General features: G+C 46.2%; 2 protein-coding genes and 1 long non-coding RNA gene across 5 annotated transcripts in view; all 3 read right to left on the reverse strand.

Annotated features, from left to right (window-relative positions):
- Positions 1 to 1,633: 1,633 nt before the first annotated feature.
- PPP1R16A (protein phosphatase 1 regulatory subunit 16A) lies at positions 1,634 to 50,036 on the reverse strand. Of its 3 annotated transcripts, none has more exons than XM_077189928.1 (11): positions 49,909 to 50,036; positions 34,615 to 35,133; positions 26,876 to 26,946; positions 20,069 to 20,214; positions 17,981 to 18,084; positions 17,750 to 17,877; positions 13,457 to 13,582; positions 13,288 to 13,363; positions 13,062 to 13,191; positions 8,510 to 8,732; positions 1,635 to 2,286 (listed from the first exon to the last, which is right to left on the reverse strand). In XM_077189928.1, exons 2-11 carry the CDS (start codon positions 34,901 to 34,903, stop codon positions 1,933 to 1,935), a joined length of 1,647 nt encoding a protein of 548 aa, XP_077046043.1. In that variant the 5' UTR covers positions 34,904 to 35,133; positions 49,909 to 50,036; the 3' UTR covers positions 1,635 to 1,932. The 3 variants fall into 3 exon arrangements, with proteins under 3 accessions (XP_077046055.1, XP_077046043.1, XP_077046049.1); XM_077189934.1 differs by having other exon boundaries at positions 49,862 to 50,031; XM_077189940.1 differs by lacking the exon at positions 8,510 to 8,732 and having other exon boundaries at positions 1,634 to 2,286.
- Positions 49,905 to 106,169, reverse strand: FOXH1 (forkhead box H1). Its single transcript, XM_077174598.1, is given in 5 exon segments — positions 49,905 to 50,019; positions 60,094 to 60,308; positions 90,213 to 90,281; positions 90,283 to 90,318; positions 105,918 to 106,169. Coding segments are annotated over 5 exon segments (687 nt in total).
- A 7,574-nt stretch (positions 106,170 to 113,743) lies between these two features.
- LOC143696191 (uncharacterized) overlaps positions 113,744 to 143,831 on the reverse strand; it is a 35,172-nt gene continuing 5,084 nt past the window's right edge. Inside the window, exons 2-3 of the long non-coding RNA XR_013185648.1 lie at positions 133,288 to 133,390; positions 113,744 to 113,944 (exon numbers count right to left, since the gene is read on the reverse strand). This is a non-coding gene — a long non-coding RNA (uncharacterized LOC143696191). The remainder of the gene's footprint in view (positions 113,945 to 133,287; positions 133,391 to 143,831) is intronic.

Consider the following 143,831-nt stretch of genomic DNA (forward strand, 5'->3'; position numbering starts at 1 on the left):
CCAAAACCCCATATAGGATTTGGGGGATCCTAAAAGTTTCCTATAGGATTTAGGGGATCCCAAAACGTCAAACGTGGATTTAGGGGATCCCAAATCTTCCCTATAGGATTGAGGGCACCCCAGAACTTCCCTGTAGGATTTAGGGAATCCCAAAACCCCAAATCAATTTTGGGGTCCCTGTCCCGTTCCCCCAACTCCAAATGTGACTTTTGGGGTCTCCCATCCCCAACCCAATTTTGGGGCCATTTCCCATTTAAAAAACTCCAAAAACCCCAAAAACCCCAAAATAACAAAACCCCAAAAACCCCAAAAACCCCAAAATAACAAAATCCCAAAAAACCCCAAAAAACCCCAAAAAACCCCAAAAGCCCCAAAACCCCCAAAATAACAAAACCCCAAAAACCCCAAAATAACCAATCCACGCCGACACCGCTGCTGCGACCCTAAAAGGCCCAAAAACCCCAAATGTGGAATTTGGGATCCCAAAACCCCAAATGTGGATCTGGGGACCCCAAAACCCCAAATGTGGATCTGGGGATCCCAAATCTTCCCTATAGGATTTAGAGGATCCCAAAACCCCAAATGTGGATTTGGGGTTCCCTGTGGGATTTAGGGGTTCCCAAACCCCAAATGTGGATCTGGGGGTCCCCAAAAGTTCCCGGTGGGATTTGGGGGATCTCAAAACTTCCCTGTAGGATTTAGGGTTTCCCAAAGCCCCAAATATGGATTTCAAGGATCCCAAAACCCCAAATGTGGATTTAGGCTTCCCTATAGGATTTAGGGGATCCCCAAACCCCAAATCAATTTTGGGGTCCCTGTCCCATCCCCCCCTGGCCCCCACAACCCAAATGTGACTTTTGGGGTCTCCCATCCCCAACCCAATTTTGGGGCCATTTCCCATTAAAACAAACCCCAAAAACCCCAAAAACCCCCAAAATAACCAAACCCCAAAATAACCAATCCACGCCGACACCGCTGCTGCTGCCACCTCCTCGCATTTGTTCCTTGTCCCCAAACACTTGGGGACCCAAAAAGGGACCCAAAAAGGGACCCAAAAAGGGACCCAAAAGGGACCCTAAAAGGGACACAAAAGGGACACAAAAAGGGACACAAAAGGGACCCAAAAAGGGACACAAAAGGGACACAAAAAGGGACACAAAAGGACAACGGGGGCGACCCCAAAGGTTTCAGGGCGACCCCAAAAGCCCCAAAAGGCCCCAAATGTGGATTTGGGATCCCAAAACCCCAAATGTGGATTTAGGGCACCCCAAAATTTCCCTGTAGGATTTAGGGGTTCCCAAAATCCCAAATGTGGATTTGGGCATCCGAAAACCCCAAATGTGGATTTAGGGGATCCCAAATCTTCCCTATAGGATTTAGAGGATCCGAAAACCCCAAATGTGAATTTAGGGGATCCTAAAACTTTCCTGTAGGATTTAGGGGTTCCCAAAACCCCAAATGTGGATTTAGGCTTCCCTATAGGATTTAGGGGATCCCAAAACCCCAAATCCAATTTTGGGGTCCCTGTCCCGTTCCCCCAACTCCAAATGTGACTTTTGGGGTCTCCCATCCCCACCCCAATTTTGGGGCCATTTCCCATTAAAACAAACCCCAAAAACCCCAAAAACCCCAAAAACCCCAAATTAACAAATCCACGCCGACACCGCTGCTGCTGCCACCACCTCACATTTGTTCCTTGTCCCCAAACACTTGGGGACCCAAAAAGGGACACAAAAAGGGACACAAAAAGGGACCCAAAAAGGGACCCAAAAAGGGACCCAAAAAGGGACCCAAAAAGGGACACAAAAAGGGACACAAAAAGGGACACAAAAAGTCCCTTTTGGGGACACCGCGCACGCACAAAGGGACAACGGGGGTGACCCCAAAGGTTTCGGGGTGACCCCAAAAGCCCCAAAAGCCCCAAATCCGCGCTCACAGGAGGCGGCAGCAGCGCCGCTGCTCCCGCCCGGGGCCCTGCGGGGCCCTCAGCCGCAGCAGGGGCGGCTCCCCGGGGCTGTCCCCAATGTCCCCAAGGGTGTCCCCAATGTCCCCGAGGGTGTCCCCAATGTCCCCGAGGGGGTTTTTTTGGGGGTTTTTTTGGGGGTTTTTGGGGTCGCTCTTTGGGGTTTTGGCGGCCGCTCGGAGCCGCTTGAGGTCGGCCAAGGTGTGGGGGTGGCCGCGGTCACCCGAGGGCGCCGGGGGACAGCCAGGGGACCCTGGGGACAGCGGGGACACGGCGGCGCCGTTGGGCTGGGGGCACGGCCAGGGTGGCACCGAGGACGGGTCCTGAGGGGACAAAGAAAAGGGGACAGGTGACAATGGGGACGGTGGGGACAATGGGGACACTCGGGGTTTGTCCCCAGCGGTGTCACCGTTGTCCCCTCCCCGGTGTCACCCTGAGCACGAGTGTCGTCCCCTGCTGGTGTCACAGAGTCACTGGTGTCACCCCATGCTGTCCCCAAGGTCCTCAACCCTCAATGTCCCCAAGGTCCCCCAATGTCCCCCCCAAGGTCCTCAACCCCACCAATGTCCCCAGTGTCCCCCAGTGTCCCCAAGGTCCCCCAAGGTCCTCAACCCTCGATGTCCCCAAGGTCCCCTCACGGTGTCCCCAGTGTCCCCAATGTCCTCAAGGTCCCCCAATGTCCCTCACCCCCAATGTCCCCTCACATTGTCCCCAATGTCCCCAAGGTTCCCAAGGTCCCTCACCCCCAATGTCCCACGATGTCCCCAAGGTCCTCAACCCTCAATGTCCCCAAGGTCCCACAATGTCCCCAAGGTCCCCTCACATTGTCCCTGATGTCCCCAGTGTCCCACGTTGTCCCCAAGGTCCCCTCACCCCCAATGCCCCCCCCCCCAATGTCCCCAAGGTCCTCAACCCTCAATGTCCCCAAGGTCCCCTCACATTGTCCCCAGTGTCCCCCAAGGTCCCCCAATGTCCCCAATGTCCCCAAGGTCCCTCACCCCCAAGGTCCCACAATGTCCCCAAGGACCCAACTTCCAATGTCCCCCAAGGTCCTCAACCCTCAATGTCCCCAAGGTCCCACGTTGTCCCCAAGGTCCTCAACCCTCAATGTCCCCATTGTCCCACATTGTCCCCAAGGTTCTCAATCCTTGTTGTCCCCAAGGTCCCCTCACATTGTCCCCAATGTCCTCCAATGTCCCCAAGGTCCCTCACCCCCAATGTCCCCCCCAATGTCCCCAAGGTCCCTCAGCCCCAATGTCCCCCCCAAGGTCCCCAAGGTCCTCAACCTTTAATGTCCCCAAGGTCCCACAATGTCCCCAAGGTCCCCTCACATTGTCCCACATTGTCCCCAAGGTCCCACATTGTCCCCAAGGTCCTTCACTCCCAATGTCCCCAAGGTCCCACATTGTCCCCAAGGTCCTTCACTCCCAATGTCCCTGATGTCCCCAGTGTCCCTCACACCAGTGTCACCCCCAATGTCCCCAACGTCCACCCCATGTTGTCCCCAAGGTCCCCCATTGTCCCCAAGGTCCCTCACCCCCACATTGTCCCCAATGTCCTCCATGTTGTCCTCATTGTCCCCAATCCCACAATGTCCCCAAGGTCCCCAAGCCCCCATGACGTCCCCAGGGTCCCCCCAATGTCCCCAAGGTCCCACAATGTCCCCAAGGTCCACAAGCCCCCATGATGTCCCCAGGGTCCCCCCAATGTCCCCAAGGTCCCATGATGTCCCCAAGGTCCCTCACCCTAATGTCCCTCCACATTGTCCCCACGTTGTCCCCAAGGTCCTGTGTTGTCCCCAATGTCCCCAGTGTCCATCACCCCCAATGAACTCAATGTCCCTCATCCCTGAGGTGTCCCCAGTCCCCCGAGGTGTCCCCAGTGTCCCCAATGTCCCCAATGTCCTTCACTCCTGATGTCCCCAATGTCCCCGCTGTCCCCAATGTCCTTCACTCCTGATGTCCTCAATGTCCCCGCTGTCCCCAATGTCCTTCACCCCCAATGTCCCCGATGTCCCCGCTGTCCCTCACCCCAGCCCCGCCCCCTTGGCCGTGCCCTCGGTGGTGGCAGTGGTGGTGGCCCTGTCCTCACCCTCGCTGTCCCCGATGTCCCCAATGTCCTTCACCCCCGATGTCCCCAATGTCCCCAATGTCCCCGGTGTCCCTCACCCCCAATGTTCTTACACCCAAGGTGTCCCCAATGTCCCCTGATGTCCCCGATGTCCCCGATGTCCCCGACGTCCCCGATGTCCCCAATGTCCCCAACATCCCCAATCCCCCAACATCCTGAATGTCCCTGATGTCCCCAATGTCTCCACTGTCCCTCACCCCTGAGGTGTCCCCAATGTCCCAAATGTCCTTGATGTCCCTCACGTCCCCAATGTCCCCGATGTCCCTTATCCCCGACATCCCTGACATCGCCAGTGTCCCCAATCCCCCAATGTCCCCAATGTCTCCAATGTCCCTCACCCCTGAGGTGTCCCCAGTGTCCCCGATATCCCGAATGTCCCTTATCCCCAACGTCCCCAGTGTCCCCAATGTCCTTGATGTCCCCAATGTCTCCAATGTCCCTGACGTCCCCAGTGTCCCCAATCCCCCAATGTCCCCAGTGTCACCCGTGTCTCTCACCCCTGAGGTGTCCCCAATGTCCTGAATGTCCCTGATGTACCCAATGTCCCTTATCCCCAACGTCCCCAATGTCCTCAATATCTCCAGTGTCCTCAAGGTCCCCAATGTCTCTCACCCCTGAGGTGTCCCCAATGTCCCTTATCCCTGACGTCCCCAATCCCCCAATGTCCCCAATCCCCCAATGTCCCTCACCCCTGAGGTGTCCCCAAAGTCCCCTCTGTCCCCACTGTCCCCTCTGTCCCCTCTGTCCCTCACCCCAGCCCCTCTGCAGGCTGGTGCCAGCCGTGGCCGTGTCTCGCTGGCCGTGCCCTCAGTGGTGACAGTGACAGAGGTGACAGTGGCAGCAGTGGTGGCAGTGGTGGCCCTGTCCTCGTCCTCGCTGTCCCCAGGGTGTCCCCAATGTCCTTCACCCCCAACATCCCAAATGTCCCCAATGTCCCTGATGTCCCCAATGTCCCCAATGTCTCCCATGTCCCCAATGTCCATCACCCCTGAGGTGTCCCCAATGTCCTCAATGTCCCTTATCCCCGACATCCCCAACATCCCCAGTGTCCCCAATCCCCCGATGTCCCCAATGTCCCCAATGTCCTTGATGTTCCTGATGTCTCCAATGTCCCCAAAGTCTCCAATATCCCTCACCCCTGAGGCGTCCCCAATCCCCCGATGTCCCCTCTGTCCCTCACCCCAGCCCCTCCACCGGCCGCTGGCAGTGGGGCTGTGTCTCGCTGGCCGTGCCCTCAGTGGTGACAGTGACAGAGGTGACAGTGGCAGCAGTGGTGGCAGTGGCGGCCCTGTCCTCGTCCTCGCTGTCCCCAGGGTGTCCCCAATGTCCTTCACCCCCAACATCCCCAATGTCCTCAATGTCCCCAGTGTCTCCAATGTTCTTGATGTCCTTGATGTCCCCAATGTCCCTGATGTCTACAATGACCCCAATGTTCTTGATGTTCCCAATAGCCCCAATGCCCTCAATGTCCCCAATGGCCCCCAACGTTCCTGATCTCCTCAATTCCCCCGATGTCTCCAATGTCCCCAATGTCTCCAATGTCCCTCACCCCCGCAGTGTCCCCTCTGTCCCCTCTGATGTCCCCTCTGTCCCTCACCCCAGCCCCTCCGCAGGCCGCTGCCAGCGGTGGCCGTGTCTCACTGGCCGTGCCCTCGGCGGTGACAGAGGTGACAATGGCAGCAGTGACAGCAGCAGTGGCAGTGGTGGTGGCCCTGTCCTCGTCCTCGCTGTCCCCGAGGTGTCCCCAATGTCCTTCACCCCCAACATCCCCAATGTCCTCAATGTCTCCAGTGTCCCCAATATCCCCAATGTCTCCAGTGTCCCTCACCCCTGAGGTGTCCCCAATGTCCCTTATCCCCAATGTCCCCAACATCCCCAATCCCCCAATCCCCTCAGTGTCCTCAATGTCCCTGATGTCCCCAATGTCCCTTATCCCCGACATCCCCAGTGTCCCCAATCCCCTGATGTCCCCGATGTCCCTGATGTCCCCGATGTCCTCAATATCTCCCGTGTCCCCAAAGTCTCCAGTGTCCCTCACCCCTGAGGTGTCCCCAATGTCCTCAATGTCCCCGACATCCCCAACATCCCCAGTGTCCCCAATCCCGCAGTGTCCCCTCTGTCCCCTCTGATGTCCCCGCTGTCCCTCACCCCAGCCCCTCCACCGGCCGCTGGCAGCGGTGGCCGTGTCTCGCTGGCCGTGCCCTCAGCGGTGACAGTGACAGCGGTGACAGTGGCAGCAGTGCTGGCAGTGGTGGCCCTGTCCTCGTCCTCACTGTCCCCAGGGTGTCCCCAATGTCCTTCACCCCCAACATCCCCAATGTCCCCAGTGTCCCTCACCCCCAATGTTCTTACACCCGAGGTGTCCCCAATGCTCCCAGTCCCCCATGTCCCCAATGTCCTTCATCCCCAACATCCCCAATGTCCCCAGTGTCTCCAATGTCCCCTGATGTCCTTGATGTCCCCACTATGTCCAGTGTCCCCAATGTCCCTGATGTCTACAATGTCCCCAATCCCCCAATGTCCCCAATAGCCCCAATGCCCTCAATGTCCCCAATGTCCCCAATGTCTCCAGTGTCCCTCACCCCTGAGGTGTCCCCGATGTCCCCGATGTCCCTGATATCCCCAATGTCCCTTATCCCCGACGTCCCCAGTGTCCCCAATCCCCCAATGTCCCCAATGTCCCCAGTGTCCCTCACTCCTTAGGTGTCCCCAATGTCCCTGACGTCCCCAATGTCCCCAATCCCCCAGTGTCCCTGATGTCCCCAATGTCTCCAATGTATCTCACCCCTAGGTGTCCCCAATGTCTCTAATGTCTCCCAATGTCCCCCAACGTCCCTGATGTCCCCAACGTCCCCAACATCCCCAGTGTCCCCAATCCCTCAATGTCCCCGATGTCCCCAATCCCCCGATGTCCCCACTGTCCCCTCTGATGTCCCTGCTGTCCCTCACCCCAGCCCCTCTGCAGGCCGGTGCCAGCGGTGGCCGTGTCTTGCTGGCCGTGCCCTCAGCGGTGACAGTGACAGAGGTGACAATGGCAGCAGTGGCGGCAGTGGTGGCAGTGGCGGCCCTGTCCTCGTCCTCGCTGTCCCCGGGGTGTCCCCAATGTCCTTCACCCCCAACATCCCAAATGTCCTCAATGTCCTCAATGTCCCCAGTGTCTCCAATGTCCCCTGATGTTCTTGATGTCCCCAATGACCCCAATGTTCTTGATGTCCCCAATAGCCCTAATGCCCTCAATGTCCCCAATGTCCCCCAATGTTCCTGATGTCCTCAATCCCCTGATGTCCCCAATGTCCCTGACATCCCCAATGTCCCCAATGTCCCTTATCCCCAACATCCCCAATCCCCCGATGTCCCCTCTGATGTCCCCTCTGTCCCTCACCCCAGCCCCTCCGCGGGCCGCTGCCAGTGGTGGCCGTGTCTCGGTGGCCGTGCCCTCAGTGGTGACAGTGACAGAGGTGAAAGTGGCAGTGGTGACAGTGGTGGTGGTGGTGGCCCTGTCCTCGTCCTCGCTGTCCCCGAGGTGTCCCCAATGTCCTTCACCCCCAACATCCCCAATGTCCCCAGTGTCTCCAATGTCCCCTGATGTCCTTGATGTCAGCAATATGCCCAATGTCCCCAATGTCCCTGATGTCTACAATGTCCCCAATCCCCCAATGACCCCAATGTCCTTGATGTCCCTGATGTCCCCAATGCCCCCAATGTCCCCAATGCCCTCAATGTCCCCAATGTCCGCAGTCCCCCCAATGTCCCCAATGTCCTTCATCCCCAATATCCCCAATGTCCCCCAACGTCCCTGATGTCCCCAGTAGCCCCAACATCCCCAGTGTCTCCCAACATTCCTGATGTCCCCAATTCCCCTGATGTCCCCGATGTCCCCAATGTCTCCAGTGTCCCACACCCCTGAGGTGTCCCTGATGTCCCCAATGTCCCTTATGTCCCCAACATCCCCACTGTCCCCAATCCCCCGATGTCCCCAATCTCCCAATGCCCCCAATCCTCCAACAGCCCCAATGTCCCCGATATCCCCAATGTCCCCGATATCCCCAATGTCCCTTGTCCCCAATCCCCCAATGTCCCCAATGTCCCTAATGTCTCCCAATGTCCCCCAACGTCCCTGATGTCCCCAATGTCCCCAATGTCTCCAGTGTCCCTCACCCCTGAGATGTCCCCAATTTCCCCAGTGTCCCTTATCCCTGACGTCCCCAGTGTCCCCAATCCCCCAATGTCCCTGATGTCCCCAATGTCTCCAGTGTCCCTCACTCCTGAGGTGCTCCTGATGTCCCTGATGTGCCCAATGTCCCTTATCCCCGACATTCCCAGTGTCCCCAATCCCCAAATGTCCCCGATGTCCTTGATGTCCCTCATGTCCCCAACATCCCCAATGTCCCCTCTGATGTCCCCGCTGTCCCTCACCCCAGCCCCTCCGCAGGCCGGTGCCAGCGGTGGCCGTGTCTCGGTGCCCTTGGCGGTGACAGAGGTGACAGTGGCAGTGGTGACAGTGGCAGTGGTGACAGTGGCGGTGGCCCTGTCCTCGTCCTCGCTGTCCCCAGGGTGTCCCCAGACGATGGCCTCGCGCTGCAGCTCCCGGCGGTAGCGGCTGGAGCGCTCCGAGAGGCTGGCGCGGCGAACCACCTTCCTGCCATGGGGATTGTGTGGGGTTTGTGTGGGGTTTTTATGGGGTTTTGTGGGGTTTGTGTGGGATTTATGGGGTTTGTGTGGGGTTTGTGTGGGGTTTGTGTGGGGTTTTGTGGGGTTTGTGGGTTTTTTTTTGTGGGGATTTATGGGGTTTATGGGAATTCAGGATTGCAAGGGATCGGGGTTTGTGGAGGTTTTGTGAAGTTTTGTGGGGTTTTTGTGGGGTTTTATGGGGGTTTTGTGTGGTTTTCTGTGGTTTTATGGAATTTAAGGGGTTTTTGTTGGGTTTTATGGGATTTTGTGGGTTTTTGTGGGATTTTTGTGGGGTTTGTGTGGGGTTTATGGGGTTTGTGTGGGGTTTGTGTGGGGTTTTTGGGGGGATTTGTGAAGTTTTGTGGGGTTTTTGTGGGGTTTATGGGGGGTTTTGTGGGGTTTAGAAGATTTAGGGCATTTGGGGTTTATGGGGTTTTTGGGGGGGTTTTGTGGGGTTTATGGGGTTTGTGTGGGGTTTTGTGGGGTTTATGGGGTTTTGTGAAGTTTTGTGGGGGTTTTGTGGGGTTTGTGTGGGGTTTTTGTGGGGTTTTGTCTGGGGTTTTGTGGGGTTTTGTGAAGTTTTGTGGGGTTTGTGTGGGGTTTTGTGGGGTTTTGTGGAGTTTATGGGGTTTTGATGGGGTTTATGGGGGTTTTTGTGGGGTATGGTGTTTATGGGAATTCAGGATTGCAAGGGACTGGGGTTTATGGGGTTCATGGGGGTTTTGTGGGGTTTGTGGGGCGTTTATGAGGTTTAGAAGATTTAGGGCATTTGGGGTTTATGGGGTTTTTCTGGGGTTTCGGGGGGTTTTAAGGGATTTAGGGGGTTGATGGGATTTTTGTGGGGTTTTTGGGGGGTTTTGTGGGGTTTAGGAGATTTAGGCATTTGGGTTTTGTGGGGTTTATGGGGGGTTTTATGGTTTTTTTTCTGGGGTTTATGGGATTTATGGGGTTTCTGTGGGGGTTTTGTGGGGTTTTTGTGGGGTTTTTGCAGGGTTTTTGTGGGATTTTATGGGGATTGTGTGGGGTTTGTGGGGTTTGTGTGGGGTTTGTGTGGGGTTTTGTGGGGTGTAGAAGATTTAGGGCATTTGGGGTTTATGGGGGTTTTTGTGAGGTTTTGTGTGGTTTTTGTGGGGTTTTGTGGGGTTTTTGGGGGGGTTTATGAGGTTTAGAAGATTTAGGGCATTTGGGGTTTATGGGGTTTTGTGGGGTTCATGGGAATTCAGGATTAGAAGGGACCAGGGTTTATGGGGTTTTTGTGGGGTTTATGGGGGTTTATGGGGGTTTTTGTGGGGTTTTTGTGGGGTTTTTGTGGGGTATGGGGTCTATGGGAATTCAGGATTGCAAGGGATTGGGGTTTATGGGGGTTTTGTGGGGTTTTATGGGGGTTTTGTGGGGTTTTATGGGGGTTTTGTGTGGTTTTCTGGGATTTAAGGGGTTTTTGTTGGGTTTTATGGGATTTATGGGGTTTTTGTGGGAGGTTTGTGGGGTTTGTGTGGGGTTTTGTGGGGTTTATGGGGTTTGTGTGGGGTTTTGTGTGGTTTTATGGGATTTAGGGGGTTTTTGGGGGGTTTTGTGTGGTTTTTGTGGGGTTTAGAAGATTTAGGGCATGTGGGGTTTTTGTGGGGTTTTATGGGGATTTTGGGGGGTTTTGTGGGGTTTTATGGGGTTTATGGGAATTCAGCATCGCAGGGGATCGGGGTTTGTGGGGTTTGGGGTTTATGGGGGTTTTGGGGAATTATTGGGGTTTGGGATTTATGGAATTTGGGGATTATGGGGTTTAGGGGATTTGGGTTTCATGGGGTTTTGGGGATTTAGGCGTTTGGGGATTTGTGTGGTTTGGGGGGGATTTGTGGGGTTTTGGGGGGGATTTGTGGGGTTTTGGGGTTATGGGGTTTATGGAAATTATGGGGGGGGTTTATGGGGTTTAGGGGATTTGTGGGATTTTGGGGTTTATGGGGTTTATGGGATTATGCGATTTGTGGGGCTTTGGGGTTTATGGGAATTGGGGGGGTTTGGGGTTTTTGGGCGTTTTGGGGATTTGTGGGGTTTTGGGGTTCATGGGGTTTGGGATTATGGGGTTTGGGATTTATGGGGTTTTGTGGATTTGTGGGGTTTGGGGATTATGGGAATTGGGGGGGTTTGGGGTTTTTGGGCGTTTTGGGGATTTGTGGGGTTTTGGGGTTCATGGGGTTTTGTGGATTTGTGGGGTTTTGGGATTTATGGGGTTTTGTGGATTTGTGGGGTTTGTGGATTTGTGTGGTTTTGGGATTTGTGGGGTTTTGGGATTTATGGGGTTTTGTGGATTTGTGGGGTTTGGGGATTATGGGGTTTTGGAGTTCATGGGGTTTTGGGATTTATGGGGTTTGGGGATTTATGGGGTTTTGGGGTTCATGGGGTTTGGGGATTATGGGGTTTATGGGTTTTGGGGATTTGTGGGGTTTTGGCATTTGGGATTATGGGGGTTTGGGATTTATTGGAATTATGGGGGGGTTTATGGGATTTATGGGGATTTTGGGGTTTCGGAGATTATGGGGGTTTTGGGATTTCGGGGTTTGGGGGATTTGGGGGTTTATGGGGTTTTGGGATTATGTGATTAGTGGGGCTTTGGGGTTTATGGGAATTGGGGGAGTTTGGGGTTTATGGGTGTTTTGGGGATTATGGGGTTTGGGGATTTATGGGGTTTGGGGTTTATGGGGTTTTGGGGATTATGGGGTTTGGGGATTTATGGGGTTTATGGGATTATGCGATTTGTGGGGCTTTGGGGTTTACGGGAATTGGGGGGTTTTGGGGTTCATGGGGTTTGGGGATTATGGGGTTTGGGGATTATGGGGTTTTGTGGATTTGTGGGGTTTGGGGATTATGGGGTTTATGGGGTTTGGGATTCATGGGATTTGGGGATTTATGGGGTTTGGGGATTATGGGGTTTTGGGGTTCATGGGGTTTGGGGATTATGGGGTTTATGGGGTTTGGGGATTTGTGGGGTTTTGGTATTTGGGATTATGGGGGTTTGGGATTTATTGGAATTATGGGGGGGTTTATGAGGATTTTGGGGCTTTGGAGATTATGGGGGTTTTGGGATTTCGGGGTTTGGGGGATTTGGGGGTTTATGGGATTATGTGATTTGTGGGGCTTTGGGGTTTATGGGAATTGGGGGGGTTTGGGGTTTATGGGTGTTTTGGGATTTATGGGGTTTGGGAATTATGGGGTTTTGTGGATTTGTGGGGTTTGGGGATTATGGGGTTTATGGGGTTTGGGGTTTGTGTGGTTTTGGGATTTATGGGGTTTGGGGATTATGGGGTTTGGGGAATTGTGGGGTTTTGGCATTTGGGATTATGGGGGTTTGGGATTTATTGGAATTATGGGGGGATTTATGGGGATTTTGGGGTTTCGGAGATTATGGGGGTTTTGGGATTTCGGGGTTTGGGGGTTTATGGGATTTATGGGGATTTTGGGGTTTCGGAGATTTTGGGGGTTTTGGTATTTCGGGGTTTGGGGGTTTATGGGGTTTTGGGGAGCGATGTGGGTGGGGTTCAGGATCTCTGAGGTTTCGGGATGATGAATTTTGGGGGATTTATGGGGGTTTGGGGAATTGGGGGGTTTCAGGGATTTCACCCTGAGCACCTCCCAGCGTCAGCCTGGTCCCTCCAGTGTCTCCAGTGCCACCCCTGCAGTGTCCCCAGTGCCACCCCTGTGGTGTCCCCAGTGTCACCCCTGTGTGTCACCCCAGTGCCACCCCTGTGGGGTCCCCAATGTCACCCCTGTGGTGTCCCCAGTGTCACCCCTGTGGTGTCCCCAGTGTCACCCCTGTGGTGTCCCCAGTGTTGTCCCCTCCAATCCTCACCCTCGGCTGCTGGCACTGGACGTTCTCTTCTGGAGCAGGGATTTGTGACCCTGTGTGTCCCCAATGCCACCCCTGTGGTGTCCCCAGTGTCACCCCAGTGTCACCCCTGTGGTGTCCCCTCCAGTCCTCACCCTCGGCTGCTGGCACTGGATGTTCTCCTCTGGAGCAGGGATTTGTGACCCCGTGTGTCCCCAATGCCACCCCTGTGTCACCCCTGTGTCACCCCTGTGGTGTCCCCTGTGGTGTCCCCAATGCCACCCCTGAGTGTCACCCCTGTGGTGTCCCCTCCAATCCTCACCCTCGGCTGCCGGCGCTGGACGTTCTCCTCTGGAGCAGGGATTTGTGACCCTGTGTGTCACCCCAATGTCACCCCTGTGGTGTCCCCCTGTGGTGTCCCCAATGTCACCCCTGTGGTGTCCCCAATGCCACCCCAGTGTTGTCCCCTCCAGTCCTCACCCTCGGCTGCCGGCGCTGGACGTTCTCCTCTGGAGCAGGGATTTGTGCCTCTCCTGGCATTTCAGCACCGCCGCCCGCTTGTGCTGCAGCTCCAGCAGCTTGGCCCGGACCTCCTCATCCCCGCACACGTCTGTGACAACACCCCCGTCACCAGAGTGCCACCAGAGTGCCACCAAAGCGCCACCAAAGTGCCACCAGAGCGCCACCAAACCGTCCCCAAACCCACCCAGGGGCGTCTCCTCCAGCAGCGATTTGGCGCCCAGCTCGGCGCCGTGAGCCACCAGCAGCTCCGCCAGCTGCACCTGCAGAAAGGAGGGGACAAAACGGGTGGAAAAAGGGGAAAATTGGGAAAATTGGGGACAGAGGGGATGTCCCCGAGGGTGTGGGTGACACACCTGTCCCCAGCAGGCGGCGGCGTGCAGGGGCTGCCAGCCGTCGGCGTCGGGCGCGGCGGGGCCGGCACCGTGAGCCAGCAGCAGCTCGGCCGCCTCCAGGTACCCATGGGCGGCTGCCACGTGCAGCTGGGGACAGGGACAGGGACAATGGCGGCGGTGGTGGCACCGGGGTGGCACCGTGAGACTCGCCCGGTGACACCACCGGTGACACACAGTGACACTCCCAGTGTCACCCAGTGACCCCCATGCCACCCAGTGTCACCCTGATTGTCACCCAGTGAACCCCAATGTCACCCAGTGCCACCCTGATCCTCACCCAGTGCCACCCTGACCCTCCCAGTGTCACCCTGATTGTCATCCAGTGCCACCCAGTGTCACCCAGTGCCACCCAGTGAACCCCAGTGTCACCCTGATTGTCACCCAGTGAACCCCTGTGTCACCCAGTGTCACCCTGAGCCTCGCCCAGTGTCACCCAGTGCCACCCTGATCCTCACCCAGTGCCACCCTGATCCTCCCAGTGTCACCCTGATTGTCATCCAGTGCCACCCAGTGTCACCCAGAGAATCCCAGTGTCACCCAGTGAACCCCAGTGCCACCCAGTGAACCCCAGTGCCACCCAGTGTCACCCTGATCTTCATCCAGTGACCCCCGGTGCCACCCAGTGACCCCCAGTGACTCCCAGTGTCACCCTGACCCTGCCAGTGACTCCAGTGTCACCCTGATCCTCACCCAGTGTCACCCTGATCATCACCCAGTGGCTCCCAGTCTCACCCAGTGTCACCCTGATCCTCATCCAGTGACCCCCAGGGTCACCCTGATCCTCCCAGTGTCACCCTCATCCCCTCCCAGTGACCCCAGTGCCACCCTGACCCAGTGACCCCCAATGTCACCCTGATCCTCATCCAGTGCCACCCAATGCCACCCAGTGACCCCCAGTGTCACCCTGATCCTCACCCAGTGACCCCCAGTGTCACCCTGATCCTCATCCAGTGACCCCAGTGCCACCCAGTGACTCCCAGTGTCACCCTGATCCTCATCCAGTGCCACCCAGTGACCCCCAGTGTCACCGTGACCCTCAGCCAGTGACCCCAGTGTCACCCAGTGTCACCCTGATCCTCATCCAGTGTCCCCAGTGCCACCCAGTGACCCCCAGTGTCACCCTGACCCTCAGCCAGTGACCCCCAGTGCCACCCTGATCGTCACCCAGTGTCACCCTGATCCTCATCCAGTGTCACCAGGGCCATGGGGACCCTCACCCAGTGACCCACCCCAGTGTCACCCTGACCCTCCCAGTGACCCCAGTGTCACCCAGTGACCCACCCCAGTGTCACCCTGATCCTCACCCACTGTCACCCTGATTGTCATCCAGTGACCCCCCAGTGACCCCCAGTGTCACCCTGATCCTCACCCAGTGACCCCAGTGTCACCCAGTGAACCCCAGTGTCACCCAGTGACCCCCAGTGTCACCCTCATCCCCTGCAGTGTCACCCTGATCCTCAGTCAGTGACCCCCAGTGTCACCCTGACCCTCTCAGTGTCACCCTCATCCCCTCCCAGTGCCACCCTCACCCCCCATCAATGACCCCAGTGTCACCCTGACCCAGTGACCCCAGTGCCACCCAGTGCCACCCTGACCCTCCCAGTGTCACCCTGATTGTCATCCAGTGACCCCCAGTGTCACCCACTGACCCCCAATGTCACCCTGATTGTCATCCAGTGAACCCCAGTGTCACACAGTGACACCCAGTGACACCCAGTGAACCCCAGTGTCACCCTGATCCTCACCCAGTGTCACCCTGATCGTCATCCAATGCCACCCAGTGTCACCCAGTGTCACCATGATCCTCGCCCAGTGCCACCCCCAGTGCCACCCAGTGCCACCCAGTGTCACCCTGAGCCTCATCCAGTGACACCACCAGTGACACCCAGTGACCCCCAGTGTCACCCCTGAGCCTCATCCAGTGACACCCTGATCCTCAGCCAGTGCCACCCAGTGACCCCCAGTGTCACCCTGACCCTCCCAGTGACCCCCAGTGTCACCCTGACCCTCCCAGTGACCCCCAGTGTCACCCTGATCCTCACCCAGTGTCACCCTGATCCTCAGCCAGTGACCCTCCCAGTGTCACCCAGTGTCACCCTGATCATCACCCAGTGTCACCCTCATCCCCTCCCAGTGACCCCAGTGCCACCCTGACCCAGTGACCCCCCCAGTGTCACCCTGATCCTCATCCAGTGCCACCCAATGCCACCCAGTGTCACCCTGATCCTCATCCAGTGCCACCCTGATCCTCATCCAGTGACCCCAGTGTCACCCAGTGACCCCCAGTGTCACCCTGATCCTCATCCAGTGACCCCAGTGTCACCCAGTGACCCCCAGTGTCACCCTGATCCTCATCCAGTGACCCCAGTGTCACCCAGTGACCCCCAGTGTCACCCTGATCCTCATCCAGTGTCCCCAGTGTCACCCTGATCGTCACCCAGTGTCACCCTGATCCTCACCCAGTGACCCCAGTGTCACCCTGACCCTCCCAGTGACCCCCAATGCCACCCAGTGACCCACCCCAGTGTCACCCTGATCCTCACCCAGTGTCACCCTGATTGTCATCCAGTGACCCCCCAGTGCCACCCAGTGTCACCCTGACCGTGCCAGTGACCCCAGTGTCACCCTGATCCTCACCCAGTGACCCCAGTGCCACCCTCAGCCCCCATCAATGACCCCAGTGTCACCCCCATCCCCTCCCAGTGTCACCAGGGCCATGGGGACCCTCAACCAGTGACCCCCAGTGTCACCGTGACCCTCCCAGTGACCCCAGTGCCACCCCAGTGCCACCCAGTGACTCCCAGTGTCACCCTGCTCCTCTCCCAGTGCCACCATGGCCATGAGGACCCTCACCCAGTGACCCCCAGTGTCACCCAGTGACCCCCAGTGTCACCCTGATCCTCACCCAATGTCACCCTAATCTTCATCCAGTGGCTCCCAGTGTCACCCTGACCCTCCCAGTGTCACCCTCATCCCCTCCCAGTGACCCCAGTGCCACCCTGACCCAGTGTCACCAGGGCCATGGGGACCCTCACCCAGTGACCCCAGTGTCACCCAGTGACCCCAGTGTCACCCTCATCCACTCACAGTGACCCCAGTGCCACCCAGTGACCCACCCCAGTGTCACCCTGATCCTCTCCCAGTGTCACCCTCATCCCCTCCAATGACCCCGGTGCCACCTCAATGCCCCTCAATGCCCTCAATGCCCCCTCAATGACCCCGGTGCCTCCTCAATGGCCCCGGTGCCACCTCAATGCCCCCTCAATGACCCCAGTGCCCCCTCAATGACCCCTCAATGCCCCCTCAGTGACCCCGGTGCCACCTCAATGACCCTGGTGCCCCCTCAATGACCCTGGTGCCACCTCAATCCCCCCTCAATGACCCCGGTGCCCCCTCAATGCCCCCTCCATGACCCTGGTGCCCCCTCAATGACCCCAGTGTCCCCTCAATGCCCCCTCAATGACACCAGTTCCACCTCAATGACCCCGGTGCCACCTCAATGACCCCGGTGCCCCCTCAATGCCCCCTCAATGACCCCAGTGCCCCCTCAATGACCCCGGTGTCACCTCAATGACCCCTCAATGCCACCTCAATGACCCCTCAATGCCACCTCAATGAGCCCAGTGTCCCCTCAATGACCCCAGTGCTCTCTCAATGAACCCAGTCTCACCTCAATGCCCCCTCAATGACCCCGGTGCCCCCTCAATGACCCCAGTGCCCCCTCAATGCCCCCTCAATGACCTCCATCCCCCCTCAATGACCCCTCAATGACCTCGGTGCCTCCTCAATGCCCCCAGTGCCACCTCAATGTCACCTCAATGCCCCCGGTGCCACCTCAATGCCCCCTCAATGACCCCGGTGCCACCCTGCCCCAGTGCCCCCCTATGCTGTCCCCCCACCCCGGTGCCGCTCCCGCTGTCCCCTCAGTGCCGCCCCCGCGCACCAGGGTGTCCCCGTGCTGTCCCCTCAGTGCCACCCCTGCTGTCCCCTCAGTGCCACCCCCGTGCTGTCCCCATGCTGTCCCCTGGGTGCCACCCCCACACACCAGGGTGCCCCCGTGCTGTCCCCTGGCTGTCCCCTCAGTGCCACCCCCGTGCTGTCCCCTGGCTGTCCCCTGGCTGTCCCCTGGGTGCCACCCCCACACACCAGGGTGCCCCCGTGCTGTCCCCATGCTGTCCCCTCAGTGCCACCCCCACACACCAGGGTGCCCCCGTGCTGTCCCCATGCTGTCCCCTCAGTGCCACCCCCACACACCAGGGTGCCCCCGTGCTGTCCCCGGGGCGTGTCCAGCTCCTTTCCCTGCCGCACGAGCTCGCGGATCTCAGCCACCATGGCGCGCTCCGTGGCCGCCCGCGCCTCCTCGATGCGCTCCTGCGTGATCCCTGCCACGAGGGGGTGACATCATTGGTGACATTATCGGTGACATTATCGGTGACATCACCGGTGCCAGCCCGCCCCGGGGACGGCGGCGCCGCCCGCGCCCACCCTGCCGCGCCATGGCGCTCTCCAGGCAGTCCAGCGTGGCCTCGTCCTCGCACAGGTCGTAGGGCATGTTCCCGTCGGAGTTCACCGCCAGCAGGTCGGCGCCGCTGAGGGGACAGCGCCGGTGTCACCATGGGGGGGTGTCCCCGAGGGTGTCCCCAAGGGTGTCCCCATTGTCCTCGATGGTGTCCTCGAGGGTGTCCCCATTGTCCCCAGGGGTGTCCCCATTGTCCCCAAGGGTGTCCCCCGGGGTGTCCCCAAGGGTGTCCCCATTGTCCCTGGGGGTGTCCCCAGGGTGTCCCCATTGTCCCCGAGTGTGTCCCCAAGGGTGTCCCCATTGTCCCCGAGTGTGTCCCCCTGGTCCCCGAGGGTGTCCCTGTGGGTGTCCCCATTGTCCCCAGGGGTGTCCCTGAGGGTGTCCCCGAGGGTGTCCCCAGTGTCCCGGGGGGTGTCCCGGGGGGTGTCCCGGGGGGTGTCCCCAGGGGTGTCCCCCGAGGGTGTCCCCATTGTCCTCGAGGGTGTCCCCAGTGCCCCCGGGGGTGTCCCCGAGGGTGTCCCCACTGTCCCCGAGGGTGTCCCCAGTGTCCCCGGGGGGTGTCCCCGAGGGTGTCCCCATTGCCCTCGAGGGTGCCCCTGAGGGTGTCCCCAGGGGTGTCCCCGAGGGCGTCCCCATTTGTCCCTGGGGGTGTCCCCATGGGTGTCCCCAAGGGGTGTCACCAGTGTCCCCGGGGGTGTCCCCGAGGGTGCCCCCGAGGGTGTCCCCGAGGGTGTCCCCGTTGTCCTCGAGGGTGTCCCCGAGGGTGTCCCCATTGTCCCCGTGGGTGTCCCCGGTGCCCCCGAGGGTGTCCCCGTTGTCCCCGAATGGGTGTTCCCGAGGGTGTCCCCGTTGTCCCAGAAGGGGTGTCCCCGAGGGTGTCCCCATTGTCCCCGGGGGGTGTCCCCATTGTCCTCGAGGGTGTCCCTGACGGTGTTCCCCAGTGTCCCCGAGGGTGTCCCCAGTTTCCCCAGGGGTGTCCCCGAGGGTGTCCCCAGGGGTGTTCCCAGGGGTGTCCCCCGAGGGTGTCCCCAGTGTCCCCATTGTCCCCGAGGGTGTCCCCGAGGGTGTCCCCATTGTCCTCGAGAGTGTCCCCAGGGGTGTCCCCAGTGTCCCCGGGGGTGTCCCCAAGGGTGTCCCCATTGTCATCGAGAGTGTCCCCACGGGTGTCCCCATGGGTGTCCCCATTTCCTCGAGGGTGTCCCCATTGTCCCCGAGGGTGTCCCCGAGGGTGTCCCCATTTGTCCTCAAGGGTGTCCCCGAGGGTATCCCTAGTGTCCCCGGGGGTGTCCCCAAGGGTGTCCCCATTGTCCCCAGGGGTGTCCCCATTTCCTCGAGGGTGTCCCCAGTGTCCCCGGGGGGTGCCCCCATTGTCCTCGGGGGTGTCCCTGTGGGTGTCCCTATTGTCCCCAGTGTCCCCCGGGGTGTCCCTGTGGGGTGTCCCCAGTGTCCCCGAGGGTGTCCCCGAGGGTGCCCCCATTGTCCTCAAGGGTGTCCCCGGGGGTGTCCCCGGGGGTGTCCCCGGGGGTGTCCCCATTGTCCCCGGGGGTGTCCCCGGGGGGTGTCCCCAAGGGTGTCTCCAGTGTCCCCGAGGGTGTCCCCATTGTCCTCGAATGTGTCCCCAGTGTCTCCGGGGGTGTCCCCATTGTCCCCGAGGGTGTCCCCCAGGGTGTCCCCATTGTCCCAGGGGGTGTCCCCATTGTCCCAGGGGTGTCCCCGAGGGTGTCCCCATTGTCCCCGGGGGTGTCCCCATTGTCCCCGAGGGTGTCCCCGAGGGTGTCCCCGAGGGTGTCCCCGAGGGTGTCCCCATTGTCCCCGAGGGCGTCCCCAGTGTCCCCGAGGGTGTCCCCGAGGGTGTCCCCATTGTCCCCGAGGGCGTCCCCAGTGTCCCCGGGGGTGTCCCCGGGGGTGTCCCCATTGTCCTCGATGTTGTCCCCCGAGGGTGTCCCCCAAGGGTGTCCCCATTGTCCCCGGGGGTGTCCCCATTGTCCCCGGGGGGTGTCCCCATTGTCCCCGGGTGTGTCCCCGGGTGTGTCCCCGTGTGTGTCCCCAGGTACCTGTGGAGCAGCAGCTGCACCAGGCGCAGGTGGCCGCAGGTGGCGGCAGCGTGCAGCGGGGTCCAGAGCTCGGCATCGCGGGCGTTGGCGTCGGCGCCTGAGTCCAGGAGCAGCCGGGCCAGGGGCAGGGAATCGTCAATGCAGCTCTGGGGATGGGATGGGAATGGGATGGGAATGGGATTGGGATTGGGAATGGTGGGATTGGGAATGGGATGGGAATGGGATTGGGAATGGTGGGAATGAGATTGGGAATGGTCCAGGAGGAGCCGGGCCAGGGGCAGGGAATCGTCAATGCAGCTCTGGGGATGGGATGGGAATGGGAATGGGAATGATGGGAATGGGATGGGAATGGAATGGGATTGGGATTGGGAATGGGAATGGGATTGGTAATGGGAAGGATGGGATTGGGATTGGGAATGGAAATGGTGGGAATGGGATTGGAAATGATGGGAACGATGGCAATGGGAATGATGGGAATGGGATTGGGAATGGAATGGGAATGGTGGGAATGGTGGAAATGGGATGGGATTGGGATTGGGAATGGTGGGAATGATGGGATGGGGAATAGTGGGAATGATGGGATTGGGAATGGTGGGAATGGGATTGGGAATGGTGGGAATTATGGGAATGGGATTGGGAATGGTCCAGGAGGAGCCGGGCCAGGGGCAGGGAATCGTCGATGCAGCTCTGGGAATGATGGGAATGATGGGAATGGTGGGAATGGGAATGGGATTGGGAATGGGATTGGGAATGGTGGGAAGGGAATGGGAATGGTGGGAATGGTGCAGGAGGAGCCGGGCCAGGGGCAGGGAATCGTCGATGCAGCTCTGGGGATGGAATGGGATGGGATGGGATGGGAATGGTGGGAATGGGAATGGGAATGGGATGGGAATGGGACTGGGAATGGGATTGGGATGATGGGAATGGTGGGATTGGGAATGGGATGGGATTGGGAATGGTGGGATTGGGAATGGTGAGAATGATGGGATTGGGAATGGTGGGAATGGTCCAGGAGGAGATGGACCAGGGGCAGGGAATCGTCGATGCAGCTCTGGGGATGGAATGGGAATGGGGATGGGAATGGGGATGGGATGGGATGGGAATGGGAATGGGATTGGGAATGGGATTGGGAATGGTGGGAATGATGGGATTGGGAATGGAATGGGAATGGGATTGGGAATGGTGGGAATGGTCCAGGAGCAGCTGGACCAAGGGGCAGGGAATCGTCAATGCAGCTCTGGGGGTGGGATGGGAATGATGGGAATGGTGGGAATGGGATTGGGGATGGGATTGGGAATGGTGGGAATGGGATTGGGAATGGTGGGAATGGTGCAGGAGGAGCCGGGCCAGGGGCAGGGAATCGTCGATGCAGCTCTGGGGATGGAATGGGAATGGTGGGAATGGGATTGGGAATGGGAATGGGATGGGATTGGGAATGGAACTGGGAATGGTGGGATTGGGAATGGTGGGAATGATGGGATTGGGAATGGGATTGGGAATGGGATTGGGAATGGGATTGGGAATGGTGGGAATTATGGGAATGGGATTGGGAATGGTCCAGGAGGAGCCGGGCCAGGGGCAGGGAATCATCGATGCAGCTCTGGGGATGGAATGGGAATGGGATGGGAATGATGGGAATGGGATTGGGAATGGGAATGGGATTGGGAATGGAATGGGAATGGTGGGAATGGGATTGGGAATGGGATGGGAATGGGATGGGATTGGGAATGGTGGGAATGATGGGAATGGGATTGGGATTGGGAATTATGGGAATGATGGGAATGGGAATGGAATGATGGGAATGCTGGGAATGGTGGGAATGGGATTGGGAATGGTGGGAATGGGATTGGGAATGGTGGGATTGGGAACGGTGGGAATGGTGCAGGAGGAGCCGGGCCACGGGCAGGGAATTGTCGATGCAGCTCTGGGAATGGCAGGAATGGGAATGGGATTGGGAATGGGAATGGGATTGGGAATGGGAATGGGATTGGGAATGGAATGGGAATGCGATGGGATGGGATGGGAATGGGAATGGGAATGGGAGATTGGGAATGGAATGGGAATGGTGGGAATGATGGGATTGGGAATGGTGGGAATGATGGGATTGGGATTGGGAATGGGTTTGGGAATGGGAATGAGAATGGGAATGGGAATGGAATGGGAATGGTGGGAATTATGGGAATGGTGGGAATGGGATTGGGAATGGTGGGAATGGGATTGGGAATGGAATGGGAATGGTGGGAATTATGGGAATGGTGGGAATGGGATTGGGAATGGTGGGAATGGGATTGGGAATGGTCCAGGAGCAGCTGGGCCAGGGGCAGGGAATCGTCGATGCAGCTCTGGGAATGGAATGGGAATGATGGGAATGGGATGGGAATGGGATTGGGAATGGGAATGGTGGGAATGGGATTGGGAATGGTCCAGGAGGAGCCGGGCCAGGGGCAGGGAATCGTGGATGCAGCTCTGGGAATGGAATGGGAATGGGAAGGGGAATGGAATGGGAATGGTGGGAATGGGATTGGGAATGGGATGGGAATGGGATGGGACTGGGAATTACAGGAATGATGGGAAGGGGAATGGTGGGAATGGGAATTATGGGAATGGTGGGATTTGGAATGGTGGGAATGGAATGGGAATGGGATTGGGAATGGGATTGCTAATGGGAATAATGGGATTGGGAATGGAAATGGTGGGAATGGGATTGGGAATGATGGGAATGATGGCAATGGGAATGGAATGATGGGAATGGTGGGAATGATGGGATTGGGAATGATGGGAATGGGATTGGGAATTACGGAATTGGGATTGGGAATGGTGGGAATGGTCCAGGAGCAGCTGGACCAGGGGCAGGGAATCATCAATGCAGCTCTGGGAATGGGAATGGGAATGATGGGAATGGGAATGGGATGGGATGGTGAATGATGGGAATGGTGGGAATGGGATTGGGAATGGGATTGGGAATGGGATGGAGTGGGAATGGGAATGGTGGGAATGGTGGGATTGGGATTGGGAATGGTGGGAATGGAATGGGAATGGCGGGAATGGGATTGGGAATGGGAATGGAAAGGGAATGGTGGGAAGGGGAATGGGATTGGGAATGATGGGAATGATGGGAATGGGAATAATGGGAATGATGGGATTGGGAATGGGATTGGGAATGATGGGAATGGAATGGGAATGGTGGGATTGGGAATTATGGGAATGATGGGATTGGGAATGGTGGGAATGATGGCAATGATGGGAATGGTCCGGGAGCAGCCAGACCAGGGGCAGGGAATCGTCGATGCAGCTCTGGGAATGGTGGGATCGGGAATGGGAATGGGATGGAATGGGATTGGGGATAATGGGATTGGGATTAATGGGATTGGCAATAATGGGACTGGGAATGATGGGATTTGGAATAATGGGATTTCATGGTCCAGGAGCAGCGGGACGGAGCTGCCAACGCAGTTCTGGGAATGGTGGGATTGGCAATAATGGGATTGGCAATAATGGGATTGGGAATAATGGGATTGGGATTGGGAATTGTGGGATTGGGAATGATGGGACTGGGAATAATGTGATTGGGAATAATGGGATTGGGATTGGGAATAATGGGATTGGCAATGATGGGATTGGCAATAATGGGATTGGGAATGATGGGATTGGGATTGGGAATGATGGGATTGGGAATAATGGGATTGGCAATAATGGGAATGGGATTGGGAATGGTGGGAATGGGAATGATGGGAATGGGAATGATGGGATTGGGAATAATGTGATTGGGAATGATGGGATTGGGAATGATGGGATTGGGAATGATGGGGTTGGGAATGATGGGATTGGGAATGATGGGGTTGGGAATGATGGGATTGGGAATGATGGGATTGGGAATGATGGGATTGGGAATGATGGGGTTGGGAATGATGGGGTTGGGAATGGGGTGCGATTCGTGGTCCTGGGATGCTGGAGGTCAATGGGATGGGAAGGATGTGGAAAAGGGGACACCGGGATTTGGGATCAGCGGGATTTGGGATCAGCGGGATTTGGGACACCGGGATTTGGGACACCGGGATTTGGGACGCCGGGATTTGGGATCAGCGGGATTTGGGATCAGCGGGGGGAGAGGGGAAGGGGAGGACCTGGAGCGGGGATGGAAAAGATTTGGGGTTCCTGAGATAAGGAAGGATTTGGGATCACCGGAAACGGGAGACGTGTGGGAAAAACTGGGATTTGGGAAATCAGGGATCGGGATCAGCAGTTAACGGGATGGGAATGGCCTGGATTTGGGAATGATTGATGGGATTTGGGATGGGAAGGGCCTGGATTTGGGAATGATGGGATTTGGGATGGGAAGGGCCTGGATTCGGGATCACTGGGATCTGGGGTCAATGGATGGAGCTGGGATGGGAATGCCCTGGATTTGGGATCACTGGGATCTGGGATTTGGGATCACTGGGATTTGGGATCAATGGATAGAACTGGGATGGGAAGGGCCTGGATTTGGGATCACCGGGATCATTGGGATTTGGGATCAATGGATGGAGCTGGGATGGAAAACACCTGGATTTGGGATCACCGGGATCATTGGGATTTGGGATCAGCAGGATTTGGGGTCAATGGATCAATGGATGGAGCTGGGATGGGAATGGCCTGGATTTGGGATCAGCAGGATTTGGGATCAATGGATGGATCTGGGATGGGAAGGGGCTGGATTTGGGATCACCAGGATTTGGGATGGGATGGGAAGGGCCTGGATTTGGGAATGATGGGATTTGGGATGGGAAAGGCCTGGATTTGGGATCAATGGGATTTGGGATGGGCAGGACTTGGATTTGGGATCACCGGGATTTGGGATCAATGGATAGAACTGGGATGGGAGACACCTGGATTTGGGATCAGTGGGACCTGGGATTTGGGATCAGCAGGATTTGGGATCAATGGATGGATCTGGGATGGGAAGGACCTGGATTTGGGATCAATGGATGGATCTGGGATGGAAAACACCTGGATTTGGGATCACTGGGATCTGGGATTTGGGATCAGCAGGATTTGGGATCAATGGATGGAGCTGGGATGGGAAGGGCCTGGATTTGGGATCAATGGAAGCATCTGGGATGGGAGACACCTGGATTTGGGATCACCGGGATCTGGGATCAGCAGGATTTGGGATCAATGAATGGATCTGGGATGGGAAGGGCCTGGATTTGGGAATGATGGGATTTGGGATGGAAATGGCCTGGATTTGGGATGACTGGGATCTGGGATCAGCGGTTAATGGGATGGGATGGGATGGGAAGGGCCTGGATTTGGGATCACCGGGATTTGGGATCAATGGATGGAGCTGGGATGGGAGACACCTGGATTTGGGATCACCGGGATGTGGAATTTGGGATCACTGGGATCTGGGATTTGGGATCACTGGGATTTGGGATCAATGGATGGATCTGGGATGGGAAGGGCCTGGATTTGGGATGACTGGGATCATTGGGATTTGGGATGACTGGGATCTGGGATTTGGGATCACCGGGATTTGGGATCATCAGGGTCTGGGATGAATGGATGGAGCTGGGATGGGAAGGGCCTGGATTTGGGATGACTGGGATCTGGGATCAGCAGTTAATGGGATGGGATGGGATGGGAAGGGCCTGGATTTAGGATCACCGGGATTTGGGATCAATGGATGGAGCTGGGATGGGAAGGGCCTGGATTTGGGATCACTGGGATTTGGGATGGGAGAGGCCTGGATTTGGGATCACCGGGATCTGGGATCAGCAGGATTTGGGGTCAATGGATCAATGGATGGAGCTGGGGTGGGAATGATCGGGATCTGGGATCACTGGGATCTGGGATGGGAAGGGCCTGGATTTGGGATCAATGGATGGAACTGGGATGGGAAAGGCCTGGATTTGGGAATGATGGGATTTGGGATGGGAAGGGCCTGGATTTGGGATGACTGGGATCTGGGATTTGGGATCAGCAGGATTTGGGGTCAATGGATCAATGGATGGAGCTGGGATGGGAAGGGCCTGGATTTGGGATCACTGGGATCATTGGGATTTGGGATGACTGGGATCTGGGATTTGGGATCACTGGGATTTGGGATCACCGGGATTTGGGATGAATGGATGGATCTGGGATGGGAAGGGCCTGGATTTGGGATCACCGGGATCTGGGATCAGCAGTTAATGGGATGGGATGGGATGGGATGGGATGGGATGGGATGGGATGGGATGGGATGGGAAGGGCCTGGATTTGGGATCACCGGGATTTGGGGTCAATGGATGGAGCTGGGATGGGAGACACCTGGATTTGGGATCACTGAGATTTGGGATGGGAAGGGCCTGGATTTGGGATCACCGGGATTTGGGATCATCAGGGTCTGGGATGAATGGATGGAGCTGGGATGGGAGAGGCCTGAATCTGGGATCACTGGGATCTGGGATCACCGGGATCTGGGATCAATGGATGGATCTGGGATGACCGGGATCTGGGATTTGGGATCACTGGGATTTGGGATCACCGGGATCTGGGATCAATGGATGGATCTGGGATGGCAGAGCCCCAATCCGGGATACCAGGATCAGCTCAGGGGACGGGAAGGACCCGGATGCTCCCGTGGGATCCTGGGAAGGACCCGGCCCCGGAGCTCCGGGAATCCCGGGAATGTTTCCGGGATGTTTCCGGGATGTTTCTGGGAATGTTTCCGGGGATGTTTCCAGGAATGTTCCCAGGAATGTTCCCAGGAATGTTTCCGGGGATGTTTCCGGGGATGTTTCCGGGATGTTTCCGGGAATATTTCCGGGGAATGTTTCCGGGATGTACCTGGTGCAGCGCCGTCAGCCCGTCCTCGTTGCACAGGTCGGGGCTGATCCCGCTCTCCAGGAACTGCTGGACTGCGGGGGAACGGAATGCCGGGAATGCCGGGAATGCCGGGAACGCCGGGAACGCCGGGAATGCCGGGAATGCCGGGAATGCCGGGAACGCCGGGAATGCCGGGAATGCCGGGAATGCCGGCGCCACCGGGAACCCCGACGGAAGCACGGAGGAGGATCCCAAGGGCGATTCCGAGGAATCCAATGGCAAATTCCAAGGATTCCAGTGGGACCTTGGAGCATCCCAGTGGCGATTCCAAGGATCCCAAGGGAGATTCCAAGGAATCCAATGGAACCATCAACTATCCCAGACATTCCCGAGGATCCCAGTGGAGCCATGACCATCCCAACGGCAATTCCAAGGATTCCGATGGCAATTCCAAGGAATCCAATGGAGCCACCAAGGATCCCAATGGATCTGCTGAGTATCCCAAAGACATTCCCAAGGATCCCAGTGGAACTGGGACAATCCCAATGGCTTTTCCAAGGAATCCAATGGCAAATTCCAAGGAATCCGATGGCAATTCCAAGGATTCCAGTGGGACCTTTGAGCATCCCAGCGGCGATTCCAAGGATCCCAAGGGCAATTCCAAGGAATCCAAGGGCGATTCCAAGGAATCCAATGGAACCATCAACTATCCCAAGGACATTCCCAAGGATCCCAATGGAGCCATGACCATCCCAACGGCAATTCCAAGGAATCCAATGGCAAATTCCAAGGAATCCAATGGCAAATTCCAAGGAATCCAATGGCAAATTCCAAGGAATCCAATGGATCTGCTGAGTATCCCAAACACATTCCCAAGGATCCCAGTGGAATCGTGACCATCCCAAGGGTGATTCCAAGGAATCCAATGGTAAATTCCAAGGAATCCAATGGAACCACCAAGGATTCCAATGGATCTGCTGAGTATCCCAAGGACATTCCCAAGGATCCCAATAGAACCATGACCATCCCAATGGCAAATTCCAAGGATCCCAATGGAACCATGACCGTGCACATGGAATCCAAGAATTCCGACGGCGATTCCAAGGATCCTCAACGCGAACTCCAAGCATTCCAAAGGCGATTCCAAGGGTTCCATTGGAACCACCAAAGATCCCAAGGACATTCCCGAGGATCCCAATGGAACCGTGACCATCCCAATGGCAATTCCAAGGATTCCAACGGCAAATTCCAAGGAATCCAATGGCGATTCCAAGGATTCCAGGGGCGATTCCAAGGAATCCAATGGAACCATCAACTATCCCAAAGACATTCCCAAGGATCCCAATGGAACCGTGACCATCCCAACGCAAATTCCAAGGATCCCAAGGGCAAATTCCAAGGAATCCAATGCAAATTCCAAGGAATCCAATGGAGCCACCAAGGATCCCAATGCATCTGCTGAGTATCCCAAACACATTCCCAAGGATCCCAATGGAACCATGACCATCCCAATGGCAAATTCCAAGGATTCCAACGGCAATTCCAAGGAATCCAATGGAACAACCAAGGATCCCAAAGGAACCCTGACCAATCCCAGCAACCCCTCCAAGGATTCCAATGGAAATCATAAATATTCCAATGGCAATTCCAAGGATCCCAGTGCCAATTCCAAGGACCCCAAAGCAAATTCCAAGGATCCCAAGGGAACCACGCCAATCCCAAAACCCCTCCAAGGATCCCAGTGGCAATTCCAAATATTCCAATGGCAATTCCAAGCATCCCAGTGCCAATTCCAAGGATCCCAAAGGAACAGTGATCGATCCCAACAACCCCTCCAAGGATCCCAGTGGCAATTCCAAATATTCCAGTGACAATTCCAAGCATTCCAAAGGCAATTCCAAGGATCCCAATGGAACCATGACCAACCCCAACAACCCCTCCAAGGATCCCAATGGCGATTCCAAGCATCCCAATGGCAATTCCAAGGATCCCGATGGCAATTCCAAGGATCCCAAAGGAACCGTGATTGATCCCAACAATCCCTCCAAGGATCCCAATGGAAATCCCAAGGATCCCAAAGGCAATTCCAAGGATCCCAAAGGAACCACAACCACCGCAACAACCCTTCCAATGATCCCAGTGCCAATTCCAAGCATCCCAGTGCCAATTCCAAGGATTCCAAAGGAACCGTGATCGATCCCAACAACCCCCCCAAGGATCCCAGTGCCAATTCCAAGGATCTCAATGGCAATTCCAAGGATCCCAGTGCCAATTCCAAGGATCTCAATGGCAATTCCAAGGATTCTGAGGGCAATTCCAAGGATCCCAAAGGAACCACACCAATCCCAACAACCCCTCCAAGGATCCCGATGGAAATTCCAAATATTCCAATGGCAATTCCAAAGATCCCAAAGGAACCACACCAATCCCCACAACCCCTCCAATGATCCCGGTGCCAATTCCAAGGATCTCAATGGCAATTCCAAGGATTCTGAGGGCGCTTCCAAGGATCCCAAAGGAACCACACCAATCCCAACGACCCTTCCAAGGATCCTGATGGAAATCCCAAGGATTCCAATGGCAATTCCCAGCATCCCAATGGCAATTCCAAGGATCCAAAAGGAACCATGCCAATCCCAACAACCCCTCCAAGGATCCCAATGGCAATTCCAAGGATTCCAACGACTCTTCCAAGGATCCCAATGGCAATTCCAAGGATCCCAATGGCAAATCCAATGATCCCAAAGGAACCACGCCCACCCCAACAACCCCTCCAAGGATCCCAGTGCCAATTCCAAGGATTCCGATGAAAATTGCAAGCATCCCAATGGCAATTCCAAGCATCCCGGTGCCATTTCCAAGGATCCCAAAGGAACTGTGGCCAATCCCAAAAACCCCTCCAAGGATCCCAGTGGCAATTCCAAATATTCCAATGGCAATTCCAAGCATTCCAATGGCAATTCCAAGGATCCCGAAGGAACCACACCAACCCCAACCACCCTTTCCATGGATCCCAGTGCCAATTCCAAGGATCCCAGTGGCAATTCCAAGGAATTCCAAGGATCCCAATGGAACCCCAACCACCCCAACAATGCCTCCCTGGATCCCAATGGCAATCCCAAATATTCCAATGGCAATTCCAAGGATCCCAAAGGAACCGTGACCACCCCAAAAACCCTTCCAGGGATCCCGGTGCCAATTCCAAGCATCCCAAAGGAACCACGCCCACCCCAACAACCCCTCCAAGGATCCCAATGGCAATTCCAAATATTCCAATGGCAATTCCAAGCATTCCAGTGCCAATTCCAAGGATCCCAAAGGAACCATGCCAATCCCAACAACCCTTCCAAGGATCCCGATGGAAATTCCAAATATTCCAAATGCAATTCCAAGGATCCCAGAGGAACCACGCCCACCCCAACAACCCCTCCAAGGGTTCCAAAGCCAATTCCAAATATTCCAAAGGCAATTCTAAGGATCCCGGTGCCAATTCCAAGCATCCCAGTGCCAATTCCAAGGATCCCGATGGCGATTCCAAGCATTCCAAAGCCAATTCCAAGCATCCCAAAGGAACCATGGCCAATCCCAACAACCCCTCCAATGATCCTGGTGCCAATTCCAAGCATCCCGAAGGAACTGTGGCCAATCCCAACAACCCCTCCAAGGATCCCAATGGAAATCCCAAATATTCCAAAGGCAATTCCCAGCATCCCAGTGGCAATTCCAAGGATCCCAACGGAACCGTGACCACCCCAACAACCCCTCCAAGGATCCCAGTGCCAATTCCAAGCATTCCAAAGCCAATTCCAAGCATTCCAATGGTAATTCCAAGGATCCCAAAGGAACCACGCCCACCCCAACAACCCCTCCAAATATTCCAAAGGCAATTCCAAGGATCCCAAAGGAACCATGTCTGATCCCAACAACCCCTCCAAGCATCCCGGTGCCAATTCCAATGATCCCGGTGCCAATTCCAAGGATCCCGGTGCCAATTCCAAGGATCCCAATGCCAATTCCAAGGATCCCAGTGCCAATTCCAAGGATACTAACAACCCCTCCAAAGATCCCAATGGCAATTCCAGGGATCCCGATGGAACCATGACCAATCCCAACAACCCTTCCAAGGATCCCAACAGCAATTCCAAGGATCCCAAAGGAACCATGACCAATCCCAGCAACCCCTCCAAGGATTCTAATGGAAATCCTAAATATTCCAATGGCAATTCCAAGGATCCCAATGGAACCACACCAATCCCAACAACTCCTCCAAGGATCCCAATGGCAATTCCAAATATTCCAAAGCCAATTCCAAGGATCCCGGTGGCAATTCCAAGCATCCCAGTGCCAATTCCAAGCATCCCAAAGGAACCGTGGCCAATCCCAACAACCCCTCCAAGGATCCCAAAGCCAATTCCAAGCATCCCAGTGCCAATTCCAAGCATCCCAAAGGAACCGTGATCGATCCCAGCAACCCCTCCAAGGATCCCAATGGCAATTCCAAGCATTCCAATGGCAATTCCAAGGATCCCAAAGGAACCACGCCAATCCCAACAACTCCTCCAAGGATCCCAGTGCCAATTCCAAAGATCCCGATGACAATTCCAAGCATCCCAATGGCAATTCCAAGGATCCCAGTGCCAATTCCAAGCATCCCAAAGGAACCGTGATCGATCCCAACAACCCCTCCAAGGATCCCAATAGAAATTCCAAATATTCCAAATGCAATTCCAAAGATCCCAAAGGAACCACACCAATCCCAAAAACCCCTCCAGGCATCCCGGTGCCAATTCCAAGGATCTCAATGGCAATTCCAAGGATTCTGAGGGCGCTTCCAAGGATCCCAAAGGAACCACACCAATCCCAGCAACCCTGCCAAGCATCCCAGTGCCAATTCCAAGGATCCCAGTGCCAATTCCAATGATCCCGGTGCCAATTCCAAGGATCCCAAAGGAACTGTGACCATCCCAAAAACCCCTCCAAGGATCCCAATGGCAAATTCCAAGGGTCCCAATGGCGCTTCCAAGGATCCCAACGGAACCGTGACCAATCCCAGCAACCCCTCCAAGGATCCCGATGGAAATTCCAAGGATTCCGGTGACAATTCCAAGGATCTCAACGGAGCCATGACCATCCCCAACAACCCCTCCAAGGATCCCAATGGCAATTCCAAATATTCCAAAGCCAATTCCAAGGATCCCAAAAGAACTGTGACCACCCCAACAACCCCTCCAAGGATCCCAATGGCAATTCCAAATATTCCAATGGCAATTCCAAGGATCCCAAAGGAACCGTGACCACCCCAAAAACCCTTCCAGGGATCCTGGTGCCAATTCCAAGGATCCCGGTGGCAATTCCAAATATTCCAAAGGCAATTCCAAGGATCCTAAAGGAACCACGCCAATCCCAGCAACCCTTCCAAGGATCCCAATGGCAATTCCCAATATTTCAAAGCCAATTCCAAGGATCCCAATGGCGATTCCAAGCATTCCAAAGCCAATTCCAAGCATCCCAAAGGAACCACACCAATCCCAACAACCCCTCCAAGCATTCCAGTGGCAATTCCAAGGATCCCGATGGCAATTCCAAGGATCCCAAAGGAACCACAACCACCCCAAAAACCCTTCCAGGGATCCCAGTGCCAATTCCAAGCATCCCTGTGCCAATTCCAAGGATCCCAATGGCAATTCCAGGGATCCCAATGGCAATTCCAAGGATCTCAACGGAGCCATGACCACCCCAACAACCCCTCCAAGAATCCCAACAACAATTCCAAGGAATCCAAAGGAACCGTGATCGATCCCAACAACCCCTCCAAGGATCCCAATGGCAACTCCAAATATTCCAAAGCCAATTCCAAGGATCCCAGTGCCAATTCCAAATATTCCAGTGGCAATTCCAAGGATCCCAATGGCAAATCCAATGATCCCAAAGGAACCACGCCCACCCCAACAATCCCTCCAAGGATCCCAGTGCCAATTCCAAGGATTCCGATGAAAATTCCAAGGATCCCAGTGCCAATTCCAATGATCCCAAAGGCAATTCCCAGCATCCCAATGGAAATTCCAAGCATTCCAAAGCCAATTCCAAGGATCCCAAAGGAATCACAACCACCCCCACAACCCCTCCAATGATCCCGGTGCCAATTCCAAGGATCCCAATGGCGATTCGAAGCATTCCAAAGCCAATTCCAAGCATCCCAAAGGAACCACGCCCACCCCAACAACCCCTCCAAGGATCCCAATGGCAATTCCAAATATTCCAAAGGCAATTCCAAGGATCCCAATGGCAATTCCAAGGATCCCGGTGCCAATTCCAAGGAATCCAAAGGAACCATGCCAATCCCAGCAACCCCTCCAAGGATCCCAGTGGCAATTCCAATGATCCCAATGGAAATTCCAAGCATTCCAAAGCCAATTCCAAGGATCCCAAAGGAACCACGCCCACCCCAACAACCCCTCCAAATATTCCAAAGGCAATTCCAAGGATCCCAAAGGAACCACACCAATCCCAAAAACCCCTCCAAGCATCCCAGTGCCAATTCCAACGATCCCGGTGCCAATCCCAAGCATCCCAAAGGAACCACGCCCACCCCACCAACCCCTCCAGGGATCCCGGTGGCAATTCCAATGATCCCGGTGCCAATTCCAAGGATCCCGGTGCCAATTCCAAGGATCCCGGTGCCAATTCCAAGCATCCCAAAGGAACCACGCCCACCCCAACAACCCCTCCAATGATCCCAGTGCCAATTCCAGATATTCCAAAGGCAATTCCAAGGATCCCAAAGGAACCATGCCCACCCCAACAACCCCTCCAAGGATCCCAATGGCAATTCCAAATATTCCAAAGGCAATTCCCAGCATCCCAGTGCCAATTCCAAGCATCCCAGTGCCAATTCCAAGCATCCCAGTGCCAATTCCAAGCATCCCAAAGGAACCGTGATCGATCCCAACAACCCCTCCAAGGATCCCAGTGGCAATTCCAATGATCCCAATGGAAATTCCAAGCATTCCAAAGCCAATTCCAAGGATCCCAAAGGAACCACAACCACCCCAACAACCCCTCCAAATATTCCAAAGGCAATTCCAAGGATCCCAAAGGAACCACACCAATCCCAAAAACCCCTCCAAGCATCCCAGTGCCAATTCCAACGATCCCAGTGCCAATTCCAACAATCCCAGTGCCAATTCCAAGGATCCCGGTGCCAATTCCAAGCATCCCAAAGGAACCGTGACCGATCCCAACAACCCCTCCAAGGATCCCGGTGGCAATTCCAAGGATCCCAAAGGAACCACGACCATCCCAAAAACCCCTCCATGGATCCCAGTGGCAATTCGAAGGATTCCAAAGGAACCGTGATCGATCCCAACAACCCCTCCAAGGATCCCAATGGCAACTCCAAATATTCCAAAGGCAATTCCAAGGATCCCAGTGCCAATTCCAAGGATCCCAATGGCGATTCCAAGCATTCCAAAGCCAATTCCAAGGATCCCAAAGGAACCGTGGCCAATCCCAACAACCCCTCCAAGGATCCCAGTGCCAATTCCACAGATCCCAATGGCAATTCCAAGGATCCCAGCGCCAATTCCAATGATCCCAGTGTCAATTCCAAGCATCCCGGTGCCAATCCCAAGCATCCCAAAGGAAACCACGCCCACCCCACCAACCCCCCAATGACCCCACCAGATCCCCCCCCATCCCCTCCCATCCCAATCCCCCCAATCCCAACCACCCCCGACAGAATTCCCGCCTTTTTCCCCCACCTTCCTCGGCGTCGTGCCGCGCCGCCGCCTCCAGCAGCCGCACGCTGGCCGGGAACGTCACCCTCTTCTTCCTCCTCCTCCTCCTCTTCCTCTCCCCTCCCTTTCCACCATCATCATCATCATCATCATCATCATCATCATCGCCGGGCAGGGCCGGGCCGTCCCTCTGGGCCTGCGCCCACCGTTTGAGCTGCTGGGCCCGGCGCCTCCGGGCGTGCCGCAGCCTCTCGGGGGTGCCGAGCCGCGCCACCGCCGCCATCTCGGCCAGCAGCTCCCGGTGCTCCGCCATGGCCGCCCCGGATTCTCCGGGAAAAACTCGGGAATGAGGCCCGGAAGAGGCAGCATGGGCGTCGGGTTTATCCCGGCGAGCGGCAAAGATTGGGAAGCATCTCCAAAATTTCCAGAATTTCCAGAATTTCCCGAAGTTTTTGGGGTTTGATGGCGAATTATCCCGGTTTTCCGGCGTTCCGCGGCGGCCGGAGGATCCGAAAGGTCCGGGGAGATTCCGTGGGGTGAATCCTAAGGAGAGGGAAAAGTAAAAGAGGGAGAGGGAAAAATCCCAAGCCACGGAGACAAATCCCGGCACGGAGCCGGCGCTGCCGGTTGGGCCGGTTCGCCTAAGGCGGGGTTGGCCTGGAATCCAAATGGAATTCCTAAAAAAAACCTGGAATTGTTTGGGTTTGGTTCGCCTAAGGCGGGGTTGGCCTGGAATCCAAATAGAATTCCAAAAAAAACCTGGAATTTTTGGGGTTTGGTTCGCCTAAGGCGGGGTTGGCCTGGAATCCAAATGGAATTCCTAAAAAAAATTGGAATTATTTGGGTTTGGTTCGCCTAAGGCGGGGTTGGCCTGGAATCCAAATGGAATTCCTAAAAAAAAATTGGAATTGTTTGGGTTTGGTTTGCCTAGGTTGGGATTGGCCTCGAATCTAAAGAGAATTCCCAAAAAAATTGGAATTTTAAATTTTTTTTTGGTTTGGTTTGCCTAAGCCAGGATTGACCTCAAATCTAAAGAGAATTCCTAAAAAAAACCTGGAATTTTTTGGTTTTCCTAAGCTGGGATTGACCTGGAATCCAAACAGAATTCCAAAGAAAAATTGGAATTTTTTTGTTTTGGTTTGCCTAAGTTGGGATTGAACTCAAATCTAAACAGAATTCCTGAAAAAAAATTGGAATTTTTTGGTTTGGTTTTGGTTTTCCTAAATTGGGATTGAACTCAAATCCAACCAGAATTCCTAAAAAAAATTGGAATTTTTTGGTTTTCTAAGCTGGGATTGACCTCGAATCCAAACAGAATTCCAAAAAAAATTTGGAATTTTTTAAAGCCAGAATTGACCTTGGATCCGACCAGAATTCCTAAAAAAATTGGGAATTTAAATTATTTTTTGTTTTGGTTTTCCTAAACTGGGATTGACCTAAAATCTAAACAGAATTCCTAAAAAAAAATTGGAATTATTTGGGTTCGTTTTGGTTTGCCTAAGTTGGGATTGAACTCAAATCCAACCAGAATTCCTAAAAAAAATTGGAATTTTAAATTTTTTTGGTTTTGGTCTGCCTAAGCCGGGATAGACCTGGAATCCAAATGGAATTGCAAATAAAAATTGGAATTATTTGGGTTTGGTTTGCCTAAGTTGGGATTGACCTCAAATCCACCCAGAATTCCTAAAAAAAATTGGAATTTTAAATTATTTTTTGTTTTGGTTTTCCTAAACTGGGATTGACCTCAAATCCACCCAGAATTCCTAAAAAAAAATTGGAATTTTAAATTTTTTTTTGGCCGGTTTGCCTAAGCCAGGATTGGCCTCGAATCCGACCAGAATTCCTAAAAAAATCTGGAATTTTAAATTTTTTTTGGCCGGTTTGCCTAAGCTGGGATTGACCTAAAATCCAAACAGAATTCCAAAGAAAAATTGGAATTGTTTGGGTTTGGTTTGCCTAAGTTGGGACTGAACTCGAATCTAAACAGAATTCCTAAAAAAAACCTGGAATTTTTTGGTTTTCCTAGGATGGGATTGAGCTCAAATCCCACCAGAATTCCTAAAAAAAATATGGAATTTTTTAAAGCCAGAATTGACCTTGGATCCGACCAGAATTCCAAAAAAATTTGGAATTTTTTGGTTTGGTTTTGGTTTTCCTAAATTGGGATTGACCTCAAATCTAAAGAGAATTCCTAAAAAAAATTGGAATTTTTTGGTTTGGTTTTGGTTTTCCTAAGTTGGGATTGGCCTCAAATCCACCCAAAATTCCTAAAAAAAATTTGGAATTTTTAATTGTTTTGGTTTTCCTAAATTGGGATTGGCCTCAAATCCACAAAAAATTCCTAAAAAAATTTGGAATTTTTGACTTTTTTTGGTTTTGGTTTTCCTAAGTTGGGATTGGCCTCAAATCCACCCAGAATTCCTAAAAAAAAAATTTGGAATTTTTTGGAATTTTTTGGAATTTTTTGGAATTTTTTGGTTTTCCTAAATTGGGATTGGCCTCAAATCCACCCAAAATTCCTAAAAAAATTTGGAATTTTTTGGAATTTTTTGGAATTTTTTGGAATTTTTTTGGAATTTTTTGGAATTTTTTGGTTTTGGTTTTCCTAAATTGGGATTGGCCTCGAATCCAAACAGAATTCCTAAAAAAATTTGGAATTTTTTGGAATTTTTTGGAATTTTTTGGAATTTTTTGGTTTTGGTTTTCCTAAGCCGGGATTGACCTCAAATCCACCCAGAATTCCTAAAAAAATTTGGAATTTTGGGAATTTTTTGGTTTTCCTAAGTTGGGATTGGCGTCGAATCCACCCAGAATTCCTAAAAAAATTTGGAATTTTTTGGAATTTTTTGGAATTTTTTAGAATTTTTTGGAATTTTTTGGAATTTTTTGGTTTTGGTTTTCCTAAGTTGGGATTGGTCCCAAATCCACAAAAAATTCCTAAAAAAATTTGGAATTTTTTGGATTTTTTGGAATTTTTTGGAATTTTTTGGAATTTTTGGAATTTTTTGGTTTTGGTTTTCCTAAGTTGGGATTGGCCTCAAATCCAATCAAAATTCCCAAAAAAATTTGGAATTCTAAAATTTTTTGCTTTGCTTTTCCTAAATTTGGATTGGCCTCAAATCCACCCAAAATTCCTAAAAAAATTTGGAATTTTTTGGAATTTTTTGGAATTTTTTTGGTTTGGTTTTCCTAAGTTGGGATTGGCCTCAAATCCACCCAGAATTCCTAAAAAAATTTGGAATTTTTTGGAATTTTTTGGAATTTTTTGGGGTTTGGTTTTTCTAAATTGGGATTGGCCTCAAATCCAAACAGAATTCCTTAAAAAATTTTGGAATTTTTTGGAATTTTTTGGAATTTTTGGGAATTTTTGGGAATTTTTTGGAATTTTTTGGTTTTCCTAAGTTGGGATTGGCCTCAAATCCACCCAGAATTCCTAAAAAAATTTGGAATTTTTTGGAATTTTTTGGTTTTCCTAAATTGGGATTGGCCTCAAATCCACCCAGAATTCCTAAAAAAATTGGGAATTTTTTGGAATTTTTGGTTTTGGTTTTCCTAAACTGGGATTGGCCTCAAATCCAAACAAAATTCCTAAAAAAATTTGGAATTTTTGGAATTTTTTGGAATTTTTTGGAATTTTTTTGGTTTTGGTTTTCCTAAGTTGGGATTGGCCTCAAATCCAACAAAAATTCCTAAAAAAATTTGGAATTTTTGAAATTTTTTTTGTTTGGTTTTCCTAAATTGGGATTGGCCTCAAATCCACAAAAAATTCCTAAAAAAGTTTGGAATTTTTTGGAATTTTTTTGGAATTTTTTTGGAATTTTTTGGAATTTTTTGGAATTTTTTGGAATTTTTTGGTTTTGGTTTTCCTAAGTCGGGATTGGTCCCGAATCCACCCAAAATTCCTAAAAAAATTTGGAATTTTTGAATTTTTTGGGTTTGGTTTTCCTAAACTGGGATTGGCCTCAAATCCACCCAGAATTCCTAAAAAAATTTGGAATTTTTTGGACTTTTTTGGAATTTTTTTGGAATTTTTTGGAATTTTTTTGGTTTTGGTTTTCCTAAATTGGGATTGGCCTCAAATGCACCCAAAATTCCTAAAAAAATTTGGAATTTTTGAATTTTTTTGGTTTTGGTTTTCCTAAATTGGGGTTGGCCTCGAATCCACCCAGAATTCCTAAAAAAATTTGGAATTTTTTGGAATTTTTTGGAATTTTTTGGAATTTTTTGGTTTTGGTTTTCCTAAATTGGGATTGGGCTCAAATTCACCCAGAATTCCTAAAAAAATTTGGAATTTTTTGGAATTTTTTGGAATTTTTTGGAATTTTTTGGAATTTTTTGGAATTTTTTGGAATTTTTTGGTTTTGGTTTTCTAAATTGGGATTGGCCTCAAATCCACCCAGAATTCCTAAAAAAATTTGGAATTTTTTGGAATTTTTTGGAATTTTTTGGAATTTTTTGGAATTTTTTTGGTTTGGTTTTCCTAAATTGGGATTGGCCTCAAATCCACCCAGAATTCCTAAAAAAATTTGGAATTTTTTGGAATTTTTTTTGGAATTTTTTGGAATTTTTTGGAATTTTTTGGAATTTTTTGGAATTTTTTGGAATTTTTTGGTTTTTTTTTGGTTTTGGTTTTCCTAAATTGGGATTGGCCTCAAAACCAAACAGAATTCCTAAAAAAATTTGGAATTTTTTGGAATTTTTTGGTTTTGGTTTTCCTAAGTTGGGATTGGCCTCAAATCCACCCAGAATTCCTAAAAAATTTTGGAATTTTTTGGAATTTTTTGGTTTTGGTTTTCCTAAGTTGGGATTGGCCTCAAATCCACCCAAAATTCCTAAAAAAATTTGGAATTTTTTGGAATTTTTTGGGAATTTTTTGGAATTTTTGGGAATTTTTTGGAATTTTTTGGTTTTGCTTTTCCTAAATTGGGATTGGCCTCAAATCCACCCAGAATTCCTAAAAAAAATTTGGAATTTTTTGGAATTTTTTGGAATTTTTTTGGAATTTTTGGGAATTTTTTGGAATTTTTTGGTTTTGCTTTTCCTAAATTGGGATTGGCCTCAAATCCACCCAGAATTCCTAAAAAAAATTTGGAATTTTTTGGAATTTTTTGGAATTTTTTTGGAATTTTTTGGTTTTGGTTTTCCTAAATTGGGATTGACCACAAATCTAAAGAGAATTCCTAAAAAAAATTGGAATTTTTTGGAATTTTTTGGATTTTTTTGGAATTTTTTGGTTTTGGTTTTCCTAAATTGGGATTGGCCTCAAATCCAACCAAAATTCCTAAAAAAAATTGGAATTTTTTGGAATTTTTTGGATTTTTTTGGATTTTTTTGGTTTTGGTTTTCCTAAGTTGGGATTGGCCTCAAATCCACCCAGAATTCCTAAAAAAATTTGGAATTTTTTGGAATTTTTTGGAATTTTTTGGTTTTGGTTTTCCTGAGCTGGGATTGGCCTCAAATCCACCCAGAATTCCTAAAAAAATTTGGAATTTTTTGGAATTTTTTTGGTTTTGGTTTTCCTAAATTGGGATTGGCCTCAAATCCAACCAAAATTCCTAAAAAAATTTGGAATTTTTTGGAATTTTTTGGAATTTTTTGGAATTTTTTGGAATTTTTTGGAATTTTTTGGAATTTTTTGGAATTTTTTGGAATTTTTTGGAATTTTTTAGTTTTGGTTTTTCTAAATTGGGATTGGCCTCAAATCCACCCAGAATTCCTAAAAAAATTTGGAATTTTTAAACCTTTTTTCTTTGGTTTTCCTAAATTGGGATTGGCCTCAAATCCACCCAAAATTCCTAAAAAAAAAATTTGGAATTTTTTGGAATTTTTTGGAATTTTTTTGGTTTTGGTTTTCCTAAATTGGGATTGAACTCAAATCCAACCAGAATTCCTAAAAAAATTTGGAATTTTTGACTTTTTTTGGTTTTCCTAAATTGGGATTGGCCTCAAATCCACCCAGAATTCCTAAAAAAATTTGGAATTTTTTGGAATTTTTTAGCATTTTTGGAATTTTTTGGAATTTTTGGAATTTTTGGGAATTTTTTGGAATTTTTTGGTTTTGGTTTTCCTAAGTTGGGATTGGTCTCAAATCCACCCAAAAGTCCTAAAAAAATTTGGAATTTTTTGGAATTTTTTGGAATTTTTTGGTTTTGGTTTTCCTAAATTGGGATTGGCCTCAAACCCAACCAAAATTCCTAAAAAAATTTGGAATTTTTTGAATTTTTTGGTTTTGGTTTTCCTAAATTGGGATTGGCCTCAAATCCAATCAAAATTCCTAAAAAATTTGGAATTTTTTGGAATTTTTTGGAATTTTTTGGAATTTTTTGGAATTTTTTGGTTTTGGTTTTCCTAAATTGGGATTGGCCTCAAATGCACCCAGAATTCCTAAAAAAATTTGGAATTTTTGGGAATTTTTGGGAATTTTTAGGAATTTTTACGAATTTTTTGGTTTTGGTTTTCCTAAGTTGGGATTGGCCTCAAATCCAACCAAAATTCCTAAAAAAATTTGGAATTTTCGAATTTTTTTGGTTTTGGTTTTCCTAAACTGGGATTGGCCTCGAATCCAAACAGAATTCCTAAAAAAATTTGGAATTTTTTGGAAATTTTTGGAATTTTTTGGAATTTTTTGGAATTTTTTGGTTTTGGTTTTCCTAAGTTGGGATTGGTCCCAAATCCACAAAAAATTCCTAAAAAAATTTGGAATTTTTTGGAATTTTTTGGAATTTTTTGGTTTTGGTTTTCCTAAATAGGGATTGACCTCAAATCCAACCAAAATTCCTAAAAAAATTTGGAATTTTTGGAATTTTTTGGTTTTGTTTGACCTCAAATCCACCCAGAATTCCTAAAAAAATTTGGAATTTTTGAATTTTTTTGGTATTGGTTTTCCTAAGTTGGGATTGGCCTCAAATGCACCCAGAATTCCTAAAAAAATTTGGAATTTTTTGGAATTTTTTGGAATTTTTTGGAATTTTTTGGAATTTTTTGGAATTTTTTGCAATTTTTTGGATTTGGTTTTCCTAAATTGGGATTGGCCTCAAATCCACCCAGAATTCCTAAAAAAATTTGGAATTTTTTGGAATTTTTTTGGAATTTTTTGGAATTTTTTTGGAATTTTTTGGAATTTTTTTGGTTTTGTTTTTCCTAAATTGGGATTGGCCTCAAATCCACCCAAAATTCCTAAAAAAATTTGGAATTTTTGAATTTTTTTGGTTTTGGTTTTCCTAAATTTGGATTGGCCTCAAATCCACCCAGAATTCCTAAAAAAATTTGGAATTTTTTGGAATTTTTTGGAATTTTTTAGAATTTTTTTGTTTTGGTTTCCTAAGTTGGGATTGGCCTCAAATCCACAAAAAATTCCTAAAAAAATTTGGAATTTTTTGGAATTTTTTGGAATTTTTTGGAATTTTTTTGGAATTTTTTTGGAATTTTTTTGGAATTTTTTTGGAATTTTTTGGTTTTGGTTTCCCAAATTGGGATTGGCCTGGAATCCACCCAGAATTCCTAAAAAAATTTGGAATTTTTGAATTTTTTGGTTTTCCTAAACTGGGATTGGCCTCAAATCCAACCAAAATTCCCAAAAAAATTTGGAATTTTTGGGAATTTTTTGGAATTTTTTGGAATTTTTTGGTTTTGGTTTTCCTAAACTGGGATTGGCCTCAAATCAAACCAAAATTCCTAAAAAAATTTGGAATTTTTAGGAATTTTTTGGAGTTTTTTGGAATTTTTTGGTTTTGGTTTTCCTAAGTTGGGATTGGCCTCCAATCCACCCAGAATTCCTAAAAAAATTTGGAATTTTTTGGAATTTTTTTGAAATTTTTTGGAATTTTTTGGAATTTTTTGGAATTTTTTGGAATTTTTTGGAATTTTTTGGTTTTGGTTTCCTAAATTGGGATTGGCCTCAAATCCACCCAGAATTCCTAAAAAAATTTGGAATTTTTTGGAATTTTTTGGAATGTTTTGGAATTTTTTGGTTTTGGTTTTCCTAAATTGGGATTGGCCTCAAATCCACCCAGAATTCCTAAAAAAATTTGGAATTTTTGAATTTTTTTGGTTTTGTTTTTCTAAATTGGGATTGGCCTCAAATCCACCCAGAATTCCTAAAAAAATTTGGAATTTTTGAATTTTTTGGTTTTCCTAAATTGGGATTGGCCTCAAATCTGACTGGAATTCCCAAAAAAACCCCCAAAAAAGTGGAAATTTTTGGAAAACCAAACCAAATCCAGTTTTTGTTGGAAATTCTGAAATTCTTTGGAAAAGCCCCAAGATTCCCTGAAAAATCCCCAAACCAGCCCCAAATAGTCTAAAATTCCTAAAAAACTCCCCAAAACTCCCAAAATTCCCTGAAATGTCCCCAAAATAGCCCCAAAATTCCTCAAAACAGCCCCAAAACTCCACAAAATAGCCCCAAAATTCCACAAAATTCCTCAAAACAGCCCCAAAATTCCACAAAATATCCCAAAAATCCCCCAAAACAGCCCCAAAATAGCCCCAAAATTCATAAAAATAGCCCCAAAATTCCAGAAAATAGCCCCAAAATTGCCCCAAAATTGCCCAAAAGTGCCCCAAAATTCCCTGAAATATCCCAAAAATTCCCAAAACTGCCCCAAAATTCCTTAAAACAGCCCCAAAATTCCTACAAAAGCCCCAAAACAGCCCCAAAATTCCTCAAAATAGCCCCAAAATTATCTGAAATAGCCCCAAAACAGCCCCAAAATTCCCCAAAACCCCCAAAATTCCTACAAAAGCCCCAAAATTCCTCAGAAAAGCCCCAAATTTCCACAAAATTGCCCAAAACAGCCCCAAAAATCCCCGAAAAATCCACAAAATTCCCCAAAAAAGTCCCAAAACTCCTCAAAAAGCTCCAAAATCCCCCAAAATAGCCCAAAAATTCCCTGAAATATCCCCAAAACTGCCCCAAAATAGCCCCAAAATCCCCCAAAACCCCCAAAAATCCTCAGAAAAGCCCCAAAATCCCCCAAAAAAGCCCCAAAATTCCTCAAAACAGCCCCAAAATTCCCTGAAATATCCCAAAAATTCCCCAAAATGGCCCCAAAATTACCTGAAATATCCCTAAAACAGCCCCAAAATCCCCCAAAACAGCCCCAAAATTCCTCAAAACAGCCCCAAAATTCCTCAAAACTGCCCCAAAATTCCTCGAAAACCCCAAAACTCCATGTAAAAGTCCCCAAATTCTACAAAATAGCCCCAAAATTCCCTGAAATATCCCCAAAACAGCCCCAAAATAGACCCAAAATTCCCCAAAACAGCCCCAAAATTCCTCAAAAATCCCAAAACTCCTCGGAAAAGCCCCAAAATTCCACAAAATATCCCCAAAACAGCCCCAAAATTGCTCAAAAAAAGCCCCAAAATCCCCAAAACTGCCCCAAAATTCCTCAGAAAAGCCCCAAAATCCCCCAAAATTCCCTGAAATAGCCCCAAAACAGCCCCAAAATCCCCCAAAACTGCCCCAAAAATTCCTACAAAACCCCCAAAACTCCTCAAATTGCCCCAAAATTCCTCAGAAAAGCCCCAAAATTCCTCAAAAGCCCCAAAACTCCTCAGAAAAGCCCCAAAATTCCACAAAGTAGCCCCAAAATTCCACAAAATATCCCAAAAATTCCCCAAAACAGCCCCAAAATTCCTCAAAAAGCCCCAAAATTCCTACAAAAGCCCCAAAACTCCTCAGAAAGCTCCAAAATCCCCCAAAATAGCCCAAAAATTCCCTAAAACAGCCCCAAAATTCCCTTAAATATCCCAAAAATTCCTTAAAACAGCCCCAAATTCCTCAAAAAGCCCCAAAATTCCCTGAAATATCCCCAAAAAAAACCCCAAAATTGCCCAAAACCGCCCCAAAATCCCCAAAACAGCCTCAAAATTACTCAAAAAGCTCCAAAACTCCCCAAAACTGCACCAAAAGGCCTCAAAAAGCTCCAAAATCCCCCAAAACAGCCCCAAAACTCCTCAGAAAAGCCCCAAAATTCCTCAAAAAGCTCCAAAATTCCCTGAAATATCCCCAAAACAGCCCCAAAATTGCCCCAAATTCCTCAAAAAACGCCCAAAATTCCTACAAAACCCCCAAAACTCCTAAAAAAGCCCCAAAACACCTCAAAACAGCCCCAAATTTCCACAAAACTGCCCCAAAATCCTCAAAAAACCCCAAAATTCCCCAAAACCTGCCCCGAAACTCCTTGGAAAAGCCCCAAAATTCCTCAAAAAGCCCCAAAATTCCCTGAAATATCCCAAAAAAAACCCCCAAAACTCCTCAAACCAGCCCCAAATTTCCTCAAAACAGCCCCAAAACACCTCAGAAAAGCCCCAAAATTCCACAAAATTGCCCAAAACAGCCCCAAAATTGCCCAAAACAGCCCCAAAATTGCCCAAAACAGCCCCAAAATTCCACAAAATTCCACAAAATATCCCCAAATTCCTCAAAAAAACCCCAAAATTCCTACAAAAGCCCCAAAACTCCTCAGAAAAGCCCCAAAATTCCCCAAAAAAGCCCCAAAACTCCTCAAAAAGCTCCAAAATTCCCTGAAATATCCCCAAAACTGCCCCAAAATCCCCCAAAAATATCCCCAAAATTGCCCAAAACAGCCCCAAAACTCCTCAAAAAGCCCCAAAATTCCACAAAATTCCTCAAAATAGCCCCAAAATTCCACAAAATATCCTAAAAATCCCCCAAAACAGCCCCAAAACAGCCCCAAAATTCCTAAAAAATAGCCCCAAAATTCCAGAAAATAGCCCCAAAACAGCCCCAAAATTGCCCAAAACAGCCCCAAAATTCCACAAAACAACCCCAAAATTCCACAAAATATCCCAAAAATTCCACAAAATCCCCCAAAACAGCCCCAAAATTTCACAAAACTGACCCAAAATTCTCCAAGAAATCCACAAAATTCTCCAACACAGCCCCAAAACTCCTCAAAAAGGTCCAAAATCCCCCAAAATAGCCCCAAAATTGCCCAAAACAGCCCCAAAATTCCCTGAAATATCCCCAAATTCCTACAAAAGCCCCCAAAATCCTAAAAAAGCCCCAAAATTCCACAAAATATCCCAAAAATGCCCCAAAACAGCCCCAAAATCGCCCAAAACAGCCCCAAAACTCCTCAGAAAAGCCCCAAAATCCCCCAAAATTCCCTGGAATATCCCCAAAACAGCCCCAAAATCCCCTAAAAAGCCCCAAAATTGCCCAAAACAGCCCCAAAACTCCTCAGAAAGCCCCAAAATTCCTCAAAACAGCCCCAAAAATCTCCAAAAAATCCACAGAATTCCCAAAAAAAGCCCCAAAATTGCCCAAAACAAACCCAAAATTCCTTAAAACAGCCCCAAAATTCCACAAAACAGCCCCAAAATTGCCTGAAATATCCCTAAAATTCCTAAAAACAGCCCCAAACTCCTCAGAAAAGCCCCAAAATTCCACAAAATATCCCAAAAATTCCCTAAAACAGCCCCAAAATTTCTACAAAAGCCCCAAAATTCCCCAAAACAGCCCCAAAATTCCACAAAATATCCCAAAAATTCCCCAAAACAGCCCCAAAATTCATCAAAAAGCCCCAAAATTCCTACAAAAGCCCCAAAACTCCTCAGAAAGCTCCAAAATCCCCCAAAATAGCCCAAAAATTGCCTGAAATATCCCTAAAATTCCTAAAAACAGCCCCAAAACTCCTCAGAAGGCTCCAAAATCCCCCAAAACAGCCCCAAAATTCCACAAAAGGCCCCAAAATTCCTCAAAAACCCCAAAACTCCTCAGAAAAGCCCCAAAATTCCACAAAATTCTCTGAAATATCTGCAAAACTGCCCCAAAACAGCCCCAAAATTCCCCAAAACTGCCCCAAAATTCCCCAAAACTGCCCCAAAATTCCTCAAAACGGCCCCAAAATTCCTCAAAACGGCCCCAAAATTCCTCAAAACGGCCCCAAAATTCCTCAAAACGGCCCCAAAATTGCCCCAAATGCCTCAAAAATGGCCCCAAAATTGCCCCAAACAGCCCCAAATTTCCTCAAAACAGCCCCAAAACTCCTCAAAAAGCTCCAAAATTCCACAAAACAGCCCCAAAAGTCCCCAAAACGGCCCCAAAATTCCCCAAAACCCCCAAAATTCCCCAAAACAGCCCCAAAACTCCTCAGAAAAGCCCCAAAATTGCCCAAACCAGCCCCAAAATTCCACAAAATAGCCCCCAAATCCCCCAAAAATACCTACAAAATTCCTACAAAAGCCCCAAAATTGCACAAAACAGCCCCAAAATTCCACAAAATTCCTCAAAATAGCCCCAAAATTCCAGAAAATAGCCCCAAAACAGCCCCAAAATTGCCCAAAACTGCCCCAAAATTCCCTGAAATATCCCAAAAATTCCCCAAACTGCCCCAAAATTCCTCAAAACAGCCCCAAAACAGCCCCAAAATTCCTCAAAATAGCCCCAAAATTCTCTGAAATAGCCCCAAAACAGCCCCAAAATAGCCCCAAAATTGCCCAAAACAGCCCCAAAATTCCTCCGAAAAGCCCCAAAATCCCCCAAAATTCCCTGAAATATCCCCAAAACAGCCCCAAAATTCCACAAAATATCCCCAAAATTCCACAAAATTCCCCAAAAAGCTCCAAAATTCCATAAAACAGCCCCAAAATTCCCTGAAATATCCCCAAAACAGCTCCAAAATAGCCCCAAAATTGCCCAAAATTCCTCAAAACCCGCAAAAATTCCTCCAAAACCCCCAAAACTCCTCAAAAAAGCCCCAAAATCCCCCAAAACAGCCCCAAAATTCCACAAAACAGCCCCAAAACTCCTCAGAAAAGCCCCAAAATTCCACAAAATTGCCCAAAACTGCCCCAAATTCCTCAAAACAGCCCCAAAATTCCTCCAAACAGCCCCAAAATTGTCCAAAACAGCCCCAAAATTGCCCCAAATTCCTCCAAATAGCCCAAAATTCCTACAAAAGCCCCAAAACTCCTCAAAAAGCTCCAAAATTGCTCAAAACAGCCCCAAAATTCCACAAAATTCCTCAAAATACCCCCAAAATTCCACAAAATATCCTAAAAATCCCCCAAAACAGCCCCAAAACAGCCCCAAAATTCCTCAAAACGGCCCCAAAATTGCCCCAAATGCCTCAAAAACGGCCCCAAAATTGCCCCAAACAGCCCCAAAATTGCCCAAAACAGCCCCAAAAATCTCCGAAAAATGCACAAAATTCCCCAAAAAAGCCCCAAAACTCCTCAAAAAGCTCCAAAATCCCCCAAAACAGCCCCAAAATTCCACAAAACAGCCCCAAAATTCCCTGAAATATCCCCAAAACAGCCCCAAAATAGCCCCAAAATTGCCCAAAACAGCCCCAAAATTCCCTGAAATAGCCCCAAAACTGCCCCAAAATTCCCCAAAAAGCCCCAAAATTCCCCAAAATCGCCCCAAAACTCCCCAAAACAGCCCCAAAATCCCTGAGGGGACCCTCAATGTCCCCAGGGCCACCCCAAATGTCCCCAAGCCCCCCCCACCCCCTTGTCCCCAACCCACCCCAAACCTGGAACCTGTCCCCAACTCTGTCCCCAAAGTCCCCTCAGTGTCCCCAAAGTCCCCCCTGTGTCCCCAAAGTCCCCTCCGTGTCCCCAAAGTCCCCCCTGTGTCCCCAAACCCCCTCACGGTCCCCAAAGTCCCCTCTGTGTCCCCAAAGTCCCCTCAGTGTCCCCAAAGTCCCCTCACGGTCCCCTCACGGTCCCCAAAGTCCCCTCACGGTCCCCTCCATGTCCCCAAAGTCTCCCAAGTCCCCGCCATATCCCCAAAGTCCCCTCACGGTCCCCAAAGTCCCCTCACGGTCCCCGCCATATCCCCAAAGTCCCCTCATGGTGCCCTCCATGTCCCCAAAGTCCCCAAAGTTTCCAAAGTCCCCTCACGGTCCCCAAAGTCCCCTCACGGTCCCCTCCATGTCCCCAAAGTCCCCTCACGGTCCCCAGAGCCCCCTCCATGTCCCCAAAGTCCCCAAAGTCCCCGCCATGTCCCCAAAGTCCCCTCACGGTCCCCAAAGTCCCCTCACGGTCCCCGCCATGTCCCCAAAGTCCCCTCACGGTCCCCTCCAAGTCCTCAAAGACCCCAAAGTCTCCCAAGTCCCCTCACGGTCCCCAAAGTCCCCAAATCCCCTCAGTGTCCCCAAAGTCTCCTCACAGTCCCCGCCATGTCCCCAAAATCCCCAAAGTCCCCTCACGGTCCCCAAAGTCCCCTCACGGGCCCCGCCATGTCCCCAAAGTCCCCTCTGTGTCCCCAAAGTCCCCTCCATGTCTCCAAAGTCCCCTCACGGTCCCCAGAGTCCCCTCACGGTCTCCTCCATGTCCCCAAAGTCCCCTCTGTGTCTCCAAACTCCTCTGTGCCCCCAAAGTCCCCTCACGGTCCCCTCATGGTCCCCGCCATGTCCCCAAAGTCCCCTCAGTGTCCCCAAAGTCCCCAAAGTTTCCAAAGTCCCCTCACGGTCCCCAAAATCCCCTCACGGTCCCCTCACGGTCCCCAAAGTCCCCTCACGGTCCCCGCCATGTCCCCAAAGTCCCCTCAGTGTCCCCAGAGTCCCCTCACGGTCTCCAAAGTCCCCACACGGTCCCCGCATGGTCCCCAAAGTCCCCTCACGGTCCCCGCCATGTCCCCAAAGTCCCCAAAGTTTCAAAAGTCCCCTCACGGTCCCCAAAGTCCCCTCATGGTCCCCTCACGGTCCCCTCCATGTCCCCAAAGTCCCCTCACGGTCCCCAAAGTCCCCAAAGTTTCCAAAGTCCCCTCACGGTCCCCAAAGTCCCCTCACAGTCCCCTCCATGTCCCCAAAGTCCCCTCACGGTCCCCAGAGCCCCCTCCATGTCCCCAAAGTCCCCAAAGTCCCCAAAGTCCCCGCCATGTCCCCAAAGTCCCCTCACGGTCCCCAAAGTCCCCTCACGGTCCCCTCCATGTCCCCAAAGTCCCTTCACGGTCCCCAAAGTCCCCTCACGGTCCCCTCCATGTCCCCAAAGTCCCCGAAGTCCCCTCACGGTCCCCAAAGTCCCCGCACGGTCCCCAAAGTCCCTTCACGGTCTCCGCCATGTCTCCAAAGTCTCCAAAGTCCCCGCCATGTCCCAAAAGTCCCCTCACGGTCTCCTCCATGTCCCCAAAGTCCCCTCTGTGTCTCCAAACCCCCCTGTGTCCCCAAAGTCCCCTCACGGTCCCCTCCCGGTTCCCGCCATGTCCCCGCGCCCCCCTCAGGCCGCCCCTCACGTCGCCGCCATTTTGTCCGGCCCCTTCCCGCTCCCCCCCCTTCCACCGGCTCCCCCTCACCCCCAGCTCCCCCCGCGCTGTCCCCGCGGTGTCGCCGCTCCCGTTACCGGCGCTGTCCCCCGCGTTGTCCCCTCGTTGTCCCCTCGCTGTCCCCGCCGCGCCCTCGGGCCGCGCCCGCCGCTGCCACAGGCGGGGCCGTCGCCATGGCGACCTCGCCACTTCCGGTGACGCCGGAAGTGAGTGACGGCCAACCCGGAAGTGAGTGACGGCCAACCCGGAAGTGCCGCGCCACACTCAAGATGGCGGACGGGGCGAGAAGCGCGCCCCCTGGCGGGCAGAGCGGGAATGACAACGCAAAATTTTGGGGGTTTTTTTGGGTTTTTTGGGGTCGCAAAGTTTGGGGTCCACCCTGAGGGATTTGGGGTCTCCACTCCGGTGTGGTTGTGTCCTCCCCAAGACATTTGAAGGCTCTCAAGAGGAGAAAATTCCTTTAGGGTATGAATGGGAGACACCTCAGCCTCAATTCCCAATCCCAAATCCTTGCAGCCCCCCCAAGAATGGGAACCTCAAAATCCCAATCCCTGAAACCCCGAAATCCCAATCCCTGAAACCCCCAAATCCCAATCCCTTAAAGCTCCAAAATCCCAACCCTTGAACTCCCCAATCCCAAATCCCTCAACCTCCCAAAATCCCTGAATTCCCCCAAATCCCAAATCCCAGCCCCAAATCCCTCAATTCTCCCAAACCCCAAATCCAGAACCCAAATCCCTGAATCCTCCAACCCCAACCAACCAAATCCCTGAATTCCCCCCCAAATCCCAAACCCCAAATCCCAAACCCCTGAATTCCCTCAAATCCCAAACCTCAAACCCCAAACCCCAAATCCCAAACTCCAAATCCCAAACCCCAAATCCCAAATGCCTGAAATCCCCCAAATCCCAAACCCCAAATCCCAAACCCCAAATCCCAAATCCCAAATCCCAAACCTCAAACCCCAAATCCCAAACCCCAAATCCCAAACCCCAAATCCCAAACCCCAAATCCCAAATCCCAAATCCCAAACCTCAAACCCCAAATCCCAAATCCCAAATCCCAAACCCCAAATCCCAAAGCCCAAATCCCTGAATTCCCTCAAACCCCAAATCCCAAACCCCAAATCCCTGAATTCCCTCAAATCCCAAACCCCAAATCCCAAACCCAAACCCCAAACCCCAAATCCCAAACCACTGAATTCCCTCAAATCCCAAATCCCAAACCTCAAACCCCAAAATCCCAAATCCCAAACCCCTGAATTCCCCCAAATCCCAAACTCCAAATCCCAAACTCCAAATCCCAAACCCCAAATCTCAAACCCCAAATCCTCAATCCCTGAATTCCCTCAAACCCCAAAACCCCAAATCCCTGAATTCCCCCAAATCCCAAACCCCAAACCTCAAATCTCAAATCCCTGAATTCCCTCAAATCCCAAACCCCAAATTCCAAATCCCAAACCCCAAACGCCTGAAATCCCTGAATTCCCAAACCCCAAACCCCAAATCTCAAATTCCAAACCCCAAACACCAAATCCCAAACCTCAAATTGCCTGAATTCCCTCACACCCCAAACCCCAAATCCCTGAATTCCTTCAAACCCCAAATCCCAAATCCCAAACCCCTGAATTCCCTCAAACTTCAAAACCTCAAACTCCAAATCCCAAATCTCTGAATTCCCCCAAATCCCAACCCCAAATCCCAAATCTCTGAATTCCCTCAAATCCCAAACCCCAACCCCCAAATTCCTGAATTCCCCCAAATCCCAAACCCCAAATCCCAAATCCCAAACCCCAAACCCCAAATCCCAAACCCCAAACCCCAAATCCCAAACCCCAAATCCCAAATCCCAAACCCCAAACCCCAAATCCCAAACCCCAAACCCCAAATCCCAAACCCCAAATCCCAAACCCCAAATCCCAAATCCCAAATCCCAAACCCCAAATCCCAAATCCCAAATCCCAAATCCCAAATCCCAAATCCCAAACCCCAAATCCCAAATCCCAAACCCCAAACCCCTGAATTCCCCCAAACCCCAAACCCCAAACCCCAAATCCCAATCAATGAACTGGGAGCAAACTGGGAGTGACTGGGGCCAAACTGGGATAAACTGGGACAGACGGACGCAAACTGGGAGGGACTGGGAGTGGCTGGGATGGACTGGGGCCAAACTGGGATTGAACTGGGAGTGACTGGGAGGGACTGGGAGGGACTGGGAACAAACTGGGTCAGAGTGGGATGGACTGGGAGGGACTGGGAGCAAACTGGGGCCAAACTGGGAGGGACTGGGAGGGACTGAGACCAAACTGGTCCAAACTGGAAGGGACTAGAACCAAACTGGGACAGACTGGGGCCAAACTGGGACCAAAATGACCCAAACTGGGAGGGACTGGGACGGACTGGGATGAACTGGGAGGGACTGGGAGGGACTGGGACGGACTGGGACCAAACTGGGGCCAAACTGGGACCGACTGAGAGCAAACTGGGACCAAACTGGGAGGGACTGGTTCCAAACTGGGACAAACTGGGGGCAAAATGGGATCAAGCTGGGAGGGACTGGGACAAACTGGGACAAACTGGGGCCAAACTGGAGCCAAACTGGGAGGGACTGGGAACAAACTGGGAGGGACTGGGAACAAACTGGGAGGGACTGGGAGTGGCTGGGATGGACTGGGGCCAAACTGGGATTGAACTGGGAGTTACTGGGAGGGACTGGGAACAAACTGGGTCAGAGTGGGATGGACTGGGAGGGACTGGGAGCAAACTGGGATGAAATTGGGGCCAAACTGGGAGGGACTGGGAGCACCTGGGGCCAAACTGGGAGACACTGGTTCCAAACTGGTCCAAACTGGGGGCAAAATGGGATCAAGCTGGGAGGGACTGGGAGGGACTGGGATGGACTGGGACCAAACTGGGATTAAACTGGGATGAACTGGGATCAAAGTGGGACGAACTGGGAGGGACTGGGACAGACTGGGAGCGAACTGGGACCAACTGGGACGGACTGGGATGGACTGGGATCAAACTGGGATGAACTGGGATTAAACTGGGAGGGACTGGGACCAAACTGGGACAGACTGGGAGGGACTGGGACAGACTGGGAGCAAACTGGGAGGGACTGGGATGGACTGGGAGGGACTGGAATGAGCTGGGAGGGACTGGGAGCAAACTGGGATGAAACTGGGGCCAAACTGGGAGGGACTGGTTCCAAACTGGGACGAACTGGGAGGGACTGGGACAGACTGGGAGGGACTGGGACAGACTGGGAGCAAACTGGGAGGGACTGGGATGGACTGGGAGGGACTGGAATGAGCTGGGAGGGACTGGGAGCACCTGGGGCCAAACTGGGAGGGACTGGTTCCAAACTGGTCCAAACTGGGGGCAAACTGGGATCAAGCTGGGAGGGACTGGGAGCAACTGGGATCAAACTGGGACAAACTGGGACAGACTGGGAGGGACTGGGATGAACTGGGAGGGACTGGGGCCAAACTGGGATTAAACTGGGAGGGACTGGGAGCAAACTGGGGCCAAACTGGGGCCAAACTGGGACCAAACGGACGCAAACTGGGAGGGACTGGGAATGGCTGGGATGGACTGGGGCCAAACTGGGATTAAACTGGGATTGAACTGGGAGTGACTGGGAGGGACTGGGAACAAACTGGGACGAAATTGGGGCCAAACTGGGAGGGTCTGGGATGAACTGGGACGAACTGGTTTCCAACTGGGAGGAACTGGGATCAAACTGGGACAAACTTGGAGGGACTGGGACAGACTGGGAGTGAATTGGGACCAACTGGGCCAGACTGGGATGGACTGGGATCAAACTGGGATGAACTGGGAGGGACTGGGACCAAACTGGGACAAATTGGGACCAAACTGATGCAAACTGGGAGGGACTGGGAGTGGCTGGGATGGACTGGGGCCAAACTGGGATTGAACTGGGAGGGACTGGGAACAAACTGGGATTGAACTGGGAGTGGCTAGGATGGACTGGGGCCAAACTGGGATTGAACTGGGAGGGACTGGGAGGGACTGGGAACAAACTGGGTCAGAGTGGGATGGACTGGGAGGGACTGGGAGCAAACTGGGACGAAATTGGGGCCAAACTGGGAGGGACTGGGAGGGACTGAGACCAAACTGGTCCAAACTGGAAGGGACTAGAACCAAACTGGGACAGACTGGGGCCAAACTGGGACCAAACTGGGACCGACTGAGAGCAAACTGGGACCAAACTGGGAGGGACTGAGACCAAACTGGTCCAAACTGGGGGCAAAATGGGATCAAACTGGGAGGGACTGGGAGGGACTGGGATGGACTGGGACCAAACTGGGATTAAACTGGGATGAACTGGGATCAAAGTGGGACGAACTCGGAGGGACTGGGACAGACTGGGAGCGAACTGGGACCAACTGGGACAGACTGGGATGGACTGGGATCAAACTGGGATGAACTGGGATTAAACTGGGAGGGACTGGGACCAAACTGGGACAGACTGGGAGGGACTGGGACAGACTGGGATGAAACTGGGAGGGACTGGGAGGGACTGGGAGGGACTGGAATGAGCTGGGAGGGACTGGGAGCAAACTGGGATGAAACTGGGGCCAAACTGGGAGGGACTGGTTCCAAACTGGTCCAAACTGGGGGCAAACTGGGATCAAGCTGGGAGGGACTGGGATCAAACTGGGACAAACTGGGACAGACTGGGAGGGACTGGGATGAACTGGGAGGGACTGGGGCCAAACTGGTCCAAACTGGGAGGGACTGGGAGCAAACTGGGACAAATTGGGACCAAACTGACGCAAACTGGGAGGGACTGGGAACAAACTGGGATTGAACTGGGAGAGACTGGGAAGAACTGGGAGCGAACTGGGACCAAACTGGGACAGGCTGGGAGCACCTGGCACCAAACTGGGAGGGACTGGTTCCAAACTAACTGGGGGCAAAATGGGATCAAACTGGGACAAACTGGGACAGACTGGGACAGACTGGGAGAAACTGGGAGGGACTGGGATGGACTGGGATGGACTGGGATCAAACTGGTTCAAACTGGGGCCAAACTGGGTTCAAACTGGGAGGGACTGGGATCAAACTGGGATCAAACTGGGATGGATTTGGACTAAACTGGGACAGACTGGGGCCAAACTGGGAGGGACTGAGAGTGGCTGGGATGGACTGGGGCCAAACTGGGATTGAACTGGGAGGGACTGGGATCAAACTGGGATCAAACTGGGATGGATTTGGACTAAACTGGGACAGACTGACACAAACTGGGAGGGACTGGGAGTGGCTGGGATGGACTGGGACAAACTGGGACCAAACTGGGTTCAAACTGGTTCAAACTGGTTCAAACTGGTCCAAACTGGGACCAAACTGGTCCAAACTGGGGCCAAACTGGGACTGACTGGGACCAAACTGGGACAGACTGGGAGCACCTGGTACCAAACTGGGAGGCCCTGGTTCCAAACTGGGACAAACTGGGGGCAAAATGGGATCAAACTGGGATTGAACTGGGACAGACTGGGATGGACTGGGACAAACTGGGAGGGATTGGGACAGACTGGGATGAACTGGGAGGGACTGGGAACAAACTGGTCCAAACTGGGACCAAACTGACGCAAACTGGGAGGGACTGGGAGTGGCTGGGATGGACTGGGGCCAAACTGGGATTGAACTGGGAGGGACTGAGACCAAACTGGTTCAAACTGGGACCAAACTGGGAGGGACTGGGAGGGACTGGGAACAAACTGGGAGGGACTGGTTCCAAACTGGTCCAAACTGGGGGCAAAATGGGATCAAACTGGGAGGGACTGGGATCAAACTGGTCCAAACTGGGAGGGACTGGGATGGACTGGGATGGACTGGGGCCAAACTGGGATTAAACTGGGAGGGACTGGGAGGGACTGGGAACAAACTGGGTCAGAGTGGGATGGACTGGGAGGGACTGGGAGCAAACTGGGACGAAATTGGGGCCAAACTGGGAGGGACTGGGAGCACCTGGGGCCAAACTGGGAGGGACTGGTTCCAAACTGGTCCAAACTGGGGGCAAACTGGGATCAAGCTGGGAGGGACTGGGAGCAACTGGGATCAAACTGGGACAAACTGGGACAGACTGGGAGGGACTGGGATGAACTGGGAGGGACTGGGGCCAAACTGGGATAAACTGGGGGCAAAATGGGATCAAACTGGGACAAACTGGGACAGACTGGGACAAACTGGGAGAAACTGGGAGGGACTGGGAGGGACTGGGATGGACTGGGATCAAACTGGTTCAAACTGGGGCCAAACTGGGTTCAAACTGGGATCAAAGTGGGACAAACTTGGAGGGACTGGGACAGACTGGGAGCGAACTGGGATCAAACTGGGCCAGACTGGGATGGACTGGGATCAAACTGGTAGGGACTGGGACAAACTGGGATAAACTGGGAGCAAACTGGGACGGACTGGGGGCAAAATGGGATCAAGCTGGGAGGGACTGGGAGGGACTGGGAGGGACTGGGACAGACTGGGATCAAACCGGAACAGACTGGGAGGGACTGGGACAAACTGGGAGGGATGGGACAGACTGGGGCCAAACTGGGGCCAAACTGGGACCAAACTGGGAGGGACTGGGAATGGCTGGGATGGACTGGGGCCAAACTGGGATTGAACTGGGAGGGACTGGGACAGAGTGGGATGGACTGGGAGGGACTGGGAGCAAACTGTGACGAAACTGGGGCCAAACTGGCACCAAACTGGTCCAAACTGGGACCAAACTGGGACAGACTGGGACCAAACTGGGGCCAAACTGGGAGGGACCGGTTCCAAACTGGTCCAAACTGGGGGCAAAATGGGGTCAAGCTGGGCCAAACTGGGACAGACTGGGGCCAAACTGGGATGGGCTGGGACAAACTGGGAGCAAGTGGGACAAACTGGGAGGGGCTGAGACCAAACTGGGACAGACTGGGGCCAAACTGGGATTAAACTGGGAGGGACTGGGAGCAAACTGGGGCCAAACTGGGACAAACTGGGGCCAAACTGGGATGGACTGGGAGGGACTGGAATCAAACTGGGGCCAAACTGGGACAAACTGGGACCGAACTGACACAAACTGGGAGGAACTGGGAGTGGCTGGGATGGACTGGGGCCAAACTGGGATGGACTGGGAGGGACTGGGATGGACTGGGAGGGACTGGGACCAAACTGGGACAAACTGGGATCAAAGTGGGACAAACTTGGAGGGACTGGGACAGACTGGGAGCGAACTGGGATCAAACTGGGCCAGACTGGGATGGACTGGGATGGACTGGGACAGAGTGGGATCAAACTGGGAGGGACTGGGAGGGGCTGGGATGGACTGGGGCCAAACTGGGATTGAACTGGGAGGGACTGGGAACAAACTGGGATGAACTGGGATGGACTGGGACAGACTGGGATGGACTGGGAGGGACTGGGAGCAAACTGTGACGAAACTGGGGCCAAACTGGGACCAAACTGGTCCAAACTGGGACCAAACTGGGGCCAAACTGGGACCAAACTGGGACCAAACTGGGGCCAAACTGGGGCCAAACTGGGAGGGAGCGGTTCCAAACTGGTCCAAACTGGGGGCAAAATGGGGTCAAGCTGGTCCAAACTGGGATAAACTGGGACAAACTGGGATGGGCTGGGATGAAACTGGGATCAAACTGGGGCCAAACTGGGATGGACTGGGAAGAACTGGGAGCAAACTGGGAGCAAGTGGGACAAACTGGGAGGGACTGAGACCAAACTGGGACAGACTGGGGCCAAACTGGGATAAACTGGGAGGGACTGGGAGTGGCTGGGATGGACTGGGGCCAAACTGGGATTGAACTGGGAGGGACTGGGAACAAACTGGTTCCAAACTGGTTCCAAACTGGCCCAAACTGGTTTCAAACTGGTCCAAACTGGTTCAAACTGGTTTCAAACTGGTTCAAACTGGTTCCAAACTGGCCGAGCCTTTATTGAGGGGAGGGGAGACACGGGACGGGGCGGGGCCACGCCGATGACATCACCATGCCCATATATGGAGCGGGGAACCCCCGATGACGTCACCGCTTCCATATTTGGGGCGGGGAACCCCCGGTGACGTCAGCGCCTCCTTCAGCCCCGGATTTTGGGGCCGTTCCGGGCGATTTTGGGGGGATTGACCCCAAAATTTTGGGGGATTTCGACTCAATTTGAGGGGGGGGGACCCCGAAAAATTTTGGGGTGCTCCTATGACGTCATCACCCCAAATTTGGGGGGTTCCGAGCGCCATTTTGGGGGGTGGCACCCCCAAATTTGGGCTCCATTTTGGGGCATTTCACCCCCAAATTTCGACGTTTTGAGGGCGGGAGCCCCCAAAATTTTGGGGGTGCCCCAATGACGTCATCACCCGAAATTTGGGGGATTTTGGCACAAATTTGGGGCATTTTGAAGCATTTTTTGGGGCGTTTCACCCCAAAATTTTGGATATTTTGAGGCGGTGACCCCCCGAAATTTTGGGGTTCCCCTATGACGTCATCGCCCCTTGATGACCTCAGGCACCCCCAAATTTTTAGGGGGGGATTTGGACCAAATTTAGGGGGGGAAATGCCCTAAAATTGAGTCTGAACACCCCAAAATTTTGGGGGTGCCACTCCCAAATCGTGTTCGACCCCCTAAAAATTTGGGGGTGATGACGTCATCGGGGAACCCCCAAAATTTCGGGGGGGGTCACCCCCTCAAAATGTCCAAATTTGGGGGTGTTTCCCCTCCAAATTGAGTCCAAACTCCCCAAAATTGGGGTCAAAAATTCACCAAAATTTGGGGGTGTATGACCTCATTGGAAATGATGACGTCACCAAAATTTTGGGTTGCTCCTATGACGTCATCACCCCAAAATTCAATGGTTTGGACGCCATTTTGGGGCTGTTTTGGCTCCGTTTTGAGCCGTTTCACCCCCAAATTTTGCCATTTTTTTGGACGCCGACACCCCCAAATTTTGGGGGTTCCCCCCCAAAATTTAGGGGCGCTCCCCCATGACGTCATCACCCCCAAATTTGATGGTTTGGACGCAATTTTGGGGTTGTTTTGGCTCCATTTTGAGTCATTTCTCCCCCAAATTTTACAATTTTGGGAAGGGACACCCCCAAAATTTTGGGTCACGGATTGAGGGGTGCCCCAAAAATTTAGGGGCGCCCCCATGACGTCATCACCCCCAAATTCGATGTTTTGGACTCAATTTTGGGCTATTTTGGCTCTGTTTTGAGCCGTTTCTCCCCCAAATTTTGCTCTTTTGGGAAGGGACAACCCCAAAATTTTGGGTCAGGGATTTAGGGGTGACCCCCAAAATTTGGGGGCTCCCCAATGACGTCATCACCTTAAAATTAAATGTTTTGGCCGCAATTTTGGGACTGTTTAGACTCAATTTTGAGCCGTTTTGCCCCCAAATTTTGCCATTTTTTTGGACCCCGACACCCCCAAAATTTGGTCACAGATTTAGGGGTTCCCCCCCAAAATTTGGGGGCTCCCCCATGACGTCATCACCCCCTGATGGCGATATCCCCGGGGTGGCTGAGCCAAACATCAAAAACGCTTTTATTGGGCGGCGGGCAGGCCCCGAGATCCCCCTCGGGGTTCGCCCTTTCCCCCCCCAAATTCCGGGGCTCCACCCCCACCCGGGCCCCCCAATTCCCCCCAAAATTCGGGGTCCCCCCGCTCCCTTCGGGGGCCACGGCATTGGGGGCACCCCCGGAGCTGTGGGAGGAGGGCAGGGACCCCCAGGGCTGGGGGGTCCGGGCCGGGATTTGGGGGGTCCCGGCCGGGATTTGAGGGATCCCGGCCGGGATTTGAGGGATCCGGGCCTGGATTTGAGGGATCCCGGCCGGGATTTGAGGGATCCCGGCCGGGATTTGAGGGATCCCGGCCGGGATTTGGGGGATCCCGGCCGGGATTTGAGGGGTCCCGGCCGGGATTTGCGGGGTCCCGGCCGGGATTTGGGGGATCCCGGCCGGGATTTGAGGGGTCCCGGCCGGGATTTGAGGGATCCCGGCCGGGATTTGGGGGGTCCGGGCCGGGATTTGCGGGGTCCCGGCCGGGATTTGGGGGGTCCGGGCCGGGATTTGGGGGGTCCGGGCCGGGATTTCGGGGGTCCGGGCCAGGATTTGGGGAGTCCCGGCCGGGATTTGGGGAATCCCGGCCGGGATTTGCGGGGTCCCGGCCGGGATTTGCGGGGTCCGGGCCGGGATTTGCGGGTTCCCCGCGGGGTTTTTGGGGTTCCCCGCGGGGTTTTTGGGGGGGCTGTGCCTGAGCAAGGCCTCGATGGAGAAGGGGGAGGTTGGGGGGCCCGGGCAGGGGGGGTAGGGGCAGCCCCGGAGCACGAACGGGGCCAGGTCGGGGGCGAAGGCGGAGCCGCGGGCCACGGGCGTGTTCTGGAGCCTCAGCGCGGCCGGGGGGATCCGGGCAACGTCCACGGTCCAGAAATTGCCCTTGGAGTGGGGTTTGGAGGGGTCCTTCAGCACCTGGGGAGGGGGGAAATCCCAAAGAAATCCTAAAAAACTCAAAGCAGATGAAAAAATCCCCAAAAAATCCTAAAAGAGCCAATGAGAGATTCCAAAATCCGCAAAAAACCCCAGGAGAAACCATAAAAAAACCCCGAAAATCTCAGTGAGAAACACCAAAAAAACCCCAAAAATCCAGTGAGAAACCATCAAAAAACCCCAAAAAACCCCAGAAAAAAAATAAAAAACCCCCCAAAAAACCCCATGAGAAACCAGAAAAAAACCCCCAAAAAACCAGAAGAGAAACCCTAAAAAACCCAAAAAAAGTCCAGAAGAAACCATAAAAAACATGGGAAAACCCCATCAGAAACCCTAAAAAATCCCAGGAGAAACCCTAAAAAAACCCCCAAAAAAACCCCTTAGAAATAATAAAAAAACCCCAAAAAATCCCACGAAAAACCCCTAAAAAACCCATAAAAAACCCTGAGAGAATCCATAAAAAAGACCCTAAAAAACCCCATGAGAAACCATCAAAAAACCCCCAAAAATCCTGGGAGAAACAATAAAAAACCCCCAAAAAACCCAGAAAAAAAGATAAAAAAACCCCCAAAAAAGCCAGAGAAAAACCATAAAAATCACCAAAAACCCCATGAGAAACCCCCCAAAAAAACCCCCCAAAAAACACCACGAGAAACCATAAATAAACCCCAAAAAACCCCTTAGAAATCATAAAAAAACCCAAAAAAAGCCAGAAGAAACCATAAAAAAACCCCAAATAACCCCATGAGAAACCATAAAAAACCCCCAAAAATCCCAAGAGAAACCATAAAAAAAACCCAGCGAGAAACCCCAAAAAAACCCCAAAAAACCCCATAGAAAAACCTAAAAAAAACCCCAAAAAACCCCGAAAAAAACCCCATAAAAAACCCCAAAAAACCCAGGGAGAAACCCTAAAAAAACCCCAAAAACCCAATGAGAAACCATAAATAAACCCCAAAAAACCCCATGAGAAACCAAAAAAAAATCCCCCAAAAAACAAGTGAGAAACCATAAAAAAAAACCATAAAAAACCCCATGAGAAACCCTAAAAAAAACCCCCAAAAAACCCACGAGAAACCACAAAAAAGACCCCAAAAAAACCCCATGAGAAACCCTAAAAAAAACCCCAAAAACACCAGAAGCAAACTTTAAAAAACCCTAAAAAATCCCGTAAAAAACCCCCAAAAAAATCTCAAGAAAAACCTTAAAAACCAAAAAAAACCCCAAGAGAAACCCCCCAAAAAACCCCAAAAATCTCCATGAGAAACCCCAAAAAACCCAGTGAGAAACCCTAAAAAATCCCTTGAGAGAAACCATAAATAAACCCCAAAAAAACCCCTTGGAAATCATAAAAAACCCAAAAAATGCTGGGAGAAACCCGAAAAAATTCTGTGAAGAAACCATAAAAATACTGCAAAAAACCCCGAGAGAAACCCTAAAAAAACCAAAAAAACCCCAGAAGAGACCTTAAAAAAACCCTAAAAAATCTCTGTGAGAAACCCAAAGGGAAACCTTTAAAAAAACCCCAAAAAAACCCATGAGAAACCCTAAAAAAACCCCAAAATCTCAATGAGAAACCCCCAAAAAATCCCAAAAAAGCCCCAAAGAGAAACCCCAAAAAACCCCAGAAAAAAAAACCATAAAAAACCCCAAAAAACCCAGTGAGAAACCATAAATAAACCCCAAAAAAAACCCCATAGAAATCAAAAAAACCCCAAAAAACCCCAAGACAAACACCAAAAACCATAAAAAACCCAGAGAGAAACCATTAAAAAAACCCCAAAAAACCCCATGAGAAACCCTAAAAAAACCCCAAAAAACCCCATGAGAAACCCTAAAAAAACCCCAAAAAACCCCATGAGAAACCCTAAAAAAACCCCAAAAAAACCCAGAAAAAAAAATTAAAAAAATTCTTAAAAAATCCCATGAGAAACCCCAAGGGAAACCCTAAAAAACCCAAAAAATCCTGGAAGAAACCGAAAAAAAAAATCCAAAAAAATCCCACAGAAAAACCATAAAAAAGCCCCAAAAACCCCATGAGAAACCCTGAAAAAAAACCTCAAAAAAACCCAGTGAGAAACCCCAAAAAACCCAAAAAAACTCCATGAGAAACCATAAAAAAAACCCATGAGAAACCATAAATAAACCCCAAAAAACCCCATAGAAACCCTAAAAAAACCCCCAAAAATCCCAAGAGAAACCATAAAAAAAACCCAGCGAGAAACCCCAAAAAAACCCCAAAAAACCCCATAGAAAAACCTAAAAAAAACCCCAAAAAACCCCCGAAAAAAACCCCATAAAAAACCCCCCCAAAAACCCCATGAGAAACCCTAAAAAAACCCCAAAAATCTCAGTGAGAAACCCAAAGGGAAACCTTAAAAAAAACCCCAAAAAAACCCATGAGAAACCCTAAAAAAACCCCCAAAATCTCAATGAGAAACCTCCAAAAAATCCCAAAAAAGCCCCAAAGAGAAACCCCAAAAAACCCCAAAAAACCCCAGAAAAAAACCATAAAAAAACCCCAAAAACCCCGAAGAGAAACCATAAATAAACCCCAAAAAATCCCATAGAAATAAAAAAAAAACCCAAAAAACCCCAAGACAAACACCAAAAACCATAAAAAACCCAGAGAGAAACCATTAAAAAAACCCCAAAAAACTCCATAAGAAACCCAAAAAAAACCCCAAAAACCCCAGAGAGAAACCATAAATAAACCCCAAAAAAACCCATGAGAAACTCTAAAAAAAACCCAAAAAAACCCCATGAGAAGCCATAAAAAAACCCCAAAAAACCCCATGAGAAAGCCTAAAAAAAACCCCAAATAATTCAGTGAGAAACCCCAAAAAAACCCCATTAAAAAAACCCCAAAAAACCTGAGAGAAACCATAAAAAAAACCCTAAAAAACCCCATGAGAAACCCCCTAAAAAAACCCAAAAAACCTCTGAGAGAAACCATAAAAACACCCCAAAAAACCCCATAAAAATGTAAAAAAAAACCCCAAAAACCCAGTGAGAAATCCCAAAAAAACCCCCAAAAAATCCCATGAGAAACCCTAAAAAAAACCCCCAAAAACCCCATGAGAAACCCCCCAAAAAAATCCCAAAAAACCCCAGAAGAAACCCCCAAAAAAACCCCAAAAATCCCATGAGAAACCCCAAAGAGAAACCCTAAAAAAAACCAGAAAACCCCATAAGAAACCCGACCAAAAATCTCAGTGAGAAACCCAAAGGGAAACCTTAAAAAAACCCCAAAAAACCCCATGAGAAACCCTAAAAAAACCCCCAAAATCTCAATGAGAAACCCCCAAAAAATCCCAAAAAAGCCCCAAAGAGAAACCCCAAAAAACCCCAGAAAAAAACCATAAAAAAACCCAAAAAAACCCAGTGAGAAACCATAAATAAACCCCAAAAAAAACCCAAAAAACCCCAGTGAGAAACCCTAAAAAAACCCCAAAAAACCCAGAAAAAAAATTTAAAAAATTCTTAAAAAATCCCATGAGAAACCCCAAGGGAAACCCTAAAAAAACCCAAAAAACCCTGGAAGAAACTGAAAAAAAATCCAAAAAAATCCCACAAAAAACCCATAAAAAAGCCCCAAAAAACCCCATGAGAAACCCTAAAAAAACCCCAAAATCTCAATGAGAAACCCCCAAAAAATCCCAAAAAAGCCCCAAAGAGAAACCCCAAAAAACCCCAGAAATACCCAGAAAAAAAAACATAAAAAAAGACCAAAAAAACCCAGAGAGAAACCATTAAAAAAACCCCAAAAAAACCCCAGTGAGAAACTCTAAAAAAACCCCAAAAAACCCCATAAGAAACCCTAAAAAAACCCCAAAAAAACCCAGTGAGAAACCCTAGAAAAACCCAAAAAACCCAGAAAAAAACATTAAAAAAATTCTTAAAAAATCCCATGAGAAACCCAAAGGGAAACCCTAAAAAAACTGAAAAAAAGCCCAGAAAAAAACGTAAAAAAAACCCCAAAAAACCCCATGAGAAACCCCAAAAAGCCCCAAAAAAAACCCATTAAAAAATCCCCAAAAATCCCAGTGAGAAACCCTAAAAAACCCCATGAGAAACCCCCTAAAAAACCCAAAAAACCTCTGAGAGAAACCATAAAAACACCCCAAAAAACCCCATAAAAAATGTAAAAAAAAAACCCCAAAAACCCAGTGAGAAATCCCAAAAAAACCCCCAAAAAATCCCATGAGAAACCATAAAAAAACCCCAAAAAACTCCATAGAAATCAAAAAAACCCCAAAAAACCCCAGAAGAAACCCCCCAAAAAACCCTAAAATCCCATGAGAAACCCCAAAGAGAAACCCTAAAAAAAACCAGAAAACCCCATAAGAAACCCGAAAAAACCCCAAAAAACCCCATGAGAAACCTCCAAAAAATCCCAAAAAACCCGAGAAAAAAACCATAAAAACCCCCCCCCAAAAACCCCATGAGAAACCATCTAAAAACCCCAAAAATCTCTGTGAGAAACCCAAAGGGAAACCTTAAATAAAAACCCAAAAAACCCATGAGAAACCCTAAAAAAAACCCCAAAATCTCAATGAGAAACCCCCAAAAAATCCCAAAAAAGCCCCAAAGAGAAACCCCAAAAAACCCCAGAAAAAAACATAAAAAAACCCCAAAAAACCCAGTGAGAAACCATAAATAAACCCCAAAAAAACCCCATAGAAATCAAAAAAACCCCAAAAAAACCCCAAGACAAACACCAAAAACCATAAAAAACCCAGAGAGAAACCATTAAAAAAACCCCAAAAAACTCCATAAGAAACCCTAAAAAAACCCCAAAAAACCCATGAGAAACCCTAAAAAAAACCCCAAAACCCCATAAGAAACCCTAAAAAAAACCCCAAAAAACCCCAGTGAGAAACCCTAAAAACCCCAAAAAAACCCAGAAAAAAAATTAAAAAAATTCTTAAAAAATCCCATGAGAAACCCCAAGGGAAACCCTAAAAAAACCCAAAAACCCCATAAAAAAACGTAAAAAAAACCCCAAAAAACCCCATGAGAAACCCCCTAAAAAAAACCCAAAAAACCTCTGAGAGAAACCATAAAAACACCCCAAAAAAACCCATAAAAAATGTAAAAAAAACCCCCAAAAACCCAGTGAGAAATCCCAAAAAAACCCCCAAAAAATCCCATGAGAAACCATAAAAAAACCCCAATGAGAAGCCATAAAAAAAACCCAAAAAACCCCATGAGAAACCATAAATAAACCCCAAAAAATTCAGTGAGAAACCCCAAAAAAACCCCATTTAAAAAACCCCAAAAAACCTGAGAGAAACCATAAAAAACCCCCAAAAAACCCATGAGAAACCCCCCAAAAAAATCCCAAAAAACCCCAGAAGAAACCCCCAAAAAACCCTAAAATCCCATGAGAAACCCCAAAGAGAAACCCTAAAAAAAACCAGAAAACCCCATAAGAAACCCAAAAAAACCCCAAAAAACCCCATGAGAAACCTCCAAAAAATCCCAAAAAACCCGAGAAAAAAACCATAAAAAACCCCCCCAAAAACCCCATGAGAAACCATCTAAAAACCCCAAAAATCTCTGTGAGAAACCCAAAGGGAAACCTTAAAAAAAAACCTAAAAAAACCCCATGAGAAACCCTAAAAAAACCCCAAAATCTCAATGAGAAACCCCCAAAAAATCCCAAAAAAGCCCCAAAGAGAAACCCCAAAAAACCCCAAAAATACCCAGAAAAAAACCATAAAAAAACCCAAAAAAACCCAGTGAGAAACCATAAATAAACCCCAAAAAAACCCCAAAAAACCCCATAAGAAACCCTAAAAAAACCCCAAAAAACCCCAGTGAAAAACCCTAAAAAAACCCCAAAAAATGCAGTGAGAAACCCTAAAAAAAACCCAAAAAAACCCAGAAAAAAAACATTAAAAAAATTCTTAAAAAATCCCATGAGAAACCCCAAGGGAAACCCTAAAAAAACCCAAAAACCCCCATAAAAAAACGTAAAAAAAACCCCAAAAAACCCCATGAGAAACCCCAAAAAAACCCCAAAAAAACCATTTAAAAATCCCCAAAAATCCCAGTGAGAAACCCTAAAAAACCCCATGAGAAACCCCCCAAAAAAACCCAAAAAACCTCTGAGAGAAACCATAAAAACACCCCAAAAAACCCCATAAAAATGTAAAAAAAACCCAAAAACCCAGTGAGAAATCCCAAAAAAACCCCCAAAAAATCCCATGAGAAACCATAAAAAAACCCCAAAAAAATCCCATGAGAAACCATAAAAAACCCCAAAAAACCCCATGAGAAACCCCCAAAAAAACCCTAAAATCCCATGAGAAACCCCAAAGAGAAACCCTAAAAAAAACCAGAAAACCCCATAAGAAACCCGAAAAAACCCCAAAAAACCCATGAGAAACCTCCAAAAAATCCCAAAAAACCCAAGAAAAAAACCATAAAAAACCCCCCGAAAAACCCCATGAGAAACCATCTAAAACCCCAAAAATCTCAGTGAGAAACCCAAAGGGAAACCTTAAAAAAAACCCCAAAAAAAACCCATGAGAAACCATAAATAAACCCCAAAAAAACCCCATGAGAAACCCCAAAAAAACCCCAAAAAACAGAAGAGAAACCATAAAAAACCCCAAAAAACCCAGTGAGAAACCATAAAAAAACCCCAAAAAAACCCCATGAGAAACCCTAAAAAAACCCCAAAAAACCCCATGAGAAACCATAAAAAAACCCAAAAAACCCCATGAGAAACCCTAAAAAAACCCAAAAAACCAGAAAAAAAAAATTTAAAAAATTCTTAAAAAATCCCATGAGAAACCCCAAGGGAAACCCTAAAAAAACCCAAAAACCCCCATTAAAAAACGTAAAAAAAACCCCAAAAAACCCCATGAGAAACCATAAAAAAACCCCGAAAAAAACCCATTAAAAAACCCCCAAAAATCCCAGTGAGAAACCCTAAAAAACCCCATGAGAAACCCCCTAAAAAAACCCAAAAAACCTCTGAGAGAAACCATAAAAACACCCCAAAAAACCCATAAAAAATGTAAAAAAAACCCCCAAAAACCCAGTGAGAAATCCCAAAAAAACCCCCAAAAAATCCCATGAGAAACCATAAAAAAACCCCAAAAATCCCATGAGAAACCCCCAAAAAAAACCCCGAAAAAAACCCATTAAAAAAACCCCAAAAACCCCATGAGAAACCATAAAAAAAAAACCCAGAAAAAAACCCTAAAAAAACCCCAAAAAACCCCTGAGAGAAACCCTAAAAGAACCCAAAAAACCCCATAAAGAAACGTAAAAAAACCCCAAAAACCTCAGTGAGAAACCATAAAAAACCCCAAAAAAAACCCCAAGAGAAACCCCCTAAAAAACCCAAAAAAACCTCTGAGAGAAACCCTAAAAGAACCCAAAAAACCCCATAAAAAATGTAAAAAAACCCCAAAAAATCCCATGAGAAACCATAAAAAAAAACCCCAAAAACCCCATGAGAAACCATAAAAAAAACCCCCAAAAATCTCCGAGAGAAACCCTAAAAAAATCCAGAAAAAAACCCAGAAAAAAAACCCCAAAAACCCCAAGAGAAACCCTAAAAAAAACCCAAAAAAAACCCTGAGAGAAACCCTAAAAGAACCCAAAAAACCCCATAAAAAAACGTAAAAAAACCCCAAAAAATCCCATGAGAAACCATAAAAAAACCCCAAAAATCTCAGTGAGAAAGCCTAAAAAAACCCTGAAAAAAAACCCATTAAAAAAAACCCCAAAAACCCCATGAGAAACCATAAAAAAAACCCCATGAGAAACCTAAAAAAAACCCAAAAAAACCCCTGAGAGAAACCCTAAAAGAACCCAAAAAACCCCATAAAAAAACGTAAAAACACCCAAAAAAACCCCATGAGAAACCTCCAAAAAATCCCAAAAAACCCGAGAAAAAAACCATAAAAACCCCCCCAAAAACCCCATGAGAAACCATCTAAAAACCCCAAAAATCTCTGTGAGAAACCCAAAGGGAAACCTTAAAAAAAACCCCAAAAAAACCCCATGAGAAACCCTAAAAAAAACCCCAAAATCTCAATGAGAAACCCCCAAAAAATCCCAAAAAAGCCCCAAAGAGAAACCCCAAAAAACCCCAGAAAACCCCAGAAAAAAACATAAAAAAACCCCAAAAAACCAGTGAGAAACCATAAATAAACCCCAAAAAAAACCCCATAGAAATCAAAAAAAAAAAAAACCAAAAAAAACCCCAAGACAAACACCAAAAACCATAAAAAACCCAGAGAGAAACCATTAAAAAAACCCCAAAAAAACCCCATGAGAAACCCTAAAAAAACCCCAAAAAACCAGAAGAGAAACCATAAAACAAAAAACATCAGAAGAAACCATTAAAAAAACCCCAAAAACCCCATGAGAAACCCAAAAACGGACCCCAAAACCCCAAAGTCAGGACCCCAAAATCCCCAAATCAGGACCCAAATAATCCCAAAAATGGGACCCCAAAACCCCCAAAATGTGACCCCAAAACCCCCAAACCAGGACCCTAAAAATCCCAAAAATGGGACCCAAAACCCCACAGGAATGGGACCCCAAATTCTGACCCCAAATTCAGGATCCCAAACCCCCAAATTCAGGATCCCAAAACTCCCCTAAATGTGACCCCAAATCCCCAAATTGGGACCACCAAAATCTCCCAAATTGGGACCTCAAAACCCCCAAATTCAGACCCCAAAACCCCCAAACTGGAGCCCCCAAAATCCCAAATTGGGACCCCAAAACCCCCAAATCGCAGCCCCAAAAGTCCCCCAATAAGGACCCCAAAATCCCCAAATTGGGACCCCCAAAACCCCAAATTCTGAGCCCCAAAATCCCCTAAATGGGACCCCAAATCCCTAAATCAGAACCACAAAACCCCAGATCAGGACCCCAAAATCCCTAAATTGGAACTCCAAAAATCCCTAAATGTGACCCCAAATTTTGACCCCAAATCCCCAAATTCAGAGCCCCAAAATCCCCTAAATGTGACCCCAAAATCCCCAAATTCAGACGCCAAAACTACCAAATTGCAGCCCCAAAAATCCCCTAAATGTGACCCCAAACACCCCAAAATGGACCCCAAAATGTGACCCCAAATCCCCATATTGGGACCCCAAAACCCCCAAATTGGGACATCAAAACCCCCAAATCAGGACCCTAAAAAACCCCTAAATGTGACCCCCAAATCCCCAAATTGCAGCCCCAAAAATCCCCAAATTGGGACCTCAAAACCCCCAAATTCAGACCCCAAAACCCCCAAATCTGACCCAAAAAAATCCCCTGAATGTGACCCCAAAATCCCCAAATTAAGACCCCAAAACCCCAAATTCAGAGCCCCAAAATCCCCTAAATGTGACCCTAAACCCCACAAGAATGGGACCCCAAAACCCCAAAATTCAGAACCCCAAAATCCCCTAAATGGGACCCCAAAACCCCAAATTCGGACCCCAAAATCTCCAAATTGGGACCCCAAAATCCCCAAATTCAGAGCCCCAAATCCCCTAAATCAGGACCCTAAAAATCCCCTAAATGTGACCTCAAAATCCCCAAATTAGACCCCAAAATCTCCAAATTCAGACCCCAAAATCCCCAAATTGGGACCCCAAAACCCCCAAATTGGGACCCCCAAAACCCCACAGGAATGGGACCCCAAAATCCCTCAAATAAAGACCCCAAACCCCCAAAATGTGACCCCAAAACCCCGAAACCAGGACCCCCAAAATCCCCAAATCAGGACCCAAATAATCCCAAAAATGGACCCCCAAAACCCCCAAAATGGGACCCCAAAACCCCAAACCAGGACCCTAAAAATCCTAAAAATGGGACCCAAAACCCCACAGGAATGGGACCCCAAATTCAGACCCCAAATTCCGGATCCCAAACCCCCAAATTCAGGATCCCAAAACTCCCCTAAATGTGACCCTAAACCCACAAGAATGGGACCCCCAAAATTCCCAAAATCAGGACCCCAAAATCCCCAAAATGTGACCCCAAAATCCCCAAATTGGGACCTAAAAACCCCAAAATCAGAGTCCCAAAATCCCCTAAATGGGACCCCAAACCCCACAGGAATGGGACCCCAAAATCCCCCAATAACGACCCCAAAACCCCCAAATTCAGACCCCAAACCCCCAAATTGAGACCCCAAAATCCCCAAATCTGGACCCTGAAAATCCCCTAAATGTGACCCCAAAACCCCTAAATTCAGAACCCAAAAATCCCCAAATCAGGACCCCAAAATCCCCAAATCGCAGCCCCAACAATCCCCAAATCAGAACCCCAAAATCTCCAAATCAGGACCCCAAACACCCCAAATTGGGACCCCAAAACCCCAAATTCCGAGCCCCAAAATCTCCAAATCAGGACCCAAATAATCCCCTAAATGGGACCCCAAAACCCCCAAATTCAGACCCCAAAATCCCCAAATTGAGACCCCAAAATCCCCTAAATGGGACCCCAAAATCCCCAAATTGAGACCCCCAAAAATCCCCTCAATTCCACAATCCCCCAAACTGTGACCCCAACCCCCAAATCCACCCCAAACCCCACCCCAAACCCCCCAAAAAACACCAAAAATGTAAATGTGACCCCAAAATCAGGACCCTAAAAATCCCCTAAATGTGACCCCAAACCCCCCAGGAATGGGACCCCAAAATCCCACAAATTCTGAGCCCCAAAATCCCCAAATCAGGACCCAAATAATCCCTAAAATGTGACCCCAAAACCCCAAACTGGGACCCCAAAACCCCCAAATTCAGATCCCAAAATCTCCCAGGATCAGGACCCCAAAATCCCCTAAATGTGAACCCCAAAATCTCCAAATTCACACCCCAAAATCCCAAATTGAGACCCCAAAATCCCCTAAATGTGACCCCAAACCCCACAGGAATGGGACCCCAAAATCCCCAAATTCAGATCCCAAAACCCCCAAATTCAGAACCCCAAAATCTCCCAAATTCAGGACCCCAAAACCTCCCAGGATCAGGACCCCAAAAATCCCCTAAATGTGACCCCAAAACCCCACAGGAATGTGACCCCAAAACCCCCAAAATGGGACCCCCCCAAAATCCCCCAAATCAGGACCCCAAAATCTCCAAATCTGGACCCAAAAAATCCCCTGAATGTGACCCCAAAACCCCCAAACCAGGACCATAAAAATCCCCTCAATGTGACCCCAAAATCCCCAAATTGGGACCTCAAAACCCCCAAATCAGGACCCTAAAAATCCCCTCAATGTGACCCCCCAAAACCCTCAAAATTCAGACCCCAAAACCCCCAAACCGCAGCCCCAAAATCCCCAAAATGTGACCCCAAACCCCACAGGAATGGGACCCCAAAATCCCCAAAATCAGGACCCAAAACCTCCCAGGATCAGGACCCCAAAATCCCCAAATTCAAACCCCAAACCCCCAAAATCAGAACCCCAAAAATCCCCTAAATGTGACCTCAAAACCCCCAAAATCAGAACCCCAAAAATCCCCTAAATGTGACCTCAAAACCCCCAAATTCCACCCCCCAAAATGCCCCAAACTGTGACCCCAAACCCCAATTACAACCCCAAATCCACCCCAAATCCCACCCCAAACCCCCCCAAAAAACCCCAAAAACCCCAAAAAACCCCAATAACCCCCCCAAAACCCCCCAAAAACCCCAAAATCCCCCAAACCCCCAAAAACCCCAAAAAACCCCAAAAACCCCCAAAATCCCCAAACCTTGGCGAAGCAGGGGTTGGAGGAGAGGTTGTGGCGCACGGAATCCCCCAATAAAGACCCCAAACCCCCCAAATTCAGGATCCCAAAACTCCTCTAAATGTGACCCCAAACCCCACAAGAATGGGACCCCAAAACCCCAAAATTCAGAACCCCAAAATCCCCAAATTGGGACCCCCAAACCCCCCAAATTGGGACCTCAAACCCCCAAATTCCGAGCTCCAAATTCCCCTAAATGAGACCCCAAACCCCACAGGAATGGGACCCCAAACCCCCACAAATTTTGAGCCCCAAAATCCCCCAAATCAGGACCCAAATAATCCCTAAAATGTGACCCCAAAATCCCCAAATTCAGGACCCCAAAATCCCAAATTGAGACCCCAAAACCCCAAACTGGGACCCCAAAACCCCAAATTCAGATCCCAAAATCTCCCAGGATCAGGACACCAAAATCCCCTAAATGTCACCCCCAAACTCCCAAATTCCAAGCCCCAAAATCCCCAAATTGAGACCTCAAATCCCCAAATTCAGAACCCCAAAACCTCCCAGGATCAGGACCCCAAAACCCCCTAAATTAAGATCCCAAAATCCCCTAAATGTGACCCCAAATCCCCCAAACCAGGACCATAAAAATCCCCTCAATGTGACCCAAACCCCCAAATTGTGATCCCAAAATCTCCCAAATTCAGAACCCCAAAATCCCCTAAATGTGACCCCAAAATCCCCAAATTCTGACCCCAAAATCCCCTAAATGGGACCACAAACCCACAGGAATGGGACCCAAAATCCCCGAAATGTGACCCCCAAAACCCTGAAATTCAGACCCCAAAATCCCCCAAATTGGGACCCCAAAATCCCCAAATTGGGACCCAAAATATCCCAAATTCAGAACCCCAAAACCTCCCAGGATCAGGACCCCAAAATCCCCTAAATGTGACCCCAAAACCCGGACCCCAAAATCTCCAAATTAGGACCCCAAAATCCCCCAAACTGTGACCCCAAACCCCCAATTACAACCCCAAATCCACCCCAAATCCCACCCCAAAACCCCCCAAAAAACCCCCAAAAACCCCCCCAAAACCCCCCAAAAAACCCCAAACCCCCCAAAAAAACCCCAAACCCCCCAAAAAACCCCAAAACCCCAAAAAATCCCCAAAATCCCCAAACCTTGGCGAAGCAGGGGTTGGAGGAGAGGTTGTGGCGCACGGAATCCCCCAATAAAGACCCCAAACCCCCCAAATTCAGGATCCCAAAACTCCTCTAAATGTGACCCCAAACCCCACAAGAATGGGACCCCCAAAACCCCAAAATTCAGAACCCCCAAAATCCCCTAAATGGGACCTCAAAACCCCAAATTCCGAGCCCCAAATTCCCCTAAATGAGACCCCAAACCCCACAGGAATGGGACCCCAAACCCCCACAAATTCTGAGCCCCAAAATCCCCAAATCAGGACCCAAATAATCCCTAAAATGTGACCCCAAAAACCCCCAAATTCATGACCCCAAAATCCCCAAATTGGGACCCCCAAAACCCTAAACTGGGACCCCAAAACCCCCAAATTCCGAGCCCCAAAATCCCCAAAATCCGGACCCCAAAATCCCCTAAATGTGACCCCAAAATCCCCAAATTCAGACCCCAAAATCCCCAAATTGGGACCCCAAAACCCCCAAACTGAGACCCCAGAAATCCCCTGAATGTGACCAAAAACCCCCAAATTCAGGACCCCAAACTCCCCAAATTGGGACCCCCAAAACCCCAAACTGGGACCCCAAATCCCCCAAATTGAGACCCAAAATCCCCCAAATTCAGACCCCAAAACCCCCAAATTCGGACCCCAAAATCCCCAAATTCAGAGCCCCAAATCCCCTAAATCAGGACCCCAAAACCCCCAAATTGGGACCCCCAAAACCCGAAATTCAGACCCCAAAATCCCCTAAATTGGGACCCCCAAAACCCCAAATTCAGAGCCCCAAAACCCTCAAATTCACCCCCCAAAATCTGCAAATTGGGACCTTCAAAACCCCCAAACCAGGACCCTAAAAATCCCCTCAATGTGACCCCAAAATCCCCAGATTGGGACCCCAAAATCCCCTAAATTGGGACCCCAAACTCCCCAAACCGTGACCCCAACCCCCAATTACAACCCCAAATCCACCCCAAATCCCACCCCAAACCCCCCCAAAAAAAACCCAAAAAAGCCCCCAAAAACCCCCAAAAAACCCCAAAATGTGACCTCAAAACCCCAAATTGGGACCCCAAAATCCCCAAATTGGAACCTCAAAACCCCAAATTGGGACCTTAAAACCCCCAAATCAGAACCCCAAAATCCCTAAATTGGAACCCCAAAAATCCCCTAAATGTGACCCCCAAAACCCCCAAATTCACACCCCAAAATCCCCAATTGAGAACCCCAAATCCCCTAAATCAGGACCCCAAAACCTCCCAGGATCAGGATCCCAAAATCCCCTAAATGTGACCCCAAATCCCCAAATCAGAACCCCAAAAATCCCCTAAATGTGACCCTAAAACCCCCAAACTGAGACCCCAGAAATCCCTTGAATGTGACCCCAAAAAATCTCCCAAATTCAGACCCCAAAACCCCCAAATCAGGACCCTAAAAATCCCATAAATGTGACCTCAAAACCCTAAAAATTCAGACGCCAAAACCCCAAATTCAGACCCCAAAATCCCTAAATTTGGACCCCAAAAATCCCATAAATGGGACCCCAAAATCCTCAAATTCAGACCCCAAAACCCCCAAATTGCAGCCCCAAATCCCTAAATCAGAACCACAAAAACCCCAGATCAGGACCCCAAAATCCCTAAATTGGAACCCCAAAACCCCCAAATTCTGACCCCAAACTCCCCAAATTGGGACCTCAAAACCCCAAATTCAGACCCCAAAACCCCCAATTACAACCCCAAATCCACCCCAAATCCACCCCAAACCCCCCAAAATCCCCCCAAAAAACCTCTAAAACCCCCAAAAAACCCCAAAATGTGACCTCAAAACCCCAAATTGGGACCCCAAAATCTCCAAATTGGGACCCCAAAACCCCCAAAATCCCCCAAACTGTGACCCCAACCCCAAATCCACCCCAAATCCACCCCAAATCCACCCCAAATCCCACCTCAAATCCCACCTCAAATCCCGCCTTTCCCACCCCAAAACCCCCAAAAATGTAAATGAGACCCCCAAACCCCCATATTCAGACCCCAAACCCCCCAAATTGAGACCCTAAAAATCCCCAAATCGGGACCCCAAAACCCCCAAATTCAGAGCCCCAAAATCCCCAAATCAGGACCCCAAATCCCACAGGAATGGGACCCCAAAAATCTCCCAAATTCAGACCCCAAACCCCCCAAATTCAGAACCCCAAATCCCCCAAGATCAGGACCCTAAAAATGCCCTAAATGTGACCCCAAACCCCCCAGGAATGGGACCCCAAAATTCCCAAATTGCGGCCCCAAAACCCCCAAACTGAAACCCCAGAAATCCCTGAATGTGACCACAAACCCCCAAATTCAGGACCCCAAACTCCCCAAACTGGGACCCCAAAACCCCAAATTCAGATCCCAAAATCTCCCAAATTCAGAACCCCAAAATCTCCCAGGATCAGGACCCCAAAATCCCCTAAATCAGGACCACAACATCCCCAAATCAGGACCCCAAAACCCCAAATTCTGAGCCCCAAAATGCCCTAAATTGGACCTCAAATCCCGCAGGAATGGGACCCCAAAACCCCAAAATTCAGACCCCAAAACCCCCAAAATCAGGATCCCAAAACCCCCAAATTCGGACCCCAAAATCTCCAAATTGGGACCCCAAAATCCCCAATTCAGAGCCCCAAATCCCCTAAATCAGGACCCTAAAAATCCCCTAAATGTGACCCCCAAACCCCCAAATGAGACCCCCAAACCCCCAAATTCTGAGCCCCAAAACCCCCTAAATGTGACCTCAAAACCCCAAATTGGACCTCAAAATCTCCAAATTCCGAGCCCAAAATCCCCAAATTGTGACCACAAAATCCCGACCCCAAAATCCCCTAAATGTGACCCCAAACCCCCAAATTGGGACCCCAAAATCCCCAAATTGGGACCCAAAATATCCCAAATTCAGAACCCCAAAACCTCCCAGGATCAGGACCCCAAAACCCCCTAAATTAAGATCCCAAAATCCCCTAAATGTGACCCCAAATCCCCAAATCAGAACCCCAAAAATTCCCTCAATGTGACCCTAAAATCCCTCAAATCAAAAACCCAAAACCCCAAATTCAGAGCCCCAAAATCCCAAACCCCCAGCCCCAAAAATCCCAAATTGGGACCCCAAAATCCCCAAATTCAGACCCCAAACCCCCCAAAAAACCCCAAATCCACCCCAAACCCCCAAAACCCCCCCAAAACCCCCAAAAACCCCCAAACAAACCCCAAACAAACCTCCAAAAACCCCAAAAAACCCAAAAAACCCCAAAAAACCCCAAAACCCCAAACCTTGGCAAAGCAGGGGTTGGAGGAGAGGTTGTGGCGCACGGAATCCCCCAATAAAGACCCCAAACCCCCCAAATTCAGGATCCCAAAACTCCTCTAAATGTGACCCCAAACCCCACAAGAATGGGACCCCAAAACCCAGAACCCCAAAATCCCTAAATGTGACCCCAAACCCCCAAATTCAGGACCCCAAAAATCTCCCAAATTCAGACCCCAAAACTCCCAAAATCAGGACCCCAAAACCCCCAAATTCGGACCCCAAAATCCCCAAAATCAGGACCCAAAAATCCCCTAAATGTGACCCCAGAACCCCAAATTCAGATCCCAAAACCCCCAAATCTGGACCCAAAAAAATCCCCAATTCAGACCCCAAAACCCCCAAATCTGGACCCAAAAATATCCCCTAAATGTGACCCCAAAACCCCAAATTCACACCCCAAAATCCCCTAAATGGGACCCCAAAACCCCAAATTCTGAGCCCCAAAATCCCCCAAATCAGACCCCAAAATCCCCAAATTCAGAACCCCCAAATCCCCTAAATGTGACCCAAAAATCCCCAAATTGCAGCCCCCAAAAATCCCCAGATTTGGACCCCAAAATCCCCAAATTGGGACCTCAAAACCCCAAATTCAGAGCCCCAAAATCCCCTAAATGTGTCCCCAAAATCCCCAAATTGGGACCCCAAAACCCCCAAATTCAGATCCCAAAATCCCCAAATCAGAACCCCAAAATCCCCTAAATGTGACCCCAAAACCCCCAAATTCAGGACCCCAAAATCTCCCAAATTCAGAACCCCAAAACCTCCCAGGATCAGGACCCCAAAATCCCCTAAATGTGACCCCAAAATCCCCAAATTCAGACCCCAAAATCCCCAAATTGGGACTCCAAATCCCCTAAATCAGGACCCCAAAATCCTAAATGGGAACCCCAAAAAATCCCCTAAATGTGACCCCCAAAACCCCCAAATTCAGACCCCAAAACCCCAAATTCAGACCCCCAAAATCTCCAAAATCAGGACCCCAAAATCCCCAAATTGGGACCTCAAAATCTCCAAATTCACCCCCCAAAATCCCCAAATTGTGACCCCAAAATCCAGACCCCAAAATCCCCTAAATGGACCCCAAACCCCCCAGGAATGGGACCCCAAAATTCTCAAATCAGGACCCCAAATCCCCAAATCCACCCCAAATCCCACCCCAAAACCCCCCCAAAACAACCCCAAAAACCCCAAAAACCCCAAAAAACCCCAAAAAACCCCAAAAATCCCCAAACCTTGGCAAAGCAGGGGTTGGAGGAGAGGTTGTGGCGCACGGAATCCCCCAATAAAGACCCCAAACCCCCCAAATTCAGGATCCCAAAACTCCTCTAAATGTGACCCCCAAACCCCACAAGAATGGGACCCCAAAAATCTCCCAAATTCAGAACCCCAAAATCCCCTAAATGGGACCCCCAAACCCCCAAATTGGGACCCCCAAAACCCCCAAATTCAGAACCCAAAATCCCCTAAATGGGACCCTAAAATCTCCCAAATTCAGAACCCAAAATCCCCAAAATGGGACCCCAAACCCCCCAAATTGGGACCCCCAAACCCCAAATTCAGAGCCCAAAATCTCCCAAATTCAGGACCCCAAAATCTCCCAAATTCAGAACCCCAAAACCTCCAGGATCAGGACCCCAAAACCCCCTAAATGTGACCTCAAAATTCTCAAATCTGGACCCCAAAAATCCCCAAATTGGGACCCCAAGACCCCAAATTCCGAGCCCCAAAATGCCCTAAATGTGACCCCAAACCCCACAGGAATGGGACCACCAAAAATCTCCCAAATTCAGACCCCAAAATCTCCAAATTCAGAACCCCAAAAATCCCCTAAATGTGACCCCAAAATCCCCACATTGGGACCCAAAATATCCCAAATTCAGAGCCCCAAAATATCCCAAATTGCAGCCCCAAAACCCCCAAAATGTGACCCCAGAAATCCCCTGAATGTGACCGCCAAACCCCCAAATTCAGGACCCCAAACTCCCCAAATTGGGACCACCAAAATCTCCAAATCAGGACCCCAAACCCACCAAATCAGAACCCCAAAAATCCCCTGAATGTGACCCTAAAATCCCTCAAATCAAAAACCCAAAACCCCCGAAATTGGACCTCAAATCCCACAGGAATGGGACCCCAAAAATCTCCCAAATTCAGACCCCAAAATCCCCAAATCAGGACACAAATATTCCCCTAAATGTGACCCCAAAATCCGGACCCAAATAATCCCCTAAATGTGACCCCAAAACCCCCAAATTCAGAGCCCCAAAATCCCCAAATTCAGAGCCCCAAAATCCCCAAATTGGGACCCCAAAACCCCCAAACCAGGACCATAAAAATCCCCTAAATGTGAACCCCAAAACCCCCAAATTCAGACCCCAAAATCCCCAAATTGGGACCCCCAAAATCTCCAAATTCACCCCCCAAAATCCCCCAAACTCAGACCCCAAAACCCCCAAATCGCAGCCCCCAAAATCCCCAAATCTGGACCCCAAAAATCCCCTGAATGTGACCTCAAAAACCCCCAAATTCCGAGCCCCAAAATCCCCTAAATGGGACCCCCAAACCCCACAGGAATGGGACCCCAAAATCCCTCAAATAAAGACCCCAAAACCCCCAAATTGGGACCCCCAAAACCCCCAAATCAGGACCCCAAAACCCCCAAATCAGGACCCAAATTATCCCAAAAATGGGACCAAAACCCCACAGGAATGGGATCCCAAATTCAGACCCCAAATTCCGGATCCCAAACCCCCAAATTCAGGATCCCAAAACTCCCCTAAATGTGACCCCAAATCCCCAAATTGCAGCCCCAAAAATCCCCAAATTGGGACCCCAAAACCCCCAAATGGGACCCCCAAAAATCCCCAAAACCACCAAATCAAGACCCCAAAAATCCCCTGAATGTGACCTCAGAACCCCAAATTCAGAACCCAAAATCCCTAAATAGGAACCCCAAAAATCCCCTAAATGTGACCCAAAAGCCCCCAAATCAGGACCCAAAAATCCCCTAAATGTGACCCAAAAATCTCCCAAATTCAGACCCCAAAATCCCCAAACTGGACCCCAAACTCCCCAAATTGGGACCCCAAAAACCCCAAACTGGGACCCCAAACCCCCAAATTCAGAGCCCAAAATCTCCCAAATTCAGGACCCCAAAACCTGCCCAGGATCAGGACCCCAAAATCCCCTAAATGTGACCCAAAACCCCCAAATTCAGACCCCAAAATCCCCAAATTGGGACCCCAAATCCCCTAAATCAGGACCCCAAAATCCCCTAAAGGGGACCCCAAACCCCACAGGAATGGGACCCCAAAATCCCTCAAATAAAGACCCCAAAACCCCCAAAGTCAGGACCCCAAAACCCCCAAATCAGGACCCAAATAATCCCAAAAATGGGACCCCAAAACCCCCAAAATGTGACCCCAAAACCCCCAAACCAGGACCCTAAAAATCCCAAAAATGGGACCCAAAACCCCACAGGAATGGGACCCCAAATTCTGACCCCAAATTCAGGATCCCAAACCCCCAAATTCAGGACCCCAAAACTCCCCTAAATGTGACCCCAAATCCCCAAATTGCAGCCCCAAAAATCCCCAAATTGGGACCTGCAAAACCCCCAAATTCAGACCCCAAAACCCCCAAACTGGAGCCCCCAAAATCCCAAATTGGGACCCCCAAAACCCCCAAATCCAGACCCTAAATATCCCCTAAATGGGATCCCAAAACCCCCAAATTCACACCCCAAAATCCCCTAAATGGGACCCCAAAACCCCCAAACCGCAGTCCCCCAAATCCCCAAATTGTGACCCCAAAACCCCAAAATCAGGACCCCAAAATCCCCTAAATGTGACCCCCAAAACCCCCAAATTCACCCCCCAAAATCCCCCAAACTGTGACCCCAAACCCCCAATTACAACCCCAAATCCACCCCAAATCCCACCCAAAACCCTCCCAAAAACCCCCCAAAAACCCCAAAACCCCCCAAAACCCCCGAAATTCAGACCCCAAAATCTCCAAATTGGGACCCCAAAAAAACCCCAAATTGGGACCTCAAAATCTCCCAGGATCAGGACCCCAAAAGCCCCAAACCAGCACCCAAAAAATCCCCTAAATGTGAACCCCAAAACCCCCAAATTCAGACCCCAAAACCCCCCAAATCTGGACCCAAAAAAATCCCCTATATGTGACCCCAAAATCCCCATATTCAGGACCCTAAATCCCCCAAATTCAGACCCCAAAACCCCCAAATTCGGACCCCAAAATCTCCAAATTGGGACCCCAAAATCCCCAAATTCAGAGCCCCAAATCCCCTAAATCAGGACCCTAAAAATCCCTAAATGTGACCCCAAAATCCCCTAAATGTGACCTCAAAATCCCCAAATTGAGACCCCAAAATCCCCTAAATGTGACCCCCAAAACCCCCAAATTCAGAGCCTCAAAACCCCCAAACCGCAGCCCCAAAACCCCAAATTCAGAGCCCCAAAATCCCCAAATTGGGACCCCAAAACCCCCAAATTCAGACCCCAAAATCCCCAAATTGGGACCCCAAAATCCCCAAATCCGGACCCCAAAATCCCCTAAATGTGACCCCAAAACCCCAAATTCAGACCCCAAAAAATCCCCAAACTGGGACCCCAAACCCCCAAATTCAGACCCCAAACTCCCCAAATTGGGACCCCAAAACCCCCAAATTCAGAACCCCAAAATCTCCCAGGATCAGGACCCCAAAATCCCCTAAATCAGGACCACAACATCCCCAAATTGGGACCCCCAAAACCCCAAATTCCGAGCCCCAAAATGCCCTAAATTGGACCTCAAATCCCGCAGGAATGGGACCCCAAAACCCCAAAATTCAGACCCCAAAACCCCCAATTGAGACCCTAAAAATCCCCAAACTGGGACCTCAAAACCCCAAATTCCAAGCCCCAAAACCCCCAAATTGGGTCCCCAAAACTCCCCTAAATGTGACCCCAAACCCCCAAATTGTGACCCCAAAATCTCCCAAATTCAGAACCCCAAAATCCCCAAAATGTGACCCCAAAACCCGGACCCCAAAATCTCCAAATCAGGACCCCAAAATCCCCAAACCGTGACCCCAAACCCCAATTACAACCCCAAATCCACCCCAAATCCCACCCCAAACCCCCCAAAAAACCCCAAAAAACCCCAAAACCCCCCAAAAACCCCAAAAAAACCCCAAAAATCCCCAACCTTGGCGAAGCAGGGGTTGGAGGAGAGGTTGTGGCGCACGGAATCCCCCAATAAAGACCCCAAACCCCCCAAATTCAGGATCCCAAAACTCCCCTAAATGTGACCCCAAACCCCACAAGAATGGACCCCAAAACCCCAAAATTCAGAACCCCAAAATCCCCTAAATGGGACCCCAAAACCCCAAAATCCGGACCCCAAAATCCCCTAAATCAGGACCCCAAAACCCCCAAATTGAGACCCCAAAAATCCCCTCAATCCCACAATCCCCCAAAAACTGTGACCCCAACCCCAAATCCACCCCAAATCCACCCCAAATCCCACCCCAAATCCCCCAAAAAACCCCAAATCAGGACCCTAAAAATCCCCTAAATGTGCCCCAAACCCCCAAATTTGGACCCAAAATCTCCCAAATTCAGAACCCTAAAACCTCCCAGGATCAGGACTCCAAAACCCCCAAATTCAGAACCCCCAAAATCCCCTAAATGTGACCCCAAACCCCCAAAATCAGGACCCAAAATCCCCCAAACTGTGACCCCAAAACCCCAATTACAACCCCAAATCCACCCCAAATCCCACCCAAAACCCCCCAAAATCTCCCCCAAAAACCCCAAAAAACCCCAAATCCCCCAAAAACCCCCAAATTCAGACCCCAAAATCCCCAAATTGGGACCTCAAAACCCCGAAATTCAGAGCCCCAAAACCCCCAAACCCGCAGCCCCCAAAACCCCAAATTCTGAGCCCCAAAATCCCCAAATTGGGACCCCAAAACCCCCAAACCAGGACCATAAAAATCCCCTCAATGTGACCCCAAACCCCCAAATTGTGACCCCCAAAATCCCCAAAATGGGACCTCAAAACCCCCAAATCAGAACCCCAAAATCCCTAAATTGGAACCCCAAAAATCCCCTAAATGTGACCCCCAAACCCCCAAATTCCGAGCCCCAAAACCCCCAAATTGGGACCCCAAAATCCCCTAAATGTGACCTCAAAACCCCAAATTGGGACCTGAAAATCTCCAAATTCACCCCCCAAAATCCCCAAATTGTGACCCCAAAATCCAGACACCAAAATCCCCTAAATGTGACCCCAAAACCCCCAAATTGAGACCCCAAAATCCCCTCAATCCCACAATCCCCCAAAAACTGTGACCCCAACCCCCAAATCCACCCCAAATCCACCCCAAATCCCCCAAAAACCCCAAAAATGTCAATGTGACCCCAAAATCAGGACCCTAAAAATCCCTAAATGTGACCCCAAACCCCCCAAATTGGGACCCACCAAAATCCCCTAACTGTGAACCCCAAAACCCCCAAATTCAGACCCCAAAACCCCCAAATTCAGACCCCAAAATCCCCAAATTCAGACCCCAAAACCCCAAACTGAGACCCCAAAATCCCCTAAATGTGACCCCCAAACCCCCAAATTCAGGACCCCAAACTCCCCAAATTGGGACCCCAAAACCCCAAACTGGACCCCAAATCCCCAAATTCAGATCCAAAATCTCCAAATCAGGACCCCAAACCCCCAAAATCAGGACCCCCAAAAATCCCCTGAATGTGACCCCAAAATCCCTCAAATCAAAACCCCAAAACCCCCGAAATTGGACCTCAAATCCCACAGGAATGGGACCCCAAAAATCTCCCAAATTCAGACCCCAAACCCCCAAAATCAGGACCCCAAAAATCCCCTAAATGTGACCTCAAAACCCCCAAATTCACCCCCCAAAATCCCCAAACTGTGACCTCAACCCCCAATTACAACCCCAAAACCCCCAAAAACCCCAATAACCCCCCAAAACCCCCCCAAACCCCCAAAACCCCCAAAACCCCCAAAAAACCCCAAACCCCCCAAAAACCCCCCAAAAACCCCCCAAAAAACCCCCAAAAACCCCAAAAATCCCCAAACCTTGGCGAAGCAGGGGTTGGAGGAGAGGTTGTGGCGCACGGAATCCCCCACTAAAGACCCCAAACCCCCCAAATTCAGGATCCCAAAACTCCTCTAAATGTGACCCCAAACCCCACAAGAATGTGACCCCAAAACCCCAAAATCCGGACCCCAAAATCCCCTAAATGTGACCCCAAAATCCCCAAATTGAGACCCCAAAATCCCCTAACTGTGAACCCCAAAACCCCCAAATTCAGAGCCCCAAAACCCCCAAACCGCAGCCCCAAAACCCCAAATTCAGAGCCCCCAAAATCCCCAAATTGGAACCCCAAAACCCCCAAACCAGGACCATAAAAATCCCCTGAATGTGACCCCAAACCCCCAAATTCAGACCCCAAAATCCCCAAAATCCGGACCCAAATAATCCCCTAAATGTGACCCCAAAACCCCCAAATTGGGACCCCAAAACCCCAAATTCCGAGCCCCAAAATCCCCTAAATGTGACCTCAAAATCTCCAAATTGGGACCTCAAAATCCCCCAAATTCAGAACCCCAAAACCTCCCAGGATCAGGACCCCCAAAACCCCCTAAATGTGACCTCAAAATTCTCAAATCTGGACCCCAAAAATCCCCAAATTGGGGCCCCAAGACCCCAAATTCCGAGCCCCAAAATGCCCTAAATGTGACCCCAAACCCCACAGGAATGGGACCCCCAAAATCCCTCAAATAAAGACCCCAAAACCCCCAAAATGGAATCCCAAAATCCCTAAATTGGAACCCCAAACATCCCCTGAATGTGACCCCCAAAACCCCCAAATTCAGACCCCAAACCCCACAAGAATGGGACCCCAAAACCCCAAAATTCAGAACCCTAAATCCCCTAAATGGGACCCCAAAACCCCCAAATTGGGACCTCAAAACCCCAAATTCACCCCCCAAAATCCCAAATTGTGACCCCAAAATCCCTAAATGTGAACCCCAAAACCCCCAAATTCAGAACCCCAAAATCCCCCAAATGTGACCCCAAAACTCCCAAATTGGGACCCCAAAATCCCCCAAACCGTGACCCCAACCCCAAATCCACCCCAAATCCCACCCCAAACCGCCCCCCAAAACCCCCCCCAAAAACCCCCCCAAACCCCCCAAAACCCCCCAAAACCCCCCAAAATCCCCAAAAAACCCCAAAAAACCCCAAAAAACCCCAAAATCCCAAACCTTGGCGAAGCAGGGGTTGGAGGAGAGGTTGTGGCGCACGGAATCTCCCAATAAAGACCCCAAACCCCCCAAATTCAGGATCCCAAAACTCCTCTAAATGTGACCCCAAACCCCACAGGAATGGGACCCCAAAACCCCAAAATTCAGGACCCCAAAATCCCCTAAATGTGACCCCAAAATCCCTAAATCAGGACCCCAAAACCCCAAATTCAGTGCCCCAAAATCCCCTAAATGGGACCACAAAACCCCGAAAATGGGACCCCAAAATCCCCAAATTCAGACCCCAAAATCCCCAAAATCAGGACCCCAAAACCCCCAAATAGAGACCCTAAAAATCCCCAAATTGGGACCCCCAAAACCCCCAAATTGGGACATCAAAACCCCAAATTCCAAGCCCCAAAACCCCCAAATTGGGACCCCAAAATCCCCTAAATGTGACCCCCAAACCCCCAAATTCCGAGCCCCAAAACCCCCAAATTGGGACCCCCAAAACTCCCCTAAATGTGACCTCAAAACCCCAAATTGGGACCCCCAAAATCTCCCAAATTCAGAACCCCCAAACCTCCCAGGATCAGGACCCCAAAATCCCCAAATTCAGATCCCAAAACTCCCAAATCGCAGCCCCCAAAAATCCCCAGATTGGGACCCCAAAAACCCCAAAATGTGACCCCAAATCCCCCAAATTGCAGCCCCAAAATCCCCAAATTGTGACCCCAAAATCCCGACCCCAAAATCCCCTCAATGTGACCCCAAAACCCCCAAATTCAGACCCCAAAACCCCCAAATTGGGACCCCCAAAAATCCCCTTAATCCCCCAAAAACTGACCCCAACCCCCAATTACAACCCCAAACCCCCCCAAACCCCCAAACAAACCCCCAAAATCCCCAAAAAACCCCAAAAACCCCCAAAATCCCAAACCTTGGCGAAGCAGGGGTTGGAGGAGAGGTTGTGGCGCACGGAATCCCCCAATAAAGACCCAAACCCCCAAATTCAGGATCCCAAAACTCCTCTAAATGTGACCCCAAACCCCGAAATTGCGACCCCAAAATCTCCCAAATTCAGAACCCCAAAATCCCCTAAATGGGACCCCAAAACCCCCAAAATTCAGAACCCTAAATCCCCTAAATGGGACCCCAAAAGCCCCAAATTCAGACCCCCAAAAATCCCCTAAATGGACCCCCAAAACCCCCAAATTGGGACCTCAAACCCCCAAATTCCGAGCTCCAAATTCCCCTAAATGAGACCCCAAACCCCACAGGAATGGGACCCCAAAACCCCCAAATTCAGAACCCCAAAATCCCCTAAATGGGACCCCCAAACCCCGAAATTGCGACCCACCAAAATCTCCCAAATTCAGAACCCCAGAATCCCCTAAATGTGACCCCAAACCCCCCAAATTGGGACCTCAAACCCCCAAATTCCGAGCCCCAAATTCCCTAAATGGGACCCCAAACCCCACAGCAATGGGACCCCCAAAACCCCACAAATTTTGAGCCCCAAAATCCCCAAATCAGGACCCAAATAACCCCTAAAATGTGACCCCAAAACCCCCAAATTCAGGACCCCAAACTCCCCAAATTGGGACCCCAAAACCCCAAACTGGGACCCCAAAACCCCCAAATTCAGACCCCAAAATCCCCCAAATCAGGACCCAAATAATCCCTGAAATGTGACCCCAAAACTCCCAAAATCAGGACCCCAAATCCCAAAATCACAACCCCAAAAATCCCCTAAATGTGACCCCAAAACCACAAGAATGGGACCCCCAAACCCCCAAATTCAGAACCCCCAAAATCCCCAAAATCAGGACCCCAAAACCCCAAATTGGGATCCCCAAAAATCCCCTCAATCCCACAATCCCCCAAAAACTGACCCCAAACCCCAAATCCACCCCAAATCCACCCCAAATCCCACCCCAAACCCCCCAAAAAACCCCAAAAATGTAAATGTGACCCCAAAATCAGGACCCTAAAAATCCCCTAAATGTGACCCCAAAATCCCCAAATTCTGACCCCAAAATCCCCAAATTGAGACCCCAAATCCCCTAAATCAGAACCCAAAAATCCCCTAAATGTGACCCCCAAACCCCCAAATTCCGAGCCCCAAAACCCCCAAATTGGGACCCCCAAAACCCCCAAATTCACACCCCCAAAATCCCCTAAATGGGACCTCAAAACCCCAAATTGGGACCCCCCAAAAACTCCAAATTCACCCCCCAAAATCCCCCAAATGCAGACCCCAAATCCTCCAGGATCAGGACCCCAAAATCCCCTAAATCAGGACCACAAAACCCCCAAATTCAGACCCCAAAATCCCTAAATTGGAACCCCAAAAAACCCCTAAATATGAACCCCAAAGCCCCCAAATTGGGACCCCAAATCCCCAAATTGGGACCCCAAAAACTCCAAATTCACCCCCCAAAATCCCCCAAATGCAGACCCCAAAACCCCAAATCGCAGCCCCCAAATCCCCAAATTGGGACCCTTCCAAAAATCCCCTGAATGTGACCCCAAAACCCCAAATTCAGAGCCCCAAAATCCCCTAAATGGACCCCAAACCCCACAGGAATGGGAAATCAAAATCCCTCAAATAAAGACCCCAAAATCCCCAAATCTGGACCCAAAAAATCCCCTAAATGTGACCCCAAAACCCTCAAAATGTGACCCCAAAACCCAAATTCAAACCCCAAAATCCCCCAAATCAGGACCCAAAAAATCCCCAAATTGAGACCCCAAAATCCCCAAATCTGGACCCCAAAAATCCCCTGAATGTGACCCAAACCCCCCAAAATGGGACCCCAAAACCCCCAAATCCGGACCCTAAAAATGCCCTAAATGTGACCCCAAAACCCCCAAATTGGGACCTCAAACCCCCAAATTCCGAGCCGCAAATTCCCCTAAATGCGACCCCCAAACCCCCAAATTGTGACCCCCAAAATCTCCCAAATTCAGAACCCCAAAATCCCCTAAATGTGACCCCAAAATCCCCAAATTCAGATCCCACAACCCCCAAATCGCAGCCCCAAAAATCCCCAGATTGAGACCCCAAATCCCCAAAATCAGGAGCCAAATAATCCCCTAAATGTGACCCCAAAATCCCCAAATTGAGACCCCAAAATCCCCTAAATGTGACCCCAAAACTCCCAAATTCAGAGCCCCAAAACCCCCAAACCGCAGCCCCAAAACCCCAAATTCAGAGCCCCAAAATCCCCAAATTGGGACCCCAAAACCCCCAAACCAGGACCATAAAAATCCCCTGAATGTGACCCCAAAATCCCCAGATTGGGACCCCAAAAATCTCCAAATCGCAGCCCCCAAAATCCCCCAAATTGGGACCCCAAAATCCGGACCCAAATAATCCCCTATATGTGACCCCAAAACCCCCAAATTCAGGACCCCAAAATCCCATAAATGTGACCCCAAAACCCTCAAAATTCAGACCCCAAATCACCCAAATTGCAGCCCCAAAATCCCCATATTGGGACCACAAAATCCCCAAATTCCGAGCCCCAAAATCCCCAAATTGGGTCCCCAAAACCCCCAAATTCAGACCCCAAAATCCCCAAATTGAGACCCCAAAATCCCCTAAATGGGACCCCCAAAACCCCCAAATTCAGGACCCCAAAATCCCCTAAATGTGAACCCCAAAACCCCCAAATTCAGACCCCAAAATCCCCAAATTGGGACCTCAAAACCCCCAAATCAGAACCCCAAAATCCCAAATTGGGACCCCAAAAATCCCCTAAATGTGACCCCCAAACCCCCAAATTCAGAGCCCCCAAAACCCCCAAAATGTGACCTCAAAGCCCTAAATTCCAAGCCCCAGAACCCCCAAATTGGAACCCCAAAATCCCCTAAATGTGACCTCAAAACCCCAAATTGGGACCCCAAAATCTCCAAATTCACCCCCCAAAATCCCCAAATTGTGACCCCAAAATCCAGACCCCAAAATCCCCTAAATGGGACCCCAAACCCCACAAGAATGGGACCCCAAAACCCCAAAATTCAGAACCCCAAAATCCCAAATTGTGACCCCAAAATCCAGACCCCAAAATCCCTAAATGTGACCCCAAACCCCCCAGGAATGGGACCCCCAAAATTCCCAAATCAGGACCCCAAATCCCCAAATCCATCCCAAACCCACCCCAAACCCCCCAGAAACCCCCCAAAAACCCCCCAAAAAACCCCAAAACCCCCCAAAAACCCCCCAAAAACCCCCAAAAAACCCCAAAACCCCCCAAAAAACCCCAAAAACCCCCAAACCTTGGCGAAGCAGGGGTTGGAGGAGAGGTTGTGGCGCACGGAATCCCCAATAAAGACCCCAAACCCCCAAATTCAGGATCCCAAAACCCCCAAATTTGGACCCCAAAAATCTCCAAATTGGGACCTCCAAAATCCCCAAATTCAGAGCCCCAAATCCCCTAAATCAGGACCCTAAAAATCCCCTAAATGTGACCCCAAAATCCCCAAATTGAGACCCCAAAACCCCCAAACTGAGACGCCCAAAAATCCCCTCAATCCCACAATCCCCCAAAAACTGTGACCCCAACCCCCAAATCCTCCCCAAATCCACCCCAAACCCCCCAAAATCCCCAAATCAGGACCCTAAAAATCCCCTAAATGTGCCCCAAACCCCCAAATTTGGACCCAAAATCTCCCAAATTCAGAACCCCAAAACCTCCCAGGATCAGGACCCCAAAATCCCCTAAATGTGACCCAAAATCCCCAAATTCACACCCCAAAATCCCCAAATTGAGACCCCAAATCCCCTAAATCAGGACCCCAAAATCCCTAAATGGGAACCCCAAAAAAACCCCTAAATGTGACCCCCAAAACCCCCAAATTCAGACCCCAAAACCCCAAATTCAGACCCCAAAATCTCCAAAATCAGGACCCCAAAATCCCCAAATTGGGACCTGCAAAATCTCCAAATTCACCCCCCCAAAATCCCCAAATTGTGACCCCAAAATCCCCTAAATGTGACCCCAAAACCCCAAAATCAGGACCCCAAAACCCCCAAATTGAGACCCTAAAAATCTCCAAATTGGGACCCCAAAATCCCCAAATTGGGACCCCAAAATCCCCTAAATGTGACCCCAAAACCCCCAAATTGGGACCTCAAAACCCCAAATTCCCTCCCCAAAATCCCCCAAACTGTGACCCCAACCCTAAATCCACCCCAAATCCCACCCCAAACCCCCCCAAAAACCCCCCAAAAAAACCCCAAAAAACCCCAAACAAACCCCCCCAAAACCCCCCCAAAAACCCCCCAAAAAACCCCAAAAACCCCCAAAAAACCCCAAAAATCCCCAAAACCCCCAAACCTTGGCGAAGCAGGGGTTGGAGGAGAGGTTGTGGCGCACGGAATCCTTCCAGCCCTGGTACCCCGCCCCCGAAGAAGGGGAAGAGGCTCCGCAGCTGCTGGATGATCTGGGGAACCCCAAAAAAATCGGGGGGGACCCCGTTAATTTGGGGTCTGGAAAGGGGAAAAAACCCCACAAAAAATTCCTGGAAAAAATCCTGAAAAAATCGCCCTAAAAATCCCAAAAAATCCCCAAAATCCCCTATAAAAATCCATTAAATCCCCCAAAATCCATTAAAACCCCCCCAAAAATCCCCTCAAAAATCCTCCAAAATCCCACAAAAAATCCTCCAAAATCCCCTAAAAAATCCCCCAAAAATCCCCTACAAAAATCCCCCCAAATCCCCTAAAAACTCCCCAAAATGCCCTATAAAAATCCCATTAAAAATCCCCTATAAAAATCCCATTAAAAATCCCCTATAAAAATCCCCTATAAAAATCCCATTAAAATCCCCAAAATATCCTAAAAAATCTCCTAAAATCCCCTAAAAATCCCCCAAAATCCCCTAAAAATCCCCCCAAAAATCCCCTAAAAAATCCCCCCAAATCCCCCAAAAATTCGGGGGGACCCCGTTAATTTGGGGTCTGGAAAGGGGAAAAAACCCCACAAAAAAATCCTGGAAAAAAAGCCCAAAAAAATCCCCGCAAAATCCCAATAAAAATCCCAAAAAATCCCTAAAAATCCCAATAAAAATCCCCAAAAATCCCCCCAAAAATCCCCTACAAAAATCCCCCAAAATCCCCTAGAAAGTCACAAAAAATCCCCCAAAATCCCCCAAAAATTCGGGGGACCCCATTAATTTGGGGATCTGGAAAGGGGGAAAAACCCCCGAAAAAATTCCTGGAAAAAAAGCCCGAAAAAATCCCCCCAAAAATCCTAAAAAATCCCCAAAATCCCCTATAAAAATCCCCTATAAAAATCCCCATTAAAATCCCCATTAAAATCCCCTATAAAAATCCCCATAAAAAAATCCCATTAAAATCCCCTATAAAAATCCCCATAAAAAAATCCATTAAATTCCCCATTAAAAAATCCCCATTAAAAATCCCATTAAATTCCCATTAAAAATCCCCATTAAAAATCCCCATTAAAAATCCCATTAAATTCCCCATTAAAAATCCCCTATAAAAATCCCCATTAAAAATCCCCTATAAAAATCCCATTAAAAATCCCATAAAATCCCCATTAAAAATCCCCATTAAAAATCCCATAAATTCCCCATTAAAAATCCCCATTAAAAATCCCATTAAATTCCCCATTAAAAATCCCCTATAAAAATCCCCTATAAAAATCCCCCAAAATCCCCCTATAAAAATCCCCATTAAAAATCCCCATTAAAAAACCCATTAAAAATCCCCATTAAAAATCCCCAGTAAAAATCCCATAAAAAATCCCCTAAAAAAATCCCATAAAAATCCCCTATAAAATCCCCATTAAAAATCCCATAAAATCCCCCAAATCCCTATTAAAATCACAATTAATTCCCCCCAAATCCCCTAAAAAATCCCCCAAAATCCCCTATAAAAATCCCATTAAATCCCCTTAAAAACATCCCCATTAAAAATCCCCTATAAAAATCCCCATAAAAATCCCCATTAAAAATCCCCATTAAAAATCCCCATTAAAAATCCCCATAAAAACCCAAAAAAAATCCCCATTAAAAATCCCCATTAAAAATCCCATTAAAAATCCCATAAACAAAAATCCCCATAAAAATCCCAATAAAAATCCCCATAAAATCCCATTAAAATCCCCTATAAAATCCCATACAATTCCCATAAAAATCCCCATTAAAAATCCCCATTAAAAATCCCATTAAAAATCCCATTAAAAAATCCCCATTAAAAATCCCATTAAATTCCCTATAAAAATCCCCATTAAAAATCCCCATTAAAAATCCCCTATAAAAATCCCATAAATTCCCCATTAAAAATCCCCTAAAAAATCCCATTAAATTCCCCATAAAATCCCCTATAAAAATCCCATTAAAAAATCCCCATTAAAAATCCCTATTAAATCCCCTATAAAAATCCCCTATAAAAATGCCCCCCAAAAATCCCCTAAAAATCCCCATTAAAAATCCCCTATAAAAATCCCATTAAAAATCCCAATTAAAAATCCCATTAAAAATCCCCAATAAAAATCCCATTAAAATCCCCATTAAAAATCCCCTATAAAAATCCCATTAAAAATCCCCTATAAAAATCCCATTAAAATCCCCATTAAAAATCCCCTATAAAAATCCCATTAATAATCCCCTATAAAAATCCCATTAAATTCCTATAAAAACCCCTAAAATCCCATTAAAAATCCCCTATAAAAATCCCATTAATAATCCCCTATAAAAATCCCATTAAAAATCCCCAATAAAAATCCCATTAAAATCCCCTATAAAAATCCCCATTAAAAATCCCATTAAATTCCCCATTAAAAATCCCCATTAAAAATCCCATTAAAAACCCCATTAAAAATCCCCATTAAAAATCCCATTAAAAAATCCCATTAAAAATCCCCTATAAAAATCCCATTAAAAATCCCATTAAATTCCCCATTAAAAATCCCCATTAAAAATCCTATATAAAAATCCCCATTAAAAATCCCATTAAAATCCCATTAAAAATCCCATTAAATTCCCCATTAAAAATCCCCATTAAAAATCCCCATTAAAAAATCCCATTAAAAATCCCCTATAAAAATCCCATTAAAAATCCCATTAAATTCCCCATTAAAAATCCCCATTAAAAATCCCCTATAAAAATCCCCCCAAAAATCCCCTAAAAAATCCCCTATAAAAATCCCATTAAAAATCCCATTCAATTCCCCATTAAAAATCCCCATTAAAAATCCCATTCAATCCCCATTAAAAATCCCCATTAAAAATCCCATTAAAAATCCCCATTAAAAATCCCCATTAAAAATCCCATTAAATTCCCCATTAAAAATCCCATTAAAAAATCCCCCCAAAAATCCCCTATAAAAATCCCCATTAAAATCCCCTATAAAAATCCCCATTAAAAATCCCATATAAAAATCCCCATTAAAAATCCCATTAAAATCCCCTATAAAAATCCCCATTAAAAATCCCATTAAAAATACCCTATAATAATCCCCATTAAAATCCCCTATAAAAATCCCCATTAAAAATCCCCATTAAAATCCCCATTAAAAATCCCATATAAAAATGCCCATTAAAAATCCCATATAAAAATGCCCATTAAAAATCCCATTAAATTCCCCATTAAAAATCCCCATTAAAAATCCCATTAAAAATCCCATTAAAAATCCCCATTAAAAATCCCCATTAAAAATACCATTAAAAAATCCCATTAAAAATCCCCTATAAAAATCCCATTAAAAATCCCATTAAATTCCCCATTAAAAATCCCCATTAAAAATCCCATTCAATTCCCCATTAAAAATCCCCATTAAAAATCCCCATTAAAAATCCCATTAAAATCCCGTATAAAAATCCCCTATAAAAATCCCATTAAAAATCCCCATTAAAAATCCCATTAAATTCCCATTAAAAATCCCCATTAAAAATCCCATTAAAAATCCCCATTAAAAATCCCATTAAATTCCCCATTAAAAATCCCATTAAATTCCCCATTAAAAATCCCCATTAAAAATCCCATTCAATTCCCCATTAAAAATCCCATTAAATTCCCCATTAAAAATCCCCATTAAAAATCCCCATTAAAAATCCCATTAAAAAATCCCCATTAAAATCCCATTAAAAATCCCCTATAAAAATCCCATTAAAATCCCCTATAAAAATCCCCATTAAAAATCCCATTAAAATCCCCATTAAAAATCCCCTATAAAAATCCCCATTAAAATCCCCTATAAAAATCCCCATTAAAAATCCCATTAAAATCCCCATTAAAAATCCCCTATAAAAATCCCCATTAAAATCCCCATTAAAAATCCCCATTAAAAATCCCATTAAATTCCCCAAAATCCCTTTAAAAAATTCCATTAAAAAAATCCCGTAATCCCCTAAAAATCCCCCAAAAATCCCCATTAAAATCCCCTATAACAATCCCATTAAAAATCCCCATTAAAAATCCCATTAAAATCCCCATTAAAAATCCCCTATAAAATCCCATTCAATTCCCCATTAAAAATCCCCATTAAAAATCCCATTAAATTCCCCATTAAAAATCCCCATTAAAAATCCCATTAAATTCCCCATTAAAAATCCCCTATAAAAATCCCATTAAATTCCCCGAAATCCCTTTAAAAAATTCCATTAAAAAATCCCGTGATCCCCTAAAAATCCCCCAAAAATCCCCATTAAAAATCCCATTCAATTCCCCATTAAAAATCCCATTAAAAATCCCATTCAATTCCCCATTAAAAATCCCCATTAAAAATCCCCATTAAAAATCCCCATTAAAAATCCCCTATAAAAATCCCATTAAAAATCCCATTAAAAATCCCCATTAAAAATCCCCTATAAAAATCCCCTATAAAAATCCCATTAAAAATCCCATTAAAAATCCCCATTAAAAATCCCATAAAAATCCCATTAAAAATCCCCATTAAAAATCCCATTCAATTCCCCATTAAAAATCCCCATTAAAAATCCCCTATAAAAATCCCCTATAAAAATCCCATTAAAAATCCCATTAAAAATCCCCATTAAAAATCCCATTCAATTCCCCATTAAAAATCCCCATTAAAAATCCCCTTAAAAATCCCCATTAAAAATCCCATTAAAAATCCCCATTAAAAATCCCCATTAAAAATCCCATTAAATTCCCCTATAAAAATCCCCATTAAAAATCCCATTCAATTCCCCATTAAAAATCCCATTCAATTCTCCATTAAAAATCCCCATTAAAAATCCCATTAAAAAATCCCATTAAAATCCCCATTAAAAATCCCCTATAAAAATCCCCATTAAAAATCCCATTAAAAATCCCATTAAAAATCCCCATTAAAAATCCCCATTAAAAATCCCATTAAAATCCCCTATAAAAATCCCATTAAAAATCCCCATTAAAAATCCCATTCAATTCCCCATTAAAAATCCCCATTAAAAATCCCATTAAAAATCCCCATTAAAAATCCCATTAAAAATCCCCATTAAAAATCCCATTAAAAATCCCATTAAAATCCCCATTAAAAATCCCCTATAAAAATCCCCTATAAAAATCCCATTAAAAACCCCATTAAAAAATCCCCATTAAAAATCCCCATTAAAAATCCCATTAAAAATCCCCATTAAAAATCCCCATTAAAAATCCCATTCAATTCCCCATTAAAAATCCCCATTAAAAATCCCATTAAATTCCCATTAAATTCCCCATTAAAAATCCCCATTAAAAATCCCATTAAATTCCCCATTAAAAATCCCATTAAAAATCCCCATTAAAAATCCCATTAAAAAATCCCATTAAAAATCCCCATTAAAAATCCCCATTAAAAATCCCATTAAATTCCCCATTAAAAATCCCCATTAAAAATCCCCATTAAAAATCCCATATAAAAATCCCCATTAAAAATCCCATTAAATTCCCCATTAAAAATCCCCATTAAAAATCCCATTAAATTCCCCATTAAAAATCCCCATTAAAAATCCCCATTAAAAATCCCATTAAAATCCCCATTAAAAATCCCCATTAAAAATCCCATTCAATTCCCCATTAAAAATCCCCATTAAAAATCCCATTCAATTCCCCATTAAAAATCCCCATTAAAAATCCCATTAAATTCCCCATTAAAAATCCCATTAAATTCCCCATTAAAAATCCCATTAAAATCCCCTCCCCCATCCCCACCCCCACTCCCCTCCCCCCCCTCCCGGTGCTCCCCGGGCTCTGTCGCGGCCCCGCCTCTGTCGCGACAGGAGGGGACAAAGGCGGCGTCGCGGAGTCTGGCGGGGCTGGCGCCGCTTTTGTCCCCAGGGCCACCCCCGGTGTCACCTCTGGGGCCACCTCTGCTGTCACCTCTGCTGTCACCTCTGAGGAATTTGGGGATTTTTGGGACATTTTTGGGACTTTTTTGGGACTTTTTTTGGGATTTTTTGGGGCCATTTTGGGGCCATTTTTGGGTGTCAGCCCTGGGGTCACCTCTGGGGATTTTGGGGCATTTTTGGGGATTTTGGGGATTTTTGGGGCATTTTTTGGGATTTTTTTTTTGGGATTTTGGGGGCATTTTTGGGGATTTTTGGGATTTTTTTGGGATTTTTTGGGGCCATTTTGGGTGCCACCCCTGGAGTCACCTGTGGTGTCACCTCTGGTGTCACCCCTGGGGTCACCTCTGGTGTCACATCTGGGGATTTTGGGGCATTTTTGGGCTTTTTTGGGGGATTTTTGGGGATTTTTTGGGAATTTTTGAGGGATTTTTTGGGGCATTTTTGGGATTTTTTTGGGATTTTTTGGGGCCATTTTGGGGCCATTTTGGGGCATTTTTGGGTTTCACCCCTGGGGTCACCCCTGGTGTCAGCCCTGGTGTCACCTCTGGGGCCACCCCCGGTGTCACCTCTGAGGAATTTGGGGATTTTTGGGACATTTTTGGGATTTTTTGGGGATTTTTTGGGGATTTTTTTGGGACATTTTGGGGATTTTTTGGGCCATTTTGGGGCCATTTTTGGGTGCCACCCCTGGGGTCACCCCTGGGGTCACCCCTGGGGTCACCTCTGGGGATTTTGGGGCATTTTTGGGGATTTTTGGGACTTTTTTGGGATTTTTTGGGGATTTTTTTGGGGATTTTTTGGGGCCATTTTGGGGCCATTTTTGGGTGTCACCCCTGGGGTCACGCCTGGGGTCACCTCTGGTGTCACCTCTGGGGAATTTGGGGCATTTTTGGGGGATTTTGGGGGCATTTTTTGGGGATTTTTGGGGATTTTTGGGGATTTTTTTTGGTATTTTGGGATTTTTGGGATTTTTTTGGGATTTTTTGGGGCCATTTTGGGGCCATTTTTGGGTTTCACCCCCGGTGCCACCTCTGGGGTCACCCCTGGGGTCACCTCTGGGGATTTTGGGGATTTTTGAGCTTTTTTGGGGGATTTTTGGGGATTTTTTGGGATTTTTTGAGGGATTTTTTGGGACTTTTTTGGGATTTTTTTTGGATTTTTTGGGGCCATTTTGGGGCCATTTTGGGGCATTTTTGGGTTTCACCCCTGGTGTCACCTCTGGGGTCACCTCTGGTGTCACCTCTGGGGATTTTGGGGCATTTTTGGGGATTTTGGGGGGATTTTGGGGGCATTTTTGGGGATTTTTGGGGCATTTTTTGGGATTTTTTTGGGATTTTTGGGGCATTTTTGGGGATTTTTTTGGGATTTTAGGGGAATTTTTTTGGGATTTTTTGAGGCATTTTGGGGCCATTTTTGGGTGCCACCCCTGGGGTCACCTCTGGGGCCACCTCTGGTGTCACCTCTGGGGATTTTGGGGATTTTGGGGCTTTTTTGGGAATTTTTGGGGATTTTTGGAGATTTTTGGGGGATTTTTGGGCTATTTTTGAGGATATTTTGGGGATTTTTGGGGGCATTTTTGAGGATTTCTTGGGGCTTTTTGGGGATTTTTTGAGGCATTTTGGGGCCATTTTTGGGTGTCACCCCTGGTGTCACCTCTGGGGTCACCCCTGGGGTCACCTCTGGTGTCACCTCTGGGGAATTTGGGGATTTTTGGAGATTTTGGGGGATTTTTGGGGCCATTTTTGGGGCATGTTTTGGGATTTTTTGGGGATTTTGGGGGCATTTTTTGGGATTTTTTGGGATTTTTGGGATTTTTTTGGGATTTTTTGGGGCCATTTTGGGGCCATTTTTGGGTTTCACCCCCGGTGCCACCTCTGGGGTCACCCCTGGGGTCACCTCTGGGGATTTTGGGGATTTTGGGGCTTTTTTGGGGATTTTTGGGGGATTTTTGGGGAATTTTTTTGGGATTTTTTGAGGCCATTTTTGGGTTTCACCCCTGGTGTCACTTCTGGTGTCACCTCTGGGGATTTTGGGGAATTTTTGGGCTTTTTTGGGGCATTTTTGGAGATTTTGGGGTGATTTTTGGAGGCATTTTTGGGGCATTTTGGGCCATTTTTGACGATTTTTTGTGGCTTTTTTTGGGGATTTTGGGGGATTTTTTGGGGCATTTTTGAGGGAATTTTGGGGCATTTTTTGGGCATTTTTGGAGATTTTGGGGGCATTTTTGGGGATTTGGGGCCATTTTTGGGGATTTTCGGGGGGGATTTTTTTGGGCCATTTTTGGGGATTTTCGGGGGGGATTTTTTTGGGCCATTTTTTGGGATTTTGGGGGATTTTTGGGGGATTTTTGGGAATTTATGGGGCAGTCTTGGGGCATTTTCGGGGGTATTTTTGGGGCTTTTTTGCGGATTTTTGTGGATTTTTTAGGGATTTTTAGGTGCATTTTGGGGGAGTTTTTGGGCATTTTGAGGCATTTTTGGGGAATTTTTTCGAGAATTTTTTTGGATTTTTGGGACATTTTTGTGCCGATTTTTGGGACTTTTTTGGGGATTTTTGGGACATTTTTGGGGAATTTTTTTAGCTTTTTTGGGCACATTTTTGGGGACATTTGGGGGCCAATTTTGGGGCATTTTTGAGGATTTTTAAAGCATTCTTGGGAATTTCTGTGGCATTTTTGGGGGATTTTTGCGGAACTTTTGGGGCCATTTTGGGGCCATTTTTGGGTGTCACCTCTGGTGTCACCTCTGGGGAATTTGGGGCCATTTTGGGGGATTTTTGGGCATTTTTGGGGGATTTTTTAGGGATTTTTTGACCATTTTTGGGGCATTTTGGGGCCATTTTTGAGGATTTTTTTGGGGTTTTTTAGGGATTTTTGGGGCATTTTTGGGGGAATTTTTGGGGCATTTTTGGGGATTTTTTGGGGGATTTTTTTGGATTTTATGGGGCCTTTTTTGGGCATTTTTTGAGGATTTTTGGTGGGGTTTTGGAGGGTTTTTTAAGGGGATTTTTAATGGGATTTTTATAGGGGATTTTTGGGGCATTTTAGGGGATTTTTTGGGGATTTTTTTGGAATTTATGGGGCTTTTTTTGGGGATTTTTGGGGATCTTTTGGGGCATTTTTGGGGATTTTTGGGCCATTTTTGGGGAATTTTTGGGCTATATTTTCAGATTTTTTTGGGGATTTTTTGAGGCATTTTTGGGGATTTTTTGGGGAATTTTTTGGGGCATTTTTTGGGGATTTTTGGAGGCATTTTGGGCCATTTTTGGGTGTCCCCCCCGGTGTCCCTCAGGTGTCCCCTTTGTCACCGCCTTTGTCCCCAGCGCTGTCGCCGCTGTCGCGGCCCCGCCCCCAGGGCTGGGGGGGATGGGGCAGTTTTGGGATTTTTGGGCCATTTTGGGATTTTTTGGGGATTTTTTGGGGATTTTTTGGGGCATTTTTTGGGGCATTTTTGGGGCTTTTTGGGGCATTTTTGGGGGAATTTTTTGAGATTTTTTTGGGATTTTTGGGGCATTTTTGGGGGCATTTTGGGGGATTTTTGGGGCATTTGGGGGATTTTTTGGGCCATTTTTGGGGAATTTTTGGGCTATTTTTTCAGATTTTTTTTGGATTTTTTGGGACATTTTTGGGGATTTTTTTGGCATTTTCAGGCATTTTTGGGGATTTTTTGGCCATTTTTGGGGATTTTTTTGGGCATTTTTTGGGATTTTTTGGGCTATTTTTGGGGCTTTTTGAGGCATTTTTGAGGATTTTCAGGGAACTGTTGGGGAATTTTTTTGGGCATTTTTGGCGATTTTTTGGGCCATTTTTGGGGATTTTTTGGGGCATTTTTGGGGATTTTTTGGGACATTTTTGGGGATTTTTTGGGGCCTTTTTGGGGATTTTTTGGCCTTTTTTGGGGCATTTTTGGGGATTTTTTGGGCCATTTTTGGGGAATTTTTTTGGCCATTTTTTGGGATTTTTGGAGGCATTTTGGGCCATTTTTGGGTGTCTCTCAGGTGCCACCCCTGGTGTCCCTCAGGTGTCCCCTTTGTCACCGCCTTTGTCCCCAGCGCTGTCGCGGCCCCGCCCCCAGGGCTGGGGGGATGGGGCAGTTTTGGGATTTTTGGGCCGTTTTGGGATTTTTTGGGGATTTTTTGGGGCAGTTTTGGGGCATTTTTGGGGGAATTTTTTGGGGTTTTTTAGGGATTTTTTGGGGCATTTATTGGGATTTTTTGGCGATTTTTTGGGGATTTTTTGGGGCATTTTTGGGGATTTTTTTGGCATTTTTGGGGGATTTTTTGGGGCCTTTTTGGGGATTTTTGGCGATTTTTTGGGGCATTTTTGGGGATTTTTTTGGCCATTTTTGGGGATTTTTTGGGGCCTTTTTGGGGATTTTTGGGGATTTTTTGGGGCATTTTTGGGGATTTTTTGGCGATTTTTGGGGGCATTTTTGGGGATTTTTTGGGGCATTTTTGGGGATTTTTTGGCGATTTTTGGGGGCATTTTTGGGGATTTTTTTGGCCATTTTTGGGGCATTTTTAGGCACTTTTGGGGATTTTTTTGGGGCATTTTGGGGGATTTTTTGGGGATTTTTTGGGCCATTTTTGGGGCTTTTTGAGGCATTTTTGGGGATTTTTTTGGCCATTTTTGGGGATTTTTTGGGGCATTTTTGGGGATTTTTTTGGCATTTTTGGGGGATTTTTTGGGGCCTTTTTGGGGATTTTTGGCGATTTTTTGGGGCATTTTTGGGGATTTTTTTGGCCTTTTTTGGGGCATTTTTGGGGAATTTTTTTGGGCATTTTTTGGGGATTTTTTGGGGCATTTTGGGCCATTTTTGGGTGCCACCCCTGGTGTCCCTCAGGTGTCCCCTTTGTCACCGCCTTTGTCCCCAGCGCTGTCGCCGCTGTCGCGGCCCCGCCCCCAGGGCTGGGGGGGATGGGGCAGTTTTGGGATTTTTGGGCCATTTTGGGATTTTTTGGGGATTTTTTGGGGCATTTTTGGGCATCTTTGGGGCGTTTTGGGGGGAATTTTTTGGGGCTTTTTAGGGATTTTTTGGGGCATTTTTTGAGATTTTTTGGCGATTTTTTGGAGCATTTTTGGGGCATTTTTTGGAATTTATGGGGCATTTTTGGGTATTTTTGGGTATTTTTGGGGGGATTTTTAGGGATTTTTTGGGGGCATTTTGGGGCATTTTTGGGGGCATTTTTGGGGATTTTTGGGGCATTTGGGGGATTTTTTTGGGGCATTTTTGGGCCTTTTTGGGGGAATTTTTGGGGGAATTTTTGGGGGACTTTTGGGCATTTTTGGGGATTTTTTGGGCCATTTTTGGGCCAATTTTGGGGGATTTTTGGGGAATTTATGGGGCATTTTTGGGGATTTTTGGGGCATTTGGGGGATTTTTTTTGGGCATTTTTGGGCCATTTTGGGGGAATTTTTGGGGGAATTTTTGGGCCAATTTTGGGCATTTTTTGGGCCATTTTTGGGCCAATTTTGGGGGATTTTTGGGGAATTTGGGGCATTTTTTTTGGCATTTTGGGGGATTTTTTTTGGGAATTTTTGGGCCAATTTTGAGGCATTTTTGGGGATTTTTTGAGGGAATTTTGGGGCAATTTTGGGGATTTTTGGGGCATTTTTGGGGAATTGTTTGGGATTTGTTTGGGATTTTTGGGCCATTTTGGGGGCATTTTTGGGGGCATCTTTGGGGGCATTTTTGGGGGACTTTTGGGGGCATTTTTGAGGATTTTTTGGGGCTTTTTGGGGGCATTTTTGGGCCATTTTTGGGGATTTTCAGGGAATTTTTTGGGCTTTTTTCGGGATTTTTTTGGCATTTTTAGGGATTTTTTTGGGGCTTTTTGAGCCATTTTTGAGGATTTTTTAAAGCATTTTTGGGGATTTTTGGGGGATTTTTTTGGGATTTTTGGGGGATTTTTGGGCCAATTTTTGAGGATTTTTGGGCCATTTTTCGGGATTTTTTGGGGATTTTTTTGGGAATTTATGGGGCATTTTGGGGAAATTTTTAGGGCATTCTTGGGAATTTTTTGGGGCATTTTCGGGGCATTTTAGGGAATTTTTTGGGGCATTTTCGGGGCATTTTAGGGAATTTTTTTTGGATTTTTGGGGAATTTATGGGGCATTTTGGGGGCATTTTTAGGCCATTTTTTTGGCCATTTTTGGGGCATTTTTGGGGATTTGTTTGCGGTTTTTTTTTATTTTTGGGGGATTTTTTTGGGATTTTTAGGGCATTTTTGGGGAATTTTTGGGGCATTTTTGGGGAATTTTTGGGGCATTTTTGAACCATTTTTGGGGATTTTTGGGGCAATTTTTGGTCCAATTTTTGGGATTTTTTGGGGGGCATTTTTGGGGATTTTTGGGGAATTTATGGGAAATTTTTGGGGCATTTTGGGGCATTTTTGGGGGTTTTTTGGGGATTTTTGGGGGCATTTTTGGGGCATTTTTGGAGAATTTTTTTGGCATTTTTGGGCATTTGGGGGTTTTTTGGGGGATTTTTTGGGGGATTTTTTAGGATTTAAAAAAAATTGGGATTTTTTTGGGGGGATTTTTTTGGGATTTTTTATTGGGATTTTTTATTGGGATTTTTTTGAGGGTTTTTGCGTTTTTTTGGGGGTTTTTTTGGGGATTTTTTGGGGGGATTTTTGGGGGGATTTTGGGGTTTTTTTGAGGATTTTTTCGGGATTATTTTGGGGTTTTTTGGGAATTTTTGAGAGATTTTTGGGGATTTTTTAAGGGAATTTTTTGGGATTTTTTAGGGAATATTTGGAGCTTTTTGAGGATTTTTTTTTAATTTTGGGAGATTTTTTTGGGGGAGGATTTTTGGGGTTTTTTTGGTGATTTTTGGGGGAATTTTCTGGGGTTTTTCGTGGGTTTTAAAGGATTTTTTTTAGGATTTTTTGGGGGCTTTTATAGGAGGCTTTTGGGGGATTTTTAGAGAATTTTTTTTGAATTTTGGGGATTTTTAGAGAATTTTTTTTGAATTTTGGGGATTTTTTTGGGAAATTTTTGGGGGATTTTTAGGGTTTTTTTGGAGGCTTTTCAGGGGGTTTTTTTATATTTTATTGGGAACTTTTAGGGGATTTTTAGGGGATTTTTGGGGGTTTTTTTGGGAATTTTTGGATTTTTTTTGGGTGGTTTTTATTTTAGGGATTGGGGTCTGGGGACTTCGGAATTTGAGGTATTTTTGGGGGTTTTTAGTGGGATTTTTTTTGGGAATTTTTGGATTTTTTTTTTTGGTTTTTTTTAGGGATTTGGGGGTTTTTTTGTGGTTTTTTTGGGGGGGAATTTTTGGAATTTATTTAGGTTTTTTTTTAGCGATTTGGGGTTTTTTGTGGGATTTTTTGGGGGAATTCTTGGATTTTTTTGGCATTTTTTTTAGGGATTTGGGGTTTTTTTGGGGGGGAATTTTTGCATTTTTGGGGGTTTTTTTAGGGATTTGGGGTTTTTTTGGGGTTTTTTTGGGAATTTTTGGAATTTTTTGGGGGGTTTTTTTGGGGATTTTTGGGGTTTTTTGGGGGTTTTTTTGTGGGAATTTTTGGAAATTTTTTGGGGTTTTTTTTTTTAGGGATTTGGGGTTTTTTGGGGGAATTTTTGGGGAATTTTTGGGGAATTTTTGGATTTTTTTTTTTGTTTTTTTTAGGGATTTGGGGTTTTTATGGGGGTTTTTTGGGGGGAATTTTTGGGGGGTTTTTTTAGGGATTTGTGTTTTTTTGGGGAATTTTTGCATTTTTTTGCTGTTTTTTTTACCGATTTGTTTTGTTTTTTTTCCAGGAGGAATTTGGGATTCTCAGGAATTTGGCAATTCCAGGATGGGAATTGAATGGGGCGAGAATTTGGGGCTTCCGGGGTTGGATCGGGGATCCCCAAAGGCTCCCGGGGGTCCCAATTTGGGGTTCCCAATTTGAGGTTCCCAATTTGGGGTTCCCGGGTCAGGATCGGGGATCCCCAAAAGGTCCCGGGGATCCCAATTTGGGGGTCCCGGGGTTGGGTCGGGGGTCCCGAGAGGCTCCCGGGGGTCCCAATTTGGGGGTCCCGGGTCAGGATTGGGGATCCCCAAAAGGTCCCGGGGGTCCCAATTTGGGGTTCCCGGGGTTGGATCGGGGATCCCCAAAAGGTCCCGGGGGTCCCAATTTGGGATTCCCAATTTGGGGTTCCCAATTTGGGGGTCCCGGGGCTGGATTGGGGATCCCCAAAAGGTCCCGGGGGTCCCAATTTGGGGTTCCCAATTTGGGGTTCCCGGGGTTGGGTCGGGGATCCCAAGAGGCTCCCGGGGGTCCCAATTTGGGGATCCCAATTTGGGGTTCCCAGTTTGGGGTTCCCGGGGCTGGATCGGGGATCCCCAAAAGGTCCCGGGGGTCCCAATTTGGGGATCCCAATTTGGGGTTCCTGGGGTTGGATCGGGGACCCCAAAAGGTCCCGGGGGTCCCAATTTGGGATTCCCAGTTTGGGGTTCCCGGGGTTGGGTCGAGGATCCCGAGAGGCTCCCGGGGGTCCCAGTTTGGGATTCCCAATTTGGGGTTCCCGGGTCAGGATCGGGGATCCCAATTTGGGGCCCCGGGGCTGGATCGGGGATCCCCAAAAGGTCCCGGGGGTCCCAATTTGGGGATCCCAATTTGGGGCCCCGGGGTTGGGTTGGGGATCCCCAAAAGGTCCCGGGGGTCCCAATTTGGGGGTCCCGGGTCAGGATTGGGGATCCCAAAAGGTCCCGGGTCAGGATCGGGGATCCCAGTTTGGGGGTCCCGGGGTTGGGTTGGGGATCCCGATTTGGGGGTCCCGGGGCTGGATCAGGGATCCCAGTTTGGGGGTCCCGGGTCAGGATCGGGGATCCCCGAAGGCTCCCGGGGCTCTCCCGGTGCTCCCGGGTCAGGATCGGGGATCCCCAAAAGGTCCCGGGTCAGGATCGGGGATCCCCAAAAGGTCCCGGAGTTGGATCGGGGATCCCAATTTGGGGGTCCCGGGTCAGGATCGGGGATCCCTGAAGGGTCCCGGGTCTGGATCGGGCACCCCCGAAGGGTCCCGGGGCTCTCCCGGTGCTCCCGGGGCTGGATCAGGAATCCCCAAAAGGTCCCGGGTCTTTCTCGGTGCTCCCGGGTCAGGATCGGGGATCCCCAAAAGGTCCCGGGGCTCTCCTGGTGCTCCCGGGTCAGGATCGGGGATCCCAATTTGGGGGTCCCGGGTCAGGATCGGGGATCCCCAAAAGGTCCCGGGGCTGGATCGGGGATCCCAATTTGGGGGTCCCGGGGTTGGATCGGGGATCCCCAAAAGGTCCCGGGGTTGGATCGGGGACCCCCAAAAGGTCCCGGGGCTCTCCCGGTGATCCCCAAAGGGTCCCGGGTCAGGATCGGGGATCCCGGGTCAGGATCGGGGATCCCAAAGGGTCCCGGGGCTGGATCGGGGATCCCCAAAAGGTTCCGGGGTTGGATCGGGGATCCCCAAAGGGTCCCGGGGCTCTCCCGGTGCTCCCGGGGTTGGATCAGGAATCCCCAAAAGGTCCCGGGGCTCTCCCGGTGCTCCCGGGTCAGGATTGAGGATCCCCGAAGGGTCCCGGGGCTTTCTCGGTGCTCCCGGGTCAGGATCGAGGATCCCCGAAGGCTCCCGGAGTTGGATCGGGGATCCCAAAAGGTCCCGGGTTTGGATGGGGAGGGAATCCTGAAAGGCTCCCAGGGATGAGGATCCCAATTCGGGGCTCCCGGGGATGGATGGGGAACCCCGAGAGAGTCCCGGGGCTGTCCCGGTGCTCCGGGGCCGGTACCTGGGCGAGCTTGAGGCGGCGGCCGGGGGCGGCGCGGATGACGAGGGCGATCAGAGCCAGGTACGAGTACGGGGGCTTGGGGTGGCGCCGGTAACGCTGGGGGCGCCTCGGGGATCCCCGGGAATTCCGGGATCCCCCCCGGGAGCCTCCCCCGGACTCGGCCCCGGAGCCCCCGGAGCTCCGGAAGGGGTCGCGGGAGCCCTCGCGGGCCGGGTCGGGAGCGCCCGGGAGCGGCGGCGGCGGCGGCGGCATCGCGGGGGAGGCGCGGGAGGGGAAGGGTCGGGATTTATCCCGGGGGAGGGGAAGGGACCTGGGCGGGGGCGGGAGATGGGGAGGGGTTGGGGGCGGGGGATTTGGGATTTTGGGATTTGGGGATTTTGGGATTTTGGGATTTGGGGTTTTGGGATTTTGGGATTTGGGGATTTGGGGTTTTGGGATTTGAGGTTTTGGGATTTTGGGATTTTGGAGTTTTGGGGTTTGGGGATTTGGGGTTTGGGATTTGGGGTTTTGGGATTTGGGGTTTGGGAATTTTGGGATTTGGGATTTTGGGATTTGGGATTTTGGGGTTTGGGGATTTTGGAGTTTTGGGGTTTGGGGTTTTGGGATTTGGGGATTTTGGAGGTTTGGGGTTTGGGGATTTTGGGATTTTGGGATTTGGGATTTTGGGATTTGAGATTGAAGATTTGGGGTTGGGGGTTTGGGGATTTGGGGTTTGGGATTGGGGTTTGGGAATTTGGGGATTTTGGTATTTGGGGATTTTGGAGTTTTGGGGTTTGGGGTTTGGGGATTTGGGGTTTTGGGATTTGGGGATTTTGGAGTTTTGGGGTTTGGGGTTTTGGGGTTTGGGATTTGGGGTTTGGGGATTGAGGATTTGGGATTTTGGAGTTTTGGGGTTTGGGATTTTGGGATTTTGGGGTTTTGGGGTTTGGGGGTTTGAGATTGGGGATTTGGGGATTGGGGATTTGGGATTTGGGGTTTTGGGATTTGGGGTTTGGGGATTTGGGGTTTTGGGATTTTGGGATTTGAGGATTTGGGATTTTGGGATTTGGGATTTTGGGGTTTTGGGATTTGGGGATTTTGGAGTTTTGGGATTTGGGGTTTTGGGATTTTGGGATTTGGGATTTTGGAGGTTTGGGGTTTGGGGATTTTGGGGTTTGGGATTTGGGATTTGGGGATTTTGGGGTTTTGGGATTTTGGGGTTTGGGGATTTTGGGGTTTTGGGATTTTGGGGTTTGGGGATTTGGGGATTTTGGAGTTTTGGGATTTGGGATTTTGGGATTTTGGGGTTGGGGGATTTGGGGTTTTGGGATTTTGGGATTTGGGGTTTGGGGATTTTGGGATTTGGGATTTTGGGATTTTGGGATTTTTGGGATTAAGGGATTTGGGGATTTGGGGTTGGGATTTTCGGGATTTGGGATTTTGGGATTTGGGATTTTGTGGTTTGGGGTTTTGGGGTTTGGGGATTTGGGATTGAGGATTTGGGATTTTGGGATTTGGGATTTTGGGATTTGGGATTTTGGAGTTTTGGAGTTTTGGGGTTTGGGATTTTGGGTTTTGGGGTTTGGGGGTTTTGGGATTTGGGATTTTGGGATTTTGGGGTTTTGGGATTTTGGAGTTTTGGGATTTGGGGTTTGGGGATTTTGGGATTTTGGGATTTGGGATTTTGGGATTTGAGATTGAAGATTTGGGGTTGGGGGTTTGGGGATTTGGGGTTTGGGATTGGGGTTTGGGAATTTGGGGATTTTGGTATTTGGGGATTTTGGAGTTTTGGGGTTTGGGGTTTGGGGATTTGGGGTTTTGGGATTTGGGGATTTTGGAGTTTTGGGGTTTGGGGTTTTGGGGTTTGGGATTTGGGGTTTGGGGATTGAGGATTTGGGATTTTGGAGTTTTGGGGTTTGGGATTTTGGGATTTTGGGGTTTTGGGGTTTGGGGGTTTGAGATTGGGGATTTGGGGATTGGGGATTTGGGATTTGGGGTTTTGGGATTTGGGGTTTGGGGATTTGGGGTTTTGGGATTTTGGGATTTGAGGATTTGGGATTTTGGGATTTGGGATTTTGGGGTTTTGGGATTTGGGGATTTTGGAGTTTTGGGATTTGGGGTTTTGGGATTTTGGGATTTGGGATTTTGGAGGTTTGGGGTTTGGGGATTTTGGGGTTTGGGATTTGGGATTTGGGGATTTTGGGGTTTTGGGATTTTGGGGTTTGGGGATTTTGGGGTTTTGGGATTTTGGGGTTTGGGGATTTGGGGATTTTGGAGTTTTGGGATTTGGGATTTTGGGATTTTGGGGTTGGGGGATTTGGGGTTTTGGGATTTTGGGATTTGGGGTTTGGGGATTTTGGGATTTGGGATTTTGGGATTTTGGGATTTTTGGGATTAAGGGATTTGGGGATTTGGGGTTGGGATTTTCGGGATTTGGGATTTTGGGATTTGGGATTTTGTGGTTTGGGGTTTTGGGGTTTGGGGATTTGGGATTGAGGATTTGGGATTTTGGGATTTGGGATTTTGGGATTTGGGATTTTGGAGTTTTGGAGTTTTGGGGTTTGGGATTTTGGGTTTTGGGGTTTGGGGGTTTTGGGATTTGGGATTTTGGGATTTTGGGGTTTTGGGATTTTGGAGTTTTGGGATTTGGGGTTTGGGGATTTTGGGGATTTGGGGTTTTGGGATTTGGGATTTTGGAGTTTTGGGGTTTTGGGATTTTGGGGTTTGGGGGTTTGGGGATTTGGGATTTGGGGTTTGGGGATTGAGGATTTGGGATTTTGGAGTTTTGGGGTTTTGGGATTTTGGGGATTTTGGAGGTTTGGGGTTTGGGATTTTGGAGTTTTGGGGTTTCGGATTTTGGAGTTTTAGGATTTTGGGATTTGGGATTTTGGGTTTTGGGGTTTGGGATTGGGGTTTGGGATTTTGGGATTTGGGAATTTTGGGATTTTGGGATTTGGGATTTTGGGGTTTGGGGATTTGGGATTTTGTTTTTGGGGTTTGGGGATTTTGAGATTTTGAGGTTTTGGGTTTGGGGATTTTGGGGATTTGGGATTTGGGGATTTTGGAGTTTTGGGGTTTGGGATTTTGGGATTTGGGGATTGGGGATTTGGGGTTTTGGGGATTTTGGGTTTTGGGATTTGGGGATTTTGGGGTTTGGCGATTTGGGGTTTGGGGATTTTGGGATTGAGATTAGGGATTTTGGGATTTGGGGATTTTGGGATTTGGGGTTTTGGGGATTTGGGGATTTTGGGGATTTTGGGATTTGGGCATTTTGGGATTTGAAGATTTGGGGTTTTGGGATTTTGCAGATTTGGGACTTGGGATTTTTAGATTGGGGTTTGGGGATTTCGGATTTGGGGTTTGGGATTGAGGATTTGGGATTGGGGTTCTGGGATTTTGGGATTGGGGGATTGGGGATTGGGGATTTGGGGTTTTGGGATTTTGGGGGTTTGGGGTGGGGGGATTTGGGGTTTGGGGCTTTGGGATTTTGGGATTTGAGATTGAAGATTTGGGGTTGGGGGTTTGGGGATTTGGGGTTTGGGATTTTGGGATTTGGGGATTTTGGGGTTTTGGGATTTTGGGATTTTGGGATTTGGAGTTTTGGGGTTTGGGGATTTTGGGGTTTGGGATTTTGGGATTTTGGAGTTTTGGGCGTGGGGATTTGGGGTTTTGGGATTTTGGGTTTGGGGGTTTGGGGTTTGGGATTGGGGTTTTGGGATTGGGATTGAGGATTTGGGGTTTTGGGGATTTTAGGGTTTGGAATTTTTGGTTTGGGGTTTGGGGATTTGGGATTGAGGATTTGGGATTGAGGATTTGGGATTTTGGGATTTGGGATTTTGGGGTTTGAGATTGGGGATTTGGGATTTGGGGTTTTGGGATTTTGGGATTTGGGGATTTGGGGATTTGGGATTTTGGGATTTGGGGATTTGGGGATTGGGGATTTGGGATTTTGGGATTTGGGATTTTGGGATTTGGGGATTTTGGGATTTGGGATTTTGGAATTTGGGGATTTTGGGATTTGGGAATGAGGATTTGGGATTGGGAGTTTTGGGGTCTGGGACTTTGGGATGTCAATAAAAATCCCAATAAAATCCCCAATAAAACCCCCAAATTAAATAATAATAATAATAATAATAATAATAATAATAATAATAATAATAATAATAATAATAATAATAATTTATTTTTATTTAATAAATATTCCCCCAAAATCCCAATAACATTTCAAAAATTCCCCAAAAAATCCCCACAAACCCACCCCAAATCCCAATAAAATCCCAATAAAAGAATCCACAAACTTTTCCCATTTCTTTATTACAGAAAACCCTGAAAAATCCCAATAAAATCCCAATAAAATCCCAATAAAATCCCAATAAAATCCCAAAAAATCCCCAAAAAATCAGAATAAAATCCCAATAAAATCCGAATAAAACCCCAAATTTTTGGGGGTTTTTCCCCAACTTTTTTTTTGTTTTTTTCCCCAATTTTGACTTTTTTTCCCCAATATTTTTTTGGTTTTTCCTGAAGTTTTTCCCAAAGTTTTTGGGTTTTTCCCCCTGAAGTTTTTGAGGTTTTTTTCCTGCAGTTTCTGGGTTTTTCCCACAGTTTTGGGGTTTTTGTCCAAAATTTTTTTTGTTTTTTCCCAATTTTTTTGGTTTTTTTTTTTTCTGAAGTTTTTGGGTTTTTTCCTGGATTTTTTTTTGTTTTATCCTCGATTTTTGGGGTTTTTTTTCCTGAACTTTTGGGTTTTTTTCTCCAATTTTCTGGGTTTTTCCCCAAATTTTTTGGGTTTTTCCTCATGGTTTTTGGGGTTGTTTTCCTGAAGTTTTTGGGTTTATTTCAAAATTTTTTGGAAAAATTTTCCTGGATTTTTTGAGGTTTTTATCCCGGATTTTTTTTTTTTTTCCCTGGATTTTTTGGGGTTTTTCCTGGAACTTTTTGGGGTTTTTTTTCCCTGGATTTTTTGGGTTTTTTTCCTGGATTTTTGGGGTTTTTCCCTGAACTTTTTTGGGTTTTATCCTGAAATGTTTGGGTTTTTTTCATCTGAAATTTGGGTTTTTTCCAGGATTTTTGGGGGTTTTTATCCTGGATTTTTTGGGGTTTTTCCCGATATTTTTGGGGTTTTTTTTCCCAAAATTTTTGGGGTTTTTTCCTGGATTTTTTGGGGTTTTTTTCTTGCATTTTTTGGTTTTTTTTCTGGTTTTATTTGGGTTTTATCCAGGATTTAATTTTTAATTTTTCCTGGATTTTTCTTGGGTTTTTCCCGAATTTTTGGGGTTTTTTCCTGAAATTTTGGCGTTTTTTTCCTGGAACTTTTTGGGTTTTTTTCCCAAAATTTTTTGGGTTTTTTTCCTGGATTTTTTGGGTTTTTTCCCGATATTTTTGGGTTTTTTTTTCCCAAAGTTTTTGAGGTTTTTCCCCGATTTTTTGGGGTTTTTTCCTGGATTTTTTTGGTTTTTTTTCTTGCATTTTTTGGGTTTTTTTTCCTGGTTTTATTTGGGTTTTATCCAGGATTTATTTTTTAATTTTTCCTGGATTTTTTGGGGTTTTTCCCGAATTTTTGGGGTTTTTTCCTGAAATTTTGGGGTTTTTTTTCCTGGATTTTTGGGGTTTTTTTTCCAAATTTTTTGGGTTTTGTTCCTGGATTTTTTGGGGTTTTATTCTGGATTTTTTTGGGGTTTTTCCCGAATTTTTTGGGGTTATTTCCTGGATTTTTTGGGGTTTTATCCTGGATTTTTGGTTTTTTTCTCGAATTTTTGGGGATTTTTTTCCTGCAGGTTTTTGGGTTTTATCCTGAATTTTTTGGTTTTTTTTTCCCGTATATTTTTGGGATTTTGACCCCAGGTTTTTGGGTTTTTATCCTGAACTTCTTGGGTTTTTTCCCTTGGTTGTTTGGGGTTTTTATCCTGGATTTTTTTGGGTTTTATCCTGGATTTTTTGGGGTTTTTTTTCCAATTTTTTGGGTTTTTTCCCTGAATTTTTGGGGTTTTATTCTGGATTTTTTGGGGTTTTTCCCTGAACATTTTGGTTTTTTTTTCCCTGGATTTTTTGGTTTTTTTCCCCAAATTTTTTGGGGTTTTTTCCTGAATTTTTGGGGATTTTTCTGGACTTTTTGGGGCTTTTCCCCATAACTTTTTGGGGTTTTATCCCTGATTTTTGGGGTTTTTCCCTGAACTTTTTTGGGTTCTTTTTCCTAAACTTTTTGGGGTTTTATCCAGGATTTTTGGGGTTTTTTCCAGGATTTTTTGTGGTTTTTCCCTGATTTTTTTGTTTTTTTTTTCCTAAACTTTTTGGGGTTTTATCCTGGATTTTTTTGGGTTTTTTTTCCTGAATTTTTTGTTTTATTTCTCCCAATTTTTTGGGATTTTGCTCCCAGGTTTTTGGTTTTTATCCTGGATTTTTTGCTGTTTTATCCTGAATTTTTAGGGTTTTTATCCTGAATTTTTTTGGGTTTTTCCCTGAACTTTTTTGGGTTTTTATCCAGGATTTTTTGATTTTTTTCCTGGATTTTTTGGGGGTTTTATCCAGGATTTTTTGGGGTTTTTTCCTGGATTTTTTGGGTTTTTTCCCTGAATTTTTGGGGTTTTTCCCGAATTTTTTTGGTTTTTTTTCCTGGATTTTTTAGGTTTTTATCCTAAATTTTTTTTGTTGTTTTCACCTGAATTTTGCGTTTTTACCCTCGATTTTTTGGGTTTTTCCCGGGATTTTTTAGGTTTTTATCCAGAATTTTTTGGGGTTTTATCCTGAATTTTTGGGTTCTTTTTCCTAAACTTTTTGGGGTTTTATCCAGGATTTTTCTGGGTTTTATCCTGGATTTTTTGGGGTTTTCTTCCTGTATTTTTGGGGATTTTTCTTGACTTTTTGGGGCTTTTCCCCTGAACTTTTTGGGGTTTTATCCCTGATTTTTGTGGTTTTTTTCCTGGATTTTTGGGGTTTTTCCCGAATTTTTTTGGGTTTTATTCTGGATTTTTGGAGGTTTTATCCTGAATTTTTTTGGGGTCTTTCCCTGAACTTTTTGGGGTTTTATCCAGGATTTTTTGGGGGTTTTTTTGCCTGAACTTTTTGGGTTTTATCCTGAATTTTTTGGGTTTTTCCCTGAAGTTTTTGGGATTTTATCCAGGATTTTTTGTGGTTTTTTTCCTGGATTTTTGGGGTTTTTCCCGAATTTTTTTGGGTTTTATTCTGGATTTTTTGGGGGTTTTATCCTGAATTTTTTTGGGGTCTTTCCCTGAACTTTTTGGGGTTTTTTCCTCGATTTTTTGGGGTTTTATCCTGGATTTTTTGGGGTTTTTTCCTGGATTTTTTGGACTTTTTCCCTGAACTTTTTGGGTTTTTTTCCTGGATTTTTTAGGTTTTTACCTCGAATTTTTTTTCTGTTTTTATCACCTGAATTTTGCCTTTTTATCCTCGATTTTTTGCGTTTTTTCCTGGATTTTTTAGGTTTTTATCCAGAATTTTTTGGGTTTTTTTCCCCCGTTGTTTCTGGGATTTTGTCCCCAAGGTTTTGAGATTTTTGGGGTTTTATCCTCGATTCTTTGGGGTTTTTTTTCCTGGATTTTTTGTGGTTTTTATCCTGAATTTTTGGGGGTTTTTTTGGTGGATGTTTGGGATTTGAACCTGAACTTTTTTTGTGGTTTTATCCTGAATTTTTTTGTTTTTTTTACGGGATTTTTTAGGTTTTTATCCAGAATTTTTTGCGTTTTTCCCTGAACTTTTTGGGATTTTATCCAGGATTTTTTGTGATTTTTCCCTGGATTTTTTGGGGTTTTCCCCGAATTTTTTTGGTTTTTTCCCTGGATTTTTTAGTTTTTTATCCAGAATTTTTGGGTTTTTTCCCCTGATTTTTTTTTATTTTTTCCCCCAATATTTCCCTGCTTTCCCCCCCCGATTTTCCCATTTTTTTGTCCTTTTTTTGTTGCCTTTCCCTCATTTCCAGGCCAGGATTTCCGTGGTCGCCAGCCGGGCCAGGCTCTGGAATTCCACGTTCAGGAGGCGCCTCCAGAACCTTCGGGCCCGGCCAAAAACCTGAGCAGGGAAACGGGGAGAGCCTGGGGAGAGAGAGAGAATTCCCAAAAATCCCAAAAAATCCTCAAATCCCAAATAAAAAAATCCCAAATTCCCAAAAATCCCAAAAATCCTGAAATCCCAAATAAAAAAAATCCCAAATTCCCAAAAATCCCAAATCAGAAATTCCCAAATTTCCAAATATCCCAAATCGTAAAAATCCCCAAAATCCCAAATTTTCAAGAATCCCAAATCCCCAAAATCCCAAACCCCAAAATCCCAAATTCCCAAAAAATCCCAATCCCAAAATTGCCCAAAATCCCAAATTCTCAGCCCAAAATCCAAAAAAATCCCAAATTCCCAAAATTCCCGACCCAAAAATGCCAAAATTCCCAATTTAAAAACCCCAAAATTCCAGGGAAAATTGGCCAAAAATCCCAAATTTTCAACCCAAAATCCCAAATTCCCAAAAAATCCCAAATTCCCAAAAAATCCCAGCCCCAAATATCCCAAAATCCCAATTTAAAAATCCCAAATCTGAAATTCCCAAATTTCCAAAAATCCCCAAAATCCCCAAAATCCCAAACTCCAAAAATTCCCAGTCCCCAAATCCCAAAAATCCCAATTTAAAAATCCCAAAATTCCCAAAAAATCCCTAAAATCCCAAATTCATCAAAATCCCAATTCTAAAATTCCCAAATTTCCAAAAATCCCCAATTTTAAAAATCCCAAAAATCCCAAATTTTCAAGAATCCCAAATCCCCAAAATCCCAAAAAATCCCAGTCCCAAAATCCCAAAAATCCCAATTTCAAAATCCCAAAATTCCCAAAAAATTCCCAAAACCCCCAAAATCCCAAAGCCCCCAAAATCCCAAATCCGAAATTCCCAAATTTCAAAAAATCCCAAATATTAAAAATCCCAAAAATCCAAGAATCCCAAATCCCCCAAATCCTGAAATTCCCAAAATCCCAAACCCCAAAATCCCAAATAAAAAAAAATCCCAAATTCCTAAAAATCCCAAATCAGAAATTCCCAAATTTCCAAAAATCCCCAAAATACCAAAAATCCCAAATTCTAAAAATTCCCAAATTTCCAAAATCCCAAATCTGAAATTCCCCAAATCCCAAATTCCCAAAAATCCCCAAATTCTGAAAAACCCAAATTCCTAAAAATTCCAGGCCCAAAAATCCCAAATCCCCAAAATCCCCAAATCTGAAATTCCCAAATTTCCAAAAATTCCAAATCCCAAAATCCCAAATTCCAAAAAAATCCCAGTCCCAAAATCCCAAAAATGCCAATTTCAAAATCCCAAAATTCCCAAAAAATTCCCAAAAATCCAAACCCAAAACCCCCCCAAAAATCCCCAAATTTCCAAATTCCTAAAAATCCCAGTCCCAAAATTCCCCAAAATCCCAAATTCTCAGCCCAAATCCCAAATTCCCAAATTCCCAAAATTCCCAACCCAAAAATCCCAAAATTCCCAATTTTAAATCCCCAAAATTCCAGGCAAAATTGCCAAAAATCCCAAAAAATCCCAGTCCCAAAAAGCCAAAAATCCCAATTTCAAATCCCCAAAAAATTCCCCAAAATCCCAAAAAATCCCAAATTCCAAAAATCCCAAAAATCCCAAATTACCCCAAAATCCCAAATTCCCAAAAAATCCCAGCCCCAAAAATCCCAAAATCCCAATTTCAAATCCCCCAAAATTCCCAAATTCCCAAAACTCCAAACCCCAAAACCCCCAAAATCCCCAAATTCCTAAAAATTCCAGTCCCAAAATCCCAAAAAATCCCAAAATATCCCAGTCCCAAAATGCCAAAATTCCCAATTTAAAATCCCCAAAATCCCAAAAAATCCCAAAAATTCCCAAATTCCCAAAATTCTAAACCCCAAAATCCCAATTTCCCCAAATCCCCAAAATCCCAAATTCCCAAAAAATCCCAATCCCAAAATTGCCCAAAATCCCAAATTCTCAGCCCAAAATCCAAAAAAATCCCAAATTCCCAAAATTCCCGACCCAAAAATGCCAAAATCCCAATTTAAACCCCCCAAATTCCAGGCAAAATTGGCCAAAAATTCCAAATTCTCACCCAAAATCCCAAAAATCCCAAAATCCAAAAAAATCCCAGTCCCAAAAATGCCAAAATTCCCAATTGAAAATTCCCAAAATTGCCCAAAATCCCAAATTCTCAGCCCAAAATCCCAAAAAATCCCAAATGTGAAATTCCCAAAAATCCCAAATCCCAAATTTCTAAAAATTCCAGTCTGGAATCCCAAAATCCCAAATTCCCAAAATCCCAAATTCCCAAAAAATCCCAGTCCCAAAAAGGCCAAAATCCCCAAAATTTCAGTCAAAATTCCCCAAAATCCCAAATATCCCCAAAAATTCTGAGATCCTGAAAATTCCAGTCCAAAAATCCCAAAAATCCTCAAATCCCAAATAGAAAAATCCCAAATTCCTCCAAATCCCAAATCAGAAATTCCCAAATTTCCAAAAATCCCCAAAATACCAAAAATCCCAAATTCTAAAAATTCCCAAATTTCCAAAATCCCAAATCTGAAATTCCCCAAATCCCAAATTCCCAAAATTCCCAAAAAATCCTGAAATCCCAAAGAGAAAAATCCCAAATTCCTAAAAATCCTCAAATTCCTCCTTTTTAAACTCCGAAAATTCTGAAAAAATCCCAAATTCCCAAAACTCCAAACCTAAAAAACCCCCAAAATCCCCAAATTCCTAAAAATTCCAGTCCCAAAATCCCCAAATCTGAAATTCCCAAATTTCCAAAAATCCCCAATCCCAAAACTCCCAAAAATTCCAGTCCCCAAATCCCAAAAATCCCGAAATCCAAAATTCCCAAAATCCCAAATTCCCAAAAAATCCCAGTCCCAAAATTCCCAAAATTCCCAATTTCAAATCCCCAAAATTCCCCAAAAAATCCCAAATTCCCAAAAATCCCAATTTCAAATCCCCAAAATTCCAATCCCTGATTTCCCCAAAATCCCAAATTCCCAAAAATTCCCAAAAATTCCTGAAAATCCCAAAAATCCCAAATTCCCCCAAAATCCCAAATTGCCAAAAAGTCCCAGTCCCAAAATGGCCAAAAATCCCAAATTCAAATCCCCAAAATTCCCAAAATCCCAAATCTGAAATTCCCAAAAACCCCAAAATCCCCAAATCTGAAATTCCCAAATTCCCAAAATTCCAGACCCAAAAATGCCAAAATTCTGATTTTAAATCCCCAAAATTCCAGGGAAAATTGGCCAAAAATTCCCAAAAATCCCAAAAAATTCCAATCCCAAAATTGCCCAAAATTCCAAATTCTCAGCCCAAAAATCCCAAAAAATCCCAAATTCCCAAAATCCCAAAAATCCCAATTTCAAAATCCCAAAATTCCCCAAAAATTCCCAAAAATCCCAAATTCCCAAAACTCCAAACCCAAAAACCCCCAAAATCCCCAAATTCCTAAAAATTCCAGTCCCAAAATCCCAAATTCCCAAAATCCCAAATTCCCAAAAAATCCCAGTCCCAAAATTGCCCAAAATCTCAAATTCTCAGCCCAAAATCCCAAATTCCCAAAAATCCAAAATTCCCAAAAATCCAGACCCAAAAATCCCTATTTAAAATCCCAAAATTCCCAAAAAATTCCCCAAAATCCCAAATATCCCAAAAATCCCAATCCCAAAAATCCCAAATCTGAAATTCCCAAATTTCCAAAAATCCCCAAAATCCCAAAAATCCCAAACTCCAAAAATTCCCAAGTTCCCAAAATCCCAAATCTGAAATTCCCAAATTTCCCAAATTCTCCAAATTCCAATCCCAGATTCCCAAAAATCCCAAATTCCCAAAAACCCCAAAATCCCAAAAAACCCAAAATTTCCAAGAATCCCAAAAATCCCCAAAAAATCCCAAAGTCCCAAAAAATCCCAAACCCGAAATTCCCAAATTTCCAAAAATCCCCAAATCCTGAAATTCCCAAAATTCCCAACCCAAAAATGCCAAAATTCCCAATTTTAAATCCCCAAAATTCCAGGGAAAATTGGCCAAAAATTTCAAATTCTCACCCAAAATCCCAAATTCCCAAAAATCCCAAATTCCCAAAAAATCCCAAATTCCCAAATTCCCAAAATTCCCAATTTCAAATCCCCAAAATTGCCCAAAAAATTCCCCAAAAAATCCCAATTCCCCAAAAATCCCAATTTCAAATCCCCGAAATTCCAATCCCCGATTTCCCCAAAATCCCAAATTCCCAAAAATTCCCAAAAATCCCAAAATTCCCAAAAATCCCCAAAATCCCAAAATGGCCAAAAATCCCAATTTCAAATCCCCACAATTCCCAAAATCCCAAATCTGAAATTCCCAAAAAACCCCAAAATCCCCAAATCTGAAATTCCCAAATTCCCAAAATTCCCGACCCAAAAATGCCAAAATTCTGATTTTAAATCCCCAAAATTCCAGGGAAAATTGGCCAAAAATTCCCAAAAATCCCAAAAAATTCCAATCCCAAAATTGCCCAAAATCCCAAATTCTCAGCCCCAAAATCCCAAAAAATCCCAAATTCCCAAAAAATCCCAATCCCCAAAATTGCCAAAAATCCCAAATTCAAATCCCCAAAAAATTCCCCAAAATTCCCCAAAATCCCAAATATCCCAAAAATCCCAAATCTGAAATTCCCAAATTTCCAAAAATCCCAAAAATCCCAAATTCTAAAAATTCCCAAATCCCCAAAATCCCAAATCTGAAATTCCCAAATTTCCCAAATTCTCCAAATTCCAATCCCAGATTCCCCAAAAATCCCCAAAATCCCAAATTCCCAAAAACCCCAAATCCCAAAAAACCCAAATTTCCAAGAATCCCAAAAATCCCCAAAAAATCCCAAAGTCCCAAAAAATCCCAAACCCGAAATTCCCAAATTTCCAAAAATCCCAAAATCCTGAAATTCCCAAAATTCCCGACCCAAAAATGCCAAAATTCCCAATTTTAAATCCCCAAAATTCCAGGGAAAATTGGCCAAAAATCCCAAATTCTCCCCCAAAATCCCAAATTCCCAAAAATTCCCAAATTCCCAAAAAATCCCAGTCCCAAAATTCCCAAAATCCCAATTTCAAATCCCCAAAATTCCCAAAAAATTCCCCAAAAATCCCAAATCCCCAAAAATCCCAATTTCAAATCCCCGAAATTCCAATCCCCGATTTCCCCAAAATCCCAAATATCCCAAAAAATCCCAAAAATTCCTGAAAATCCCCAAAATCCCAAATTGCCAAAAAATCCCAGTCCCCAAAATGCCCAAAAATCCCAAATTTCAAATCCCCAAAATTCCCAAAATCCCCAAATCTGAAATTCCCAAAATTCCCAAAATTCCCGACCCAAAAATGCCAAAATTCTGATTTTAAATCCCCAAAATTCCAGGGAAAATTGGCCAAAAATTCCCAAATTCCCAAAAAATCCCAAAATCTCAAATTCCCAAAAAATCCCAAATTCCCAAAAAATCCCAGTCCCAAAATCCCAAAAATCCCAATTTAAAATCCCAAAATTCCCAAAAAATTCCCCCAAAATCCCAAATTCTTAAAAATCCCAGTCCCAAATATCCCAAAAATCCCAAAAATCCCAATTCCAAATTCCCAAATTTCCAAAATTTCCAAAATTTCCAAAAAATCCCCAAATTCCCAAAATCCCAAATCTGAAATTCCCAAATTTCCCAAATTCTCCAAATTCCAATCCCAGATTCCCAAAAATCCCCAAAATCCCAAATTCCCAAAAACCCCAAATTCCAAAAAAACCCCAAATTTCCAAGAATCCCAAAAATCCCCAAAAAATCCCAAAGTCCCAAAAAATCCCAAATCCGAAATTCCCAAATTTTCCAAAATCCTGAAATTCCCAAAATTCCCGACCCAAAAATGCCAAAATTCTCAATTTTAAATCCCCAAAATTCCAGGGAAAATTGGCCAAAAATTCCAAATTCTCAGCCCAAAATCCCAAATTCCCAAAAAATCCCAAATTCCCAAAAAATCCCAGTCCCAAAATCCCAAAATCCCAATTTCAAATCCCCAAAATTCCCAAAAAATTCCCCAAAAAATCCCCAAAATCCCAATTTAAAAATCCCCAAAATTCCCAAAAAATTCCCCAAAATCCCAAATTCTTAAAAATCCCAAAAATCCCAAAAATCCCAAAAATCCCAAATATCCCAAAAACCCCAAATCTGAAATTCCCAAATTCCCAAAAATCCCCAAAATCCCCAAAATCCCAAACTCCAAAAATTCCCAAATTCCCAAAATCCCAAATCTGAAATTCCCAAATTTCCCAAATTCTCCAAATTCCAATCCCAGATTCCCAAAAATCCCCAAAAATCCCCAAATTCCCAAAAACCCCAAATGCCAAAAACCCCAAATTTCCAAGAATCCCAAAAATCCCCAAAAATTCCCAAAGTCCCAAAAAATCCCAAACCCGAAATTCCCAAATTTCCAAAAATCCCCAAATCCTGAAATTCCCAAAATTCCCGACCCAAAAATGCCAAAATTCCCAATTTTAAATCCCCAAAATTCCAGGCAAAATTGGCCAAAAATTCCCAAATTCCCCAAAAAATCCCAAATTCCCAAAATTGCCCAAATTCCCAAAAAATCCCAGTCCCCAAAATCCCAAAAAATCCCAAAAATCCCAAATTCCCAAAAAATTCCCCAAAATCCCAAATTCCTAAAAATCCCAAATTCAAATCCCCAAAATTCCCAAAAAATTCCTCAAAATCCCAAATTCCCCAAAATTCCCAAATTCCCAAAAGATTCAAATCCCAAAGTCCCAAAAAACCCCAAAAATTCCCAACCCCCAAAATCCCAAATTCCTGAAAAATCCCAGGTCCAAAATTCCCCAAAATCCCAAATTCTCACCCCAAAATCCCAAATTCCCAAAATCCCAAATTCCCAAAATTCTAAACCCAAATATCCCAAAAATCCCAATTTAAAATCCCCAAAATTCCAGGGAAAATTGGCCAAAAATCCCAAATTTTCACCCCAAAATCCCAAATCCCCAAATTCCCAAAATTCTAAACCCAAAAATCCCAAAAATCCCAATTTAAAATCCCAAAAATTCCAGGCAAAATTGCCAAAAATCCCAAAAAATTCCAGTCCCAAAAAGCCAAAAATCCCAATTTCAAATCCCCAAAAAATTCCCCAAAATCCCAAAAAATCCCAAATTCCAAAATCCCAAAAATCCCAAAAATCCCAAATTCCCCCAAAATCCCAAATTCCCAAAAAATCCCAGTCCCCAAATCCCAAAATCCCAATTTCAAATCCCCAAAATTCCCAAAATCCCAAAATCTGAAATTCCCAAAATTCCCAAAAATCCCCAAATCTGAAATTCCCAAATTCCCAAATTTCCAGACCCAGAAATGCCAAAATTCTGATTTTAAATCCCCCAAAATTCCAGGGAAAATTGGCCAAAAATCCCAAATTCTCAACCCAAAATCCCAAATTCCCAAAAAATCCCAGTCCCAAAATCCCTAAATCCCAATTTCAAATCCCCCAAAATTCCCAAAAAATTCCTCAAAATCCCAAATTCTCAGCCCAAAATCCCAAACTCCCAAAATTCCCAAATTCCCAAAATCCCAAATCTGAAATTCCCAAATTTCCCAAATTCTCCAAATTCCAATCCCAGATTCCCAAAAATCCCCAAAATCCCAAATTCCCAAAAACCCCAAATTCCCAAAAACCCCAAATTTCCAAGAATCCCAAAAATCCCCAAAAAATCCCAAAGTCCCCAAAAATCCCAAACCTGAAATTCCCAAATTTCCAAAAATCCCCAAAATCCTGAAATTCCCAAAATTCCCGACCCAAAAATGCCAAAATTCCCAATTTTAAATCCCCAAAATTCCAGGGAAAATTGGCCAAAAATCCCAAATTCTCACCCAAAATCCCAAATTCCCAAAAAATCCCAAATTCCCAAAAAATCCCAAATTCCCAAAAAATCCCAGTCCCCAAAATCCCAAAATCCCAATTTCAAATCCCCAAAATTGCCCCAAAAATTCCCCAAAAAATCCCAAATCCCCAAAAATCCCAATTTCAAATCCCCGAAATTCCAATCCCCGATTTCCCCAAAATCCCAAATATCCCAAAAATTCCCAAAAATTCCTGAAAATCCCAAAAATCCCAAATTACCCCAAAATCCCAAATTCCCAAAAAATCCCAGTCCCAAAATGGCCAAAATTCCCAATTTCAAATCCCCAAAATTCCCAAAATCCCCAAATCTGAAATTCCCAAAAACCCCAAAATCCCCAAATCTGAAATTCCCAAATTCCCAAAATTCCCGACCCAAAAATGCCAAAATTCCCAATTTTAAATCCCCAAAATTCCAGGGAAAATTGGCCAAAAATTCCCAAAAATCCCAAAAAATCCCAATCCCAAAATTGCCCAAAATCCCAAATTCTCCCCCCAAAATCCCAAAAAATCCCAAATTCCCAAAATCCCAAAAATCCCAATTTAAAAATCCCAAAATTCCCAAAAAATTCCTCAAAATCCCAAATTCTTAAAAATCCCAAAAATCCCAAAATCCCAAATCTGAAATTCCCAAATTTCCCAAATTCTCCACATTCCAATCCCAGATTCCCAAAAAATCCCAAAAATCCCAAAATCCCAAAAAACCCAAATTTCCAAGAATCCCAAAAATCCCCAAAAAATCCCAAAGTCCCAAAAAATCCCAAACCCAAAATTCCCAAATTTCCAAAATCCCAAAATTCTGAAATTCCCAAAATTCCCGACCCAAAAATGCCAAAATTCCCAATTTTAAATCCCCAAAATTCCAGGCAAAATTGGCCAAAAATCCCAAATTCTCCCCCCAAAATCCCAAATTCCCAAAAAATCCCAAATTCCCAAAAAATCCCAGTCCCAAAAATCCCAAAATCCCAAATTTCAAATCCCCAAAATTCCCAAAAAATTCCCCAAAAAATCCCAAAATCCCCAAAAATCCCAATTTCAAATCCCCGGAATTCCAATCCCCGATTTCCCCAATTCCCAAATATCCCAAAAATTCCCAAAATTGCCCCAAAATCCCAAAAATCCCAAAATCCCAAATTGCCAAAAAATCCCAGTCCCAAAATGGCCAAAAATCCAAAATTTCAAATCCCCAAAATTCCCAAAATCCCCAAATCTGAAATTCCCAAATTCCCAAAATTCCAGACCCAAAAATGCCAAAATTCTGATTTTAAATCCCCAAAATTCCAGGGAAAATTGGCCAAAAATCCCAAATTCCCCAAAAAATCCCAAATTCCCAAAATTGCCCAAAATCCCAAATTCTCAGCCCCAAAATCCCAAATTCCCAAAATCCCAAATTCCCAAAAAAAATCCCAGTCCCAAAAGGCCAAAAATCCCAATTTCAAATCCCCAAAATTCCAAATTCTCACCCAAAATTCCCAATTTAAAATCCCAAATTCCCAAAAAATCCCAGTCCCAAAATTGCCAAAATTCCCAAATTCTCGCCCCAAAATCCCAAAATTGCCCAAAAATCCCAAATTCCCAAAAAATTCCAGTCCCAAAAAGACCAAAATTCAAATTTAAAATCCTCAAAATTGCCCAAAATCCCAAATTCTCACCCCAAAATCCCAAATTCCCAAAAAATCCCAAATTCCTAAAAAATCCCAATCCCAAAATTGCCCCAAAATCCCAAATTCTCTGCCCAAAATCCCAAAATCCCAATTTCAAATCCCCAAAATCCCAAATCCCCAAAAAATACCAATTCCAAATCCCCAAAATTCCAATCCCCGATTTCCCCAAAATCCCAAATATCCCAAAAATTCCCAAAAATTCCTAAAAATCCCAAAAATCCCAAATTCCCAAAAAAAATCCCAGTCCCAAATTGCCAAAAAATCCCAATTTAAAATCCCCAAAATTCCCAAAATCCCAAATCTGAAATTCCCAAAAAACCCCAAAATCCCCAAATCTGAAATTCCCAAATTCCCAAAATTCCAGACCCAAAAATGCCAAAATTCTGATTTGAAATCCCCAAAATTCCAGGGAAAATTGGCCAAAAATTCCCAAAAATCCCAAAAAATTCCAGTCCCAAAATTGCCCAAAATCTCAAATTCTCACCCCAAAATCCCAAATTCCCAAAAAATCCCAAATTCCTAAAAAATTCCAGTCCCAAAAATGCCAAAAATCCCAAATTCAAATCCCCAAAATTCCCAAAAAATTCCCCAAAAATCCCAAATTCCCAAAAATCCCAGTCCCAAATATCCCAAAAATCCCAAATCTGAAATTCCCAAATTTCCAAAAATCCCCAAAATCCCCAAAATCCCAAACTCCAAAAATTCCCAAATCCCCAAAATCCCAAATCTGAAATTCCCAAATTTCCCAAATTCTCCAAATTCCAATCCCAGATTCCCAAAAATCCCCAAAATCCCAAATTCCCAAAAACCCCAAATCCCAAAAACCCCAAATTTCCAAGAATCCCAAAAATCCCCAAAAAATCCCAAAGTCCCAAAAAATCCCAAACCCGAAATTCCCAAATTTCCAAAAATCCCAAAATCCTGAAATTCCCAAAATTCCCGACCCAAAAATCCCAAAATTCCCAATTTTAAATCCCCAAAATTCCAGGGAAAATTGGCCAAAAATTCCAAATTCTCATCCCAAAATCCCAAATTCCCAAAAAATCCCAAATTCCCAAAAAATCCCAAATTCCCAAAAAATCCCAGTCCCCAAAAATCCCAAAATCCCAATTTCAAATCCCCAAAATTCCCCAAAAAATTCCCCAAAAAATCCCAAATCCCCAAAAATCCCAATTTCAAATCCCCGAAATTCCAATCCCCAATTTCCCCAAAATCCCAAATTTCCCAAAAATTCCCAAAAATTCCTGAAAATCCCAAAAATCCCAAAAATCCCAAATTCCCCCAAAATCCCAAATTGCCAAAAAATCCCAGTCCCAAAATGGCCAAAAATCCCAATTTCAAATCCCCAAAATCCCCAAAATCCCAAATCTGAAATTCCCAAATTCCCAAAATTCCAGACCCAAAAATGCCAAAATTCTGATTTTAAATCCCCAAAATTCCAGGCAAAATTGGCCAAAAATTCCAAATTCCCCAAAAAATTCCAATCCCAAAATTGCCCAAAATTCCAAATTCTCAGCCCCAAAATTCCCAAAAAATTCCCAAATTCCCCAAAAAATTCCAGTCCCAAAATCCCAAAAATCCCAAATTCAAATCCCCAAATTCCCAAAAAATTCCCAAAAATCCCAAATTCTTAAAAATCCCAAAAATCCCAAATATCCCAAAATTCCCAAATCCCAAAAATCCCAAATCTGAAATTCCCAAATTTCCAAAAATCCCCAAAATCCCCAAAATCCCAAACTCTAAAAATTCCCCAGTTCCCAAAATCCCAAATCTGAAATTCCCAAATTTCCCAAATTCTCCAAATTCCAATCCCAGATTCCCAAAAATCCCCAAAAAATCCCAAATTCCCAAAAACCCCAAATTTCCAAGAATCCCAAAAATCCCCAAAAAATCCCAAAGTCCCAAAAAATCCCAAACCCGAAATTCCCAAATTTCCAAAAATCCCAAAATCCTGAAATTCCCAAAATTCCCGACCCAAAAATGCCAAAATTCCCAATTTTAAATCCCCAAAATTCCAGGCAAAATTGGCCAAAAATCCCAAATTCTCACCCAAAATCCCAAATTCCCAAAATTCCCAAATTCCCAAAAAATCCCAAAATCCCAAAATCCCAAAATCCCAATTTCAAATCCCCAAAATTCCCAAAAAATTCCCAAAAATTCCCAAATCCCCAAAAATCCCAATTTCAAATCCTCGAAATTCCAATCCCCGATTTCCCCAAAATCCCAAATATCCCAAAAATTCCCAAAAATCCCAAAAATCCCAAATTCCCCCAAAATCCCAAATTGCCAAAAAATCCCAGTCCCAAAATGGCCAAAAATCCCAATTTCAAATCCCCCAAAATTCCCAAAAAATTCCCCAAAATCTGAAATTCCCAAAAAACCCCAAAATCCCCAAATCTGAAATTCCCAAATTTCCAAAATTCCAGACCCAAAAATGCCAAAATTCTGATTTTAAATCCCCAAAATTCCAGGGAAAATTGGCCAAAAATCCCAAATTCCCCAAAAAATCCCAATCCCAAAATTGCCCAAAATCCCAAATTCTCACCCCAAAATCCCAAATTCCCAAAAAATCCCAGTCCCAAAAATCCCAAAATCCCAATTTCAAATCCCCAAAACTGCCCAAAAAATTCCCCAAAAATCCCAATTTCAAATCCCCCAAATTCCAATCCCCGATTTCCCCAAAATCCCAAATATCCCAAAAATTCCCAAAAATTCCTGAAAATCCCAAAAATCCCAAATTCCCCCAAAATCCCAAATTGCCAAAAAATCCCAGTCCCAAAAGGCCAAAATTCCCAATTTTAAATTCCCAAAATTCCCCAAAATCCCAAATCTGAAATTCCCAAAAAACCCCAAAATCCCCAAATCTGAAATTCCCAAATTCCCAAAATTCCAGACCCAAAAATGCCAAAATTCTGATTTTAAATCCCCAAAATTCCAGGGAAAATTGGCCAAAAATTCCAAATTCCCCAAAAAATCCCAAATTCCCAAAATTGCCCAAAATCTCAAATTCTCAGCCCCAAAATCCCAAAAAATCCCAAAATCCCAAATTCTTAAAAATCCCAAATTCCCAAAAAATCCCAGTCCCAAAATCCCAAAATCCCAAATCCCCAAAAACCCCAAATTCCCAAAAATCCCAAATTTCCAAGAATCCCAAAAATCCCCCAAAAATCCCAAAGTCCCAAAAAATCCCAAACCCGAAATTCCCAAATTTCCAAAAATCCCAAAATCCCAAATTCCCAAAATTCCCGACCCAAAAATGCCAAAATTCCCAATTTTAAATCCCCAAAATTCCCAAAATCCCCAAATCTGAAATTCCCAAAAAACCCCAAAATCCCCAAATCTGAAATTCCCAAATTCCCAAAATTCCAGACCCAAAAATGCCAAAATTCTGATTTTAAATCCCCAAAATTCCAGGGAAAATTGGCCAAAAATTCCAAATTCCCCAAAAAATCCCAAATTCCCAAAATTGCCCAAAATCTCAAATTCTCAGCCCCAAAATCCCAAATTCCCAAAATTCCAAATTCCCAAAATTCCCGACCCAAAAATCCCAAAAATCCCAATTTAAAATCCCAAAAATTCCAGGCAAAATTGCCAAAAATCCCAAAAAATTCCAGTCCCAAAAAGCCAAAAATCCCAATTTCAAATCCCCAAAAAATTCCCCAAAATCCCAAAAAATCCCAAATCCCCAAAATCCCAAATTCTCAGCCCAAAATCCCAATTTAAAATCCCAAATTCCCAAAAAATCCCAAACCCAAAATTGCCAAAAATCCCAAATTCTCAGCCCAAAATCCCAAAAAATCCCAATTTCAAATCCCCAAAATCCCAAATTCCCAAAAAAATCCCAAATTCCCAAGAAATTCCAGTCCTAAACGGCCAAAATTCCCAATTTTAAATCCCCAAAATTCCAGGCAAAATTGGCCAAAAATCCCAAATTCTCCCCCCAAAATCCCAAATTCCAAAAAATCCCAAAATCCCAAAATTCCAGACCCAAAAAAGCCAAAATTCCCAATGTAAAATTCCCAAAAATCCCAAATTCCAGAAATTCCCAAAATTCCAAAATCCCAAATCTGAAATTCCCAAATTTCCCAAATTCTCCAAATTCCAATCCCAGATTCCCAAAAATCCCAAAGATTCCAAAAATGAAATTCCCAAAAAAATCCCAAATTCCAAAAATCCCAAAGACCCAAAAATCCCAAATTCTCAACCCCAAAATCCCAAATTCCCAAAAAATCCCAGTCCCAAAAAGCCAAAAAATCCCAAAATCTGAAAAACCCCAAATTCCTAAAAATCCCAGTCCCAAAATCCCAAATCCCCAAAATCCCAAATCTGAAATTCCAAAATAACCCCAAAATCCCCAAATCTGAAATTCCCAAATTTCCAAAAATCTCCAATCCCAAAATCCCCAAAATCCCAAATCTTAAAAATCCCAAAAATCCCAAATTCCCAAAATCCCAAATTCCCAAAAAATCCCAGTCCCAAAAGGCCAAAAATCCCAAATTCCCAAAAATCCCAATTCCAAATTCCGTCCCCAAACTCCAAAAATCCCAAATTTTCAATCCCAAATCCCCAAAAATCCCAATTTCAAATCCCCGAAATTCCAATCCCCGATTTCCCCAAAATCCCAAAATTCCCAAAAATTCCTGAAAATCCCCAAAATCCCAAATTCCCCCAAAATCCCAAATTGCCAAAAAATCCCAGTCCCAAAATGGCCAAAATTCCCAATTTCAAATCCCCAAAATTCCCAAAATCCCCAAATCTGAAATTCCCAAAAAACCCCAAAATCCCCAAATCTGAAATTCCCAAATTCCCAAAATTCCAGACCCAAAAATGCCAAAATTCTGATTTTAAATCCCCAAAATTCCAGGGAAAATTGGCCAAAAATCCCAAATTCCCCAAAAAATCCCAAATTCCCAAAATTGCCCAAAATCCCAAATTCTCAGCCCAAAATCCCAAATTCCCAAAAAATCCCAAAAAATCCCAAAATCCCAAAAAATCCCAAAATCCCAAAAAATCCCAGTCCCAAAATGGCCAAAAATCCCAATTTCAAATCCCCAAAATCCCCAAAATCCCCAAATCTGAAATTCCCAAATTCCCAAAATTCCAGACCCAAAAATGCCAAAATTCTGATTTTAAATCCCCAAAATTCCAGGGAAAATTGGCCAAAAATCCCAAATTCTCCCCCCAAAATCCCAAATTCCCAAAAAATCCCAAATTCCCAAAAAATCCCAGTCCCAAAATCCCAAAAATCCCAATTTAAAAATCCCAAAATTCCCAAAAAATTCCCAAAAAATCCCAAATCCCCCAAAATCCCAATTTCAAATCCCTTAAATTCCAATCCCCGATTTCCCCAAAATCCCAAATATCCCAAAAATTCCCAAAATTCCCCAAATTCCCAAAAATCCCAAATTGCCAAAAAATCCCAGTCCCAAAATGGCCAAAAATCCCAATTTAAAATCCCCAAAATTCCCAAAATCCCAAATCTGAAATTCCCAAAAAACCCCAAATCCCCAAATCTGAAATTCCCAAATTTCCAAAATTCCAGACCCAAAAATGCCAAAATTCTGATTTTAAATCCCCCAAAATTCCAGGGAAAATTGGCCAAAAATTCCAAAAACCCCAAAAAATCCCAAATTCCCAAAATTGCCCAAAATTCCAAATTCTCAGCCCCAAATTCCCAAATTCCAAAAAAATCCCAGTCCCAAAATCCCAAAAATCCCAATTTAAAAATCCCAAAATTCCCCAAAAATTTCCAAAAATCCCAAATTCTTAAAAATCCCAGTCCCAAATATCCCAAAAATCCCAAAAATCCCAAATCTGAAATTCCCAAATTTCCAAGAATCCCCAAACTCCCAAATCCCAAACTCCAAAAATTCCCAAATTCCCAAAATCCCAAATCTGAAATTCCCAAATTTCCCAAATTCTCCAAATTCCAATCCCAGATTCCCAAAAATCCCCAAAACCCCAAATTCCCAAAAACCCCAAATTCCCCAAAACCCCAAATTTCCAAAAATCCCAAAAATCCCCAAAAAATCCCAAAGTCCCAAAAAATCCCAAACCCGAAATTCCCAAATTTTCCAAAAATCCCAAAATCCTGAAATTCCCAAAATTCCCGACCCAAAAATCCCAAAATTCCCAATTTTAAATCCCCAAAATTCCAGGGAAAATTGGCTCAAAATTCCAAATTCTCCCCCCAAAATCCCAAATTCCCAAAAAATCCCAAATTCCCAAAAAATCCCAGTCCCAAAATCCCAAAATCCCAAATCCCCAAAAACCCCAAATTCCCAAAAATCCCAAATTTCCAAGAATCCCAAAAATCCCCCAAAAATCCCAAAGTCCCAAAAAATCCCAAACCCGAAATTCCCAAATTTCCAAAAATCCCAAAATCCCAAATTCCCAAAATTCCCGACCCAAAAATGCCAAAATTCCCAATTTTAAATCCCCAAAATTCCCAAAATCCCCAAATCTGAAATTCCCAAAAAACCCCAAAATCCCCAAATCTGAAATTCCCAAATTCCCAAAATTCCAGACCCAAAAATGCCAAAATTCTGATTTTAAATCCCCAAAATTCCAGGGAAAATTGGCCAAAAATCCCAAATTCCCAAAAAATCCCAGTCCCAAAATCCCAAAAATCCCAATTTAAAAATCCCAAAATTCCCAAAAAATTCCTCAAAATCCCAAATTCTTAAAAATCCCAAAAATCCCAAATATCCCAAAAATCCCAATCCCAAAAATCCCAAATCCAAAATTCCCAAATTTCCAAAAAATCCCCAAAATCCCGAAAATCCCAAACTCCAAAAATTCCCAAATTCCCAAAATCCCAAATCTGAAATTCCCAAATTTCCCAAATTCTCCAAATTCCAATCCCAGATTCCCAAAAATCCCAAAAAATCCCAAATTCCCAAAAACCCCAAATCCCAAAAACCCCAAATTTCCAAGAATCCCAAAAATCCCCAAAAAATCCCAAAGTCCCAAAAAATCCCAAACCCGAAATTCCCAAATTTTCCAAAAATCCCAAAATCCTGAAATTCCCAAAATTCCCGACCCAAAAATGCCAAAATTCCCAATTTTAAATCCCCAAAATTCCAGGGAAAATTGGCCAAAAATTCCAAATTCTCAGCCCAAAATCCCAAAAATCCCAAAATCCCAAAAAATCCCAAATTCCCAAAATCCCAAAATCCCAATTTAAAAACCCCAAAATTCCCAAAAAATTCCTCAAAAAATCCCAAATCCCCAAAAATCCCAATTTCAAATCCCCGAAATTCCAATCCCCGATTTCCCCAATTCCCAAATATCCCAAAAAATCCCAAAAAATCCCAAAAATTCCCAAAATTCCCAAAAATCCCCAAAATCCCAAAATGCCCAAAAATCCAAATTTCAAATCCCAAAATTCCCAAAATCCCAAATCTGAAATTCCCAAAAAACCCAAAAATCCCCAAATCTGAAATTCCCAAATTTCCAAAAATCTCCAATCCCAAAATCCCAAAAAATTCCCAAATTCCCCAAAAAAACCCAGCCCCAAAAGGACAAAAATCCCAATTTAAAAATCCCAAAATTCCCAAAAAATTCCCCAAAATCCCAAATTCTTAAAAATCCCAATCCCAAATATCCCAAAAATCCCAAATTCCCAAAAAATCCCAAATCTGAAATTCCCAAATTCCCCAAAAATCCCCAAAATCCCCAAAATCCCCAACTCCAAAAATTCCCAAATTCCCAAAATCCCAAATCTGAAATTCCCAAATTCCCCAAATTCTCCAAATTCCAATCCCAGATTCCCAAAAATCCCCAGAAATCCCAAATTCCCAAAAACCCCAAATTCCCAAAACATCCAAATTTCCAAGAATCCCAAAAATCCCCAAGTCCCCAAAAATCCCAAACCCGAAATTCCCAAATTCCCAAAAATCCCAAAATCCTGAAATTCCCAAAATTCCCGACCCAAAAATGCCAAAATTCCCAATTTTAAATCCCCAAAATTCCAGGGAAAATTGGCCAAAAATCCCAAATTCTCAGCCCAAAATCCCAAATTCCCAAAATTGCCCAAAATCCCAAATTCTCAGCCCCAAAATCCCAAATTCCCAAAATCCCAAAAAATCCCAAAATCCCAAATTCCCAAAATTGCCCAAAATCTCAAATTCTCAGCCCCAAATTCCCAAAAATCCCAAATTCCCCAAAAAATCCCAGTCCCAAAAAGCCAAAAATCCCAATTTAAAAATCCCAAAATTCCCAAAAAATTCCTCAAAATCCCAAATTCTTAAAAATCCCAGTCCCAAAAATCCCAAAAATCCCAAATCTGAAAATCCCAAATTTCCAAAAATCCCCAAAATCCCAAACTCCCAAATCCTGAATTCCAAACATTCCCAAATTCCAAAAATCCCAAATCTGAAATTCCCCAAAACCCCAAATTCTCCAAATTCCAGTCCCAGATTCCCAAAATTCCAAAAAATCCCAAATTCCCAAAAACCCCCAAATCCCAAAGCCCCCAAAATCCCAAATCCCAAATCTTAAAAATCCCCAAAAACCCAAATTTCCAAGAATCCCAAATGCCCAAAATCCCAAATTCCTAAAAATTCCAGTCCCAAAATCCACAAAATCCCCAAATCCAGAATCCCAAAAATCCCCAAATTCTGAAAAACCCAAAATTCCTAAAAATTCCAGTCCCAAAAATCCCAAATCCCCAAAATCCCCAAATCTGAAATTCCCAAATTCCCCAAAAAATCCCAGTCCCAAAATCTCAAAAATCCCAATTTCAAATCCCCAAAATCCCAAATTCTCAGCCCAAAATCCCAATTTAAAATCCCAAATTCCCAAAAAATCCCAGGCCCAAAATTGCCCAAAATCCCAAATTCTCAGCCCAAAATCCCAATTTAAAATCCCAAATTCCCAAAATCCCAAAAACCCCAATTTCAAATCCCCAAAATCCCAAATTCTCAGCCCAAAATCCCAAATTCCTAAAAAATCCCAAATTCCCAAAAAATCCCAAAATCCCAAAAATCCCAATTCCAAATTCAGTCCCCAAATTCCAATCCCAAAGTCCAAAAATCCCAAATTTTCAATCCCAAATCCCCAAAAATCCCAATTTCAAATCCCCGAAATTCCAATCCCCGATTTCCCCAAAATCCCAAATATCCCAAAAATTCCCAAAATTCCCAAAAATTCCCCAAAATTCCCCAAATTCCCCCAAAATCCCAAATTGTCAAAAAATCCCAAATCCCCAAATTCCCAAAATTCTAAACCCAAAAATCCCAAAAATCCAAATTTAAAATCCCAAAAATTCCCAAAAAATTCCAGAAAATCTCAAATCCCCAAAACTCCAAACCCAAAACCCCCAAAATCCCCAAATTCCTAAAAATTCCAGTCCCAAAATCCCAAATTCCCAAAATCCCAAATTCCCAAAAAATCCCAGTCCCAAAATTGCCAAAAATCCCAAAATCCCCAAAATCCCAAATTGCCAAAAATGCCAAAATCCCAATTTAAAATCCCCAAAATTCCAAATTCTTAAAATCCCAAATCCCCAAAAAATCCCAATCCCAAAATTGCCCAAAATCTCAAATTCTCAGCCCCAAAATCCCAAAAAATCCCAAAACCTCAAATTCCCAAAAAATCCCAAATTCCCAAAAATCCCAATTCCAAATTTACTCCCCAAACCCCAATCGCAAAGTCCAAAAATCCCAAATCCCCAAAAATCCCAATTTCAGATCCCTGAAATTCCAATCCCCGATTTCCCCAAAATCCCAAATATCCCAAATATCCCAAAAATTCCCAAAAATTCCCAAAAATTCCCGAAATTCCCGCAGTTCCTGACCGATGCCGTGGAAGATGCGGGCGATGGCTCGGCCCGAAAATTCCTGCTCCGGAAACGCCTCCAGGAGCGCCCGCACCTGGGCCTGGATCTGCGGCTGCTGCTCCTGCACCAAAAACAGCAAAGTTCAGCACAAAATATCCCAAATTTCAGCACAAAATCCACAAATCTCAGCCCAAAATCCAAAAATTTCAGCCCAAAATCCACAAATCTGAGACCAAAAACCGACAAATCTCAGCCCAAAATCTGCAAATCTCAGCCCAATATCCCAAATTCTCACCCCAAAATCTGCAAATCTCAGCCCAAAATCCAAAAATTTCATCCCAAAATCCACAAATCTGAGACCAAAATGTGCAAATCTCAGCCCAAAACCCCCAAATTTCACCCCAGAATCCCGAATTCTCAGCCCAAAATCCACAAATCTCAGCCCAAAATCTGCAAATCTCAGCCCAAAATCCACAAATCTCAGCACAAAATATGCAAATCTCAGCACAAAATTAAAAAATCTCAGCCCATAAATCTGAAAATCTCAGCCCAAAATCCAAAAATTTCATCCCAAAATCCCCAATTCTCAGCCCAAAATGTGAAAATCTCAGCCCAAAATCTGCAAATTTCACCCCAGAATCCCCAAATCTCAGCCCAAAATCCAAAAATTTCAGCCCAAAATGTGAAAATCTCAGCCCAAAATCTGCAAATCTGAGCCCAAAATCCAAAAATTTCATCCCAAAATCCCAAATTCTCAGCCCAAAATTCACAAATCTCAGCCCAAAATGCCCAAATCTCAGCCCAAAATGTGCAAATCTCAGCCCAAAAAGCGCAAATCTCAGCCCAAAATTCCCAAATCTCAGCCCAAAATCCACAAATCTGAGACCAAAATCAGCAAAACTCAGCCCAAAATCTGCAAATCCAAAAATTTCATCCCAAAATCCCGAATTCTCAGCCCAAAATCCACAAATCTGAGGCCAAAATCAACAAATCTCAGCCCAAAATCGGCAAATCCGAGCCCAAAATCCAAAAATTTCAGCCCAAAATCTGCAAATTTCACTCCAGACTCCCGAAATTTCAGCCCAAAATCCGCAAATCTCAGCCCAAAATCCCCAAATCTCGTCACAAAATCCCCAAATCTCAGCCCAAAATCAACAAATCTCAGCCCAAAAATCAACAAATCTCAGCGCAAAATCCACAATTTTCACACCAAAATCCCGAATTCTCAGCCCAAAATCCCCAAATCTGAGACCAAAATCTCCAAATTTCAGCCCAAATGCCACAAATCTGAGACCAAAATCTGCAAATTTAACTCCAGAATCCCCAAATCTCAGCCCAAAATGCCCAAATCAGACTCCAAAATCCACAAATCTTAGCTCAAATTCCAGTAATCTCAGCCCAAAATCCACAATTTTCAGCCGAAAATCCACAATTCTTACCCCAAAATGCCCAAATCTCAGCAAAAAGTGCCCAAATTTCAGCCCAAAATGCCCAAATCTCAGCCCAAAATCTGCAAATCTCAGCCAAAAATCCGCAATTTTCACCCCAAAATCCCGAATTCTCAGCCCAAAATGTGCAAATCTGAGCCAAAAATCCACAAATCTCAGCCTAAAATCCCCAGATCGCAGCCCAAAATCCACAATTCTCAGCCCAAAATCTGCAAATCTCAGCCCAAAATCTGCAAATCCGAGCCCAAAATCCAAAAATTTCATCCCAAAATCCCAAATTCTCACCCCAAAATCCACAAATCTGAGCCCAAAATGCCCAAATCTCAGCCCAAAATCCACAAATCTCAGCCCAAAATCTGCAAATTTCACCCCAGAATCCCGAAATCTCAGCCCAAAATCCACAAATCTGAGACCAAAATGTGCAAATCTCAGCCCAAAATGCCCAAATCTCGGCCCAAAATCAACAAATCTCAGCCCAAAATCTGTAAAATTTCATCCCCAAATCCACAAATCTCAGCCCAAAATCTGCAAATTTCAGCACAAAATCTGCAAATCTCAGCCCAAAATCCAAAATTCTCAGCCCAAAATGTGAAAATCTCAGCCCAAAATGTGCAAATCTCAACCCAAAATCCAAAAATTTCACCCCAGAATCCCCAAATCTCAGCTCAAAATCCACAATTTTCACCACAAGATCCAAAATTCTCAGCCTAAAATCCACAAATCTGAGACCAAAATGTGCAAATCTCAGCACAAAATCCACAAATTTCAGCCCAGAATGCCCATATCTCAGCCCAAAATCTGCAAATCTGAGCCCCAAATCCACAATTTTCACCCCAAAATCCAAAATTCTCAGCCCAAAATGTGAAAATCTCAGCCCAAAATGCCCAAATCTCAGCCCAAAATCCACAAATCTCAGCCGAAAATCCACAAATCTCAGCCCAAAATGCCCAAATCTCAGCCCCAAAATCTGCAAATTTCAGCCCAAAATCTGCAAATCTCAGCGCAAAATCCACAATTTCCACACCAAAATCCCGAATTCTCAGCCCAAAATCCCCAAATCTGAGACCAAAATCTCCAAATTTCAGCCCAAAATCCACAAATCTGAGACCAAAATCTGCAAATTTAACTCCAGAATCCCCAAATCTCAGCCCAAAATGCCCAAATCAGACTCCAAAATCCACAAATCTTAGCTCAAATTCCAGTAATCTCAGCCCAAAATCCACAATTTTCAGCCGAAAATCCACAATTCTTACCCCAAAATGCCCAAATCTCAGCAAAAAGTGCCCAAATTTCAGCCCAAAATGCCCAAATCTCAGCCCAAAATCTGCAATTTTCACCCCAAAATCCCGAATTCTCAGCCCAAAATGTGCAAATCTCAGCCCAAAATCCACAAATTTCAGCCCAAAATTCACAAATCTGAGACCAAAATCAACAAATCTGACCCCAAAATCTGCAAATTTCAGCCCAAAATCCACAAATCTCAGCCCAAAATGCCCAAATCTCAGCCCCAAACCCCCAAATTTCAACCCTAAAATGCCCAAATCTGAGCCCAAAATCCACAATTTTCACCCCAAAATCCAAAATTCTCAGCCCAAAATGTGAAAATCTCAGCCCAAAATCTGCAAATTTCACCCCACAATCCCCAAATCTCAGCCCAAAATCCACAAATTTCACCCCAAAATCCAAAATTCTCAGCCCAAAATACACAAAACTCAGCCCAAAATGCCCAAATCTCAGCCCAAAATCCAAAAATTCTCAGCCCAAAATCCACAAATCTGACACCAAAATCCAAAAATTTCAGCCCAAAATCCACAAATCTCAACCCAAAACCCACAATTCTCAGCCCCAAATCCAAAATTCTCAGCCCAAAATGTGAAAATCTGAGCCCAAAATCCAAAAATTTCATCCCAAAATCCCCAAATCTCAGCCCAAAATCTGCCAATCTGAGCCCAAAATCCACAATTTTCACCCCAAAATCCAAAATTCTCAGCCCAAAATGTGAAAATCTGAGCCCAAAATCTGCAAATCTCAGCCCAAAATCCAAAAATTTCAGCCCAAAATCCACAAATCTTAGCCTAAAATCCCCAGATCTCAGCCCAAAATCAGCAAATCTGAGCCCAAAATCAACAAATCTCAGCCCAAAATCCCGAATCTCAGCCCAAAATGTGAAAATCTCAGCCCAGAATCCGCAAATCTCAGCCCCAAATCCACAATTCTCAGCCCAAAATGCCCAAATTTCGGCCCAAAATGTGCAAATCTCAGCCCAAAATTCCCAGATCCCAGCCCAAAATGCCCAAATCTCAGCCAAAATTCCAAAAATTTCATCCCAAAATGCAATATTCTCAGCCCAAAATGTGAATATCTCAGCCCAAAATGCCCAAATTTCAGCCCAAAATCTGCAAATCTGAGCCCAAAATCCAAAATTCTCAGCCCAAAATAAAAAAATCTCAGCCCAAAATCTGCAAATTTCAGTCCAAAATCCAAAAATTTCAGCCCAAAATCCAAAATTCTCAGCCCAAAATCTGTAAAATTTCACCCCAAAATCTGCAAATCTCAGCCCAAAATCCACAAATCTCAGCCCAAAATCCAAAAATTTCAGCCCAAAATCTGCAAATCTCAGCCCAAAATCCAAAAAGTTCAGCCCAAAATCCAAAAATTTCAGCCCAAAATCCACAAATCTCAGCCTAAAATCTGCAAATTTCACCCCAGAATCCAAAATTCTCACCCCAAAATCCACAAATCTGAGCCCAAAATGCCCAAATCTCAGCCCAAAATCTCCAAAGCACAGCCCAAAATCCAAAAATTTCATCCCAAAATCCAAAAATTTCATCCCAAAATCCAAAAATTTCATCCCAAAATCCACAAATCTGAGACCAAAATGTGAAAATCTCAGCCTAAAATCTGCAAATCTCACCCGAAAATCCAAAAATTTCATCCCAAAATCCACAAATATCACCCCAGAATCCACAAATCTCAGCCCAAAATCTGCAAATCTCAGCCCAAAATCCAAAAATTTCAGCCCAAAATCCCCAAATCAAACTCCAAAATCCCCAATTCTCAGCCCAAAATCTGCAAATCTCAGCCCAAAATCCACAATTTTCATCCCAAAATCCCGAATTCTCACCCCAAAATCCGCAAATCTGAGACCAAAATGTGAAAATCTCAGCCCAAAATCCCCAAATCTCAGCCCAAAACCCCCAAAATCTCAGCCAAAAATCTCCAAATCTAACCCCAAAATCCACAAATCTCAGCCCCAAATCCAAAAATTTCATCCCAAAATCCCAAATTCTCGGCCCAAAATGTGAAAATCTGAGCCCAAAATGAGAAAATCTCAGCCCAAAATCTGCAAATCCGAGCCCAAAATCCAAAAATTTCATCCCAAAATTCCGAATTCTCACCCCAAAATCCACAAATCTGAGCCAAAATGCCCAAATCTCTAGCCCAAAATCTGCAAATCTGAGCCCAAAATGCCCAAATCTGAGCCCCATAAACCCCCAAATCTCAGCCCAAAGTCCCCAATTCTCAGCCCAAAATGTGCAAATCTCAGCCCAAAATTCCCAAATCTCAGCCCAAATTCCCCAAATCTCATCCCAAAATCAACAAAACTCAGCCCAAAATCTGCAATTTTCAGCCCAAAATCCACAATTCTTACCCCAAAACCCCCGAATCTCAGCCAAAATCTGCAATTCTCTGCGCAAATCCACAAATCTCAGCCCAAAATCCAAAAATCTGAGCCAAAAACCCCCAAATCTCAGCCCAAAATCCCCAAATCTTTCCCATTTTCCCTTCCAAATTCCTTTTTCCCCCCACAATTCCCCATTTTTTGCCCCTAATTTCCCCATTTTCCCAAAATTCCCCATTTTTCCCCCAAAATTCTCCATTTCACACAATTTTCTCCCAAAATTCCCCATTTCCCCCCAAAATTCCCAATTTTTCCCCTAAAATTCCCATTTTTCTCCCAATATTTCCCAATTTTCATCATTTCCCCCTCAAAATTTCCCATTTTCTCCCAGAATTCCCCATTTTTCCCCCTCCAAATTCATTTTCTTCTCCCCAAATTCCACATTTTTACCTTTTCCCCCAAAATTCCCCATTTCCCCCCATTTTCCCCGCTTTTTCCCAGAATTCCCCATTTTCCCCCCATTTCCCCCCCAAAATTCCCCATTTTTCACCCATATTTTCCCCTAAAGTTTCCCAATTTCCCCCCAAAATTTCCCAATTTCCCCCCAAAATTCCCCATTTTCCCCCTAAAATTTCCCCTAAAATTCCCCACTTTTTCCCCCATTTTTTCCCCATTTCCCTCCCCCATTTTCCCCTCCAAATTCCCCATTTTTGTCCCCAAATTTCACCATTTTTTCCTAAAACCTTCCCATTTTCCCCTAATTCATTTTCCCCATTTTCTCCCAAAAATTCCCCATTTCCCCTACAAATTCCCCATATTTTCCCATTTTCCCCCATTTTCTTACCTCAAAATTCCCCATTTTTCCCCCAAATTTCCCCATTTTTACCCCTTTTTTCCCCCAATTTTCCCCATTTTTGGCCCCAAATTCCCCATTTTTTCCCCATTTTTTCCCCCAAATTCCCTTTTTCCCCCAAATTTTCCCCACTTTTGGCCCCAAAATTCCCCATTTTTCGCCCCATTTTCCCCCAAAATTCCACATTTTCCCCCGATTTCCCCCATTTTTGGTCCCAAAATTCCCCAAATTTTCCCCCAAAATTCCCCATTTTTCCCGCCTTTTTTTACCCCAAAATTCCCCATTTTCCGCCTATTTTCCCCCATTTTTGGCCCCAAAATTCCCCATTTTTTGCCCCATTTTCCCCCAAAATTCCACATTTTTCCCCCAATTTCCCCCCATTTTTGGCCCCAAAATTCCACATTTTTCCCTCAAATTTTCCCCATTTTTGGCCCCAAAATTCCCCATTTTCCCCCCGATTTTCCCCATTTTTCCCCAAAATTCCCCAAATTGTCCCCATTTTCCCCCAAAATTCCCCATTTTTACACCAAATTTCCCCATTTTTACCCTTTTTCCCCATTTTCCCACCAAAATTCCCCAAATTTTCCCCCCCAAAATCCTCATTTTCCCCCCATTTTTCCCCCAAAATTCCCCATTTCCCCCCTTTTTTACCCCAAATTTCCCAAATTTTCCCATTTTCCCCCAAAATTCCCCATTTTTACCCCTTTTTTCCCCCATTTCCCCCCATTTTTGCCCCCAAAATTCCCCTTTTTCGCCCCTTTTTTCCCCAAAAATTCCCCATTTTCCCCTTTTTTCCCCAAAAATTCCCCATTTTTTCCCCCATTTCCCCCAAAATTCCCCATTTTTCTCGCAATTTTTCTCCCAAAATTCCCCATTTTCCCCCATTTTTTCCCCCGATTTTCCCCCATTTTTTCCCCCATTTTTCCCCCGATTTTTCCCATTTTTCCCCCTAAATTCCCCATTTCCCCCCCCATTTTATCCCCTAAAATTCCCCCTTTTCCCCCCAAAATTACCCAAATTTTCCCCCAAAATTCCCCATTTCCCCCCCCTTTTTTACCCCAAAATTCCCCCATTTCCCCCAGTTTTTCCTCCATTTTAACCTCCAATTTCCCAATTTTCCCCCCAAAAATCCCCATTTTCCCCCATCTTTTCCCCTAAAATTCCCCATTTTTCCCCTAATTTCCCAATTTCCCCCAAATTCATTAAATTCCCCATTTTTCTCCCAAAATTCCCCATTTTTCCCTCAAAATTTCCATTTCCCCCCCAAAATTCCCCATTTTCCCCAGTTTTTCCCCCAATTTTTCCCTTCCCAAAATTCCCCATCTTTTCCCCAAAAATTTCCCAATTTTTTGCCCAAAATTCCCCACTTTTTCCCTCTAATTTCCCATTTTCCCCCCGATTTTTCCCCATTTTCGGCCCCAAAATTCCCCATTTCCCCCCCCAAAATTCCCCATTTCCCCCCCCAAAATTCCCCATTTCCCCCCCAAAATTCCCCATTTTCCCCCTTTTTTACCCCAAAATTCCCCATTTTTCCCCCGATTTTTCCCCAAAATTCCCCATTTTTTCCCTGATTTTCCCCTTTTTCCCCCCAAAATTCCCCATTTCTCCCCCAAAATTCCCCATTTTTACCCCCAAAATTCTCCCTTTTTCGCCCTTTTTAAGCCCAAAATTCCCCATTTTTCCCCAATTTTCCCCATTTTCACCCCATTTTTCCCCCAAAATTCCCCAAATTTCCCCCATTTTTTCCCCAAAATTCCCCTTTTTCCCCCCTATTTTACCCCAAAATTCCCTGTTTTTCCCCCTTTTTTACCCCAAAATTCCCCATTTTTCCCCGATTTTTCCCCATTATTATCCAAAATTCCCCATTTTTCCCCCGATTTTTTCCATTTTTCCCCCCAAAATTCCCCAAATTTTCCCACCAAAATTCCCTAAATTTTCTCCATTTCCCCCCCATTTTCCCCCCGATTTCCCCCATTTTTGGCCCCAAAATTCCCATTTTTCCACCTTTTTTTTCCCCCAAAAATTCCCAATTTTTACCCCATTTCCCCCCAAAATTCCCCATTTTTCCCCTGATTTTCCCCATTTTTGGCCCCAAAATTCCCCAAATTTTCCCACCAAAATTCCCGAAATTTTCTCCATTTTCCCCCGATTTTCGGCCCCAAAATTCCCATTTTCCCCCCTTTTTTTACCCCAAAATTCCCATTTTTTCCCCGATTTTCCCATTTTTACCCCTTTTTTCCCCAATTTTTCCCCATTTTTTCCCCAATTTTTCCCCATTTTTGGCCCCATTGTCCCCCCAAAATTCCACATTTTCCCCCCAATTTCCCCCCATTTTGGCCCAAAATTCCCCATTTTTCCCCCTATATTCCCCATTTTTGGTCCCAAAATTCCCCAAATTTTCCCCATTTTTCACCCAAAATTCCCCATTTTTCCCGCCTTTTTTTACCAAAAATTCCCATTTTTCCCCGATTTTTCCCCATTATTATCCCAAAATTCCCCATTTTTCCCCCAAATTCCCCATTTTTCCCCCGATTTTTCCCCATTTTAGCCCCAAAATTCCCCAAATTTTCCCCATTTTTCCCCCCAATTTTCCCCATTTTTCGCCCCTTTTTTAACCTCAAAATTCCCCATTTTTCCCCCATTCCCCCCCCAAATTTTTCCCAATTTTTCCCCCTTTTTTTACCCCAAAATTCCCCATTTTTCCCGATTTTTTTCCATTTTTGGCCCCAAAATTCCCTAAATTTTCTCCATTTTCCCCCCATTTTTCCCCCGATTTTTCCGCATTTTTGGTCCCCAAATTCCCCTTTTCCCCCCTTTTTATACTCCAAAATTCCCCATTTTCCCCCCGATTTTTTCCATTTTGGCCCCAAAATTCCCCAAATTTTCCCATTTTTCCCCCCATTATTCCCCCAAAATTCCCCATTTTTCACCTTTTTTCCCCCCAAAATTCCCAATTTTTACCCCATTTCCCCCCCAAAATTCCCATTTTTCCCTGATTTTGCCCATTTTTGGCCCCAAATTCCCCAAATTTTCCCCCCATAATTCCCCAAATTTTCCCCATTTTCCCCCCAAAATTCCCCATTTTTACCCCTTTTTTCCCCTGATTTTTCCCCCATTTTTGTCCCCAAAATTCCCCATTTTTTGCCCCTTTTTTTACCCCCAAAATTCCCCATTTTCCCCTGATTTTTCCCCATTTTTGGCCCCAAAATTCCCCATTTTTCGCCCCTTTTTTTACCCCAAAATTCCCCATTTTCCCTGATTTTTCCCCATTTTTAGCCCCAAAATTCCCCAAATTTTCCCCATTTTCCCCCCATTTTGCCCCAAATTTTCCCCATTTTTCCCCCCATTTTACCCCAAAATTCCCTATTTCGCCCCCCTTTTTTCCCCCAAAATTCCCCATTTCCCCCCCATTTTTCCCAAAATTCCCCATTTTCCCCGATTTTTTCCCCATTTTTACCCTCCAAATTCCCCATTTTCCCCAAAAAATTCCCCCTTTTCTCCCGATTTTCCCCCATTTCTGGCCCCAAAATTCCTAAATTTTCTCCATTTTTCCGCCAATTTTTCCCCATATTTTCCCCCAAAATTCCCCATTTTTACCCCTCTTCTTCACCCCAAAATTCCCCATTTTTCCCCCGATTTTTTTCCATTTTTGGCCCCAAAATTCCCCAAGTTTTCCCATTTTTCCCCCCATTATTCCCCAAAATTCCCCATTTTCCCACCTTTTTTTCCCCCAAAAATTCCCAATTTTACCCCATTTTCCCCCCCAAATTCCCCTTTTTTCCCCAATTTTCCCCATTTTTGGCCCCAAAATTCCCCATTTTCGCCCCATTTTCCCCCAAAATTCCACATTTTCCCCCCAATTTCCCCCATTTTTGGCCCCAAAATTCCCCAAATTTCCCCCATTTTTCCCCCATTTTCCCCCCAAAATTCCCCTTTTCCCCTTTTTTACCCCAAAATTCCCCATTTTCCCCCGATTTCCCCCCATTTTTGGCCCCAAAATTCCACATTTTTCCCTCAAATTTTCCCCATTTTTGGCCCCAAAATTCCCCATTTTCCCCCGATTTTCCCCATTTTTTCCCCAAAATTCCCAAAATTTTCCCCATTTTTCCCCCAAAATTCCCCATTTCCCCCCCTTTTTACCCCAAATTTCCCAATTTTTCCCCCCAAATTCCCAAATTCCCCTTTTTTCCCCCGTTTTTCCCCCATTTTTGCCCCCAAAATTCCCCATTTTCCCACCTTTTTTACCCCAAAATTCCCCATTTTTCCCCCGATTTTTTTCCATTTTTGGCCCCAAAATTCCCCAAATTTTCCCACCAAAATTCCCTAAATTTTCTCCATTTTCCCTCCGATTTTCCCCCATTTTTGGCCCCAAAATTCCCCATTTTCCCCATTTTTCCCCCCAAATTCCCCATTTTTGGCCCCAAATTTCCCCATTTTTACCCCTTTTTTCCCCATTATTATCCCAAATTCCCCATTTTTGCCCTGATTTTTCCCCATTTTTGGCCCCAAAATTCCCCACCAAAATTCCCTAAATTTTCTCCATTTTGCCCCCATTTTCCCCCCGATTTTCCCCCATTTTTGGCCCCAAAATTCCCCATTTTCCCCATTTTTCCCCCCCTTTTTATACCCCAAAATTCCC

Source organism: Agelaius phoeniceus, chromosome 1, assembly GCF_051311805.1.
Source record: "Agelaius phoeniceus isolate bAgePho1 chromosome 1, bAgePho1.hap1, whole genome shotgun sequence".
Lineage (NCBI taxonomy): Eukaryota > Metazoa > Chordata > Aves > Passeriformes > Icteridae > Agelaius > Agelaius phoeniceus.

Excerpts from the sequence above, each read along its gene's own strand:
- PPP1R16A (XM_077189928.1), bottom strand. The coding sequence starts at position 34,903 with ATGGCGGAGCACCGGGAGCTGCTGGCCGAGATGGCGGCGGTGGCGCGG. Across the intron at positions 18,085-20,068 it reads GTGCAGCTGCTGCTCCACAG|CGGCGCCGACCTGCTGGCGG; the intron begins GTACCTGGGGAC and ends CTGTCCCCTCAG. Across the intron at positions 17,878-17,980 it reads GAGCGCCATGGCGCGGCAGG|GGATCACGCAGGAGCGCATC; the intron begins GTGGGCGCGGGC and ends CCCTCGTGGCAG.